At 39.4% G+C, this 144,179-nt stretch overlaps 1 protein-coding gene and 1 long non-coding RNA gene across 6 annotated transcripts; both read right to left on the bottom strand.

The window, feature by feature from the left end:
* Positions 1 to 23,271: 23,271 nt before the first annotated feature.
* Positions 23,272 to 107,158, bottom strand: NGFR (nerve growth factor receptor). Of its 5 annotated transcripts, XR_009155170.1 has the most exons (9): positions 106,920 to 107,158; positions 84,044 to 84,182; positions 51,451 to 51,807; positions 43,633 to 43,737; positions 42,506 to 42,616; positions 40,651 to 40,870; positions 36,774 to 36,934; positions 30,905 to 32,315; positions 23,712 to 24,792 (listed from the first exon to the last, which is right to left on the bottom strand). XR_009155170.1 is itself a non-coding variant. In XM_058183975.1 (8 exons), the coding sequence occupies exons 1-8, from the start codon at positions 106,965 to 106,967 to the stop codon at positions 24,782 to 24,784; spliced, it is 1,152 nt and encodes a 383-aa protein (XP_058039958.1). In that variant the 5' UTR covers positions 106,968 to 107,158; the 3' UTR covers positions 23,272 to 24,781. The 5 variants fall into 5 exon arrangements, 4 of the variants coding, with proteins under 4 accessions (XP_058039958.1, XP_058039955.1, XP_058039956.1 ...); XM_058183975.1 differs by lacking the exon at positions 30,905 to 32,315 and having other exon boundaries at positions 23,272 to 24,792; XM_058183972.1 differs by lacking the exon at positions 23,712 to 24,792 and having other exon boundaries at positions 29,619 to 32,315.
* A 35,275-nt stretch (positions 107,159 to 142,433) lies between these two features.
* Positions 142,434 to 144,053, bottom strand: LOC131198845 (uncharacterized). Its single transcript, XR_009155172.1, has 3 exons — positions 143,991 to 144,053; positions 143,749 to 143,848; positions 142,434 to 143,363 (listed from the first exon to the last, which is right to left on the bottom strand). It is a non-coding gene; the product is annotated as an uncharacterized LOC131198845 (long non-coding RNA).
* Positions 144,054 to 144,179: the final 126 nt, after the last annotated feature.

Consider the following 144,179-nt stretch of genomic DNA (forward strand, 5'->3'; position numbering starts at 1 on the left):
AATTGTTTTAGGGAATGTCAAAAAATCTCCCAGCCAGATCCATTTACATGGAGATAAACACTAGAATACCATCTTTAATCCTTTGATTGGACAAGAGAAAAACATCACCAAGCATTATCAGCAGCATAAGAAAGTGAGAGGGAGAGAAATAACATGATAAAGTTTGTTTGGGGAAGTGGAATTTACTGGTAAGTCAGCCAGATTGTCATAAGGAGAGAATGGTTTTCCCATTTGTATCTTGTGTTTGGATTCTGTGGAAATCATACATATACACATATCCATCACGAATTACAAAATATATACTGTACGATCTTATAGGCAGTGTCTGAAAAAGACATGAAAATCCCAAACAGAACATGATCTACTTTAGATTATATTGTCTGAGCTCACCTACGCATTTATTCATACACAGATAATATACATATTGAAAGGAAGAAAAGTAGAAAGAAAACAGCAGACATAGAACTTTGATTGCAAGGTTGTGATCACATCGTGACTTTTTTTTTTTGAAACCTCATTCTGTGGATACTCCTGAAAAAAAGAAAGTACTCTTTTATTCCACTGGCTAAACCGATGAAAGGGACTTGGGAGATTCCAGAGAGCATTTTGTGGGAGAATCTTAGCTTTCCAAAGCTACAATTCCATCTTTTATTTTATATGTCAGTCATCTATAGATCCTTACACTTTGTTCTGGCTTAGTTCCTTCTCTTCTTATTTTCATGCATCACTACTCAAGGAAATAAAGACTTATTTATTAGTGCCATTATACCATCATGATAGATAGATGTTTAATTTGTTTCCATCAGTCAGCTCTATCCAGGTGATGGTTTATTTATTTATTTTATTTAAATAGGAATAGGAATAGCACTTAGACTTGTATACTGCTTCACAATGCTCTACAACCCTCTGTAAGAGGTTTAGAGTCAGCATATTGCCCACAACAATCTGAGTCCTCATTTTACTGACCTCAGAAGGGTGGAAGGCTGAGTCAACCTCATAATTTATATGGCTACTCATCTCACAATAATGACCAGGGATGATGTTCAAAGACTAAACTCCCAACAATGAAAAACAAGTATCTATTGATTACACTGGGATTGACAGTGACAGAGTAAAAATAGATTGGGGAAAGTATCTCTCAAAAAAGAAGAGAAGAGGAGGAAATGGGGAAAGATTGAGGGGGGGAAATCAAAAGAGTAAAAATTAGAGAAAGGAGGTGGAAAGGAAGATACAAGAAAGAGAAAAAGAAGAAGATAAGAGAATGGGAAAAGGGAGAAAAATATTAAGAAATGGAATTTTGGAGAGACCAAAAGAAAATGGTTAAAAGAAAAGGGGAAGAAAAATGAGTAGCAGAAAAGACATTAAAATAGTTGTAGAAATTTTATATAAGAAGTAAATTAGAAGAAATATATAGATTATTGTAAAAGGGAAGTAAGAAAGGATGAAATGAAGTGAGTGTAAGAAGCAAAAAAGATGAAATATACTGTTTAATGTAAAATGGAGAAGTAGGTGAAATGTGAAAGATATAATGTTTTACTGTCTGAGAATAGAATAGAATAGAATAGAATAGAATAGAATAGAATAGAATAGAATAGAATAGAATAGAATAGAATAGAATTTTTTATTGGCCAAGTGTGATTGGACACACAAGGAATTTGTCTTGGTGCATATGCTCTCAGTCTGATGTGTCTGATATGATATGATATGTCTGAGGATACATGGAATTTGAGAGAATTATAGTGGATGGTAAAGAAATATATTTTAAATATAGAAAAGAACAAAGAAATTAATTGAAATCAAGATATAAAACTGAAAAGAAGTAAAAAAAGAAGAAATATATTGTTTAAGAAAAATAGTCCAGCAGATGAAATGTAAAAGATAGAATGGTTTACAGGTGAAAACAATTGAAAGTGAGACGTAAAATGGAACAAAATTGAAATGTTAGTAAATGATGTATCCTAATGAAAGAGAAAAATAATTATTGAACTGGGAATAAGAATTTAAAGAAAACAAGAGGTGGAAGGTTGTATTAATTAAAAGGTTGTAAGGTAAAAATGGAATAAGATGAAAGTCAATGTTAATAATTAAAACATATGAGGGGAATTCTGAGAAACATACTCAATAAATGGGAAAATCGGGGATGTCTGGACACCATAATGGGAAAATATTGAAATGAAAATGAATACAGCAATAGAGAGAAAATAATTATTGAACTGGGAATAAGAATTTAAAGAAAAGGGAAGAAAAATGAGTAGCAGAAAAGAAATTAATTGAAATCAAGATATAAAACTGAAAAGAAGTAAAAAGAAGAAATATATTGTTTAAGAAAAATAGTCCAGCAGATGAAATGTAAAAGATAGAATGGTTTACAGGTGAAAACAATTGAAAGTGAGACGAAATGGAACAAAATTGAAATGTTAGTAAATGATGTATCCTAATGAAAGAGAAAAAGAAGAAATATATTGTTTAAGAAAAATAGTCCAGCAGATGAAATGTAAAAGATAGAATGGTTTACAGGTGAAAACAATTGAAAGTGAGACGAAATGGAACAAAATTGAAATGTTAGTAAATGATGTATCCTAATGAAAGAGAAAAAGAAGAAATATATTTTAAATATAGAAAAGAACAAAGAAATTAATTGAAATCAAGATATAAAACTGAAAAGAAGTAAAAAGAAGAAATATATTTTAAATATAGAAAAGAACAAAGAAATTAATTGAAATCAAGATATAAAACTGAAAAGAAGTAAAAAGAAGAAATATATTGTTTAAGAAAAATAGTCCAGCAGATGAAATGTAAAAGATAGAATGGTTTACAGGTGAAAACAATTGAAAGTGAGACGAAATGGAACAAAATTGAAATGTTAGTAAATGATGTATCCTAATGAAAGAAAACAAGTATCTATTGATTACACTGGGATTGACAGTGACAGAGTAAAAATAGATTGGGAAAGTATCTCTCAAAAAGAAGAAATATATTGTTTAAGAAAAATAGTCCAGCAGATGAAATGTAAAAGATAGAATGGTTTACAGGTGAAAACAATTGAAAGTGAGACGAAATGGAACAAAATTGAAATGTTAGTAAATGATGTATCCTAATGAAAGAGAAAAAGAAGAAATATATTGTTTAAGAAAAATAGTCCAGCAGATGAAATGTAAAAGATAGAATGGTTTACAGGTGAAAACAATTGAAAGTGAGATGTAAAATGGAGAAGTAGGTGAAATGTGAAAGATATAATGTTTTACTGTCTGAGAATAGAATAGAATTTTTATTGGCCAAGTGTGATTGGACACACAAGGAATTTGTCTTGGTGCATATGCTCTCAGTCTGATGTGTCTGATATGATATGATATGATATGTCTGAGGATACATGGAATTTGAGAGAATTATAGTGGATGGTAAAGAAATATATAGATTATTGTAAAGGGAAGTAAGAAAGGATGAAATGAAGTGAGTGTAAGAAGCAAAAAGATGAAATATACTGTTTAATGTAAAATGGAGAAGTAGGTGAAATGTGAAAGATATAATGTTTTACTGTCTGAGAATAGAATAGAATAGAATAGAATTTTTATTGGCCAAGTGTGATTGGACACACAAGGAATTTGTCTTGGTGCATATGCTCTCAGTCTGATGTGTCTGATATGATATGATATGATATGATATGATATGTCTGAGGATACATGGAATTTGAGAGAATTATAGTGGATGGTAAAGAAATATATAGATTATTGTAAAGGGAAGTAAGAAAGGATGAAATGAAGTGAGTGTAAGAAGCAAAAAGATGAAATATACTGTTTAATGTAAAATGGAATAAGATGAAAGTCAATGTTAATAATTAAAACATATGAGGGAATTCTGAGAAACATACTCAATAAATGGGAAAATCGGGATGTCTGGACACCATAATGGGAAAATCGGGATGTCTGGACACCATAATGGGAAAATCGGGATGTCTGGACACCATAATGGGAAAATCGGGATGTCTGGACACCATAATGGGAAAATCGGGATGTCTGGACACCATAATGGGAAAATCGGGATGTCTGGACACCATAATGGGAAAATCGGGATGTCTGGACACCATAATGGGAAAATCGGGATGTCTGGACACCATAATGGGAAAATCGGGATGTCTGGACACCATAATGGGAAAATCGGGATGTCTGGACACCATAATGGGAAAATCGGGATGTCTGGACACCATAATGGGAAAATCGGGATGTCTGGACACCATAATGGGAAAATCGGGATGTCTGGACACCATAATGGGAAAATCGGGATGTCTGGACACCATAATGGGAAAATCGGGATGTCTGGACACCATAATGGGAAAATCGGGATGTCTGGACACCATAATGGGAAAATCGGGGATGTCTGGACACCATAATGGGAAAATATTGAAATTTTTTTATTTTTTTTATTTTTCAAATTTATATACCGCCCTATCTCCCTAAGGACTCAGGGCGGTTCACAGGCAGTTAAAATACATATAAATACAGATTAAAAAACAATTAAAAAACTTATTCTATTGCCCCAAATTTAAAATAGTATAAATAATAAAAACCCCTTAAAACCCATAACTTTAAAATCTAATCCAGTCCCGCGCAGATAAATAAGTGTGTTTTAAGCTCGCGACGAAAGGTTCGGAGGTCCGGAAGTTGGCGAAGTCCTGGAGGGAGTTCGTTCCAGAGGGTGGGAGCCCCCACAGAGAAGGCCCTTCCCCTGGGTGTCGCCAGACGGCACTGCCTAGCTGACGGCACCCTGAGGAGTCCCTCTCTGTGAGAGCGCACGGGTCGGTGAGAGGTATTTGGTAGCAGTAGGCGGTCCCGTAAATAATCCGGCCCTATGCCATGGAGCGCTTTAAAGATTGTCACCAGCACCTTGAAGCGCACCCGGAAGGCCACAGGTAGCCAGTGCAGTCTGCGCAGGATAGGTGTAACACGGGAGCCACGAGGGGCTCCCTCTATCACCCGCGCAGCTGCATTCTGAACTAACTGGAGCCTCCGGATGCCCCTCAAGGGGAGCCCCATGTAGAGAGCATTGCAATAATCCAGGCGAGACGTCACGAGGGCGTGGGTGACCGTGCATAAGGCATCCCGGTCTAGAAAGGGGCGCAACTGGCACACCAGGCGAACCTGGTGGAAAGCTCTCCTGGAGACGGCCGTCAAATGATCTTCAAAAGACAGCCGTTCATCCAGGAGAACGCCCAGATTGCGCACCCTCTCCATCGGGGCCAGTGACTCGCCCCCAACAGTCAGCCGAGGACTCAGCTGACTGTACCGGGATGCCGGCATCCACAGCCACTCTGTCTTGGAAGGATTGAGCTTGAGCCTGTTTCTCCCCATCCAGACCCGTACGGCTTCCAAACACCGGGACAGCACTTCGATAGCTTCATTGGGGTGGCCCGGTGTGGAGAAGTACAGCTGGGTGTCATCAGCGTACAGCTGGTACCTCACACCGAAGCCACTGATGATCTCACCCAGCGGCTTCATATAGATGTTGAACAGAAGGGGCGAGAGAATTGACCCCTGCGGCACCCCACAAGTGAGGCATACAGGTTTTTGTCCAGAACCATGGGGGTTATCCCTTGTGGTTGCCGGGCCGAATTGTCCAAGTGACGGGGCCTCGTTCTTATAGGGTGGAGCTCGAGGATGGGCGGATTTGGCGGCGTCATGTGGACCAGATTCGGGGATGTAAATTTATTGCCCCTGCAATTACCCAAGATTCGCCTGGCAGGACTCCTGATGGATTACTTTCGGTTCCTACTCTTCAGCCGGTCGGCAATTTCGATGTCTCACTACAACCAAAGTTTCCGATGGCTACTTTATCGGATGGTTCAACACCTCCGTCGGCTAGCCCTTCTGGGGTGCCGCCCTCCAGTCCTCCTGCAGTGCCGCCTTCCAGCCCTCCTGCGGTATCGCCTTCATCGGTCCCGGTTGTTCCTGCGGTTCCAGAGCTACCTCCTTCTGTTCAACCTGCTGGAAGCCCTGAACTGCGTCGATCGGGACGATTGCGTCGGCGCCCTGCATACTTGCAGGATTATGCATGTGCCATCCATGGGGGGAGGAGTGCAGCGTATGAGGCTAGAGAATCGTTGCCTATTGGCTTATAAATGAGTGGCCATCATTGGCCAACAGGTGATAGCTGCTATATAAGTAGCAGCTGTGTGTGAAGTTGGTTTGTTCGGGAATATTGCCCTATTTTTACTCGCTGTTAGTTTGTTGTTAATAAAGGATTTTTGCTAACCGTCAAGCCTCCATTCCTTCTTCATTCTTTGAATGAAGCAGCTCCCGTTACTTGTCCCAGCTTCTGCCAACCTAGCAGTTTGAAAGCATGTAAAAATGCTAGTAGAAAAATAGGGACCACCTATTTTTAGGTAACAGCGTTCCATGCACCTATGGTGTTTAGTCATGCTAGCCACATGACCATGGAGAAGTCTTCAGACAGCACTGGCTCTTTGACTTTGAAACAGAGATGAGCACTGCCCCTAGAGTCGGGAACGACTAGCACATATGTGCGAGGGGAACCATTACCTTTATGACACCTGAGGAAGTGTGAAAAATTCTACTCCTAAACTCACATCAATGCAGAGCTTAGCTAACCTCATTATTTCTGTATAATCAGAGCACTTCAACTTACTTCTTTCATACTGTTCATTCACATTTAAAGCCATTCAGCATCAATCCATTCTTGACCCTCTCCTTGCTTTACACATATACCCCTTTAGTGTCCTATTTTCACTGCATTCCATTTACTTGGCAACAACCAGGTCTTCAGAGCCTTATTAAAGGCTAATCTTATGTATTTTTTAGCTCTCTTACTTGTTTTTCCCTTTGCTTTGCTTTCCTTTTCTAGTCAGTCAGAAATATAGAACAGAGCGATTTACAAATGGTCTGAGAGAAGGATACATCAGGGGAACAGAATAAAGAATGAAGATATATATGTAAAGAATAAACAATATTTTAGACATTTCAAATCATATTCTAGTTCCTTTGGGGCTGTGTAATAGTATGCAGACCATAGATAAGAAGTAAGAGATATTGAGCTAGAGAAATAAAAGGCTGAGCTAAGTATGAAAAAGTATGCTCTTTAGAAGGCCAGATCCTGAAGATGAAACTGAAATACTTTGGCCACCTAATGAGAAAGAAGGACTCACTGGAGAAGAGCCTAATGCTGGGAAAGATTGAGGGCAAAAGAAGAACGGGACGACGGAGAACAAGGTGGCTGGATGGAGTCACTGAAGCAGTAGGCATGAGCTTAAATGGACTCCAGAGGATGGTAGAGGACAGGAAGGCCTGGAGGAATGTTGTCCATGGGGTCATGATGGGTCGGACACGACTTTGCAACTAACAACAACAAAGTATGAAAAAAGGAAATAAAACTAAAATTACTCTAGCACACACCAATGCTTTCATTATCGTTCTCCATGCCTTGCTATCGTTTCTTGCACTATTTATGAACACCATCTTCATAGATGAACAACACCTTTGTTTTTTAAGTTTTTCGCCTCTTTCTTTTTTGAGGAGGTCATCTGTGCCACCAAGCACACCTTGCTCAAACCATTTGCAGTTTGATCCTCATTCATTGTTTTTCTGTATAATCAGAGCACCTCAACTTACTTCTTTCATATTGTTCACTCACATTTATATCATCTACAAACATTCAGCCTCATCCATTCTTGATCTCTCCTTGTTTTACCACACATACCTCTTTAGTGTCCTGTTCTCACCACATTCCAATTAGATTCGTCTTGGCATACAAAATGGGCAAGAGAGCACTCTTATATATCCTTGCCTCCACAAAATTGTTCTGATATATGATGTAAGTTGATGTCACCAAATCTGTTTTCCAATATGAAGCTTTGAATTGAATTAACCATATTAATTTCGTGTGTCAATTTAAAACAAGCACCTTGAAACTAATTAATCTCTGATAGATATGGATAGGCAAATCAATCATTTTAATTCATTGGTAATATTTGCAGAAAAACTTAAACTACAATAGAATCTGTGTTTCTCCAATACTGCTAAACTACAAATCCTAGCAGTACTGATAAGTACTGTGAGATTTTTTTTCATTCTTGGCATAAGAAGAACCTAAAAAGTCCTCCTGATTAAAAACGAGAAAGTTCCATCCATCCATAATAACTTGCTGCATAGTTTCATCATCAGTCTCATATAACTGAGACCGAAGCTGGGATCTCATCTGGGACTATTCTGCAAGTCTTGTATTAATGCATGTTGGACTTGGCCAAATTTCCAGAAGCCTGAAAATATCCGGAGGATACTTTGGCAAAAATTTGTGGTCCCTACACTCCCCCTCCTCCAGGAAAGAAAGCTCTTTTTGAAAGAAATGGATGACAGCGACCCCACTTACATTTGGCTTTGATCATATCCACTCGTGGCTTGATTTGTCCCACTCTTTATTTTAGTCTAGTACAAGCAACAAAAGTTTTCCTACCCTTGAATTAAGGCTTTTGGTATTCTTTTGCCTATTTGACAAAGTTACCCTGAACCATTCCTCAGGCACCTGGCAGAAAATTTTAGCTTCATTATATTTGCTGAATGTTGGCAGTCTTTATCTTACCTCTTAACCTCTGTTCTGGCTTCCTGCCGGATGACAATGTCTTGATTTCTGGGATGCAGAACTCTCTAGTCAAGAGATATCTAGCATAAAGAGCCATGGTATTTCTTTTATATTAAATCTTCCATCTAGCAAACGTTTATTGGCCTGAGGGTCACATTAGGATTTAAACACCATATTGCACTCAAAAATTGATCCTTTACAGATTTAGATATATAATAGATGGTTTGCAATGTCTGAGATACCCATTTTGAGCCTTAACTGGCCAATGCAAAGCAAGAGGAAGACCTTCATCCATGCTGGTGGGCACATAAGGGATGCTTAGTGGGCAACATATGGTCATCAGAGTGTACTTTTTACACCACTGAATCAGAATCAGATTCAGAATAGATCTGGAAGCCTGCTGTTCAAGCAGGAGATACTATACCATCTCAGATAAGTGACTGTCCAGTCTCTTCTTAAAAACCTCCAGTGATGAAGCACCCACAACTTCTGAAGGCAAGCTGTTAATTGTTCTCACTGTTAGGAAGCTTTTCCTTAATTCCAGGTTGCTTTTCTTCTTGATTAGTTTCCATCTGTAGTTTCCATTCATTGTCTTGACTTCTGGTGCTTTGGAAAATAAGTTGCCTTTTTGTTGGAGCCTCTCAAATACTAGAATACTGCTATAATGTCTCCCTAGTCCTTCTTTTCTCTAGACTAGCCAAGCCAAGTCCTGAAACATTCTTCACATGTTTTAGTCTCCAGGCCTTTAGTCATCTTAGTTGCTCTTCTTTGCATTTTTTCCAAAGTCTCAACATCTTTTTTGTAATGTTTTGACCAAAACTGGATGCGATATTCCAGGTGTAATCTTAATAAGATTTGTAAAGCATTACTATTACTTCAGGTGATCTTGATTCTATGCCTCTGTTTATACAACCAAGGATTGTATTGACTTTTTTGGCTGCTGTTGCACACTGCTGACTCATGTTTAAGTGATCATCCACTAGGACTCTAAGGTCCTTCTCGCTGTTACTATTTTTGAGCCAGGCTTCACCTAATCTGTATGTGTACTTTTGGTTTTCCCTGCCCAGGTGTAAAACCTTGCTTTTCTCAGTTTTATTGGATAGGACCCATTGTTCAAGTCTGTCAAAATCTTTTTGGACCCTAAGCTTGTCTTCTGGGGTATTGGTTATTCCTGCCAGCTTAATGTCATCTGCAAATTTGATGAGTTTCCCTTCTATTCCATCTAAGTCATTTATGAAGATATGGAAGAGTACTGGGCCTAAGTTGGAACCTTGTGGTACCCCACTGTTTATTTCCCATTGAGTATGGTTTGTCAGGCAGTTACAAATCCATCTGGTGGTGATTCTGTCTATCCCACATTTTTCTAGCTTAGTAGGTTGTGGCTTACTTTGTCAAATGAATTCCGGGAGTCAAAGTCCACACATCTTAAAGTTATCAAAGTTGAGAACGCTCTTTTATTTGGTGATCAGCTGAGAAAGCTGCATATGGACACAGAAAATTGCATTTTTTAAATTATCTCTACAATTTTTCCATTTGGACTCAAGCACTGGGAAAAAAAAACATTTTCGACTCTATTCTATCTCAGAGTAAAAGTCCTAGTCTGCATAGAAACATGTCATCTTCCTGAGATGGGGAGAATGAAAGTGACTATCTTTTTTTCATGTTTTATTTATTTTATTTATAATACTTTTCCTCTCAATTGAACAGTGCGTGAACTGTTCAATGAGTTCCATGACTCACTCTAGTTAGCAGCATAGTTTATTCTCTATGCTGGGATGTCTGCAGAGTAGCATCAGATAAACCAAGATGGTGTTTCTCCTTAATCATGACCAAAAAATGGCATAATGAGAAGACCAATCAGAGTTCTTCATTGGATCATCACAGCCATAGAGAAAAATCATAGAGAGAAAAAATTGTACTGGGCCATATAATGCAGCTCTTTTGTTAGTTCAAAGGACAGAAGTTTAATCATGCCATTGTGGCTGCTTAAAAAAACCCATGTCCTGTGGAACCCCCTGCCCTGCCCTCTCCTTCCTTATTTATCTACAGGAACAAGGGAAATGAAATGCAAATCAAAGAGAGCAAGAAATGGAGGCTTGGAATACAGATCTCTAAGGAGTTTTAGTCAGATTTAATATGAAATTTTATATATGCTATAATGAAATAACTGTATTTTCATATGCTATGGATTTGAAGCACAAGGCATCATTGTATGTGGTGGGAGAGGGAGTTTCTATTCCCTTATATTCTTATCTCTAGTAGAAAGTTTTGGGAAATCAGAGCAAATAACTGTGGGTAATAACACTTTCCAGTCTTGAAATCATAGCATATTTTAGGAGCCACCTTCTAATACTTATTCTCATAAGCAGAATTGGTCTAATATATTAAAGAAAAAAAATCAAAACATTCAGAAATCTCACAAGTGGAGGAAAATATCATTTGAATTCTGAGAAGCATCTGTTAAATGGCAGACACACTCATGCTGGCCTGTTTCACTCATGCTGGCCTGTTTCACACATTGGTTCCAATTGCAGGAGGAGGATAAATATTTCAATACAGCATTATCTGACTTCTTATAAGGACAGTGTACAATTTGAAAATTATTGAAGGAAGTGCTGAGACTTTCACACATATACAGCACCTTAAATATCCCTTTCCAGAAGACTGAAAAAAGCCCAATTATTTTAATGAATAACAGACATGTACTTGAGGTCTAAAGCATTCCTTCCAAATTATTGCCAAAACCTGCAGAGTCCTATTAGCTTCCTTAGTGCTTCTTTGATCAGCCGCTTATTTCCTCTGTGGCAGAGAGGAGTGACACATCGTTTATTATCAATATTGTAGCGTGAGAAATATTTGGTGTGATTGTCACACATGATGACAATCTTGTGTAGTTAGGAATATTATGGATTGATCCCAACTTGCCTTTTGTCAGCTAGTTCAATAGAAGCACATTTATTAATCATATTATTAAATCATCATATTTTCTGGGTGTACACAATACATTGAAGAGAAAAACAACAACAAGCTAGATTTGCCTTCCATGCTCAAGCACAAATCAACTAACTAACATTAATTCATATCTAGTTTAATATGTTGCACAAATGCAGACACCAGGCTTTCACTGATCTGTACAGGTGTGGCATTTTTGTAAATTACATGGTGGGATTAGCATAGTAGATAATCAGTTATTTTTTCTTACCTGAAGGATATGCCAAATCCAGTCTTGTTAATTGTACAACGAATCGTAATAATAATAATGCTAATTTGTGATATAAATTATATGGGAAAAGATTGAAGGAATAATACCACAAATGCTGATGGTCTTCATAGTCCTTGATAGTAGAGACTGCATTGTGTTAAAATCTAAACAAAGATGATAGATGGGGAGATGAGATCTGTGCAGGAAAGAGGAATAATTTTGCACAGGTTCAGAGGCACTATTGTCTTCACTATTATTCTCGTAAGGATGAATTATGTTCTGCTATTAAAAATGTACTGCCTGTATTTGCGTACAACATATTTCACAGCAAAATGGCTGAGCTAAAACTGTGGTACACTATAACACTATATTTATTTAGAATTTCTTCCAACATGGATTTTTAAGTAGTCAAGGTAATCATAACTGCAAGTTTTGGAAATCTGTTCTGGTGCACATATCTTCCAAGCCTGTCAAATGACTTCTTCCAGATGTTGTTGGCCCCAAAGTCAAACATAATTTTCTCAGTCACTTTCTGCTAGTGCTGTCATTATTTTGCAGTAATAGTCAAGATGGGACTGACTTGTTATCAATACCTCACACTTCATACCAGTTTTCCATGTATGTTACTTGCCAATTAGGCTGTTTAAAAAAAAAGATAGGTTTAACGCTATCCCAGAAGAGTTTTGGGCCCATGATCTGATGTAGCCCTCATCACAGAGATTTGCACTAAAGAGCACTATCAGAAGCAGTCATCTCTTTTAGTCAGCATCCAGAGTTAGAGCTTGCGATTTATTAATCAGGTAACTTGACCAGGTAACTAAACTTCCCATTTGGAGCATCTGCAACAGAACTTGTCCTGTTTCACATTAGAAAGACCAATTGATCATTGCTTTCCTGCTAGCAGATAATGCTTGAGGGGGTGGGGGGTGAGATTGATGGGAATTCACCAATCCCTTTGACTTAACTGTAATAAATAGGAAGATCTTATTTGCAGACCTATGACAAAGCAGGAATTAACAATCAGGAGAGAGTCAATTTTATACCAGCATACTTCTCTGCTGGCTCAAAATTCAGTTATGAGGCAGAGCCCTTAGTTCTGACACTTGGTTAAGTCTCTTATGAGTGCTCAGATAATTTTTTGAGAAAGTGCCCTACAAGAGCTAAACTTTCTAGAAGAGCTTTTAATTTGCTTGAATATCCTGTTATAACGGAGACTGACACCAACTGCATCTCTGGGTTTGGGATATTCTAACCTCATCATGTTTTGCCGTTGTAAACAATTTTGCTTCAGTGAGATTTCTCCCTAGAAGGAGCTAAAATTGAAATGTGACAGATATCTACCACAGAGCTATGAATTGGATACATCCTCATCTCCTTTTCAGCCCATTCTTTTAATTTGTGCTGGGAATAAAATTCCCACACTGCCTCAATCTAAGGCAATCTCCCAGCTGAAAAAAAATAAAGGAGAAATAAAATCCAAGCTGTATATTCTATAGGTCGTGGACTGTGTAAAGAAGAAAAGCAGGTGAGATGCCATCTATAATACGTTTGAGTATGTTTTTCTATACACTTATTCAATTGATTGTATTAAACAAAAATGATTTGTCTTTTCAAGCAACCAAAGTTAGAGATTTAAAAATAATGGAAGACGAGGACTGCCTTTTCCCCCCATACAATGCTATAAACCACAAAAGATAGAAAAGTGAATACTCAGTGAACACTTAACATTGGTGACAGGTGTTGGTTGAGTGGCAGGGCAACTAAGTTTGCAATGGGTGTTTGTACATATGTCACTTTCAGCACAAATTAATGTCCCAAAATTATATTGGGCATCTTGTAGCAGCCTCCTTGCCCATTCATTGGAAAATCTAAACCATTTTCAAGATCTTTTTGTCCTTCAGATATAGAATGATGATGGTGATAATGCTGATATGTTTTTTATTTCCTCATTTTATCAAGGACAGAATGGTTTTAGTTATTTTTAAATGGCTGGATGTCACAAACAGGAAATTTCAGTAAGCCCAGTAAAGACTGAGGCAACCCTGTCTTTGTCCTTCAGAGTACAGTGTCCCTTTAAAAGCTAAGATAGCCTCTGGATTTTTCACAGTGTTTTTGGCCAGAAAGAAAATTGTATATTTCAGCAGGATGAGATTTACAGTAGGACATAACACAATGTTCTTTGGGGCCTTGGGATCGTAGAAGCTCCTATTCATTGAATAAATCATTTTGAATTGTTAAAGGACGTTGTTGTTTTTGGTTTATTATAAGTTTGCATCTCTGCAAGACACGTCGGCATGATTTAAGAGAGGTCCCACTTTCCATAACCTGCTATTTTAGTAGAAAAATTCTCACCTAGCCAATCCAGGATTTCTAGATGCCACCAAACTACCAGGTTAGACAGAGCAACTCACATTCAGAATACAATTAACCAGAAAGGGGAAAGAATTGGAGGCACAATTCCTCCTTTTTATAAAATCTTGGCCCAAAGAAGAACAAAGATGTTGCTCTGCTCTTTTCTTCAGCAGCAGACTCTTGCTAAGCATCCTATAAATGCTAGTCACTCTCCCTGGCGGAAAAGCAACCACTCCCTGTAGAGAAATGCCAAATGCCCAAAGGGATTTGTACAAATGAATATGAGTCAAGAAATGGTGAGTAATGACACAATGCCATAGTTGGATGTGGGTTGTCTGCAATTGAGCCAATTCCCTCCCTCCCTCCCCCCCCCTTCCCCCTTCACCATTTGGCAGGGGGTATTTCTTCTGAAGGTCAAAAGCAAGAGGCTCTTTGCGGGGGGGGGAGTTGTTGTGTCATGATGAAGTATAATAAATAAGGCAATGCAGACTGAGTAATATTTGTGGTTTGGGTCTTAAGAAGGCAGGAATCACCCCATTGCTAGCCATGTCTTGTTCAGTGTTTTGTAAGAATGTGTTCAAACAACATAACTTACATGCCTAAGTTTGGGATTGGTATTATTGTGTTTATTTTCTTGCACTGACCAATTTGGCATGGCATGTTCAAGCAGCAAAGAGAACATATGCTGCAGGCCATCTGCATAAGCTATTGTCCAATGGCTCTTTGAAATGGCATCCCAGGAACTCTCAAGACAGTTTAGTGTTTCCTTACATTAGGCAGTTTCTAATCCTCATTTACTTTGATGCCAGAACAGACCCAAAGGGAGATGAATCAAAAATAGTTGGGGAACCATCATCTGTATCACCAGCAAAATTGGCAGAACTTAACTCCATCCTGGAAGTTGTATAAGTCGTTTCTCTCTTCTAACATGATCATCCACCTTGTTTTTTCCCGTCCAGACTTGTGCACACAGCACTTTAGAATTTGAGGCAAAATCGTTTTGCCCACTTCCTTTGTGGGTTTTATTATTTTCCTTTTTTTTTTAATTCAAAAGGTTTTACAGAAAAATTTTTCCCCCTTTCCCCCCACCTCCCCTCCCCCCTCCCTTCACAACCTTCCTCCCCCCCGGACTTCCCGGAACAAGCACAAGGTATAGTTAAAAATAAAACAAACATATGCTAAAAAATTTTCGTCCCAACTTAATTATACCCCTACAATCATCAATTCCTAACTTCCCCCGAAAACAATCAAAAATAATACATCATAATCATTCAAAAACAGTCTGATAACTCTTAGTCTGATATCTACTTTGAATATAGTCAATCCATTTTTCCCATTCCTTTAAGTATCTTTCTTGCGTATTGTCTTTCAAAAAGGCTGATATCTTCGCCATCTCAGCCAAATTGGCAACTTTCAATATCCATTCTTCTATTGTAGGTACTTCTTTTTTCTTCCAGTATTGTCCTATTAGTAATCTTGCTGCTGTTATTAGATTTAAAATCAATTTAGTCTCAATTACTGTACAGTCCGTAATAATTCCCAACAAAAAAAATTGCGGCAGGAACTTTATCTTCTTTTTCAAAACATTTTGTAAAATCCACCAAATTTTTATCCAAAAGGCCTTTATATCCTTACAAGTCCACCAAATATGAAAATATGTAGCATCATCACAATTACATCTCCAACATTTTGCTTGCATATCTGGGTACATACACGATAATTTCTTAGGATCTCAGTGCCATCTATAAAACATTTTATAAAAATTTTCCCTCAGATTCTGTGCCTGCTTGAATTTAACATTTCTAACCCAAATTTTTTCCCAAGTTTCCAATAATATTGGCTCCTGAAAATTTTGTGCCCACTTTATCATACAGTCCTTTACCAAGTCCCTTTCAGAATCTATTTCAAGTAACACATTATACAATCTCTTTATATGCTCCTGAGACTGATGGCTTAGGGCCTGGGTACTTACGGGACCGCCTGCTGTTACCTCATGCCTCCCACCGACCCGTACGCTCTCACAGAGAGGGACTTCTCAGGATGCCGTCCGCCAAGCAATGTCAGCTGGCGGCCCCCAGGGGAAGATCCTTCTCTGTGGGGGCTCCCACCCTCTGGAACGAACTTCCCCCGGGTTTACGCCAAATACCTGACCTTCGGACCTTCCACCGCGAATTGAAAACACATCTATTTATTCGCGCGGGGCTGGCTTAAATTTTATTGGTTTTAAATTTCTATTATTAATTTTAAGGGGTTTTAGTTTTACATATTTTAAAGTTTTTAGGCCAACTATATAATAAGTTTTTAATCTGTATTTTAATTGTATATTGTACCGTTTGTCTTATCCTGGCTGTACACCGCCCTGAGTCCTTTGGGAGAAGGGCGGTATAAAAATCGAATAAAAAATAATAATAATAATAATAATAATAATTTCTAATTTGCTTTACCAAATTTCCCTCGTTCTGCTCTATACCAATTTTCTGATCTTCCTTCCATCTAGCACGTAGTTGCTCATATTGAAACCAAGTATAATTTTTCCCTTCTTCTTTTAGTACGTGCAGAGATTTTAATTGCAAATTACCTCTTTCAGTATACAAAAGATCTTTATATGTAATCATTTCCTGATTCTGTTCTATATTTATATTCTCTATTGTATGTCTAGGACTTGCCCATATAGGAACCTTATAATTTAGTTTGTAAGAGTATTTTTTCCAAACACGCAGAAGAGCAGTTCTTAACACATGATTTTTAAAGGCCTTATCCACTTTTTTGTCATAAATTAAATATGCATGCCATCCATATAGCAAGTCATAACCTTCTATATTCAAAATTCTTTCCTCCGTTAAATTAAACCAATCACTTATTGCAGAGAGCAGCTGCTTCATAGTATAATTTAAAATTGGGCATTTTTAAACCTCCCCTTTCCCGGGAATCTTGAATTATTTTCATTTTAACCCTAGCTTTTTTACCTTCCCATATAAATTTATTAATTCCCTTCTGCCATTCCTCAAGATTCTTATCTTTCTTAATTATTGGTATCATCTGAAAGAGGAATAAAAATCTAGGTAAAACATTCATTTTAATAGCAGCTATTCTCCCCAGCAAGGATAATTGCAATTTTTTCCAAACAATCAACTCCTTCTGAACTTTTTGCCATAAAACCTCATAGTTATTCTTATACAATTTCACATTTGACGATGTAATATAAACCCCTAAGTATTTAACCTTCTTTACAATTTCAAATCCTGTTATTTCCTCTAGTTTTTCTTTCTGTTGTCTGGCCATATTTTTTATTATCACTTTTGTCTTTTTCTGATTTACCTTAAACCCTGAAACCTTCCCATATTGATCAATTATTTCCAACAAAGATTTACTAGAGTTTATAGGGTTTGTTAAAGTAATCACCAGGTCATCTGCAAAAGCTCTCAGCTTATATTCATGTTGTCTAACTTTAATTCCCTCTATCTCCTTTACTTCTCGTATTTTATCCAATAATGGTTCTAGAGTTAAAATAAACAATAATGGTGATAAAGGACATCCCTGTCTTGTTCCTTTCGCAATCTTAAAAGGTTCTGTTAAGCTACCATTAATTATAATCTGTGCTGTTTGCTCTCCATAAATTGCCCTAATTATTCTTGTAAAACCATCTCCAAATTGCATCTTTTCTATTAATTTAAATAAAAAATCCCAATGCAATCGATCAAAAGCTTTCTCTGCATCAAGAAAAATAAATGCTGCTGGAATAAAATTTTCTTTTCTAAATACTCCAGTAAATTAACAATCTGCCTAACATTATTCCTCATCTGTCTCCCTTTTATAAATCCAGATTGATCATTATGAATTCTTCGCTGCAAAATCAACATTAATCTATTAGCTATTATTTTAACAAAAATCTTATAATCATTATTTAAAAGCGAGATTGGCCTATAGTTCCCAGGTTTGGAACAATCCTGTTCCTCTTTTGGTATCAATGAAATAAAAGAGGTTCTCCATGAGGGGGGAATTCCCCCTCCTAATTGTATCTGATTAAATAATTCCTTAAGTGGACCTAACATCTCATCCTGTAAATTCCTATAATAACTAACTGTAAGCCCATCCGTACCAGGAGTTTTCCCCATTTTTAATTGTTTAATTACCAAAATAATTTCTTCAGAAGTTATAGGCCGATTCAGTTCATCCGTTTGTTCTAAAGTTAAATTTTTAACCTTATATTCCTTCAAATAATTATCAATATCCCTGTTCAATATATTATCTTTAAGATATAAATTTGTATAATATTCTAAAAAAGCTTTTTTAATTTTATCCTGTTGGTATCTCTCTTTACCTTTATATTCTATTTTTTCTATAGTACGTTGTTTTTGTCTTTTCCTTAAGGTATATGCTAACCACCTACCAGGTCTATTTGCATTACAAAAAGTATTATGTTTGGCATATTGTATACTTGTTGCCACCTGATCAGCTATTATAATATTAAATTGATTCTGTAATAACTTTATTGCATCTTTAAGTTTTTGATCATGCGGGTTATGTATTTGACTTGTGCACACAGCACTTTAGAATTCGAGGCAAAATCATTTTGCCCACTTCCTTTGTGGGTTTTATTATTTTCCATATTCATTGAATACATACCTTGCTAAAAGCAATATGTACACAATTATTAACAAAAACCCTATACGAGAATGATGTTATGAGTGTTCTGTCTGAACTAAGGTGATACAGTTAACCAATGAGCTTCAAGGTCTCTGTATCAGCCTGATCTCCTGGAAAGCTACTTTGACCAATGCATCCAGATGGCACTCTAAGCCTAGGGTTAAAAATAGACTAGACTACGCTACAGCCTTCATCTTCCCCTTGCATTGCTGTAGATACTCACTACCACTTGATCTTCTTATATCTTGGTATAGGCATTGCTCCTGGTAATCTCTCTCTCAGCCTAATTCACCTCACAGGGTTGTTGTGGGGAAAATAGGAGGAGGGAGGCATGTTGGATATATTTGCTACCTTCCTTTATTTGTAAAATAATAAAGGTGGAATAAAAACAAACAAATAAACTAACATGGCTTCTCTACTAGGGATAATTAAGCATGATGGTTAAGGATCCTTTCCTCTTAATCTGCTTTAATTCCCTGTTCTGCTCAGACGTTCTTTGGTTTGCATGTTATAGGGCTGAACCCTAAAGAGATTGGCTTCTCTAAATTAAGCCTAGTCTTTAAGGTTTGTTTGCTCCCAAATTCAAAGCTTACTACATATGAAGTTATATAAATACCAAGTTAGTGAATTGTAACAACTTCTTATTAGAATAGAATAGAATAGAATAGAATAGAATAGAATAGAATAGAATAGAATAGAATAGAATAGAATAGAATAGAATTTATTGGCCAAGTGTGATTGGACACACAAGGAATTTGTTTTGGTGCATATGCTCTCAGTGTACATAAAAGAAAAGAAAAAGAAAAAGAAAGAAAAAAAAACCTTCATCAAAGGTACAACATTTACAACACAAATGATGGTCATAGGTTGCAATTTAACCCTTAGTGATAGCAACAAAAAGTTACAGTCATACAGTCATAAGTGGAAAGAGATTGGTGATGAAAACGATGAGAAGATTAATAGTAGTGTAGATTTAGTAAATAGTTTGACATTGTTGAGGGAATTATTTGTTTAGCAGAGTGATGGCCTTCGGGAAAAAACTGTTCTTGTGTCTAGTTGCAATGCTCTAAGGCATCATTTTGATGGTAGGAGTTGAAACAGTTTATGTCCAGGATGTGAGGGATCTGTAAATATTTTCACAGCCCTCTTTTTGATTTGTGCAGTATACAGGTCTTCAATGGAAGGCAGGTTGGTAGCAATTATTTTTTCTGCAGTTCTAATTATCCTCTGAAGTCTGTGTCTTTCTTGTTGGGTTGCAGAACCAAACCAGAAAGTTATAGAGGTAAATGAACCAAATGATATTAGTTAATCTGTGGAAAGGCTAAAAGTATACCTTCCATGTAACTTTAAAGATGAGGAGTAATTCAATGCTGTGGGGTGGAAATAGCAATTCTATTTCAAGACCATAAATGTGTGTGAATATACAGGGCTTTAAACACAAAAGCTTTCTAGCAAGTGTGTGTGTGTAGAAGCAAATAAACTTGTTTTCCACTTGCTTTTCCACATTCAAACATCAGAATCTCATCTGTCCATCTTGCTAGTAAACAAATATCTAAATGCTTGCTAATTCTTAATTTAAGATTAATTTTTCACCCACTCTTAATCTGACCCAGAAATTCCTGTCTGTTTAGGAAAAAAGTGGATCTTCTTACCAGGTTTTTGCATCTTCTCCACATCAAGCCCTTCTTGCTCTGAGTGGCCCCTGTGTTTATAAAGACATGAAGCTGCACCATTTGGGGGCAAAGTTGACCTGCAGTCTGGCATGAAGCCGACATGTTGCTGCCTCTTTAGGCTTTGCAAAAGCAACCTGTTTTGCATTACTGGGGAATGCGACTGCTCTCTTCTACATCTGGGAGACAGATTGTGCCTTGGGGCACGTGGGGTGGCAAGCAGGCAGCTCTGCTTCACTGCCTGACTCCTTGACTCAGTTCCATCTCTGCCTTCGCCTTTTCATCACAAAAACTTGTAAGAGAAAGGAGAAGGGGGTGGGGATGAACCAAGAAGTGAATTCTTCCTTTCTGACAGTGAATAATTTTCTGAGATAATATAGACCCAACAAAGAGTAGTGTTTAAAGCAATGGTGAGATTCAACAATTTTTACAACTGGTTTTGTGGGCGTGGCTTGGTGGGTGTGACAGGGGAAGGTTACTGCAAAATCCCCATTTCCTCCCGATAAACTGGGATTTGGGAGGCAGAGAATAGATGGGGGAGGGGCCAGTCAGAATTTTTACTACCTGTTCTCCAGACTACTCAAAATTTCAGCTATCGGTTCTCCAGAACTGGTCAGAACCTGCTGAATATCACCTCTGGTTTAAAAGCCCAATTAACATGGAGAGGACCAAGTGTAAAATATTACAGTGAGCACTTTTTCTCTTAAGTCACACTCTATGACCATGTATTTTTTTCACCACTTCTCTTTTTTATGTTCACTGAAGTTACTGGCCCAACAAGAATCTGCAAGGAAACTCAAAATACAGAAATGTTTCTACTGAGATTCTGTTTTGTCTTCGCTTTTTTCACTATCCTGAATGGAATATTGTATTTCATTCAAAATACAATATTTGGATGTCATTCATTCAAATATTCCAAAAATTGGGTTGTACTTTGGGTGGGATGCTAGTTGCAACCAATTGCTTCTAGGTGCATTGGTCTGCAACAGCCCATATAGTATTAATATTATAGTATACAATACAATTCAAGATAGTATTCAAGGCAGCAGCTCAAATGACTACAATGGCTGAGAATCATGGGAGGAGAATCCCACATCCCAAATCATGCAAGATTTATGGATTTATAAATGTCCATATGAGACATCAATAGATGCATTTCTACAACACACTAGATACCGTATAGCCCCATTTCTCTCTTTCCAGGACAAATATGAACCTCAAGAAGCTGATGGAGAATCAGGAATAATTTTTATAAAAGTTTGTCATAAAGTGAATTGGGTAGTTGGTAGGACAAGATGTTCAAAATCAGTTAGGATGCTAAAGAAGGAGTTTTGCAAGTGGATTCCGAGAGGCAGAAAAAGAAGAGAGAATGACTCAGTTCACATATCACATGATGTATTTGGTTCTGGCTCTAGGTGCTGTGGTAATTCAACTACGATGCAGTAATACATGAAGTAGGTTGACTAAGCATACATGAAGCATTGCAGCTAATAGAACTGGCATTGGATTACAAAGCACAATTTATTCACATGGAATGATTGAATTAATAAATGTGAGGGGACATCAACCCTCTGGAACAAAGATTTTATTCTGCAATTCAAGAGGTTTAAAGGACAAGATAGGTCCAATCATCCCTAGATTATTTTGCTTATTGCAAAGAAAAAAAATGATAATCTGTTAAAGAGCAAAAGATGGAATGGAATAGCTATGCAACTTCTGTTGACTGTAATACTAGGAGTTGTCCAACTGGAAACAACACAGATGTTTATTAGAATAAAACTAGCCAATTTTTGTTTGTGATCAAATACTCTCCATGCTGGTCCTCACTTGAAAGCTTTCTTGACCACTGAACATGCCAACTTGGAATGATGGGAAATGTGATCCAGCTCATCAGTAAGAACCAGACTGGCCCAATTGGTGAGCCTAATTAAACCAGATGTAAGATGTTTTTCTTTCATCCATTTTTCTACTTTCCTTTGGAAGCTATAAAACTGCCAAAGAAGGGGAAATCCTTTGACCTTTCCTGTTCCTCCCCCTTCTCCAAGCTGGTATTAGCCTCATGCTCATTTCCATCTTCCATGGATAATATTTTTGCCTCCTGCAATAACTATAAATTGTTGGGGATAGCGGAAATACTTGTCTCCAGATTCCTGTCTATTTGACCACCTTGTGAGAGCAGCTCATATGTTTTTGTTTTTCCCTGTTTGGCTCCCATCATGCTTCTTCTTTCTGTCTCTATCCTTTTCTATGATTTTTAAACTCTTCAAAAAGATAGCTGTGGACCATCAGGAAGGAGAAAAATGCAGTGTTAAGGCAGTTCGTTGCTGCTGCCAATAAAACAAGGAGATATCACATGCCCAGTGGTGAGAAAAGTGAGATTTCCACAGGTTTGGAAGAGGGAAAGGGCTTTTAATTACTTAGCCCATATTTTGCCTATGATAAATTTGGTCAGTGGCACTCTATCTGTACAGGGTGCTGTATTGTTTTGAACAAGTAATTGTGCCAGATCTTTAGCTCCATTGAAGTCAAGATAATGACTGCCATCATGTTGCATGTAAAAAAAAGAGATGGAATTTTAATCGTGTGGTTGTGCGTCCCTCTTAACTTTTTGGACTGCCCTGTGGATACTCCTGCCCTAGTGCATTTCCTTGAACAGAATGAGCAAATTATATGTTTACATTTAATTACATGCTTCATGAACTGCATTGGTTGCCAATTGGGCACAATTCAAAATGCTGAATATCACCTATGATGTTTTCAGTCTGCAAAGTTTTCCTAACAAGAAGCACATTCAGAATTATTAGCTCTAACTTTATTGTAGATTACATTAAGAAAATCTTGCAAGTACATCTGACAGTACATCTCTCCCCCATTATATTTACAATCCAGCAAACTAGGAAAGGTCCCATCTGAGATGTTTGCCATTTCCCCATTCCTTATCTGACCTGGTCCTGGTTTGTAGCTCTTCCTTCTGTCTCCCATGGTCATTCTCACATACTATTACACAAGATCTTCCCGACAAAAACTCAGTTGAGGGATCACATGTTTCCATATGTTTCTACCCATCCAGTGAGGTCAGCTAAAGTGGGCATGCCCCATGTTCTATCATTAAGCAGCCCCACTTTAGGAAAGAAGGGTGCCTGTCCTGTAGAATGATATCCCCCGGAGAATCATTCTGTTTCTGCCCTTTAACTTTCCCCAAATTGTTAAAGAACTTATTGTTTTCTGTGCTGTGGATAAGGATAGTGGTTGAGCCCTTTTGTTTTCTGTTTTTGTCTTCTAGTCATGTGTTGTCAGTCTTACCAGATGGAACAGACAGAGAACATACCAGATGAGTTAATTCTACTTTATTGTAAGGCTACATTAACAGAATCTTGCAAATCTGAAAGTACAAATCTCTCACCATCTTCTTTACATCTTGAAAAACTAAGAAGGGTATCTTTTGAATGCAGGCTATGCCTCTCTTATCTCATCATTCCCTAGTCAGCATCTCTTCCCCCCATCTCCCAAAGTCCTTATTACCTATTTTTCTTCTTCTTGGAAATATGTTGATTTTTTTAAAAAAAAAATTAACTCATGCTGGCCAGAGATGCTGTGGACTCAAGCAGGCTCAAAACAGAAAGAAGCAAGCAAACATTTGTGCATTATTTCATGTGTGCAAGGATTCAGAAAGTGTCCTTAAAGCTTTGCCTCAAAAACTAATGTTGCTCTTTGTGCCACACAATTATTTTTATCAATTTTATATAAAATCACTTCCCTATAAGGAACTCAGAATTTTACTGCTCTCATTTTTAATCTGTCAGCAGTGTCCTGGGCCAAATTTGGTTATTTAGAAATAGGGCAGGTTTTGAAGCTTGTCAATTGGTTAAAGGTGAAAAGAAAACATTTTCCATGGCCACAGTGGAGCATGAGTTCCAGTGCCTATAAAAAGAGCCTTTCCCATCTCCTAAGAATAACCACATAATCCCCTTTCCATCTTGAGATTATGAAAGATTTCCACTTTCAGATCTGCTTACAAAAGGTTGAGCAAGATAATAACACAGAATTAAACAACCTTGGGTATCTCTTAGCACATAAACAAGATGTAAAACAAAACTCGACTTTAAAATAAGGAACATCTGGGCAGCTCTCCTCATTCTGGTGCTGGCTGCTTCTGTCAATGTCTGTTACTTACCGTTTAGATTGTCTTCTGCAGGGGGGGGGAAGGTTTGAAGTTTAGACAGAAATGGATTCAAATAAATTGTTGCTTAACATCATTTGTTCTTCTGGAGTCAGAAAGTTGGTTCATCCGCTCTTTGACCTGTTGGCATTGTGTGTGTTATTTTTAGGTGGTTTCTAGGTAAATAGTAGAGGGAAAAATGCCAAAAGTTATGCAGGGGCATTTGAGGGGTGGGGGTGTCAAGAAAATTACCATTAACAGTCACAACAGCTTGACTGAAGTGCTGATCTTTTTATGTGCTTGTCACATAAAAAGTATCAAAGCATTTGTCTTCTAATGAAGGCAAGGATCTTCTAGTATGTGTTAAACGCCTTCTCTTTCTAACGAGCAATCGGCACTTCCAAAACGGCTGTGTTCAGACAATATGCTTCACCAGCTGAATACTTTGTGACTACCTTTGTACAAACTTCTAAGTCTGGTTGGTAATAATCTTAGTTTGCTCTTTGGGGCTGATGCTGTTGCATGATCTAGCCCATTAAGCTCATGTGAAACATAAAATCAGTGCACTAGTTAAAGTACTGGATTAGGTGTTTCAAATTTTCCAACTTTCAATTTCCAAATATTAAGGGTGCTCAAAAGTCGAGATTGTAAAGATATTCTGGTTACTTTAACATAATTTAGATGTGCTTGGTAAGTAACTACATAAATATAACTTTTTAACATTTAATTTTTTCATTGCAGTGTGAGTGTATTAATTTAGGCTTAGGAAGAAAATGACAAAAGATAACTTACAATAGGGAGTGTGACCCTTTTCAAGTTGAGCACCACATGTAACTTTTAAACGGTGGTTGAGCACAGTTTCCAAAAAAATGGGCAAGTCAGAAAGATAAAGTAATGGATGGGCCCAAGACAAAATGCACTGATTGGATTAAATAAATGTAGTTACTCTCAGAGCATATAACATTTTCCCCCTTATTAAACATTTCAATGGGGTGGCTACTTTTAGAGGACCTTGATTCTTTATCCTACGCACTGGATGCCTTTCTAATTCCCAGATTGATCCAAGTTGGGGAATTTGAGCTCAGGCCAATATATGGGTCCAAGTCATTTGGCTCCTATGGTAGTCTGGAGCTTCATATAACATGATCTCGTTTGGGACATTACTTCCAGTCTGATACCTGGATTACAGTCTGGAACTGCCAAGGCTGCTCTCCAGTAAAGGTTTATGGTACAGTAACCATGATTTATTTACTCCAATGTGATGGTGTCTGCATAATACTATCTCTCATTTATAATTCTCTTGAATTTTGTAGGTGGTGTTTTCCATGACTGTTCAGGTGGAGGAGGAATAACCAAGTCACTCAAGTGTAAGATGCCTTTAGCACTTTTCTTTTGCTTTTGTGAAAGTATGACATTAGATTGGTTTAATGGAAAAAGACTTGGGAAAAGAATTGGAACTTTGATGTTATATATGTAGACAGCAGCAAGACTAGTTTATGCACCGAAACGGAAGGACACTTTGTTCCCCACAATGGGCGAACGGCTGCAAAAATTGATGGAGTTAGCAGAGATGGTTAAATTGGCTGCTTTAATAAAAGAAGAAAAAAAACCAATTACTTTTGTTTCTACTTGGAAACCGCTTCTGGACTTTGTGCTTGAGGTGGAAAAAAATGAAAGTTTGATTTTTGGTTTTTACTGATTAGATAGATTTGTTGTTATTGAAATGGCTAGTTCACGGCATTATGTAAAAGTAAAAAGTTGAGGTTTGATTTTACTGTTTTATTCTATTGCACCAGAGGAGTCGGAAATCAATGCCTTTTTTTCTTTTTCCCCTTCTTTTCTACACTTCTCCTTCGTTTTCCCCTGCCTTATTTTTCCTACTACTTACTTTTGTATTTTTGTATTTTATATTATAAACTAATAAAAACTGTATTAAAAAAAGATTGGGGAGACCAAAAGATTTCATTCATCATCATGCCTGCAATTTGACTAGATGCCCTTTTAATCGTCATCCATTTTAATTGCTTTTTTAATTGCTTTCTCTGAATCACTCAGTCTTTCTCTTTGTCTCTGCCTGCCTGTCTGTCTCTTTCTCTTTCTCTCTCTTTCTCTCTCTTTCTCTCACACACACACATACTCCCGGTCTAAAATAAAATAGAAGTAAAATTCTGTATAAATGAAAGTGTGTTACTAATGAAAGAATATTCTTTCCAGTCATAGCTTAACAGTATGACCAGTATTAGCTTTTCAATTTTTAAAAAATTAACCCTCTAATGCTTAAGTATTACATTAAAACTAAGCTACTAACATTTTTAAAAAAATATTGTTCCAATCCTTACCACTGACTACATGTTAAAATAGTTATATCTGGAAACATATTGCATTATGACATCAAAGCGATAGAACTCTTCAGAAAGTTCAATATAAGCAGTGTTTTGCTGTAACAGAGCTAAAGCTGGGAAGATATTTTGGTCCTATTTAAAAGTAAATTTAAAAATAGAACCACATCACAAAAGAAATTGATATTAAGGGTTATCTAGGTTAGGTTTAGCTGCTTTAAGTTCCTGACTATGTCAAAGCTACATATTTTAAAAAGATAAAAGAATAGTGCTAAGGACAATGGGATGAATGCATGGGAAAAGCCACAATGTCCCTTAATGGTATGGAAAGTCAATTACAGTTCCACTTTTTTATAGTGTGCAGCTGAAGAAACATGTTCTACTAGTGCTATAACCAATGTTTATGAAAGTACACTTGATTCAACTGAGCTTCTAAAAGTAAACAGGTTTGGATCTGAGCAGCAATTGGACAGGAGACCACCCATATACTAAATAGCCCATGCATATTGTGAAAAAGAAGATGGATACAACGCATAAAAATGATTTTGTTGAATGATAACTCTACAAAGGTGCTGCCCTTCAAAGTGGTTTGCTGCTAGTTAGCCACACAGCAGTCTTGGCTAATCACCAAAACTGATTAGTTGCTAATCATAATTCATCAATTAGTTGAAATGAACTCAAACACATATAATAGTTTAACATAAGCCATGGACTCCAGAACATTTATCATTAAAAGCTAACATCTGTGTCTGCTCTGAAATGTCTGGAACAGCTGTAGGCCCATTAGGTATGTTTATCTAAATCTGCTCAGTTTGTCTTTTTTGATTGCAAAGTAAACTTGGAGAGGCTGCAAAATTTAGGGGAAATTTTGTGATGTCAGTTTGGTTCAGGGAATAGGGAAGAATTAGGGCAGAGAAATTCAAACCTCTTGAAATGCAAGAACTGCATCCGGGGGTGGGATGGAATCCCAACTGAACACTTCATATAGTTTACCCTTCTTGGAATACATACATAAGGGCACAACTATGCCTACTTATTCATATTTTCACAGTACACATGTACATTTGGCCATACAGCTGTTACAAAATCATTTGCGGTCACAAAGGTGTGTCCTTTTTCTCCTCAGAATCTTTTTTAAGTTGCCCATCCTTGCCAACTTAGAAGAGAAGGGACTAGATCTGCAGTCCACCTTAGTGAAACCTACTAGCTAGCCACAGTGAAACCTACTAATCAGTCCAATGCTTCTGTCAAGAGAAATATTTATTCAGGATTTTGGGATAAGATATAAAACCCCCACAGAAACAAATGAAGAAACAAAACGGTTTGAACTACAAATTGTCATTCAACCAAGATTGGAGAAAAAGTTCTAATTTTCAAGGAAGAAATTCAACTTTGGAAACTTCCTTTTTCCAATGGAATGGAGGGAGGGGTTTTCCTGGATCCACCAAATCTGGAAATCCAATTGCCTTCCTTAAGTAACATGGATTCTAGCCTGGAAGTGTGTGTATTGGGTATATACACACTCTCTCATACACCTTTTAAGTAGCCATGAGAAAATAACCAATTAGTCTCCTTCAACCCTCTAGCAGGAGACTAGCAGGAACTATTGAGCTTTTTGGATAGTTTGTCATTTGAACCCACAAAGGAGAACCACAGGTTTACTGTGCTCAATGCAGTGAATAAGATGGAGACATATGCTTTATGTCTGATTTATAATTTATAATGATTTATAATAAAGTGTTATTTTCCCATTTTATTCTCTTCTACACATGTATCTTTACAACTAAGCATGGCTCTGATATAGAGATATACTCTATTCAGGATAATTTATTCCAGGTAAAATAGGCCAAATTTCAATTAAGCAGGCTCTGCCTTTCTTTGCCCTATCATATTTCCATCTCTTTTTATGGATTCTTAGCATAAGAACTCAACATCCTTTAACTTCCTGGGTTAGAAAAAAGAAAAAGTTGTACTTCAAAGACACTGTTATTCACTGACACTGTGTCCTTGTTAGTCAAGTATGAGGAGGAGTCTTCATACGCAAGTACTAACAGCGCCTATCAACCACACGGTTATGATATTCAACATAACTGTACCACATTTCTGATTTCATTCCAAAAAGCTTAGAAGGACAAACTTAGGATGTCTCTGCAACATTTTAAAACAGTCCAATCTTTTCCTAAGATCATGGCACCTGAAAACATGATTCGGGGAAGAGATGTAGCTGTTGCATAACAGTTACAATATGATACATTTATACCTCATAGTTTATTATTCAGGAATACTAATCATTCAGTCTCTTATATTTATTGGTTTTCTTGTTCCTACTGTCTTCAGAACAATAAGGAATAACATTTAGAAGAAGAAGGGCTTTCTTTCTTTTGCAGGAAAGCTCCAACTCATGTGTGTCATGTGCCAAAATTTACCTGCCAAATTTTGCTATATTTTGCTATAGCTGTTTGCTGTAATCTGAAATTCAAGTGGGGTTTCTAGCTTGCCTGTATCTCTTAATCTGTCGAGATTTGATTGTCCCAAAAGAAAAATGAAGGGCTTAATGCAGTAGACCTTAAAAGGCAGAGTTGTTTAATGGACTTGCATGTTCAAAAAATGCAAAAACATCTGGCAGTCCGTTTACTTCTTTAGGGATAGTCACTGCAGAACAAGGCACATATCTCTACAAAAAGAGCAAAGGGCCATTAGAGTCATCTCCAAATTGTATACCAAGAGGAGGTTGAACTAAATTGTGAGTTGGACTTCTGAGGTAAAGTGCCTGCTTTGTGTGTCTTCACAAGCTTTTTGTGCTTCGTACCATAAAAAGGGAACTTGGGTTTCAGAATTGACATGAAAAGTCTTCTGTCTGAATAAATGAAGGTTGCTTCCAGATCAAAGAAGAATGTTAAGCTAGGTGGGCCTAGTTAGGCCCAAAATCAGCAAGGCCACAAGTACCTCCATGCATCTCCATATTTTCCTTCTAAACAATTTAGGAGTCCATTAGATATATTACTACTCTTCCTCTGGCTCCTTTATTATCATTATGTAATAGCAACATTCTACGAATAAAGGCATGGTTCTAGTTGTTCTGTAAAAAGTTTTTAAATAGAAAGCAAAAATGTAATTAACTTTTTTCAATCTGTTTGTACCATCTTATTTAAAATTGCTACTAAGTTTTGTTGACAGCAGAAATGTCAAGGTTAAAATAGAAGTTTTTCTGGTGAGGCAAACCATTAAAACTGGTATGATGACAGAAAAATGATCAGAATAGCAACACTTTGTGCAGCCTGCCAAGCTTCCCTAATCATCTCTTGGTTGAGAAAGGAAATTAATTAGCATTCCTAACTAACATTCCCCAGGAAGTATCCCCATTACTTTCTAAGTATATATTTATATATACGTGTGCGTGCATACATAGGATGGAGAGATTTCTTCTCCACGGTTTTAAATCAGAGAAACAAGATAAGCAGCTAAAAATTCCCATCAACAACCCAGTCAACTGTTTAAAATACTATCAGCTTTCAAATGCCATTTTTTTCCCCATCGGGTCTATATGAATATCATCAGAATAAGAGTAAAAGAAACCAACGAATCTTGTAATGCAGACACAGAGGGAGGGCATTGTTCAGTTCCAGTTCTTTCTTTTTTTTTGCCCAAGAGCTTTTGGTAATTCTTGTTAGCTTGTAGAATATTTCCCCACCATCCTATCCCTATAATATTTTCATATCCCTCTAATATTTGAAAACAGAAAACACCAGGTTGCTTTGGTGGCTGTACATCACTTGACAAAGGAATAACATTCAGCAAAATTCTACCTCTGAGAGTAGCTACGTTTTCATATAGATTGCTCCCTACTTTGTGCATTAAGGCCACTAAGGGATTTTGTTTGTTTGTTTGCTTGCTTCCCCTTTTAATGCAACAGAGATAACAGCTTCTTAACACACAGTGATTGGTTTACCAGTTTGAAGAAGAACGTAGGGCTTCATCAAAGCAGCATCCCTTGGAAAATGAATGAATATGTCTGACAACTGGTCTTGTTTGCTTCTGATTAGGTCCATTCATCAGTGTGGCTTATTTTATTTATTTAGGGAATTTATATTCGCACTTGGCCATTATCTAGCCCCTTTAAGCAAGGGTTTATATGACTTTACTGGTTTCAGTCAAACCCAGAAAGAGGAAAATGGAAGAGGGTTAAAAAAAAATCCTTATTAGCTAGGAAGAATGCATCGGAGCAAGAAAACAAGGGCAAGATCAAATATAGTCTTGATGTGGTCACCAATACTTGGATGGAAATGTGTTTGTTTTCTCTTTGGGTTCCATCCCTTAACTTCTCACTTTGATCTTCATATTGTCAGTTTAGATAGCTAGAAACCTGGTCCACATTTCTTTTCTCCCCACTCAGAGACCCTCCAGGAGGTTGCCTCAAAACAAATGTTCACTTTGTCCTCTAAACACCATATGTCTCCTTGTTTCAGGCCCAGCATTCCTGCTCTTTCTGCCTTCTTTGAATCCTTCATCACTCTGTAACATATCTGGCTGGTCTCCTTGGTTGTTGTTTTTTTTCTTTCTTTCTCCTGATTTCAGATGTGCTTAAATAGGGTAAACTGGTGACTGAAGGAAAGAAGATGTGCAAGAGAAGAAAGAGAATTAATGTCGATGGGATAATGAGAGAAGCGCATGGAATAAATGTCAGAGGCAACTGAAAGAGAAGTCAAGCAATTGGCCTTGGACAGATGTCTTTCTTCATTCTTGTCTCAGTTCAGAATCAGCAGTCCACTATCAGTCCAGGAGATTTTAAGGAGCACATAGAGTATAAGCAAAACATCCACTCCCTTTCCCTTCTTTCATTTCTTATTGTCTGTTACTAGCAAGAGCTATTGGACGAAAATACCAGGACAGCAGGGCAGAGAGGGAAAAATAACTAAACCAGTGCTTACAGGATTGCTCCAGTGTCTCCAGAAAGAATGAGCTCTATTTTTCCTTCACGTATTCTTCTTCCAAGAGGCACCCGTGGGGGCAGGGGAAATGAGGAGCTAACTCAGAATGCCTCTGCCCCCTTTTTCTCCTTCACACTGGAGAGCTAGCAGTGGATTCACTGTAAAGGCTTTCCACAATGTCCCCCCTTTGAATCTTGCGCAAGGCTGAATAAAGGGCATCCATGGTGGAACTGTCCTTGCTGGACCAATCAGAGAGCAGCGCACGAACGGGGTATTCCTCTTGTGTAAAGGAGTCTATGTGATCTTCCTTGTAGCCTAGTTCTCCGGCCAGGTGGCGCCATGTCTCCTCTGTGGAACCATTCAACAGCTTTTCAACCTCCTCACGTTTGTTAGGCGGCAGGCTGGTGTAAAGATTCCCATCTCCTTTAAGACCTGAAATTGAGGAATGAGTTTGGGATAGAGAAAGGTTAAAAAATAATAATAACTTCATGCGAGTCACTCATTCACTTACCTATTCCATGTTTCCAAAGTTGGTTTTAGCACCTGGGCCAATTCCACACATTGCAAATACATGGAATTGCCCCAGAACAATGTGACAAATTTAAAATGAATACAGATGGTACAGATTTGGAAGGGACCTTGTCGGTCATCTAGTCCAAACCGCCCCCCCCCCCCGCCCAAGCAGGCCCTACATCATTAAGCTTTAGTTGCCTACAACAATCCTCGGCAATTGTGCATGATCCTGGGGGAAAACCCAAGAGGGAAAGGGGAAATGTTCAGCTATTATTATGGGAGCCATAGATAGTCCTTTACTGTACAGCATTTAGCTCAGACTCTTTTTGGTCCAAGTCAGTTTCATGTGAATTTACTCCATCTTATTCTGTATTAACTGACTAACACACACACACACACATACACACACACAAAGACTGGCACAAGAACGTTGTAGATGCATTTCACAGTAAAATACCTAGGTTTGCATTTCATATAAAATTCCTTTGTTGAAATATTCTTTTTAGTACATATTGTACTATCTTTTTAAAACAGCATTTGAACATTTTGAAAAGCATGGAATTATTGATATTTGTGTTCTGTTTATAAGAAATATAAACAGATCAATATGCTTTCAAAGGTAAACCATATTCAGGATTTGGATGAAGGTTTTTCTGGATAATTTCATGAACTTCACTGGGCAAGGCAGAATATGAATTATTCTAAATAATCTAGGTAAGATTATAACCACCATTATTTTCACATAGACATAAACATTCAACCCCCCCTTTAATATTCTGATATTCTTTTCTTTGTCTGTATTACAATTAATGTTGTAACCACTCCATTCTAAACATCTCTCAAATTAAAAATGTATAAATGTTCATTTTTGTTCCAGGATTTCTCATTTGATACAATCCCAATGCATTTGTAGAAAGAAAGAATGGTGGCTCCAAATTTTGAGATATCATCATCTGAGCACAAGTGGGCTTACAAATGAGTAAAGGACAAGGCTACTCATTCACCCTTGCCATCAGAAATGGTATTCACTTACCTTCGCTACTGGTTTGCAAATGGGAGCGCATGTGCCATCTCCGTGCATACACAGGACCTTCTGCACATGCACTGAGTGTCAAAAACAGGCCGTGATGATGTCCGGGCGGGTGGGCAGAGCCTCACTACCACCGCCACTACCGGTTCACCCGAACCAGATAGAACTGGCTGAATAGCACCACTGCTTTCCATACAGCTCTTTCTAAGCACCAAGCATTTAGCCTGAAAGACAGGCTTCTATGAAATACAATGCAGACTCCAGATAGCATGGAGAGCTATGATAATCCTTGTTCAACGTATCTTCAGGCCTCCCAGCTGAACACGTGGAGAGCAAAAAAAAGAGGTCAGGGTTGCCTGTGAAAACCCAGAATCAGGCAGAGGAAGTTCAAAGAAGAAAATATTGTGGCGTTCTTGAGCTTCGTTATTTAAGAACTGACAGACAGTTGCGTTTCTCCAGCCTCCTTGGCTTCTAATACCTCAAGCCAACCTCAAGGGAAAACCTCAGGCCAAAATTGTTCTCATGTGGCTTTTTCAGAGTGATGTACATGTCTCCACAGAGTGGAAGTCCTATCCTTCATAGGAGAGTTCTTTGTTCACTTAGAGAAAATCAAAGAAATGGTCTGTTCCTTCACTCATGAATATGTTGGAGAACTTTGAAAGGCCCCTTGGGCCCAGTTCACTTCAAGTCTTCATGCAGTTTTTATTACACTGTTTACTATTGTAAACTGCCAAGAGTGGGAGTGGCATTCAAACCAAACCAAACCAAACCAAACCAAACCAAACCAAACCAAACCAAGCCAAGCCAAGCCAAGCCAAACCAAACCAAACCAAACCAAACCAAACCAAACCAAACCAAACCAAACCAAGCCAAGCCAAGCCAAACCAAACCACCCACCCCAAACCAAACCAAACTCAAGACACAAAAAGTTTACTGAGAGATAATGCACTGCTCTTCCACATGCATATGATCTGCCTTTTTCCTTCTTCTCCTCCATATTAACAGTCCATATTCATAACAGTCCAGTTGGCATGGGCTTCCAGAAATAGAAAAAGAGTAATTTTTCTTATTTACTCTTCACTCCATTTACTGGTTTTAAGGAAAATGTGACTTTCTCTTTTTGGCTTAGCATGACCCATGAACTCAGAGACTGTAATTTATAATTTATGGCTTACTATGTTTTATGAAACTGGCAGTTATGATTTATTACATACATTATGACTAAATTAATTAGTGTTTATCATGACAAGTAATACTATTCACTAATTATTTGTATGCAAACAGCACAGAGGTAAAAATTGTGAAGTGGAACAGCAGAAGATCTAAGGATCAAAAAGGAACAAATGCCCACACGCTCAAATGCTCATGCCATAGGTTGATATCAACCTGGTAAAATCTTTTGGGGAAGAAATGGACTCATAGAGTGAGTCATAACTAGTGGCCAGTGGTTGCAATGGTAGGCAACATAATTTGATAAAACAGCACCTGTCAGAATCTAAACTGGTTCTTTCTCATCTACTGAGTTATTGAAAATCTTGTATAGCAATTGTGCTAGCAATAGGATTTAGACTGATATACCGCTTCACAGTGCTTTATGGCACTCTCTGAGAGACATACAGTGTTAACATATTGCCCCCAACAGTCTGGATCCAAACTTTATTCACCTTGGAAGATGTAAGGCTGAGTCAACCTTGAGCTGGTCAGGATCGAACTCCAAGCTATGGACAGAGTTTGCCTGCAGTACTGCATTCTTACTACTATGCCACCAGGATTCCTGCTGTATATTTAACAAATGCCTTATTTTTCCTAAATTATGTTTTTTTAAAGTATAATCTCAATGATTTATGCCCCTAATCCTAATCCTGAAGTGAAACCCTTGGGTTAATCTTTTCAAAAAATTCTAAATTTAACCCAAAATAATCCACATGATGAAGTAGCGTGAGTTGACATAATTTTTACAAGAATACTGCAGTTTTATGTCCTTAGGTATAAAAATGCCTCCCAGCTACTAGGCAAAATATGGTTTTAATGACCATACCTATTTGCTTAATAGAAGTAAACTAGCTTTTATGCCAATTGCACATAAATTCATCCATCTAGAGTGAAAATTGATCTTGACTTTAAGTGTATGAAGCCAAAAATGTATAATTTTGAGAGCTGTTGTTTTTATTCTGCAAGTATTTGTATTTCATCTGAACTTGGCAAGAGATCCAGTCTGATGTAGTGGTTAAGGCATCAGACCAGAACCTGGGAGTTCTAGTCCTACCTTAGGCATAGAGTCAGTTGGGTGACATTGGATCAGTCACTCTTTCTCAGTTCTAGGAAGGAACCAATGGCAAACCTCTGAAAAACCTTGCCAAAAAGACTGCATGAACTTATCCCAGCAGTTTCCAGGAATCAGCACTGACTTGAAAGCACTAGAAAAACAATGGATTTTTCCAAATTATGTCCTGGGACTGAAATTTAGTCTAAATTCAACATAAAGCAAACACTGTCCTATAGCATTTCTTGAGAAACTAATAATTTTCCGCAATTTCGATTGGTATTGGTATCTATAAAATAGGGTTATCAGCCTTCTTCCCAGGAATGGGAGAAAAATATGTTTAGCTTTATCTTTGACAGCAACTTGATCATATTTTGCATTTTGTAAAAAAACATAGATCAAAACTAAGATACCCCAATTTTCAAATCTCTGAAGACTGCATTGTAGTTCACCAACAATTAAAAGAGAATATTAGATATTAGAGAAAAGTTTAACCCCAAATGCATATATTCATGAATTATATACAAAAGGATATTATATTACTAACTGTTTACTATACTTGATAATTATTTGTAAAAAACAGTGTATATAAGTAAAATAGATAACAAAAAAAGTTTAGAGTAATGTGTACCCCAATGCACACAAATTTTAGTACAAACTAAAACACAGAATTTCCAGAGCAATCAATTTAACTTGAGATATGTGTCAGAAGAAGTGAAATGGAAAAACACTAAATCTGATATTTCTGGAAAAATGTGAAATGTTGAAGCAGAGGAATACAGCTATTTGCCCCACCTTGCTTATTTCCCCATTGTAATTTTACTTGGTTTGTTAGTTACAGTTGCATCAACAAAAACTTGTGCATGCTTGCTATCTGCCTGGGGCAAACTATAGTTGGAATTTCATTGGTTAGTTTACAGGAGGGATGTGATCTAGAAAGTAGATGGTTCTTGGATTAACTGTCCTCTTGGTGTCTGCCAGGCTATAGTATCTTTTGGTAATTAGTGGTTTCCTGTCTTTCTGAATTGCATTCCTGCTCTTTGGTTTTTTCCCCTCCCAGCTTCAGCTTGACCCCTCCTCTTGCCTTGTAGAGATGCTGTTTGTGTTGGTGGCTGTTGATCGTGGAGGCTTTGGCTATCAACTGAGATGCCACTGTCACTATGAAGTTTCTCTCCTTCTGGGGAAGGCGTCTGGTTGACAGGACGGTTGTTGGCACCCTGTTTGTTCTGTTTGCAGCTGTTCCACCTAGAGGATGAAAATGTTTGACAGTTGAGCCAAGAATACCTGTTCTTTCTTCTGACCCACAGTACACTACAAAATTGGCAGGGCCACCAAGAATTAATTCCTTTCTACATATCATGAAGTTTAGGGTGTGGTGAATGCTATCTTTTCAAGGCTTGTCCAGACAGAACTCTCACTGTATGGATTAATTTGCCAATCCAGATAAGGGTGCTTTCATTTATATTGGCTCCTGAAAGTCACTGCAGTTGCCACCACTGATTGTGAATTTGTAGGGTTAGCTCTCTTTCTCCCTACAGAAGGAAAAGCATTTGTTCATGCCTAGGTTAGGGCAAAAGTGAGGCCTTCCAGAACTGCAAATCTCACCTGCCCTTACAAACATGACAAATGGTAAGGAATCAAGGGATTTGTAGCCCATCAAAATCTGGAGAATCCATCCATACTAAGATGCTTTCTTAGAAAAAGCTGGGCACAACCATGATGAACCAGGAGACCAAAAAGCCACTTTTATAAGAGCTTGGAGTTGAGTCAATGAGCTCCTCAATATCTATGGAGATTCTCAGTCATCCAGGTCATGGTTATCCCAAAGATGCTGTTTTAAGAGGCAACTGGATTTTCTGGTTTTTCTTTGAAGACGTTTTGCTTCTCATCCAAGAAGCTTCTTCAGCTCTGACTGGATGTGGGGGGGGGAATGGAAAGATTTATACTTGCGGACAGCTGGACATTTGCATTCTTTTAGTGAGTCATTAAGGTCACTTGGAGATTTATCTGTGTCATGGGGGCCATTTGCACCAGTCAGGTGTCTCTGATGACACAGATAAATCTCCAGGTGACCTTAACAACTTGCTAACATAACTGATGCTTAACAACATCAGATACCTGTACAATTAGCACAGCCCCCCCCGCAAGGCTGTGTGCTCTCCCCACTTCTCTTCACTTCTCTTCTTTCTGTATACCAACGACTGCAACTCTAACGATCCATCTATTAAACTACTGAAGTTCGCAGATGACACAACAGTGATCAGTCTCATTCGAGACAATGATGAATCCGCATACAGATGGGAGGTTGAACAACTAGTGGTGCGACCGGAACAATTTGGAACTGAACACACTCAAAACCATAGAAATGGTGGTAGACTTTAGGAGCAATCCTTCCATACTTTCACCTCTCACAATACTAGATAACACCTCTCACAATACTAGACAATTCTATCAACAGTAGAAACCTTCAAATTTCTAGGTTCTACCATATTGCAAGATCTAAAATGGACAGCTAACATCAAAAATATCATCAAATAAGGACAACAAAGGATGTTCTTTCTGTGCCAATTCAGAAAGCTCAAACTGCCCAAGGAGTGCTGATACAGTTCTACAGAGGAATTATTGAGTCTGTAATCTGCACCTCTGTAAATGTCTGGTTTGGTTCTGCAACCCAACAAGACAGCCACAGACATCAGAGGATAATTAGAACTGCAGAAAAACAATTGCTACCAACCTGCCTTCCATTGAGGATCTGTATACTACTGTCAAAAAGAGGGCTGTGAAAATATTTATTTTGCATCCTGGACATAAACTGTTTCAACTCCTACCATCAATATGATGCTATAGAGCACTGCACAACAGAACAACTAGACACAAGAACAGTTTTTTCCTGAACGCCATCACTCTGCTAAACAAATAATTCCCTCAACACTGTCAGACTATTTACTACTAAGTCTGTACTACTATTAATCTTCTCATTGTTCCCATCACCCATCTCCTTCCACTTATGACTGTTTGACTGCAACTTTGTTGCTTGTATCCTTATGATTTATATTGATTGTTTCCTAATTGTTTATTTGTAGCCTATGACTACCATTAAGTGTTGTATCATTAAGTGGTAAATTTGTACCCTATGACTATCATTAAGTATTGTAAGTGTTGTACCTTGATGAACGTATCTTTTCTTTTATGTACACTGAGAGCATATGCACCAAAACAAATTCCTTGTGTGTCCAATCACACTTGGCCAATACAAAATTCTATTCTATTCTATTCTATTCTATTCTATTCTATTCTATTCTATTCTATTCTAAAAGAATGCAAATGTCCAGCTGTCTGAAAGGAGTATAAATCCTTCCATTCCCCATCATCCAATCAGAGCTGAAGAAGTTCTTGGATGAGAAGCAAAAGATCTTCAAGGAAAAACCTGAAAGTCCAGTTGTCTCTTGAAAAAGAACCTTTGGGAGAGCTCCTAAATAGATAAAGTGATTCAGGCATATGTACACATATGGTAATGATGTCATCTAACATTGATGGTTGAAGATATTTGAACTGGAGGATGGAGGAAATGATGGACATGGCTCCAGAAATGATCTAGTTTCTTATTTCTTATTTGCTTTTTCTTAATCATTTCCTAGGCCAATCCATATGTTGTTGATTACAAGGTGAAGCAATCATATGATTCTTATTATTTTCGACTCTCATTTTCGGAGAAGGAAGTCCAGTAGGCATCAATGGAAAGAGAAGAGGCAGGAGCATGGGATCCTTGGGTTACACTTTAGGAAATGCTTCCCAACACAACTGGCTTTCTAAAAGTAGAATATGTTATATTAAAGCTTGAGATATAAGATAATGGATTTTATCTTATAATAGAAATCAGCATTCATGCAAAAAAAGAGTAATGTCTCTCAATCATAGGAAAAAACAAACTTATGTTTGGCTTGCTTCTATGCCTTTATCAACCACTTGAGGTATAGGAATCAGCCAGAGATAATAATTCATAGTATGGACATAATCATTATCATCTTCCCATTCTTTTGTGGCCATATGTGTAGAGTAACCACTTAAAAGTTGGCAATCTTAGAGGCAAGATATTTCTGGACTGGCACTGAGAAGGATCTAATTTCAAATAACAGCAACTTAGATATTTCAATCCTGAATGGTTATTTCTAGAGGACACTTATCCTTGCCATTCAAGGATAATTGCATGTGACCAGCTCTGAAATTATTGAAGTACATCTATTTGTATTTATAAAGATGCCTATCACTTAAGGGAATGGTATAAAGGAAGCTGGGAACAGAGAATGGTTCCATTCTTCTCTATTGCATGCCAGAGACATGGCCCCCGAGCTCCACCAAAAGATTCTTATTAGAAATTATTAAAATGTAAAGAATAATCATCATATGAAAATAAATCAAATTCATTTGCATCTTATTCCCCATCTACTTTCTTGAGAGTGTCCCAGGAATTACATTTAAAGGTCAAATACTGTATGCTTTGCAGTACTGTATGAAAAATCTGCTTCTGTTGTAAGCACATACTCACAAAATGGCTTCCTCTTCCATTGCTACCTTTTTCTCCTTTGCCTCTTAGCCTCTCCTGCTTGCAAATTATGTGAGGTTGCAGGAAGGCAACAGTATTTAGGCCCTAGAGGACTGTTCAAGTATAGTCAATGATATGACATTTTACACACTATTTCCTTGAAAGAAAAATGAAAGTTGGACGCAAATCATCATATTGTCATTGGTAATGCTGGAGTTTATAGTTTTAACTGCAAAATATGCTAGTCATGAATGTGTTTCGCTATGGTCAGCCAAGAGAACAGATACAGGAAGCAGTTTGAACAACTGAAGGACATCTAGACAGTGAGCAAGATCAACTTTAGACACTGCCTATCACTGCTCATCCATCACAACATTCCTCCTGCACACTTGTCTTCCAGACTGTCTCCGCTACTTACCTCTTGAAGGCAATATATGCCACCAAACCCACCACCACAGCTGCCAAAATGGAGCAGTAGACAGGGATGAGGTTATCAGCTGTCCCACTTCTAATGACAGGCTGGGAGCTTCCCATAATAGTGGTCATTGTGGTGCTCAGTACAGTGGTCTCCAAAATATCCATAGTCTCTGAAAAATTTGTAATAGGAAAGGGACTTTTGGGAGTCCCTGGGTAAAAATCTGGAAAGGTAAGGAAACAGAAGAATAATTGTGGAAACAATATGGAAAAATGAGGCTGCATTTAGGTTAATAATAATAATAATAATAATAATATTTTTATTTATAGACTGCCCTGCTCCCAAAGGACTCAGGGCGGTGTACAGCCACAAGTAAAATACAGAAAGAAAACAACAGTACAAAACTAAAAGCAACCCTTTAAAAACCTATTTAATTTGGCTACTTATAGATAAAAATATTCCCACTAAAATTTACTAACAAAATTTAAAAACCCATAAATCAATTTAATAATATAAAATTTAAGCGAGTCCAGCAAGACGAAATAAGTAAATTTTGAGTTCGCGGCGGAAGGTCCTAAGGTCAGGTATTTGTCTGAGTCCAGGGGGAAGCTCGTTCCATAAGGTAGGAGCCCCCACAGAGAAGGCCCTCCCCCTGGGGGCTGCCAGCCGACATTGCTTGGCTGACGGCACCCTGAGGAGCCCCTCTCTGTGAGAGCGCACCGGTCGTTGGGAGATAGACTTTGGCAGTAGATGGTCCCGTAGGTAATCTATTTTCCTTTGCATATATGTTGTATCTATAATATTAACGATCCAAAAGCCAACAGTTCAGATGTTGGCTAGTCCTGGGGAATCCAGATTCAAATCTACTCAGATTCCAGTTTACACTTAGTCATAGAATCTTGTTGGGTGACTTTGGACCTTTTACTATTCAGCCTATCACAGAGGTTTGTGGTAGAGAAAAGAGAAAGAAAGAAATGTTATGTTTACTATCATGAGCTCCTGAATTTGTGTGATGGATAATGATCTAAACCACCACAACAGCAATACAGATTCAGGTCTCTATAGAAAATCAGAGCTTTGTATAACAATATGCAAATATTTATTAGAGCGTGCATTCATATAATGTTTTCTAATAAGAAAGTCCTTTGGGTTTTATGAGGTTTAATCACTAGAAAGTAGGTAATGTAGCTTCAGTCACTCTGGAATAATGCTGGATAATTAGGTCACTTCACATTCTCCATCTTTGAGTTAAAGTTGGAAAATCATTTGTTGATTGATTTTATCATCAGGGTAGTTCATGCATCAAAATGTTTGGCTTTCTGAAAAATGTAAAATTCCCTTGGGGCCCAGACACCTTTTTTATGAAACAGAAATATACAATTTTTTTTTTACTAATCTAGGTATTTTTGTCTGCATTTGCAAATAGTTAGTGATCTAATTCATGTCGAAATTTCTTAAACATTCTTATATCTTGTTGGGAAGACAAATAGAATATATCCATATTTATCATAAGCATTCTAAAATTCTAGAATGAAATAAAGCTGGAGGAACATTTCTATACTGGGGATTAAAGGAAGCTCTCTTTTTGGCACCAAATGAGATCACTGATTCTGTTAGTACTCGCAATCACATCATACTATATTACCTGCAAATAAAGCCATAACGGTTAGTTATACTTTCACGTTTATGGCTTTCCTCCAAAATGCTTGGGAATAATAATTCCCTCAGGGCTCAGAAATGTTGGTTTAATCTGTGGTCTTAACTATTTTATGCAGTCAAGGGTTTCAGTAGTTGGAGTGAGACCAACTAAGCAAATTAGGAACTGTTTCAGCAGCGTAAGGAAAAGACAACAAGATACCATGTTCTATATCTATGGCTGGATCTGGGTCTATGAATCCATCTGGGTCTGCATCACTGGCATTGGAATCCATCGGGGTCTTCGTTGCCACTGCAAATTGTGAATTAGTTGCTGCCAAGGAAACAAGGAGGAAGAACTTAACAAAGGAGAGTGAAAAACTGTGAGACAATTAGGAATGTATTACTTAATTAACATTGCAGCAATTAAGCGAGTGTGAACACGATCAAAAGTTCCCACCCCATCTTTGCTGAAACAATGTAATTCCCTCAAAAGAATTTTGTTTGTTTATTTAATAAGGCTTATTATAGCTGCTCCAATCTGGAGGGACTCTGGAGAATGAACCACTGATAATAGACTCAAAAAATGAAAGAAAAGAAAACTTCAGGACAATGTAATCATTAATTCAATAAAGTTCCTATGGTAGATACCCACAGTCAACCAGGGCCAAAGGTTTTTTGTAGATGGATTGATTTTATTTTCTTATCAAATATAAGAACAGTAAGGATCATATGTAACTTTAGGAAAAGTGAGATTCAGAAATGGAAGCCACTACCAAGAAGGTTTGCCGCCTGTCCCATGATTTATGTACCTCTTGAGGAAGGGAACTCTCAATGATCCGCTCTTGATGTAAGGACCAGACAGACAGATTCAAGAGTGACAAGATGTTGCCTGATATGTCCCAGTGTTACATCTCTGCACAGCTTTAAAAGTAATAACCAACACTTTTATAATTGGATTAGAAGCCTACTACAATAGTGGTCAAGGCAACAACTTGTCAATACAACACAGGGGAGGGCTCTGTTAAGTAACATAAGGGAGAACTCTGAGTTCTGTGGGACCTGCTAGTACCAGGGAGCTTAAGTACTTCCTTCCTATGACCACCAGTTGGCACTACTAAAAATAGGAAAGGAGTCACCATAAAGTGATAAATCTAACTCTGTAAATTTACATCTATGGCTTCTCTCCAGAAAATTTTTGGAACAATACCTCCCTGAGTGGTTCCAAAATCTTGTTTTAGTCTGTGGTTTTATTTATTTCATGAAGTCAAGGAAAGTCCTTGTGGGAGTTAGATCAATTGAGCAAATGAAGAATTATTTCATCTGTGTAAGAAAAGGAAAATAAGGTACCGTGTTCCTCATCTACGATTACATCTGTATTTGCATCTGCATTTCTATCCCTGGTATAGGGATCCATCGGGACTTTGGTTGTCATCGCAAATCTTGGATTAATTGCTGCCAAGAAAACCAGGAATAACTTAGTAAAAGAGAATGAGAAATTGTGGCAATTGGGAAGTTTAGAAATGAATCACAATTAACTAAAATTTAAGATATGAAGCAGATGTGAATACACAGAAATTCTCATTACACCATAATTCTTGCAAGAAAAAGTAGATGAGAAGGTCAAACATGTGGCATTGTTTCAGTTTGCTTTATGGCCTTAAGTAAGTCGATGTCCTGCCATTTAACCTTAATCTGTAATAAATACAGACTGCCACATTAGGGATATTTGAACAATCTGAACAGATCACTTCCCTCTCCCCTACAGTAATAAATCATTTTGGTAACAAAATATACATATATATCATTTTTTTCTGTTAAGAACCAAAACTAATTAAAATAAGATAGCAATCAAATCACAGAGTGAAACTATTCCAAAACCATTACACCAATAAAATACAGGGAACAATTTTAAAGGTCAAGATGTGTTTGTTTTTCTTAAGAGAAAAGTAAGCAGTCATAATTCTGGAGGAAGCAGAAAGTTCTTTCTCAACATTTCTGATCTTAGTCTCCGTGGAAACCTTGCTGGTAAATCTTATTAACAAGTCAGATTCAAAACAAGATATGTGATCCTTAGAAAGTCAGAAATCCCACACAATATCTTGAGAAATGTGTTCCTTCTTTTCAAGATAATCTGTAATGGAGACTTTCTCAATCTTGGCAACTTTTGTGGCTGGGAATTCTGAGAGCCGAAGTCCACCTATCTTAAAGTTACCAAAATGGAGAAACTCTACGATAATGGCTCTAAATGTGATGCAGGTTTTGGAAAAGAAAAAAAAAACCCTGTCCCATAATATCCTTTCTGGCACCTTTTGTGCTTCTAACATTATGTGGGTGTCTGGGTGGAGCAAGCTGTGCCTTTTGATTGTTTCATTCCAAAGAAGAAACCCAAATGCCACACAGAGAGAAGAGTTTCCTATTCAACTGCAAGCTGCCGCTCCCTTTGCTTGAGTGGCTTTTATGAAATTTGGCCATGCCTGAGGGAACAGTTGAACCTCTTGCCTGCAGCCTGCACAATTTTTCTCCATCTGGAAACAGCTGACGTCAGAGCAAGACTGACTCCTGACTCATCTTCAGGCAATATATTCCAGCCACTACCTTTCTATCCATTGGCTAGGAATAAGCATTTTGTTCTCTTCTTTCAAAAGGTAAAGAATGTCCATTATTTATCATGTTTTTGTTTGAAAGTTACATTTGGTACTTTGTGGTATCTTTGGAAGTTCTTTGCTCCAATTTTCTACAATTCTGTCCCACTTGGCTACATATGACCAAAGATGCTATCCCAGTTATTTTTGTAAATTACTCCACTTTTATTGCTACATGCTAAACAAATAAACAAATACCTTCAAATCTTGTGAGAGCAGGATTTCTATGGAATGTCAAATTAATAACATAGTGCTGGCTCTGTTGTAACAATCCTAGTTCAAAGAGAGCCAGTTTGGTCTAGTAATTAAGCAACTAGGCTACAAGCCAGGAGACCGTGAGTTCTAGTCCCACCTGAAGCATGAAAGCTGCTGGGTGACTTTGGGCTAGTCATTCTCTCTAAGCCCAACTCACTTAACAGAGTTGTTGTACTCTGGGGGGGGGGGAGGAAAAAGGAGTATCACGTACATTTGCTACCCTGAGTTATTTATAAAAATAATAAAGGCAGGATTTATTAAAATCTAAAAAGAAAAAGAAAATAAACAAGAGTACTTCCTTTGCTAGCTCATAAAAAAGAAGAAGAGAATTAATAGCACAGCAATGAAAAGAAGAAACTTCAAGTTCTTTGTAAAACTGTTCTGAATGCTCAATATATTTTGAGCAGGTCCTTTCTTCAGAATCCTCCTTATAAACAACCTAGAGGAAAGACTGTTTAGTCTTGTGGGCCTCTCTTTACAATCAATTTAATAAAGTACAGTATCCTATGATCTCTAAACTGGGAAACTATACTTTAAGGGCTTTGTCCAAACCATGATATAACATACTGATTTTAACAAACTGGAGGCATGAAAAAAAATTGAAACGAAAAAAGTTTCAAAATTTCCTGGGAAGTTGGGTAAGAACAAAAAAGGTCTGCCAGAGTTTTAGCCTTTGGGATCAATTTATATTTATTCTATTCCATTATTTTAAATGAAGAACACCAAACAGATATTTTTGAAGAGTCTTCCTTTCACAAATGACAACTATCAGTTGCATTAAATATGTTAGCCATTTTGAGGTATTTGTAAAAATAATAAAGGCAGGATGCAAACAAACATATAAATAAATAGAGAAAGATAGATTTAATTTTCCATACTTTCAGCATTATCATTAGCATTTAATCCATTGGGTTTTGGCCGTAGGAACTTCAATATTTAAGTCTTCTTTAGTTCAACCAAGATTTATTAATTGAATCCAGTGGTGGGTTTCAAATTTTTTTACTACTGGTTCTGTGGGCGTGGCTTGGTGGGTGTGGCATGGATTGGTGGCCGTGGCTTGGTGGCCGTGGCAGGGGAAGGTTACTGCAAAATCCCCATTTCCTCCCAATCAACTGGGATTTGGGAGGCAGAGAATAGATGTGGGCGGGGCTAGTCAGAATTTTTGCTACTGGTTCTCCGAACTACTCAAAATTTCCACTACTGGTTCTTCAGAACTGGTCAGAACCTGCTGAAACCCACCTCTGCTTGAACCCATTGAAATTCTGGCTAATACTATACTGAGAACCTTGTTTGTATTTTATTTCAATATCCACATTTAATATTTTCAGTATCTACATTTAATGTTGCAAAGCATAGATAAAAATTACTTGGTTGCAAACATTATGTGGACTTCTTACCCCTCAGAAACTTAAATTAAGTATTTTAAACAATGGTTATGATAGACGGGCTTTGTCACAACATAATTAATCAGGATCACCTTAGTTTCAAGGAACTGTTTTAACATAAAATTTAAAAAAAGTTTTATTGAACTCGGAATGTTCTTGGAAGTATATTCAATTTAATCATTTGTTATTTAGTCTATTTAATCCAGATGCTATCGCTGCCTCAGAAATTATACAGTAATTAGAGGTTTTGGAAAAATTAATAGTGGCTCTTAAGCCAAAACCCCATTTTTATAAAAAGCTGAAGAAAAGTGATGAAATTGATATTTATGTTATTTATGCATCACATAAATAACAGGCATAATGTCTCATCTCTGTAAATTCATAGAAGATCACTGTAAATAATGTGAAATTAATCTTTTATCATCTCAAAATGTTAAAACAACAAAAATGTTTGTGAATACAGAACACCTCACGAATTTTTCAATAAAGCATAGTTTGAAACATCTTACTCTTGGTGATGTAATTCAAAAGCTAGAATTCATACTATTTTATTTTATCCTAATATTGTTGCATTTGGAACTGCAACAAGGATTGAACGTGTAAATCTGCATTACTGTTATATCAACATAAATGTTCTAGTAGCTGTAAGTCAGCATAAGTCAAAATGAAAATGAAATAAAAATTCAATAGATAAATAAGTAAACAAATTGTATGCTAAAAATCCATTTGTTCTCTTAGCTATATCCAAAGAGAAGACTTTTGAGAAATATGGTCAATTTTTGGAGTTGTTCTATTTACAACTTATTTTTTTAGCCCCACTGTTTTTCTTCTTCCTCCTTTTTCATTCTTATTTTTGAAGTTATACAATTTCACAAATACTGATGATATTGTTGTATAGCTGTATTTATATTTTGTTTTTGTTCATTCACTTAACCCAAAATCATGATATAAAAAGATTTTGGCCTTCTTTTTAAAAAAGTTCGGATCCCACTGTGCTACCCTGAGGAGTCATATTGTCAATACCGGTTATGAAGGAAGAGAAGGGGAAAGAGAAAGTGGGCAGGGACAAGATTTATATCTGTCTGTAGTATCACTGTTTCTCAGATTGGAGTTGTTGCATCTGAATCAGTGAAATTGGAGTGCCAGAAACCTTCATAGCAATCTTGAAAAAAAGATCAGCATAACAAACACTGGGAAGGTTAAGCTTGTTGAAAACTGTCCAGGAACTCCATTGCTCAGCTGGGATCAGAATCAACTTGCAAATCAAACCACATCAGTTCTGGCGTTTATTGTATAAACACAATTGTTTTATTCTCAGATACAGTAGTGGGCATAGAACTGTAATTTTGTTTGGTTTCTTTAAATCAGCTTTAATTTTTCCCCACGGCTCAAATTCAAAACTCTTCTGTTTAACCATGTTTTACTGGAGAGACCACATTTGGCTTGGTTCACACCAAGTCTGGATGTCAAAACCACAATGGCTAAGTTCACTGACACTGAATTACAAACAATTAAACCACACTAGCATAAGTGAGAACAGTGGTAGGTGATTATTTTCATCTTCTGTTTGTTTGCCTTATGCCTGTTTTATTAAGTTCAATTTCTACAGCCTCAAAATAAAATTGAAGAATGGGATACTTGAAGAGGTATTTCTTAGCCATTTCTCCTGGTTATCTTTTTCTGCAAATCGCCCCTACCCATTTTGCAATGCTCTTTCTTCCATAAATAAAATATGCAGATATCTGTATTTTGATAATAACTCTACTTGCTACTATTCTGCAAAGTGGGCCATGCATGAAGGCTTGGGATGACAAGAAATCAATCTCATACTGCAATTCCTATCTTTTTAATAGAAATGTTGCCAAGCAATAGAGATTGGTTTCCATGCTCTGTATTATACTGTCAAATTTTTGCTTTCCACTATGAGAAATACAACACATCAAATAACCGTTGGGATTCTGAAAATCCCAATGAATATTCTAATGACTTAATAAGTAAGCATTAGATAATTGGACATAGCTAATATTACACAGAAGATGAGTATAATGGCACATTTAATATATAGGCTCTTTTTCAATGGTTGAAAAAAAAGGGGAAAGTGGGATTTGCCAAGAGGACCAGCACCAAAAACTGTACAGTCATTTCCATGCCAGAGCCCATCATCCACATTTCAGAAGAGAATCCACTATTGATTCAGCCCAAATCTTCTCCATGCTATTATCAGCTGTTTGCTAGACATAGCTAACCACAGAAGTAGGCGGGAGGAGGAATAACAGAATGACAGAGTTGGAAGGGATGTTGTAGGTCAGCTTTGCTGGCTGAGGGACTCTGGGAGTTGAAGTCCACAAGTCTTAAAGGGACCAAGGTTAGAGACCCCTGATCTAGTCCAACCCCGCACCCAAGCAGGAGATCCTACACCATTTCTGACAGATGGCAGTCCAGTCTCTTCTTGAAAGCTTCCAGTGGTGAAGCTCCCACAACTTCTGAAGGCAAGCTGTTCCATTGGTTGATTGCTCTCACTATCAGAAAATTTATCCTTATTTCTGGGTTGAATCTTTCCTTGATCAGTTTTCATCCATTATTCCTTGTCTGGCCTTCAGGTGCTTTAGAAAATAGCTTGACCCCTTCCTCTCTGAGACAGCCCCTCAAATATTGGAAAATTTCTATCATGTCTCCCCGGTCCTTCTCTTCATTAAACTAGCTATGCCCATTTCCTGTAACTGTCCTTCATGTTTTAGCCTCCAGGAGGAAGAAGAGGAGGAAGAAGAGGAGGAGGAGGAGAAAAGGAGGAGACAGACAAGTGTCTATTAGCCTTAGCCTATCATTCAAACAATGAAAGAAGTTGCACCAACAAGGAGAGGTCATATGTACAGTAGTAATGACAGCAGGCCCAATGAAATGTCTTTTAAGAATATGTTTTCAAACAGTCCTCCAATTCTAAAGTTGGCACTGGTTGCTAAGTTGAGAATTGCACCCTATTATTACAGTACAGTTTGCCATTTTCCCTGAAGCAAATCGCAAGAGATCCTGTTTATCTCCATGCCATAGAAAGCTTTACCTGTTACCTTTTGCAAGTCAAGACATACTTAGGAAGCAAGAAGAGAGCAGGTTGATTTCTGTTTGTGTGTTATCAGTCACACAACTCATCCCTCTATGGATTAAGCAAAACAAATCTGCTTCGATGTTTATATCAAAAGAGGGCTTCAGCTTCTGCCCACAGGAGAACAATTCTGATAGTTTGCACTCATGTCAGAGGCACCGAGGAGCTTCCAGGATGAAAGAATTAGCTGGTGACATCACTGTTGCCTATGGGATGCCTAGTTGGGGACTCCTTTCATGTTTGGAGAAGTTGGAGCAAAGGATGGAAGTGCAAGCCTGCCCCACAGAAGCACTCAGTTCTCCAGTGCGGGCTTGCCAACCTCCATCCTAGCCTCCTAACCACGCAAGCCACTATGCTCCTCTTCTGATAGTTAGCATGGAACTATTTGGTAAGTCCCAAAAAAGAGGAATACATCTTGGGTGATTTTGTTTTCATTTATTTTAGTATAGTTTAAGAAAAGAAAGATGACAGTGTTGGGAAAGTGATAATATCTGGGAAGGAGGGACTGGGAGGGCAATATAGCTTCATGAACATATTAAAAAAAATTAAAATTGTAAATGGAAAATTGTAATCATAGCCACCTCTCATCAGTGGAGGCTGAATTGGGCATGTCATTGGCTACATATCTTTGTTTACATGTATGCAACTACACAATATGTTTCCACTTCTGATTTGATTTGTTTATCTAATTGAAACATAAACCTGAGAGTGAATTTTTGAATAATTGGGAACAAAAGACATCAGGGATTTTTAACTTCCTTTGCACTCCACTAGGGAGAAATATTAACACAATGTTGAGTGAAATCCATGATCTCACTATGAAATTCTTTGTAAACATTGTCCTGTACTTATAGCATGAATATATAAAGGAAGAAAGGAGTTGCTCAATAGTGTGTGGTCCTTAAGCTATTTCATTTTACAGCACTATTCTCAATCTTCTTTATATGCATGTCAAGAAATCATGTGTTCAGGAATTCTGATATTTGTTGTACTAGTTAAGGTGCTGGCCTAGAAACCAGGAGACTGTGAGTTCCAGTCCCACCTTTGCCCACAGTAAAAAAAAATGACAATAAAGGTTATCTATCTATCTATATTTGGATGGAGATCATACCTGGAATAAAGATATCATCTTGAGAAAGTCATAAAAGGGGGCATAGTTTTGTACAAATTTCACTTTTTTCTCAATCAAAATACTGAAGTTTATTTAGAAATAATTGCTAAGCAATAGAAAGAAAGACAGCCATTGAGAGAAACTCGAACTAGGGACTTGTGTGCTTGCATGCTTGCTCAGCTGCTGCTGGGGAGGCCAGCAAAGCCCCCTGACTGCTTCTTTTCTTAATGTTCTTTCTCTTAAACTAGTTTTGATCTGGCTCACCCACTGGGCAGCCCCATCCTCCCACTGGGGACCTTCAGAATTTCCTTGTAGCGGATAATTCCAAATGGCTCTACCATTCGTTTTGTTTTTCAAACAGCAAGAAAAAGAAAAGAACAAATCAACATGTTCCTTTCCTATGTTCCTATGAGGGAAAAAACAACAACCCAGGATTGTACTGGGAGAAAACCAGGGCAGCCTGGGGGGGGAAAAAATCAAGAACATTATCCAAAGGACATTTTTCTGAACTCTCATCCCTACCTCATCGCTTGAAGCACTAATGCTAGTTGGCTATTTCTGAATATCTGCTAGGCAGGGGCAGGATCTCTGCTGCTCCATAGCAGGATTATGCACATTGTCTAGCTCTATCTTCTTTTCCCCACCACCGTCATTTTAAAAATGTATAATTACCTCTGCACTTGGCATCTGAAGTTGCGGTACAGTCCTTCTCGATGATCTCATCCTCCTCACACACCGTGCAAGGCAAGCAGGGGTCCACATGGTTGGCTTCATCAGAATACGTCCCCACCGGGCATTTCTCACATAATGTGTTCTGATTTTCCCCGCAAGGATAGACAAGCCCGTACCCTATTTCACAGATGCGGCACTTTTTACATTTATTGTTCTCATCCCGGTAGAAGCCATAGATACACTTGCAGATGGTGTTGTCCGATTCCACACAAGGAGCCGACATGCTCTCCAGGCCCACACACTCCTTACAGGGCTTACAGGGCTCGGTGGCACTCACCGTATCTGAATAGCTGATGCCTGTAAAACATTGGAAGGTTGAAACAAGTAAACTGAGAGGTGGGTTATCAAAGGACTGAGTTGAGTACCCTCCATTTCAGAGGTCTCCAACCTTGGTCTCTTTAAGATCTGTGGACTTCAACGCCCAAAGTCCCTCAGCCAGCAAAGCTGGCTGAGGTACGCTGGGAGTTGAAGTCCACAAGTCTTAAAGGGACCAAGATTGGAGACCCCTGCTCCATTTGACCACAATGGCCTCCACAAAAGTTATGGGGAAGTCAAGGGCTGAAATGGATGGGACAGTGATACCAATCATGATTCTGTCATATAGGTGGCAAAACTGCAGATGCAAAATTGGGGGAAGATGTTTGTTTTCTTGGGCTGATGTCCAAGGAAGTAATGTGGATCCCTTGGGCAACTTAAACACTTCTCACAATGCCTGTCAAGTTGACCTTCTAAAAATCCCAGAGAATGATATCACGTATCTTGGAAACAACTTCACATTCTATAAATGGGTATTTTGTGGTTGATCAGACTTTTGCGGTAGGCCAGGCCAGGAAACAGATGCAACAAGTTTGCCTGAAACTATACTTTATTAAATGTTACTTCTTTGTAACTATTTCTCTAACATCATCCCCATGGCTTTCCAAATGATGAGAGTAATCATTCTACATCCATCACATCAGGGGTGAAATTTACTTACCTTTCCTATGGGTTCACTGATGTACACGCACGCCATCATCTGCGCATGCACAAAGCCTTCTGTGCATGCACAAAGCCTTCTGCGCAAGCGCAGATGGTCAAAACTGGGACATGACGGTGTCCCGGTTGGGGGGTCGGAGCCTCCCATCACCAGCGCTACCAGTTCTCCAAACTACCTGCCGCCGGAGCTACCAAGTCCCGCGAGCTGGATAGAGCCGGCAGCATTTCACCCGGCATCACATGCTCTCAATTTTCCAAATGGCCTTATTTGTCACTTACATGAATTTAATCTAAAAACTTAGTATTTAGACCACCAATGGAAAAGCCTTTGAGATGCAAAAAAGAGATGCAAAAATGGGTTTTAGACACAGCTTGCTCACTCCTGCTTTAGCAGAAGATTAAAAAAGGGGAAAAAATATGGCTTCTTCTCCCAAAGAAAACCAGTCTGAGCCTGATAAACCTTTATGGTGATGACGACAAGGTCAAGTACTAAGATCTACCCAGCTTTCCTCTGATACTTGTTACTTGTTCTTCCCCTCTGGTCATTGAGGCTTGCTCTCCATGGCCATTTTGGGTTGGGCAGCGAGAGAGATCAGACACCTGGTTTCCACAGAGACATCTGATCTCTGATGGTTAAATCTGTTTAGAGGGAAACAGGTGCACACCACCTGCATGGGAGATAGATTTTAACCAAGAAAAGAGCAGTTCTGCCAACTGTAAATTGCTGGTTCTTTTCCAAATGAGTACATTCCAATTTTCTAATGCTTCTTCTTACAAGAAAAAGTTGTTGATTGTGCGTTTTACTATTTTTATCATGAGGAAGGAGTGCTGGTTTTCCTATCCAATTTTCCATAAGTTGCACAGTCTTTGGTTTCTCATTGTGCCTAGCATTTGAGATAATTGAGGGCTGAGGAGAAATTGACAAGAGTCTGGTTAGTTTCTGGCCCAAGTGATGTGTTTCAGATAGATCTGGAGGAAATGGGGGAGGCAGGAGTACACTTAATGCTCCTCACAAGTCCTCCTTCCAGAAGACTGTGTTGGACTGTGTAGGACTGTGTTGTGTGGCAGCCAGAAAAAGATTATTGTGATGAAGCACCTGTGCATTAGCAACCTGCTATTTCATCCCTGATACTCTCCCACTCTTTTCAATATCCATCCATCCATCCATCCATCCATCCATCCATCCATCCATCCATCCAATCTATCTACCTACCTACCTACCTATCATCCATCTATCTATCCATCCATCTATCTATCTATCTATTTATCTATCTATCCTTTCTCTCTCTCTTATCTATCATCCATCCTATACTGCCCATCTTCCCCCAAGCCTGCCCCACCACATGTATGTGGGCAGAAATAAATCCAGAGAAATCCACCAACCATTGCCCTTAAGTTGTCCTACAGATGTAAAGGGTATACAAGGATAGATGTACTCATCAATCTCTTTTATTCTGTAGACACAGTTAGAGTTTAAGTATGAGGGTAGACACAGATTAGAGTTTAGATATGAGGGTACTCACTGGAGAAGAGCCTAATGCTGGGAAAGATTGAGGGCAAAAGAAGAACGGGACGACAGAGAATGAGATGGCTGGATGGAGTCACTGAAGCAGTAGGTGTGAGCTTAAATGGACTCCAGAGGATGGTAGAGGATAGGAAAGCCTGGAGGAACACTGTCCATGGGGTCACGATGGGTCGGACATGACTTCGCAACTAACAACAACATGAAGGTAGCACCAATTATGAAACTATAGTTTTTTGCCTGTTCAAGAACTGCATGAAAATGCACTCTGAGCAAAGCTTTATGGCTAGAGAAAAGGAAGAAGGGATCCACTATAATTTTGTCTGGGCTAAGACAAGTTGACAAGGCTGTATAATTAGCAATGTTAGCACAAAGTCTCTTATTCCCAAAGATTTGCTCTGTTTGCTTACAGAGCAAGCAACTGCTCTGTAGTTCAAGACTGAGGCTGAGGTTAAGCAAGCAAGTTGTTTTATTTGAAGGAGGCTAGAATAGATGCAGGTATTCCATGATATCACTGAAGCTTGTTTGGTTAGTATTTCTGAGGGTTTTGTAGGCCCGACACTGAAGAGTGGCTTGTTTTCTGAGACCAAGAGAAAGCAAATTTTTCTAGTTTTGCATTTTTTTCCATACTGAAAAGTAATGCTAAACTTTCAGCTCTCTTCCTTGGCATTTTTTTTCTTCATAGAAATTTGGCAGTTTGATCTCTGGGGCCTGAAGATTGCAAAACAGGAAGCTACATGTTACAAACTGTTTAGATTTATTTAAATCAAAGCTCAGAAATGTTTTGTTGACAAAAAATAATAACAGGTAATCAGTTCAGTGGAAAATGTTTGCCTTTTCTTCCCATTTTTTCACCTCAAACAGCAAGATTCTGGTAGGTTAATTCAAACAACTTTTTTTTTTTACAATACAATCATGTTTAATTGAAAGAACCACAGACGTCCTGCACTTTAATGCTCCTAATCTCTTCTTGGCCTTTTGAGGTAAAATAAAAAGTAGTGGGATTTTAATTTTCCCAGACCAAAGAACTTTCCTATAACTATTGTTTAGTTTCTATCCTCAGAATATCTCAACCCACAGAAAAAAGTAGTAAAAAAGGTTGTAATAACACAGAAATTCTATTTAAATATAAAACCTAATAGCTCCCTATCCCTACTCCCCCACACAAACATTAAATTATTGAAGCCACCATCACCTCTTTTGGTATGAATTGCATGAATTAATTATAGCTTGTATGAAGTATAATTATTCCACATCTTACAACCATTCATTTAGTGACTGTTCAAAGTTAAAAGGCTCCTGAAAAAAAATTATGACCGATTCTTACATTATTCCAGCATCCCCAGGATTACATGATCAAAATTCAGGTGCTTGGCAACTGACACATATGTATAATGGTTGCAGCCTCCCAGGGTGAGTTGATCTCCACTTGTGACCTTCCCAATTGGCTTTTGATATGCATATGCATTGAAACCAGGGGTTTCATTTAATAACCATGTGATTTCCTTAAGAACTGTAGTGTTTTACTTGACAACCATGGTAAAAATGTTTGTAAAGTTAAGCACAACTCACTTAACAACCCCCTTGCTTAGCAATGACAATTCTTGTCTCAACTGTCATAAATCAAGAACTACCTGTATTGTCTTTTGAAATTTCTGACTCAATCAGTGTTACTGTAAAACTTGAATTCCAGTTTATGGGATAGGAGTAAAACATTTCTCAATTTCCATACATGACTTCCAAAGGGGTCTTGATACCTGAACAGTCCTTGTTTTAGCAAAATTATTTTATATGGTTTCTAAAAAGAGAAAATGATAGTTAAGGGTACTTTTCCACAAAGCAGTGGAACCAAACTAAACATGCTATAAAAATTTAGTAATTGGTATTTGGTTTTCCCTCTTTCCTAAATAGAAAGAGTTATAGGAACTTATGAGAGTAAAATAGTAAAGTCATATCTCTTTTTAATACCATAGTCTTGCTCTGACTCTACTGCTAGGTTGCTCTTACTTTACAGCCGTGATGGCGAAACTATGGCACGCCTACCCAAAATGGCATGCAGTCATGTTGCCTGGCACGCATGGTGTCGCCCATTTCTCTTCTGGTGCATGAATGCGCACTGGACAGCTAATCTTCTGGTTACTGGAGCACATGCGCACACAACCATCAGCTGGCCTTCACATGTGCGGCAGTGCCAGAAACCGGAAGATCAGCCAGCCAGCTGATCATCATGCACGCATGCACACCAGTAACCAGAAGACTAGCTGGCCGGTGCACATGTGTGTGCCGGAAACCAGAAATTCATTCCCGGCACGCATGCCCACTGGGCAGCTCTTATTAGAAACGTGCGCACAGTTATGCAGTCAATGCCTGCATGCAGTCCCGGGACATCCACCCCCTTGTCAGCCAGGAGTACTGCCCCCAGTCGGTCCCTTGCGCCTGCCTGCCTCACCACCGCCACCGCCAGGAAAGGCCCCAAAGGTGCACTGCCTGGGATCCACATGGGCTGCCGCAGGGGGAGACCAGACTTGGCTGGCTGGCCGCTGCCAGGAGCGCAAGGCTGGCAGGAGAGGAGGAGGAGCTGCTGCTGCCTCTGCAAAGGCGCTGTGGTGGCAGGCCAACTGTGCCGGCAAAGAGGCAGTGCCGCTTTGCCAGCATGAACAGCCTCTAATGTGGATCCTAGGCAGCACAGCTTTGGGGCCTCTCCTGGTGGTGGCGGCAAGGCAGGCAGGTGGGCACAGGGGAGTGACTGGCTAAAAGTAGCTGTCCACTGTGTTTTGAGTTCCAGGTTGGCGCAGGAGGCTTTCTAGGCCCAAAATGGGACATGGCGGGGAGGGAAAACCGCCTGCATACATGGGGCAGGGTGAATGCATGGGAGTCATGCTCACATGTGCAGAGGGGATTTATTGCATTATGGGTGCCAGCACACACACACTTTTTTGATGACAAAAAGGTTAGCCATCACTGCTTTAGAACAATGAAGTATTCAGTGGCTTATTTCATGCTCTACACTGAACATTATGAGGCTATAACAACATTTTGGACTGAAGGAAAAGATCTCACAAAGAAAGCTAGATGCCCATAGGAAGACTTCAAGTAAGACATAATTGGATCTTGCATTTTTCAATAACGGGTATTATAAGCTAACTCTCCAAAACTGGGTATAATATGTAGAAAACATGACTAACAAGCATTAATAAATTTAGCAGTGATAAACTGGTCTAATTTTCTATGTTTGTATCATTAACTCTCATGGTAATGAATTCCACAATTTGGCTGTGCATTACTTCAAGAATAATTTCTTTTTAATCTGTCCTAAATCTTCCAATATTCAATTTCATCGGGTTGACCTTGAGTTCTAACATGAATCACATCCATTTTGTTCACATGTGTAATGTATTATATACAATTATATTAGGCTATCCTTTATTCAACTTCTCTTTCCTTAAGCTAAAACCCCATAAATCTTAATCAAGTTCTTTGATTTTATATGCACATTGGCTATTATGTTGCAATAGCAATTCCCATAAAATTTAATAAATTTGTTTCCAGAAATTGGAAATGGAATTCCATACTTATTTACTTGCTGTTAAGGGCTAATTATTCCATAAATTTTATTGTTCGATAGTCATGTATGAATGATTGATTATGTGTCATCAAGACAGCTGGCTCTTAGTGACCATATAGATTTTCCCTAAGATAACCTGTTTCCAACTTGGTCCTGCAGATCTTCTAATTATGGATCTCTTGTCACTGTAATTGAGTCCATCCATCATACTTCTGGCCATCCTGTTTTTCCTTCCATCTTTTGCAGAATTATAGACTTTCAAAAAGATTAGGTCTTCATGCATCCAAAATATGATAATTTGAGCCTGATTATTTGTCTTTTGTTGATTTGTTTGTTCTTGATTATCCATGGAATTCTCATGTGCCTTTACCAAAAAATTTAGATGCTTTTGAGATCACAATTAACTAATCTTTTTTTTTCTTAAACTGCAAAACCTGAACATTGCCTTACCTTCAAAAATTCCAATCCTAATGACTTTTGCTAGGTTTTATTTTGCACCATTTTCAGTCCTTAGCATTAACTTGGAATAATCATCACTCAGTGGTATTTTCAAGACTGAGAGACAACCATGGATTTCAGACAATTCTTTCCACTTACTCTGTCATTCTCAGCTTCCCTTCTTTTAAGGAGAAGAAAAAGAACAGAGGGAGAAAAAGAAATCTAGGCAGCCAACCAGCAGATCTGAATGAGAGGATGGGGCAATGGGACATGTTCCCATATCTTTTTTTTAATCAAAGATGTCTATGATTCAGACCCTCTGAAGTATAGAATCCTTGATTTATGGCAAATTGTCCTAATGAATCATTGCCAGATCGACACTTTTAAATAGATGTCCTCACTATAAATTAGGATCAAGACATTTCTGCTTGAGACATATTATTTTATACTCTTTTCAAACTATCCAGTATTATCATGCTAAATATGGATAAAATAACTCTAATCGATGGTGACATGATAGCAATATTCCAATATTTGAGGGACTGCCACAAAGAAAAGGGGATCAACCTATACCTCATGAGTCCTGAAGGAGGGAGGAAGATAGGTTGGATTTTGTGTAACTATGTTTGGAAGGCAAAATTCACTTGCTATTAATTGCTGCACAGTTATCATCTCCTCATATCAATAAAATTGACCCAATTCCTTCACAAAGATCTCATAGGATGAATCATGCACCACTGAGTATTATAAAAGTGCATTTTACTGCCTAAAGAAGACATATATTATGATTTAATGGGGAGTTAAACTAGTGGAAGGAGCTCAGCACACAAGCTGACAAGGTTAAACAATGCATTATGATTTTGCTTTGGCTCCAGTGAGCCGGCCTACATAGAAAACAAGAACAGAAGCTCTCCAATTTCACAGGTGGGAGAGCTAGAGGTTGGGTAGCACTAAATGTCTATTGCTAGGATCAGTTAAAGAACCCTGTATACTTTTGATGTCACCGAAGGAACAACACTACCAAGAGATACTCATCGACTGCATAGATTGATCAGAGAATTTGGTCCTTAGTCTCAATAGCTTCCGAGGAGTACTCAGTTGAAAAGAGGTCCATGCAGAATACATTCTTATATTTTTCCTTCAGCTCTAATTCAGTTGAAGAATTAGACAAATCACTTCCAATGTTTCTTTCAAAGAAAAGGATGGTTTGTCTGAAATTCTCATCATGAGTAAAACATTGTTGTGTTTATTTATTTGGAAGAAGCCTAAGGGTCTATCAATGAATGTTCAAACATGAACTTGGAAATGAATTTTAGTATCTGCAGGACATTTTTTTTTTTGTATCTCCATTTGTCTTATACAAGGCAAGAAAGACCCAGGAGATGTGATTGGGAACTGGCACAATGATTCTTTTCAGAAGAGGCAGGAGAATAACCATGTGGCCCGATCTTTTGTCTTTTTTCAGACAGTTTTTCATTACAAGCATATTCTTATTTGTGCTCACATTAATTTTTTTCCTCTATATTATTTCTAAACTGTTTCTTAATATATATATGTGTGTAGGTCTTTGGTTATTTGGGTTTTCTCCCGCGTAAAATTGGAAGTGTCTTGGCGACGTTTCGACGAAGTCTCATTCGTCATCTTCAGGCTTCAGCTTCGTGCTTCTGGGAAGCACGATATATATATATATCATGTTATGGATTTCTTTAATTACAGGATAAAAGTAGCTGATGAATTTTAATCCTGTCTTGGTGTCCCTAATCTTACATCACAGGTCTTACATTTACCAGTTGCATTTGAATCCAAAGTTTCTGAAGAGTGGAAGCCTGATGGTTGATTAGAGGTTACAGAGAAATCTCTTCAGTGATCTGCAGATCTCTTCCTGAATTCTTACATTTCTAATAAGTCTTAAGGAAAGACCTCCTAAGGCAAATCCTCTCACTGGTTTCTTTCGCATTGAGGAAGAAGGAAAGGATAGAAATTTTTAAACAAAGAAAATGGTATCAACAATAGTGACATTCACCGTTTCCAACAATAAAATAGCACTAGAAGAAATTCAAAATAAATTATCCAGCCCCTTAAGAATAAGAAAAATAGGAGCCTCTTTCACACAAAGAAAAAACAAGAGAAATTTCAGGACAGATTTAATTCAATATTATTTGAATCCAGTTCTGACTGCCCATCCCAGCCACTTCTCAGCATTCACAATTTACATCCATTTGCATTTCAATGGACCTTAATCTATGCAAAATGGTTCCCTTCTTCCCATCTAAGCAAACAAATCAGCCCATAGGAGGTTAAGAAAGAACTTCAGCTAAAGAAACTTTTTCTGAAAAGTATTTATGGATTTAATGAAGCAACTCGGTTCTTTCTAAGCTATTTCAAGTTTTTTCTCTTGCTAGTTATGTTATTAAGGAATAATAAATTTATATATGTGGTCAACAAAAGACGGAGAAGGACTGGGAAAAATTATTTTTTGGAGGCAAAGTCCACCTGCCCTTAAAAAAAACCCTTCAAATTTAAACCAGAGCAGGATGGAGAGAGTAACTTAAGAGGCAAAGTAACTTACTGAGGCAAAAGTAGGAAAATTATGAGGAGTCCCAAAAACTTCATAATTAAATAGCTAGGAAAACCCAGAGTTTAATATTCAAAGCCTTCAGTAACTCGCTCTATATCCATTTATGCACAGTACAAGATATGAGAAATTAATGAGTCTGAAATGGTAATGTCTTCTTCCAATTAAGCCTGATACTTGAAGACTTCATGAACAAATTCATACAGTTTTCATTTCAACAGTAACGGTTGACTGTTGTCTTTTTCTCTGGTGCATTTGACTTCCCAAGGTAGCCTAGAGTCCTGGAATTCTTGGGTGCTCTTCAATCCAGTTTTTAACCAGACCTTCTGAGTTTTCAAGCTCAGACAAAATGAATATGGTGCGTGTATGGTAGAGGTGAAGGATGTGGGGGGAGGACAGAGAGGTTATAGGTGTAACTGAGACATGGTAAGATGACTCCCATGATTGTAATGTAGCCATATAAGGACACATCAAAGAGATACCTCAGAAAAAAGATGATGTAACTTTAATGTCAAAACTTCAACACTTCAAGGTGTTGGTTATCACCTTTAAAGCGCTCCATGGCATAGGACCGGGATATCTTCAGGACTGCCTTCTGCTACCACATGCCTCCCACCGACTGGTACGCTCCCATAGAGAGGGTCTCCTCAGGGTGCCATCAGCCAGACAGTGTCGGCTGGCAACCCCCAGGGAGAGAGCCTTCTCTGTGGGGGCACCTACCCTCTGGAATGAGCTTCCCCCAGGACTTCAACAACTTCCTGACCTCCGGACTTTTTGCCGCGAGCTGAAGACGTACCTATTCTTCCGAGCAGGACTGGCTTGATAGGGGTTTTTAATTCGTTTTTAAATGGGGTTATTTTATATTATGTATTTTATATCTAAATCTAGGCCACATTGAATAAGTTTTTTAAATAGTTTTTATTGTAATATATTGTATTGTTTTTACTTGGCTGTTCACCGTCCCGAGTCCTTCAGGAGAAGGGCGGTATAAAAATTAAAATATTATTATTATTATTATTAAAAATACTCACATTGAGAAAATCCAAACAAGGGAGCAAAATGGAGAGCATCTAACAGAATGCAGATGCCAAGTAGGTAACTTTGGGACAGTCATTCTCTCTTAGTTCAATCTGCTTCACAGGTTTGTTGTTATGGTGGTGAAAATAGAGGGAAGAAGGAATGTTACATAGGTTCACCACCTTGAATTATTTATAAAAATAATGCAGTAAAGATGGAATATAAAAATAATAAACAGGAAAAAAGGCATCAAAACAACACTTACTTATACTCTACAAATCGAAGAAAAGGTTCCAGCAACACTTTCCTGAGACAAATTACAGATATTTGAAAAAAATAAATATAATTGGATTCTAATATGTAGCTTCATTGAGCTTGTCAATAGAAAGGTTGGCAGCTCAGCGGTTCAAATCCCTAGTGCTGCCATGTAACGAGCTAAGTTCCCGTTACTTGTCCCAGCTTCTGCCAACCTAGCAGTTTCGAAAGCACATAAAAATGCAAGTAGAAAAAATAGGGGCCACCTTTGGTGGGAAGGTAACAGCGTTCCGTGTGCCTTTGGCATTGAGTCATGCCGGCCACATGACCACGGAGACGTCTTTGGACAGCGCTGGCTCTTCGGCTTTGAAACGGAGATGAACACCGCCCCCTAGAGTAGGCAACGACTAGCATGTATGTGCGAGGGGAACCTTTACCTTTTACTTTATACATAAGACAGAGGGAGAGGAAATGTTTTCTCATTAAATGTACCTAATAGGATAATGTTTTTTTTTTTCAAGTGTCATGGAAAAGCTTGCCAATGCAAATTACTCAATGAAAATCAGTCTAGCTGCATGATCAGTGATGCGAAGTGATACATATGCCTATTGGTTTATACATTTATTTACAATCGTAGCAAAATTCATCTAAAATTACAACAGTTCATATCAGTTCCATACATCACGTTTAATATTAACAGCAATATGTGGCAACATGTGTTTTTGTACATGTTGGCTGCATAATGATTTGTTTAAGAGATATTTGTGGGAAACTAACAATGCAATGCTGGAATCCTTGGGCACCTCAAATTCTAGGAAAGCCAATTTTAACAATGTCAAAGGAATGCCAAATAGGATTCTTAAGCAAGAGACCAAATGGCTAAGATACCAAGATGTGAGGGAATGGGAATGAACTGAAAACTCCTAACATGTTCAGACATTAGCTTGAAGACATAAAGGTTTATAATACACTGTACCTTGGCACCCCATATCTTCCCTAACATGCTCTCACATAATTTGGACCTTTACTAAAAAAAAAATCCTGGATTGTGTAGTGAATTTTTAATTCTCCTTTAGAACTTCCAGATGAACGTGTGGAGACTAAAGGGAAAGGTGCTTTCCCTCTAGGTGCTTGGACCACAAGGGCAGTAAAGAAACCAACAGGTCTGTCCCTGCTATTCAGTTTTAAGCTCTATTTCAGTTTTCTATTCAGTTTTAAGCTCTTAAATATGCAGCAAAAACATGAGAGGACAGCTAGAGTAGTATTTCTCAGCCTTGACAACTTCAAAATATGTGAGCTTCAGATTGCATCATTTTATCTGGCAATTTGCCATCCTTTTTTATTTCTTACTTATGAAATCAATATGCTGGCTGGGGATTCCCAGAATCTGGAGCTCTCCGGATGCTTTAAACTTCAATTTCCAGCAATCCCAACTAGATTATTTGTTTGTTTTTATGATTTATTAAATTTGTTTGCCACTCACCTCATCACAAGCATAAACTTTGCATGTGTGTAATAAAATATATCTTCTCAAACTTACTGGATTGCTTACTTGGACCAAAATGACATAATGAATTGTCACAGACATGACAAGGAAACTGAAATTCAGTTGTTCAGATGGTGAACCTTGAACAGGCAGATTTCTTCGGTTGTGATTATGGATATGGATATGGATATGCATATGCATATGCATATGCATATGTACCATGTTTCTTCAAAAATATGACTGGGTCTTATTTCTTTTGACCCCCCCATAAAAAACAGCTAGTCCTTCTTTTTGAGGGATATCTTAATTCCCACCCCATGCACCTCGTCTGGCCACCAGGCCGCTTATTTTGCGACTGAAAAGAGTGAGAGATGCGACCAATGCACCTCGCCCAACCTTGCCTACCTGTAACAGTCACCCCAGCTACCGTCCACCCAAAAAAGCCTGCTGTCGTCCACTCCGGCAAGCCTGGTCGCACATGTGCTTAAACAGGGCCAAATTTTGGGGGTAGGGCTTAATTTTAACACATGTGCACAAAACAGTGCTGGGCCTTCTTTTGGGGGGGTGAGTCATGTTTTAGGACATATATGCATGTATGTATGTATGCATGATGCATGCATGTGTATATGTATGGTGTGTGTGTGTGTGTGTGTGTGTGTGTGTGTGTGTGTGTGTGTATAAAATTTCCTTAATTAACATTTTATAAGCCTTGTTAAAAAAGAACCCTATCAAATCTCAGAGAGTAAAAATAGGCTTAATCCTAAACCTCTTCAAAAGACACCCAAGACAAAGCCTTGATCTTCAATTTCTTCAAATGAATCAAAAGTTGGTACCATTCCTTCTAATGCCATGCATATATGTGGAGCCAACACTGAAATATTGAAGCCACTAAGATCTTTCTGTCTCTCTGTCTATCTATCATCTATCTCTGTCTACCTCTCTCCCTCTCATCTATCTATCTCTCATACATACATACATATTTATTTATTTATTTTATTCAATTTTTATACCGCCCTTCTCCCGAAGGACTCAGGGCGGTGTACAGCCAAGTAAAAAGTCACAATATCAACATTAAAAGAAATTAAAACAAACATATTATAAAGTGGCCAGATTTAAAACAAATTAAAATATTAAAATATAAATAACCCAATAAAATTTTAACCCAATAAAATTTTAAGCCAGTCCCGCTTGAATAAATAAGTGTGTTTTCAGCTCACGGCGAAAGGTCCGAAGATCAGGTACTTGACGTAAACCAGGGGGAAGCTCGTTCCAGAGCGTGGGAGCTCCCACAGAGAAGGCTCTGCCCCGGGGGCCGCCAGCCGACATTGTTTGGCGGACGGCACCCTGAGAAGGCCCTCTCTGTGAGAGCGTACGGGTCGGTGGGAGGCAAACGGTAACAGCAGGCGGTCCCGTAAGTACCCGGGTCCTAAGCCATGGAGCGCTTTAAAGGTGGTGACCAAGATCTTAAAGCGCACCCGGAAGACCACAGGAAGCCAGTGCAGACTGCGCAGGAGTGGTGTTACATGGGAGCAACGAGTTGCTCCCACTATTACTCGCGCAGCTGCATTCTGGACTAACTGCAGCCTCCGGGTGCACTTCAAGGGCAGCCCCATGTAGAGAGCATTGCAATAATCCAGGCGGGAAGTTACGAGGGCATGAGTGACCGTGCATAAGGCATCCCGGTCAAGCTAGCCGAATCTGTGCTGCGCAGCTAATCAACGCCTGTCAAATTACGTTGATTAGCTGCCCAGCACAGATTCGGCTAGCTAAAATTTTTAGCTAGCCGAATCTAGCTAAAAGTTTTAGCTAGCCGAATCTGTCCTGCGCAGCTAATCAACCCCTGTCAAATTACGTTGATTAGCTCCCCAGCACAGATTCGGCTAGCTAAAATTTTTAGCTAGCCGAATCTAGCTAAAAGTTTTAGCTAGCCGAATCTGTGCTGCGCAGCTAATCAACGCCTGTCAAATTACGTTGATTAGCTGCCCAGCACAGATTCGGCTAGCTAAAACTTTTAGCTAGCCGAATCTAGTTAAAAGTTTTAGCTAGCCGAATCTGTGCTGCGCAGCTAATCAACGCCTGTCAAATTACGTTGATTAGCTGCCCAGCACAGAAGCACAAAGCTGAAGCCTACCGCCCTATCTCCCTAGGGACTCAGTATTAGCTCCACATATATGCATGGCATCTTAGAAGGAATGAACCAACTTTTGATTCATTTGAAGAAATTGAAGATCAAGGCTTCTTTGTTTTGGGTGTCTTTTGAAGAGGTTTAGGATTAAGCCTATTTTTACTCTCTGAGATTTGATAGGGTTCTTCTTTTTTAACAATGCTTACAAAAATGTTAACTAAGGAAAGAAGGAAAGAAATAAATAACATCAATCTGGCAGCCTTCCACCATCACCACCTTTGCTCCATATTATGTCCGGGTGGTAGTCAGGAGGATCGTGTTTGATCATGCTCTGACTTGCATCTGTTTTCCGTCCATTAGTTATGGGAAAGATTTAATATGGTGGTGTCCAATGTAAACATTAGATTAAAGTGCCAAAATTGCTGACTTTCTGCTGACCTGCCGCTTTGTTCCTGTGTCTTGGGTTTCAGTTGCTCTCTGCAGGAAATTTAGTTTTGAATGTAAAGCAATCTTTCCTTGACCTGTCCCACATCTCCAACTTTTTTGACTACTTTTTTTCCACAGAATTCCCCATGCCATCATTCCCCCAAAATGGCTGAAGAAGGAAGAGTTGTTTTAAAGGTTATAGACACAGACACCGGCTAGCTTGAAAGAATTGGCCTTTTATGTGAGGAAATCAGAACATAAGCATTTATTGATATCCAGGATGATTTTTTACAGCTCAAGTACTTGATCTTGGAAGCCTCTCTGTGATTTCTGATTTGAATGAAGAATAGGAACAGAAAAATAGCCACTGAATTCTTTTAATCCTAAATTATATATAAAAGAGACAATCCATTCCCATCATTTACTTCCCTTTCAGGAACCTGCCCTTTTCCTTTCCCCCACCAATTTCCAAGTTCTTTCTAATGTGGAGAATTATGTGGCCACCATAAACTTTTATGATCATGTAAAACATTTTTAACAAAATCTGTGCTGGTTGGAGTAAGGGTTTATCAAAAGATTTTGAAATGCAACTATTTATTCCTAATCTTTTTTTATTTTAATTTCTCACAAATATATTGCATTTAAAACTGAATATTTATCTGGAGCAGACCGGAGTGGGTTCTACTTACCTTTACTATCAGTTCGCATTGTGCTTGCATGTTGTGGTCCGCCAGCAGCCTGCAGAGCTGGCAACGGAGTCGGACAGTGATGAAGCTGAGGAAGAACATGGACCAATCCAGGAAGCTGGGGAAGGTCCGGATGAGGGCTCTGCATCGGAGGCAGAGGTGGGGCCAGGGCCATTGGGGAGTGAGGTGCGGACTTCAGAGCCTCCAGAAGAACAGGAGGAGCCTGTTCCTAATGCACGCATGAGAAGAGCTGCCAGAAGGCAAGAACAGCTCAAGCAAAGAGGACGACTCGGGAGTAGGGCCAAGAGATGATTGGCCCCTCCCATAAGGCTTAAAGAGCAGCAACAGCATTTGTGGTTTTTGCCAGAAAACAAAGTTGATAGCTTTGTCTTGTTACATTTGTTTTGTATCGGTGTCTTCTGAACTTTTGCCAAGAAAGGCCTTTGGCAGTTTGCCTAATTGGATCAAGGTTGGTGATAGGACTGAGGAATTGTGTTGGGAGGAATTTACTTTAATTTAGTTGGACTGCGCTGAGAATGAATTAATTCTCAGCTGCTCTAATAAAGTTTGTTTGTTTTTACACTGACTGAGTTGCCTACTATCTACTTGGGCCTGGGTCACAACATTGCATACACTTTTCTGCACATGTGCAGAAGAATTTTGATGACATTTGGGTCAGTGGATGGAGCCTCCTGCCGGTTTTACTACCGGTTCTATAGAACCAGTCCGAACTGGGGGCAACCCACCACTCATGCAGACCTATCTATTGCCATTGCTGGAATCCAGTGCCCTAATTTCTGAACTCAAGAGAGTAATTCTTAAAGGTACAGTGACCTTCCTAAAGATGTAGGCAACATGAGAGTCAGGGAAGTAATGTCTAACCAACCCTTCACTTGATGCCCTAACTGTTAGTTAAAAAAAATATATTTTAAATAAGAAGCAAAGCAAAACTCCAGCTTCTACCAGTAGCAACATATTTACTTATTTATTGGAATACCTGTGTTTCTCACAAAAATCCCCAAAAGATTGTATAGAAAGCATCTTTGCAAGGACTCATTCATCTCCCAATAAATAGGAATTTGGGATTGATAATGCCCAACATGGGAGGTATTTTGTAAACAGGTAAGTTTCCCAGAGCAGCTATATTGTGAGCATGCATGCCACATGCTCCCTAAATTCTAAGTTTGCCCCGAGCTCCAAAGACATGCCACTTCTCTCTTGCATTAAGGATCGGTTGTTGCTTCTGTAAATTAGAGGCTCCTATGGTGAAGAGTGCAAAACTTGCTGAATCAGGTGATACAGTTATATCTACAACCTGGTAAGCTGGTTAGTTTTATCCTTGGTTAGTTTTTTTGTGCAAAATCAGCCCATTTAAGACTGTAAATTGGGTTTTACTAACAAAGCTAAGCGTGTCATGTAACTCTAAGCACAATTTGAGTAAAATCCAACCCACAGAAAAATTACTTGGTTAGAAGATATTTGTGCCATTTGGGTAGTTATAGCGCATTCATATATGTATATGCACATTTACACAAACATCTTTGGGGGAAAAAACTCTTTCAGAATGGGCACAGTTCCAACAGTATTCAAAATAAGCACTTGGAACCTCTCACAAGCACAGCACTTTCTATTATTTATTAAAGCCATTAAACTCTTTTCAGACTCCTGCACGAGCCTGAAAAATAGCTGTGGCTATTCTGAGGGATCATGCACCACTTAAAGCAGCCACAACTTTCTTTTCCAGGCACATGTGGAAGCTCAGGCTGTGTTAATACATAGCAGAGAAGAGCTTTTAGCAAGGTAAAGTCTGAGGCACTTCTGAATAGTTTTCAAAAATGTGTCAAGCCCTATTTCTGAGACCACAATTGACAATTGACAAATTATGGTGGCAAATAAATATGGAGCATTTTGGATTCAGTATGGACAATGATTGTGCCATGCACTTTTCTTTGCCCTTCTTTCATCAGCCCACCATACTGAGTGAAGTGATTGATCCACTTTTCCCATGGGTGTTAAAGGGTTCAGCTTTAATTTACCACTGAACTGTCTCCTTCCTTCTTGCTTTCAGACCAGTCTAAGACCCTGCCTACTCACCCCCATTTTGCTTTCCCTTTTAATGTACCACATTAGTCTTAATGAGCTCTCTGATCTCCTGAGGACATTCTGGGGAAATAGCCATTTTTCTTCTGAATAGCAGGATGCAGAAGTCACTCTACAGATTGAATGCTTCCATCACAACATGCTGGGTGCTCATTTAAACTTGCCCTTTGCTGTCACTATCAATGAGAGCATGGCCTTTGTCCCTGCCCTCGTAGGCAGCCTCTGTGAAATCCCCCCTTGTTAATTCTTGGGAAAGGAGTAATGAATCCTAAATTGCAAGAAAGGAACATTAAACAGCTGGAAGAATTTTTTTAAAAACCATTAGGAGATTCTGAGAGCACCATGGAAGACTTCTGTGATACGGGAAGTGCTATAACTTAGTGACTGAACACATGCTTTGTATGCATGCCCCAATACAATCTTTGCACTCTTCAATTAAAACAGGGGTACAAAGGTTTGTCTGGGGTGAAGATAACAGCTTTTCACTACTGTGCTCTAAAAAAAGTAGTGGGAAGGGCCAAAACAAAATACTCATTTCCTTGTATTTGTGTCTGTGTCTCTGTGTATGTCTGCATGTGCGTTTTGATCATTGTTGACTCCAACTATTTGAACTAATCTCTGTTAGTCCCTAGTTAACATTATCATTCTGCCAATTAAGTATAATCCCAATCAGGCAATTGGTCGTCACAAATTATTTCTAATTGAATAATTGTATCAAGGAAACTGGACTCAAAATGATAAGATGAAGACTTCCTATTGATCAGATTGAGGTAAGAAACCCCTTCCTTTAATGCCTTAACTAGGACTTCAAGATCTCTTCTGAACCAATCACATCCTGTGATGTGATATTTCTTCTTTTACTCCCCATAACAAAGTTGGAGAAAGGTAATTGTTGCTGTTGTTGTTATTCCATAGAGTTGAAAGCAGAACACAAATAAGGTTCTAAAAAGCATATGCACAGATCTATCTCTAGACATTAGATTTGTATGTGGTTTCACCAAAAATGAATGTGAAAAGGCACCCACCAAAGATGAAGATGAAAACAAATTACATGTCAAGACAAACTAAATATAAAAATAAACTGTGGAAACAGTTAAAAACAAAAGAGTAGCCAAAGCCAAGAAAGACAAACATCTCCAGAAACAACATAGAATTTCAGAGGGCTGTGAAAAGAGACAAGAAACAATATTACAACTGTTGGTGGAACAGACATGAAAAAACTAGGAATATCTTCCAACAGATCTCTGAACTCACAAACAGGTTCCAGTCTCAAAATGAAAGATAACAATGGACAGATAGTAACTAATTCAAAAAGATCAAAGAAAGATGGAATGAGTATATTGATATACTGTACAGTAGAGATGTTAACATCCAACTACTTTAGATGATATTATATATTTATGTCAGCCTTTCTACCCATTATAACTTTCAAGAAACTTTAGAAGATATTATATCAGCAATCTGCTATTACTAAATCAGAAGGCTATAGGTTTTGATGGAATACCCAGAATAAGAATCAGTAAAAGTTCTAACCAAGGTTTGCCAACAAATCTGAAGAATGATAATGGGGGAGAAGGGGGGGGGGACTCACTCAATCCACATTCCAATAACAAAAAAGGAAGATTTAACAAAGTTTGCAAACTTTCACACAGTGGGTTTAACTTCACATGCTATTAAAATAGTGCTTAGGATCATACAATGCATGTTAGAGCCTTACATGGAAAAAGTAATGCCAGATGTTCATCTTGACTTTAGAAAAGCCTCCAGAACACAAGCTATTATTGCTGATGCATGGTGGATAATTGAGAAAGCAAAGAATGCACCAAGGAAGTCAATATGTGCCTTACTGATTACAGAAAAATATTTGTTTCAATTACATGAACCTGTTGTTTAGAAAAATAGGAATTGAAGAACACTTCATTGTCCTCATACAAAACTATATTCAGATCAGAGCTTTAGACCAGACAGCAAACTATCTCCTGTTTGGACTAAGATACTCTTATTTATTTAATCTATATGATGTGTGTGTGTGTGTGTGTGTGAGAGAGAGAGAGAGAAAGAGAAAGAGAAAGAGAAAGAGAGAGAGAGAGAGAGAGAGAGAGGGAGAGGGAGAGGGAGAGGGAGAGAGACAGAGATTGGAAGAAGACAAGTATTGTTTCAAAACGAGAGGAAGAACATTCAATAATCTGTGCTGATGATTATTTTGGCTATTTCTCCAGTAGCCAAAATTCAAAGGATCTGCAAACTGTATTGATAAAAATACAAATTGGACCTTGAAGAAGCAGAATAAAATGGCATTGACACTTTTGAACTTTGGTGTTGCAGAAGACTCTTGAGAATACTGTAGCTATCAATAAAACAAACAAATGGATCATCATACAAACTAGAGGTATTACTTGCGGCACAAAAACCTTTGGCTCAAATTATTATCGTGCTTCAAACACATTATCCAAAAACCTCGTTCTCTGGAAAAGACTCTTGTGCTGAGAAAGGTGGATGGATACAATTAATCAATCAATGGTGATTAATGCATGTTTGGAAGAGGAAAAGGACCAGATTAAGGATAGTCCATCATGAAGAAAATCTATCTGTGGTTGCTAAGAGTCAACACCAATGTAATGACCCATAATCAATAAAAACCTCCAAAGCTGTAAAGCCTGCACAACCAAACGGGTAACAAGATGACAGGAAGTCCTGATTGATTGTCTTTAAAATCACTGTCTAATATTCCAAATATTACCTTCCACTTTGGAATATTTAAATGTTTCTAGAAATTGCGTCCTGGTAGAATTAAAAAGAAAAAGTACGCTGATAGGGATCTGGAGAATGCTTGTGCTTTATGGTTAGTTCCAAAAAACAGATTCGTTTCATTGCTATCTTATCATTGTTTCTTTAGCATTTAGACTTATATACCCTATAGCATTTTACAGCGTTCTCTGAGTGGTTTACAGTGTAGAAGCATTACTTGCATATTGTCCCCAACCATCTGGCTCCTCATTTTACTGACTCCAGAAGGAGGATAAACTGAGTCAACTTTGAATCCCATCAGGATTGAACTCCAGGCTGTGTGCAGAATTTGCCTGCAATATTGCACTTTAACCACTGCACCACTAGGGCTCTTCTTAGCCACATATCTTCTGTAACAGTTTGGCTCCATTTGGTAGTCATGCTACTACTATCCTACTCCACTGCAATGGCAGTTCTAAGGGTCATCCCTTATCCATGAACATTTTTCTTCTAACTTTTCTATTCATAGAGTAGAGTGGGGGTGGGGGTGGAGTGGAGGCAATAGAATAGAATAGAATAGAATAGAATAGAATAGAATAGAATAGAATAGAATAGAACAGAACAGAATAGAATAGAATAGAATAGAATAGAATATCCTCTTCCTCTTCTTTCTCCTTCCCCTTCATCCTCCTCCTCCAACTGAACACTCATCAATCTGAGGTTTTCCTGTCATTGCAGTCTCTGCTCCTGAACTTCCATGTCCTTCTCCATCATTAAAATAATAATCATAAATATGGGAAATTACAGGAAATATAATTAAGGAGTTTCATAGTTTGCATACATGCCAGTTATAATAATACATGCACATCTGAAAAAATAATCATTATGCATTTCTAAATTTCCTATTAACAAACTGACTCTTCTCTTTATTAAAGGTAAAGTTTCCCCTCGCATATATGTGCTAGTCGTTGCCGACTCTAGGGGGCAGTGCTCATCTCCGTTTCAAAGCCGAAGAGCCAGTGCTGTCCGAAGACGTCTCCATGGTCATGTGGCCGGCATGACTCAACACCAAAGGCGCACGGAACGCTGTTACCTTCCCACCAAAGGTGGTTCCTATTTTTTCTACTTGCATTTTTACGTGCTTTCGAAACTGCTAGGTTGGCAGAAGCTGGGACAAGTAAGGGGAGCAAACCCCATTACACGGCAGCACTAGGAATGCGAACCGCTGAGCTGCCAACCTTTCGATCGACAAGCTCAACATCCTAGTCCCTGAGCCACCGTGTCCCTATGTCTCTTTATTAGCTTTGCCCTTAACTGACATTTAAAGGAAGTCTGGCAAATCCTGAATTCACACCCGAGGAAAATGGTAATCCTAATTTTACATCTCACATCGAGGACAGCTAATCTTGAACCAGAGAAAGACATTTATTCTAAAACAGCTGAAAATGATTTGGAAAAGCTGCAGTTCTCAAACTGCCATTGGTATACATGATACTTTTTTCCACAGTTTAGAAATAATATTAGCAGATTTACAAGAAGAAAGTCACAACTGATCTTCCTGAGCACTAAAGCCTCTTCCAAAACTATAGAATAGTTACCAGCCAGGCAGTTGTAACTTCTTACAAAACATTCCATTCTATTGCACACATTCTCACTATTTGAACTCCTACAAACCTTAAGGTAACTTGAGTATTAGGATGCTTGTCTCTTGCAGTTAGACAACTGAATTAATTGCTAATGTATTTCGAAAGAGCACTAAGGGTTTTGAGCTACTCCTTGTCTTGAATTGGTAAATCTGGGGTTGTATTACCCCTCTCAGTGGAAATGGCCAAAGTAAAAAGGTTAGCAAAGACAAGGCAAGACAATATGGTTTAATTTCAATTAAATCAAATTAATAAAATGCAATTATTATGAACACTTTTTTGTATCTGAGTTCTCCTTCCAGAGTCAAAACTGCAACTGCTCTTGAAAGGACTCTAGGCAAGGGATCTTATCAAAGGCTATTGAAAGGCATAGTTGTGTATCATGATACCTATCACCACTCCAGTCAGAAACCATCATGCTATCCCAACTGTTACCAAAATGGCATAAGAGGTCTCCACATTCTTCTAATCTGCTGAGACTGTCTCTCATCTCTGAATGAAGTGGAATTTACATCCGGCTTTGGCTGGACTGCCCAAGTACACAGCTGCTATTAATCTATATAAGCCCTTACTGTACACTGAATTATTAATGAGGGCTATTAGACTGCTGCAAGGACAGCAGCACATTCAGGGAAGGAAAATGAATGGGCCACGAGGCTGAGTTTTTCAGCCTAGAACAAGAGATTAACTAAGCCTTACTCCTTGTCACAATGATAGCATCTGAAGAGTATATAGTAAATAATTAAACCTTTCACTGCCAAAGATCCTGGGACCCGAAATGATAGCAAATCTCAATATTCAGAAAGGCTTTGATTCAGGGGTTAACTCCAGCAGGTCCTGACAGGTTCTGGAGAACCGGTAGCAGAAATTTTCAGTAGTCAAATACCAACTCTGGCTGGCCCCAGAGTGGGGTGGGAATGGAGATTTTACAATATCCTTCCCCCAGGAGTGGGGAGGGAATGGGGATTTTGCAGTATCCTTCCCCTGCCATGCCCACCAAGCCATGCCTACAGAACCGGTAGTAAAAAAAATTGGATTTCACCACTGCCTTGATTCCACTTCCCACTTCACTCCAATCCTTAACTTTTTAAAATGTTAAAGAGGTTATGGAGAACAACCTGCTGCACAGCAATATGTTCCTAGCAGAAACTTGGTCAATTAAACCTGATAGGTGTCCACTGATGAGGAAATCATTTGTTCCATTGGTAAATAAGCAGTTAAACATATATGAATGTGTATATGCTGCATATGTATATATTTAGAAATGGAAGGTTAGCTAATCTAATAGTTGTACACTTGCTTGTGGGTATATCTATAAGTCAAATTATAAATATGAGAGGAGGGAAATCAGAAATTTGACTTCTGAGGAATTGTTTTAGAAGCAAGTGAGAGCTTTTAGGTTTAAGTGGAAAGTCTGTCCACTAGAAACTTTGAGGGAAATTTAAGATTGAACTTTGGCTTCTTGTCACTGCAATTATTTACACTAAACAAAAAAAAGTATAATTCTTAAATTATGATTCTTAAAATATTGTCAGATAAATATGCAGGCCTAATCAACTCTTAACTGCATTCTTACATGCATTTACTTGGAGGTAAATTGTCATCTATCTAATGGTACCAATTTCTGAGCAGAAATCAATCTGTACGTATGGATCAAAAAAATTAAAAAAATCTAGCTGACTTGTATTTCAGCCTTGGAACAAATTTTGTAAATTGATCTCTCTCATTTTTCAGGGTTCTGGAAAACTCAATTTATCTCACTATTGTCTGGCATTTTGGTAATTCTAATAAACATATTTTCCAACTATGAATTTTGCTATTTTTTTTATTACGGTCAATAAAGCAACTTTTCCCTCTGAATCCTTTCTAACTTAAGCTTCATCATTTTTCATTACTTGGAAGGAAACCCTTAGAATGGTTTATTTATTTATCTTTCATTTGTTACTTTTTCTCTCTTTTTTTCTGTCTTGATAATATTCCCCTTGGGTCCATGGATTCCAAGCCAGAGATTTCCATTTTGCAAAACTTATGAGCATCTCAGAACCACAAGGACAACACCAAGGTCATCTGTATGCAATGCTAACATGAAACAGAAGCACATGTGTTTGTCCCACCACCGCCCACACACATTATTGTGCAGCATTCAATGTGGTAGACAAATGTGGGAGTTCTCGTGTGGTAGAAATAAATCTATAGTTCCAATGTGGTAGACAAATAATTAATCTGTTAATAGTAAGCCTTCTTCCCACCCATATTCTCAAATAGCTCTCCCAGATGAGGCAGGAAACATTGCCATCCAGTAACATTCTGGAATTTGATGCTAAGATGAATAAGAAAAAGAAGGAATCAGTTCTCCTTAACTCAGTAGGAATTAAAGCAGTGGTGAAATTCAGCTGACTCTATCCAGATCGCGCAATCCAGTAGCGCCGGCGACAGGAGGCTCCGGCCACCTGCCCAGACGTCATCACATCCCATTTTTGACCCTCTGCACATGCAGAGAAGGCTCTGTGCATGCGTGGAGGAGGCACACGTGCTCACATTTGCAAACCAATAGCAAAGGTAAATGAATATCACACCTGGGTTAAAGTACTCAATCTGTACTCACAGAACCTAGCCAAGTGCAGTGGTTGGGGTTGCTATTGACCAGCATCTGGAAGCTACAGCAAAATGAGGCAAGCATTTATTTATGCTCCTTAAAGGATTATACATCTGCTCCATAATGTCTACGGAGAGTCTCAGTTGTCCAGGTCATGTTTGGAAAGATATGCTCCATAGACAGCACATGCTTCCAGATTCAAGGTGCTGCTGATGACCTATAAAACCCCTAATGGCATGGGACCAGATTATCTGAGAAACTGACTCTCTCCAATTATATTTACCCACCCCAGTAGATCCAGCATGTGAGATTTGCTTTGGCTCCTACCTGTTAGAAAGTATCATTTGGTGGGACACACAAAGACAGCATTTTCTGTCAAAGCATCCACCTTTTAAAACACCATCCCTCCAGAGATCAGACTGGCCCCAACCCCACTGGGCTTACGTAAGGCCTCAAAGGCCACCTATGGGTGCTGCCATCGGGCTTGAGAATCTGATGTGTAATAAAACCTATGCAGTGATTGTGTTGACTGTCAATTGTTTTTATACCTCAGCTATAGGATGTGGTGGCTCAGTGGCTAAGATGCTGAGCTTGTGGATCAAAAGGTCAGCAGTTCAGCCATTCGAATCACTACTGCCGCATGACAGGATGAGGTCCCGTTAATTGTCCCAGTTTATACCAACCTAGCAGTTTGAAAGCACTTAAAAAATGCAAGTAGAAAAACAGGGGCCACCTTTGGTGGGAAGGTAACAGAGGTCCGTGCGACTTTGGGGTTTAGTCATACCGGCCATATGACCACGGAGACGTCTTCGGACAGCGCTGGCTCTTTGGCTTTGAAACAGAGATGAGCACCATCCTCTAGAGTCAGGAATGACTAGCACATATGTGCAACGGGAACCTTTACCTTTTATAGGTTCTGTTCCATAGGTATTATACGGTTTAATTTTTTTTTTGTATGTTTAAAGTTGCATTTTTCTATTTTTTTTCCAGTTTTTTAATTACCCAATCATACATTTGAGGTTTGATGTGGACAGCTATATACATTGAATTAATTAATTAATTAATTAAGTATGAGGAGTGATGGAATCATTAAATCCCATGTCTAAAATTTCCTAACTCATTGCTGTCTGACACTTTGGAAAATTATGAGAGAGGAAATCCAATTTCTCTTAGTGGTACTTGCACAGTGGTATATGATTTCTGCAGTACTGTGTTACTTTGTTTTAATTATTTATATTGTTTTCTTTATATTTAGTAATACAATGATAGTTATTGTTCACATACCTCATGAATGCTGCCCAGGCTGAATCTCTCTCTCTCTCTCTCTCTCTCTCCCCCACACACACTCTCTCTCGCTCTCTTTCTCTCTCTCTCCCTCCCTCCCTCCCTCTCATCCCCTCAATTGTAAAATAAATTTTAAATGAGACGTATATGATGTTTTGAAATGATGGGTGGCCATTTTTTGAGCAGATTAAATGAATCACCCAGCTCAAGAAACTGTTTTTGGAAACAGCTATGTGTTCTTCTAGAAAAGTGCTAAATGGGTATCTGAGCCCTCTGAGATTTGACAAGAATCCGAGACACAAAACCTATTTGCTTTGTATTTCTTCCCAGCCCCCCTTGTCTTGCAAAACATGGTCACTAGCTTCTCTATTTTTTTTTCTTGCACTGTCAAATGCCAATACAGCAACTCTTCCAAGGTCAGATTCTTGGTTGGTATTTGATATCCTGCATCTCTGCTGCCCTTCCATGTTGAGATTAAGTAGCAGCCATTGATTTTGTACAAGAAGGTTATTTTTAGCTATTTTAACAAATGCTGTGAAGAGCAGAAGAGACTTTAGATTTCCTCCACCCAGCCCTCTCATTGCCAGGGTCCTCCATGCATTTGAAGGTGTAGAAGCAGAGCCTGCCTGGTCCAAAATGAGATTTCCTAGAATTTTGCAGAAAAAGGCTTGCTCATATTTAGAGATAAGCTCCAAACAGAACCCCAAAACAAACATAATCAATTGCTTAATTTCTACATGTGCCCTGGAGAAATTATTTTTTAAAAAATAACGTTATTTTTTTAAAAAAATAATTGATGCAAAGGGAGAAATATCAGGATATAAAAGAGATCCATCAGAGGAGGACATTAGTTGAGCTATTGCACCAGGATCTAGTCTAAAAGCTCTTTCCTGCTTGCATCTAACCATAATGCCTACCCAGGTAAACATTTATGCTTTCTCCCAAAACTTGCCATTTTGTTCCCAACCCATATTTAAAGCAGCCTAAAGCCACCTTCAGCTATTCCAATGTTAAAATAGGGTATCTTCCTTTAATGAGACAATATGTTCTGGCAATTTTACCATGTTAGATTTCAACAAAATTTACCATTTTGTTTATGGTACTGTCAGGTGATCCTTAGAAGAAAGGTATCTGCACAGAATCTCTTGGTCACTTTTGACTGGTTGTGGTATGCTTTGGTTCCTAGGCACTTTCCTCCACAGTTGCAAACTTGGCTGCCTCCCTTTACACATAGGTATACAAACCTAGATCAATCTGAACGGAAGCAGGTGGGTGGTGATGGAGAAGATAAAACATTCTGGAATAGGACAGAGTGAGGTGGATTTCTTTCTCTCTGCTGCTTTATGGTGTAACTCTGGCCTCATTCCGGGTGCCTGGTCGGTGCTATTGGAAATTGTGTTCAAAAAGCAGAAATTGTGTTCAAAAAACAATAACTGGGGAGTTGGATGTAGGATTGCACAATGAACCAGAGAGAGGGGGTGCTTATGTGCTTTCCCTCCCTGCCAACTTTTTCTGAAGCTGCTCTTAGCACCGGTTTAGCACTCTTCCAGAAAAATATTAAATAGATCCCAAGCTACCCAATGGGTTGCTGTTCACGGAGCAAACTGAAGGAGGGAGTATTAAATACCTTATTTTTTTTTTCAGCCTCTGAAGCACAGTTAAGGTTAATTCTAAGACATAAACAGAAATATATAACGGGTTTGGAGAGGTATGTACTTTAATAAGTTTCACAGTATCCCACCCAGAAAATGAAAGGCAACATAAAGCAATAACCACAGTAATAGTATAATTATTCTTACTGCTCTTGGAGAACCTCCAAAGCCTAAAACTAAGCATCCTCCAGAAGCATTAACATACAATTTCCTGAATGGATTACTATTCTGGGCCAAAGAGAGATGTGTTTTTATTGATTTATTTGACTCCTATCCTATAGTCCATAGAAGGAGTTTGGAGTAATATTTTACTCTGGCAGAAACTCCACAAGAATGCTGAAGTGAATGAAAGCAGAGTATACACAATCCTAGTTGACATTTGAACCTAGGTTTCTTGGTTCAAGACACTGAAGATGTGATATTGTAGAGGAGAACAGAAATAATTTTGGAACATGTTTTACTAGTGGTTACCGCAAGTTCATGTTCTTGGTTTCAGATATATAGTATTGCAAATATAGTATAGAGTGTGTAACAGATTATATTTTTTTAAAGAAACTGAAGTAGAAAGAGATTTAAATATGTTATATCCAGGGACACACTGTGGTAAATGGTATTACTAAAACAATAACACAAAAGTACAACCTAATAAGGAGTTTAGATGAAAACCTTCCAGAGAAAAAGGAGCTGAAATATTTGGACTGACTTTTTTTTTAAACAAAAAATGGCCAGCTTTTTGATATTTTGTCAAAATTTAAAATGACTTCCTGAGAATGAAATGGAAATAAATTACTCAGAAGATCCCTCCTGAACGTGATGGGAATCATAAACGTATATATTCAAAGAATTTTCATAGCAGTTATGGAATAACTCAGTTACCAGAAAATTGAAGACATCAGAGGTATCTGCGGGTAATCAAACACAGATTCAGCTTTGGGCTGAGAAAATCCTGAAGGATCAAATAGCATGATTGCTAAACTAGATAAATGTAGATTTAGAGTCTAAAAAGAGCGCAGTTTAAATATTCTCAACTATGCTAATATGTCAGGTTGGTTCCTCAAAGGTGCTTAATATTGGCCGGCTGGAATCCTGGCTATACCATTAGGCAAAGTTAGGCAGTTCTCCCAAGTCGAATCAGTGAAGATGAAATAACAGCAGCAGTAGCAGCCTTTAAGACCCCTGTATTCCAGGCCATCAGCTCTGGCTCTTTAAGTTAGAACTGGAGACTGCTGTCCCATCACTATCAAAGCAAGATGCCTCTCTCAGAAGCAATAATACTTTTTGTGGACTGGTGCAATACAAGTAACCTGGTTCTAAATGTTAATAAGACAAAGGAGATCATCGTAGATTTTAGAAAGAGCTGGCATGGTTATACACCATTCAGTATTAAGAATGCATCTGTAGAGGTGGTCAACAGTATTAAGTATCTGGGGGTGCAGAAACTAACAATCTGAACTGCTCTCTCCACACATCATCCTTAGTGAAGTATGCAAACCAGTGTCTGCATTTCCTGCATTGGATGAGGAGAGAACATCTTTCTCCTTCTGTCCTGGCCACTTTTTACACAGGCACGACTGAGAGCGTTTTAACAAACTGCATCACTGTTTGGTTTGGTGGCTGCAGTGCCTCAGAGGGAAAGTCCATTCAGAGAGTGGTAAGGACAGCCGAGAAGATTACAGGAAGCTCGCTTCCTGTCATTCAGGATACTGCTTATAGTGCTATGTGCTTAGAGCTCAAAGCATTGTCAGAGATCTCACACACACACACACACTGTACAGATCTGTTTCTCTCCTCTGGGAGGAGATTTTGAAGTATTTCCAGCAGGATTACCAGATTCTGTAACAGTTTTGTTCCCTATGCCATCTGTCTGGCAAACTCGCAGGATTTGTTTTCTCTCACCATTTACATGTATACATCCGAACTAGACTGTGTTGCTTCTCCATGTCATATAATATATGTGGGTATATGCATAAAATTTTATTTATTTTATTTTATTTTACTTTTTATTTTATTTTATTATTAATTTATTTATTTATTTAGTCATGTTTATGTGGTGTACATTAGAGGTGGAGACCCTTTGAGAGCTGTATGCAATGAAATTTCATTTTAATGTGTGCCAATTAGTGTACATTCAAAGTGACAATAAAATTAAGGCTATTCTATTCTATTCTCCTTTTAACACAGAGACCAAACTTCGTTTGTTGGTTTGTTGCTTTATCATTATCATCATGTGTCCTACCCCATGGAGTCTTTTAAAGAAACAGTTCTAGCATTGTGAAAGTGTCCTGGAAAAATATTGCCCTATCAAAATGGTGAATGTGACATTTAGGAATGTACAGGTACTCCTTGACTTACAACAGTTCGTTTAGTGACCATTCAAACAGCCCTGGAAAAAAGTGACTTGTGACCTTTTTTCACAGTAACAACCATTGCAGCATCCCGATGATCACGGGATCAAAATGTAGACATTTGGCAACTGACTCATATTTATGAAGGTTGCAGTGTCCAGGGATCATGTGATTCCCCCTTTGTGACCTTCTGACAAGTAAAGACAATGGGAGAAGCCAGATTCACTTAACAACCGTGTTACTAACTTCACAGCTGCAGTGATTCATTTAACAACTGTGGCAAGAAAGGTTGTAAAATTGGGTGAAATTCACTTAACAAATGTCTTGTTAAGCCACAGAAATTTGGGGCTCCATTGTGATCATGTATTGAGGGCTACCTGTATAGATTTCTCCAAACTTGTCTATATTAAATAATCTTTATTTGCAGGATATTGGTTGTAGTGATGCTCAGGATAAATTTGTATAAAAAAATAACTTATTTGATGTCCTTTTTGGGCTATTGGGTTCCTTAGTGAATATGTGTTAATATTATTTATAGGCAGAGAAATTGTATTAGAATGACTAACAAGATAACCAAAATATAAACATCTTGCATGCTGTTATTTATCTAAATTTACTGGAGAAGTAAATGTGATATTATTTGAACATACAATTAAAAACAACCTGCAATGAGTGCAGTTACTGCTTTAGTTAAGAAGGAACAATTTGCTTTGCTATTTACTACTGCACTTGGGTATATAATGGGCCTGGGTTATGACCACTCATTCAGTGACCATTCAAACTTACAATGCACAAGTGGTAGTCCTCAAAATTCTGGCCATCACAGTGTCCCTATGGTTTCTGGTACTTGGCTACCTCAATTATAACATCCCAGAGTGAGCCATGGTCACATGATCACAATTTCTGAAGTTCTAACACAATCAATACTTGATTCATAATACATAGATTTATTCAGGAAAGCAGTTTCTACAAACCGCTTTCCTGGAAGGATTAGTGAAAGTAATTTTGTAATTAAAGCATACAGGAAAATCCGTGACATTTGGCCTAAGACATGTACATACAATAAAAATATATTTAAAAGCAGCTTAATTTATGGGTTTCAATTTTCATAGAACCTTCTTACATTTCCGTCCTCTTAAAAAAAGGAACTTAAACTGAAGAAAGAATGGATATTGTTTTTCACTGTTTAATTAAACTTTTCACAAAGTAAAATTCACTGACAAAGGCAAAATCAGTATATCTGCAACTTGTTACCCGAACAATTTAAGCAGGGTTCGCCAAAAAGGCACCTTCTAAAATGATTGGACTACTCTGTGATTATGTCCAGCCAAAGTGCTAACGATCATGAAACCTAAGCATGATGCAGATTGTAGTTCCACATAATGCTTTTGACTCCAAATTCATTTTGCCATTAGCTTTATGTTATGTTTAAAAACTTCACTCTGTATTTTCTGTTATATAATTAGTTACGCATGCAGCTCTAACTTTTCTACCTGATTAAATAGAAAGGTAGAATATAAATCAGTTTAATAGTTAAAGTAGATGGAAAGCATTAGCCTAGAAAAAACTACATTAAAGTTTTTTTAGAAAGCTGTTACTTGTTGGGCTTCCTCTTTACCTTCAAAAAGCATGTTTAAAAATGGCTTCATACCCAAATGGACATACAATTTAAAACTTCTGCGTACAAAAGAGAATTACCGTATTTTTTGGCATATAAGACGCACCTTTTTACCCTCCAAAAGAGGGTGAAAATCTGGGTGTGTCTTATATGCTGAATATAGCCCCACCCATCCACCCACTAGCCCCCACCCTTTGTACATTTTCCGGCAGTTCCAGGCGGCGGGGATCTGGGCCGGGGCACAGCCTCTCCTGAAGATGAACAAACCTCTTCGGGACACTTTGTGGGGAGGGGGGATCTGCCCAGCGGCTTTGGTGAAGAAAGCGGGCCTGATGGTCCGCTGCCGGTCACCCCTCTGGCTGTCCAGCTGGCAGCTCAGGCCAGGTAATGGTTGCGATGACTTCACTCCCCACCAACGTGAGGAGCCACTGCTGCCGCCACCGCCTAAGCCCTCTCGATGCCAAGGAGCCGAGCTGAGCAGGAGCCGTGAAACGTCCCTCTCACCGCTGCCCATTGGCCCGATTCCCCAAGGCAAATTTCAGAGCCGTGTTTCAGGCGGCGGCCAGTTCCCCTGCAATGGGCAGCAGGAACCGGGAACCCTTTTGGATTTGAGGAGGGGATCGCAGCTCTTCCGCCTGAAAGTGCTCCTTGGGAAAGAGGTGAGTCTGCTGAGAAGGAGGATGAGGGTGCACGGCTTTGCAATGTGCAACGGGAAGAAGCACTGCCGCGTGAAAGGGTGCATAGCAATACGGCCAAGGGCTTATTTCAGGGTTCAAAAAAAATATAAGACAGGGTCTTATTTTCAGGAAAACACGGTATCATGCTGATGACCTTTTCAATGGTGACTGGGGATCTCTCCTTCCCCATTACCAACTGGAACTACCACTTGAAGGTAGTTCAATCCCTCCCCTCCCCACATGGTCCAGTAGGATATAATGGTCACTGATCTGACTGAGCCTCCACTCTGCCTTTAAAAGGATTCTTCTTGGACCTGAGTGATCCTTCAAATACTGGGTTAATCAACTGACCCTAGAAGTTGAATACATTTCAGGCATGGAGCTCACTACTACTTTTAGACCAATCTGTTTTTCCAAGTTCAGCCTATGCAAGAGAGCTGTCCCTATGGAGGAGTATAATAGGACCGCGGTGTGGCTCAGGCTGTAAGAAGCCTGTTATTAAAACACAGCTGCCTGCAATTACTGCAGGCTCTAGTCCCACCAGGTCCAAGGTTGACTCAGCCTTCCATCCTTTATAAGGTAGGTAAAATGAGGATCCAGATTGTTGGGGGGGCAATAAGTTGACTTTGTAAATATACAAATAGAACGAGACTATTGCCTTATACACTGTAAGCCGCCCTGAGTCTTCGGAGAAGGGCGGGATATAAATGTAAATTAAAAAAAAAAGAGAGAAACCTTGTGAATGCTGAGTCTCTACTGAAAGAAAAAAGGGAGATATGAGTGCAGTGTACTTACTGCAATACTAATAATATGTTACTTACTGTCCAGGCAAGGTTCACAAACAGTTTGGTTTACTCCACAAGGTTGGCCAACTCCTTCCCCAGAGTTACAGGCTCGGCAGCATTCCCCACTGGCAGTATATTTCCCCGTGGTGCACTGTTCCTTGGTCCCTGCTGAGTCCTAGGGCAAGAGAAAAAGCAGAACACAAATGGTAGCATCACTTCTAAACCTGGACGCTCCCAGAAAACACTGTTTTTCCCTACGGGCAAGCTCCAGGACTTGGCCAACAAGATTCATCAGAATGGCAGATAAAAAACAAACCATTTAATGCACTGGCTCATTGGTGTGGAACCAAGAAAATTTACTTACTTGAAGATTTTTTTTCTTCTAATGGGCCTCATGCACCCCAAAATTTTCTAAAAGGGAAATTTTTCAAACTCTCTATGCTGTCAATAAAGGAGGATATTTGTAGCTCATGGTTGAAATGGGGGGTCCTTAGTGCTCTCTGAGCTTGTGTCAGCGTTCCAGAAAACCCTTCCTGCAGAAAAGACTCCAAAGCAAACATTTTTCAAACTTCTGGCTAGGCCGAAGGCTTCCACATGCTGCCAGCTTGATTGTTTTCTTGCAGATCTTTCATCACATGAACTATCACTTTTGATGACGTTCGGGTCAGTGGGCGGAGCCTCCCACTGGTTTTAATAACGGTTCTATAGAACCGGTCCAAACCAGGGTCAACCCACCACTTATGTTACCTAATTTGGGTAAGAAAACCGAGCTCAGAGAACAGCAATTACCTCTCATTTCTATTCTCAGAGTTGCAATCTATTAAATAGATTCCTAGTGAACCTTTATTATTTGTTAGACATTTCTTAGACAGGGATAAAGCTACCAATTCATGCTGTACATAACATGGGGCTGAGAAAATAATTATGTAGGCAACATTTGAATTTGTGTGAAGTGCCACAAAATTTATGTTTAGAATTGTTTTGTTGGAAAGTCATGGTGACTTAGTGAGAAGGACTAATTGTTTGACATAATGTAAGATCATTTTAATCAGATATTGAGTTTATCTCAGTTGACATTCCTTCATTAGAAGCAAGCATTCTTCAACAAGGAGCATTCCAGATATGCTGCCCTACAATTTTCACACTTCCTAGCACAGTTAAGCCAAAGTCTTCTGTGAACTGTGGCCTAGGCAATTGTACTACAGCATATCTGGAAAACATCCATCTGGGGAAATCTGCTTTAGTCCTTTAAATCAACTAGGACATTTTAAAGAGTGACCAGTCATGGCCATTGGTCAGATGGTGATCTAGAAAGTATATGTAAACAGCCTTGAATATTTTGAAGAGCAAGATTTCAAACTTAATGTATATCCTATGCAGCATCTACATCATTTCCGTATACAATTCCCATATTACACAGGAAGATTTTAGTGCAGGATATAATCACCAACTTCAAAATAACAATGTGAACTTCTCATTTTTATCTGAACAAAAGGAGAGCATAACATTAAAGCTTCAGGTTCACATTCAGCGTCCAGAAGCCCATCCCCAAGTTGCCATTAAACTATAAATGTTGACATGATAAAAGAAAAACACAGGTACAATAAACTATTGTATAAAATGTTTATATATAATGTATATATCATATACATATAAAATGTCTATATCATCACAACCTAAATCACATCTGAAAGTCTACTGGCAGCTAATGCGGGGTAAATATGATTCTGGCACCTAATACCAGTTGGTAAATAGACTAAAAATGACTACAGTTGGTATTTAGTTTGCCTAAACTGTGGTGTCTGGCAGATCATTAAAGGCAGCACCATGAGGATGCATTGCTAAAATGCTGCGTTTCAAAATCCTCTGCATGCAGGAAAGGCTCAACAGGTGTCCCATTTGGAGCCAGGCAAAAAGTCTCCCAGACGCCTTCCACCTGCCCATAGAGCAATAGCTATTAGTCCAAGAGGATCCCCCAAGTTGCAAACCTGCTGCTTCAGGGGCAATGCCACTCCCTTGAAAGACCACACAGGAGCAGATGGAGAGCCTTGATCAGCAAATAACATTTCTATCTTTTTGGGTTTAACTTCACCCTATTTCTTCCAATCCAAGCCCCAATAACCTCTGGCCATTGGAAAAACATCTCCAGCTGTTATTCAAAACAGCCAAAGAAAGAGTGTGAAGAAAGAACCAGCTGAGGGGGGAGGGGAAACTGGAAACAACCAAGAAGCACCATTTCAGAAAACATTCATCCATGGCAGCATCACTGTCAGATCCCCTGTCTTGAATTCAGCAGAAACACTTGAAACTTCATGGCTAAATACAAATTTTTACTGCATTCTAAAATGATGCCACTTTAGGGAGTCAACTGCCATTTGCCAGCACACTTCTCTTATACCCTAGCAATTTAGGCTAGCTACTTCTTTTTCCTGCCCTTCCCATGATTTAACAGATACTTTGCTTTGCATTTCTCATGCTTAATATTAGGCGACAATTTAACATTGACATAATAGACATTCCCGCCTTGAGAAATGTGAGTTCTCAACATATGCCTTTGCATCTTTTACCCCTTTCTCTTAAAAGCATCTGGAAGGAACCATTCCTCATACCCGCTGATTCAGAGAGGCAGAAAGAAAATGTGTTTCCTTTCATGTTCCCTGTTGCCATTGCAGAAGGCCTCAGGAATAAAAGCAGCAGGAATGGGTGGCATTTCCTCTTTCCCTTTTTGGTTTCTATCACAGAAGATCCACTTTTTGCAGAAGCTATTGAGACTCTCCTTTTCTCTTTCTAGAAAAAGATACATTTTTTTCAATGTCAGAGCTGAAAAGCTTTGTGTTTATGGTCCACAGCTCTCGCCCTGCCAGATCACACGGTTGTCCATACTGCCCTTTTCCTGCAGGATCTTTGCGGTAGAGGGGGCTGATAGTGCGGCAGCTCAATAAAGTGGAATGGCTGAATTGGGCACCTACTTTCTGCTTGGAGAGCACAGATTAGAGATTCTAGATAGGTAATCTGTCCATGTAAACTAGTAATTTGTTTACAAAAAGGACAGTATCCAATTTGAAAAGAGTACTGTGAAAGACAGCTGCAAAACTGAACTAAACTGGTCATTTTGAAATAAAATAAAATCACAATCTCAAGCACACTAACTCTGAATGTATTATTGCTATTTTTGGTTTATAGTTGGACCGCTACCTTTGTCCTCTGTACTCCCTCTCAGTCTCCTCCACTCACAGCCAGCAGCTCCTCCTACCAGCAATAGATCTATCCCTGCAGCTCCTTCCTTATTCTCCTAAATTTCTGGTTGTATCCTACACCAACTCTCCTTGCTTGGAATTAGAATCTCTGCCAACTTTCTTGTATAGCTAATCACATAGTTTACAGAGGTGCTTTGGGTGGATTTAACAAAGAATGTGAAATACGTCCACATCATTTACGGCTTTCTAGGAAGTGGCCTTACAGTGAATCATACTCTCAAACTATTCTTTTGCAATGAGGGAACAAAATAAATCCACCTTGAACAACTCTTTCACTTCTACAGAGACAGAAATAGATTAAATGAACAAATTTTGGATTCTCTGGATCAGCAGGTAGACCTTGACAGGGAATGAAATGAAATAAATGAAATAAATTTTAGATACTTTGCTTTGCATTCCTAAGGCATAATGCTAGATAGCAGGCTGTTAATATCAGAATTCTTGCCTTAGAAAATTCTAGCATACAATGTACTTCCACAACTACTGCTCACATCCTTTTGCCCAGTAAAATAGATGGAAAATGGAGATCACATGCACTAGCAAAAATTCAATAAAGGCCAGAAGGCTATAAGGCTGCTGAAAAGGAGGATATGTATCTTTAGTAAAGCTCCTCTGGAATTGATTTAGATGTCTGATTGTTACACAAATACATAAATGTTTTGTCTTAGGAAAGACGTGAGTCCTTTCTTCGCAGATGATATTTACAAATATATTTTAAACATCCCAATCTAGCCTACAGGCTTCTCAAGGTCCAATCCATGCCAGGTCCAATCTGCATAGAATTTTCATGTTAAGATCAGTCAAAGTCAGGCATTTACTTCCAATGACTAAGGAAAAAAAATGAAATTCAAAGCTGAACAATAGCAACTGTTTCTGAAGTTGATAGAAAATTTATCAATATTAACAATCCTCATTTAAGCACAACATACAATAAGAAACAAGAACTGATGTAGCCAAGGTTCTCTGACCCATTTGAAGACACAAGAAACAACAGGACAGTAAAAAAGCCCCAAAAAGCTAATAAATTACCACAGCAGAAGTCTGAATATTAGAAAAACCAGCTAAATTTGATATTAGTAGAAGTTGGGAAGAGGCAACGGGTCCTCCCTTCCAGATGCATGCTAATGAACTGGGCTTGCAGCTTAATTGAAAAAGAACAAGTAATGCATTAAGAATTAAAGGTTTACTTTGAAAATGATTAGAAAAAAGTGCTTTGGACTTCACATAAATGTTAGATTCGGGCAATAACGAGGCAGGAGACCAGGATAGTGACAACAGCTCTTTACTATATGGTGAACCCAGCGGCTCGGGCTGGGAAAACCCTCTCTTTATATACAGTTTAGCCAGAGGCTTCATCCAATTAGCAACGTGCTTTTTCCCCACTCAGTTTTCCCTCCAAAACTCTTAAAGATACATTACACTCCTTCCCTCCCAGAAAACACTTTACCAATATTTACATAGAATTAACATCTTATTTTTCTACGTAATCACGCAAGTAGACTGGGCGTCTCCTGACTCTTTCGGACCTGCGCAATTCATTTTCTGGGAATGAGTCGAGCTGACCGGAGGGACTGTTTGTTCCTCTCAGCTCCTCCTCTAGGCCATCCGGCCCTGGATTATTTGCAGAGTCGTCCCTGCTGTCTTCAGGAGGAACCGGTTGGCGTCGCTGGACCTCCTGGAACTCAGATAAGTCCCGCGTTTGCCCCGGGTTTGAGTCAGCTGTGGATTCAAACATTGGATAGTCAGGGCCTGTTTCGTCTGATTCTGATTTACCGGTTATGCGTTTCCTTATTTGGTCTATGTGGCGCTTCCATACCCGGCCATCCTCTATCTCTACTAGATATGATTTTGGTCCTGTTATCTCTAGGATTTTTCCTGCTAACCAGGTCGGGCCCTCGCTGTAGTTGTGTGCCCACACTAGGTCGCCTACTGCCATCCCTCTTGTTTTACCGTGTGCCCCTTTGTAACCGTCTGGTGTGTAGTTTGGGTTTAAACGGTCTAGTGGGCACCTAAGCTTCCGACCCATTAATAGCTCTGCCGGGCTGCGGCCAGTTGTTACACAGGGGGTTCTGTGTTGGACTGCTAGGAATGTATCGATTTTTGTTTGCCAATCGCCTGGCCTGATTCTGGACAATGCTTTGCGCTCCGAACGAAACGTTCTGCAAGGCCGTTCGTCGCAGGGTGGAAAGGCGCCGAGAGGACATGCCGGATGCCCTCCTCTGCCAAGTACCCCTCAAACTGGGTTGCTGTGAATTGCGGGCCGTTATCGGAGACTAAAGTGTCGGGCAACCCGTGGGTTACAAATAGGTGCCGTAGGACTGAAATCACGGCCTCGGCTGTCATGGATCTCATGAGAATGATTTCCAGCCATTTGGAGTAGGCATCGACTACTACCAGAAAGGTTTGGCCGTGGAAGGGGCCGGCAAAATCGATATGAATCCTAGACCAAGGGCCCTGGGGTCTCTCCCATTCTCGAATCGGGGCCGTTGGGGGTAGCGGTCTGGACTCCTGGCAGGCCTGGCATTTCCCTACCCTTTCAGCAATTTCCGTGTCCATTAAGGGCCACCACACATAGCTTCTCGCTAGACCCTTCATTCTCACGATCCCTGGGTGGCCTTCGTGAAGGAGCTCCAATACCTTTTTCCTCAATTTCTCCGGGATCACCACTCGATCCCCCCATAGCAGGCAACCCCCTTGAGCTGAGAGTTCCCCACGTTTTTTCACAAATTCTTTAAAACGCTCGCCCAGCGCAGCGGGCCATCCTCTTTGCACCCAACCAATTACAGTCCTTATTGTAATGTCCTTGTAAGAAGCCCGAGCCACCTCCTTGGATGTGACTGGGCCAGAGTCCAAAGAGTCAATTAGCAGGACGGGTGTCCCCGAAGTGGGGTCTTCGACAGTCTCTGGTAACGGGCATCTGCTCAGGGCGTCCGCATGCCCTAACTCCTTCCCTGGCCGGTGTAGTAATTTGTAAGAATACGCGGCTAGGAAGATAGTCCATCCGGTCAGTCTGGGCGAAAGTGCCACGGGCGTTGGGTGGTCGCCTGCCAACAGGCCTAGCAAGGGTCTATGGTCCGTGATGATTTCGAATTCACGACCAAATACATATTCATGGAATTTCTTTACCCCGGAAACTATAGCCAAGGCTTCCCTATCTAGCTGGCTATAGTTCCTTTCAGCCGATGACATTGTTCGGGAGTAATATGCTATAGGGGCTTCTGTGCCATTTGGCAACCTGTGGCTGAGCACAGCCCCCACCCCATAGGGAGATGCATCGCAGCTTAACACTAATGGCAGCGTGCCATTGTATTGGATAAGGAGGCTATCACTCGATAGGAGATTCTTTACCCCTTCGAATGCCCTAGCTTCCGCCTTTCCCCAAGACCATGCAGCCATCTTTGCTAGTAATTTATGAAGCGGCTCGGCTATTGTTGCCTTATTTCTTAAAAATACCGCGTAGAAATTGACCAGACCTAAGAATGCCTGCAACTCCGTTTTGTTCTTTGGAACCGGGGCCTTCCTGATGGCCCGTACCTTGCTTTCAGTGGGGTGAATCCCTTCCCTGTCTATCCGGTAGCCCAGGAATTCCACCGATTCAACCCCGATCTGGCATTTGTTCAGTTTAACTTTGAGACCGGCAGACCGGAAAATGCCCAAAACTTTTCGCAGCCTTACCCCTAATTCCTCTAGATTCTCAGCGGATACCAGTACATCGTCAAAGTATGGTACCACCCCTGGTAGGCCCTGCAATAGCCGCTCCATTAGGTTCTGAAATAACCCTGGAGCCACACTAACCCCAAACTGTAACCGGGTACACTTAAAAGCCCCTCTGTGAGTCACAATTGTCTGCGCTTCGGCTGTGCTGCTATCTACAGGCAGCTGTTGATAGGCTTGGGCCAAGTCTAGCTTGGCAAAAACCTGCCCTTGCCCCATTGAGTGCAGTAAGTGCTGTACCACTGGGACGGGGTAAGCACTCTTTTGCAACGCTTTGTTAAGCGTTGCCTTGTAGTCAGCGCAAATCCGGACCGACCCGTCCGGTTTGACTGGGGTGACTATAGGGGTCTCCCACTTAGCATGGTCAACTGGCACTAGAATTCCCTGGTTTACTAGTTTATCCAGTTCCCGGTCAATCCTGGGCTTTAGGGCGAACGGGACCCTCCTAGCCTTTAAACGAATAGGGGCAACTTGTGGGTCTAAGTTAAAAGAAATAGGGGTCCCCGTGTACTTGCCCAGGCAGTCTCTGAAAACGTCCCCAAATTCCTTCATGAGTGCGTCTTTGAGGTTGACTTCGTTTCTGAAGATTCCAGTCACTCCCATGCCCAATGCTCGGAACCAGTCCAGTCCCAACAAGCTTGGCAGGGTCCCATCGACTATGGTGATGGGCAGAGTTTTCTTGTATTGTCCATACTCAACGTGGACGGACGTTACCCCTCGAACAGGGATGCGATTCCCTTGGTAGTCTTTTACCTTTAAGTTCTGTGGTTTCAGCTTGTGCTTTGCGATGGCGGGTAAGGCTTTCACGAGAGTGTCCCAGGACATGATCCACCTCCAATCGGCACGGCACCCCCTCAATCTTTGTTTTCGTAAAGATTTTTTTCTCTAGGCGTGTTGCTGCGTGACCCACTCTCACGGCAGTCTGATTCAACTTCGCGCCTTTTTTGAATTGACCAATCACGGGCCGCTTCGCCGTTCCCGCGCTCTGGTTGGTCAGTTTGAATTTTTGGCGGGAAGGTTGGGGTGCTCGACAGACCTGTGCTATGTGCCCCTTCCTTTCGCACCGCCGACAAGTCGCATCCTTAAATTTGCATTGTTGTCGTTGGTGTTGCCCTCCACAACTCGCGCAGTCACCCCGGTCTTCTTTCTCTGGCCTCCCGGTGTGGAAGACTCCTTCCTCCTCCTCACCGTCCGACTCGGCCTGGACCTCTTCATTGTGGACCGGGGTTGATTTCGCACCAGCCGTTGGTGCGACCTGCTTTTGTAGGGTTTCCGCCGCTTGGGTAGACATCTCATGAGCCCTGGCTTCATCCAAGGCGTTTGCCAGTGTCAAGTTGCTTTTGGACAGCCGCCGCCGTCGCAAACGGATGTCCCTGACCCCACGAATGAGTTGCTCCAGCAATGCCTCTTCCAAGTCTCGGTACTCGCAATGGTTCGTGGCTTTCCTCAGGGCTGCCATGTATACGCTGATGGACTCGCCCTCTTGCTGCCTACGCTCCCTGAATTCGTACCATTGCACATACTTGGACGGCGTTGGTGCATAATGGGCTTTCAATACGGTCTGTAGAGTCTGCCACGGCACCGATTGTACCGGCGTTGGCTCCGCCAACGATTCTGCAGTGTCGAAAACCTCTGGACCGCAGTGGCTCAGGAAATACGCTCGCTTCCTGTTGTCTGAGACTCCTTGAAGTTCGTTCGCCTCGAGGAAACACTCGAAACGAGCCATGTATGACCCCCATTTTTCCTTAGCTGGGTCGAATGGCGCTGGCGGTGTGTAGCTGGACATCGCTGCTTTCCGCCCCTTGTTTGCTGGGTTCGCGTCTTCCTGGTGAATTCAGCTTTTTTCCTGGCGCTCCTAGCCTCGAGATCCCACCTTCGTCGCCAGTGTTAGATTCGGGCAATAACGAGGCAGGAGACCAGGATAGTGACAACAGCTCTTTACTATATGGTGAACCCAGCGGCTCGGGCTGGGAAAACCCTCTCTTTATATACAGTTTAGCCAGAGGCTTCATCCAATCAGCAACGTGCTTTTTTCCCGCTCAGTTTTCCCTCCAAAACTCTTAAAGATACATTACAATAAACATAGCACTTTCTGCTATTTTCTAAAGCAGGGGTCTCCAACCTCGGTCCCTTTAAGACTTGTGGACTTCAACTCCCAGAGTTCCTCAGCCAGCTTTGAAGTTCACAAGTCTTAAAGGGACCAAGGTTGGAGACCTCTATTCTAAAGCACCCTTACTATTTTTCAGCTGATATTAAAGTTAATGTGATTCTTAAAGCACCTGCTACCTTCCCCACCAAGAGCTGAAACCTAAAAAATGTTGTAAAGTTTTAATGAATATCAGGGAGGTGTTGTGTTTCAGTACTTTAGAAACATACACAGCCCTATTAGGAAAGACCAAATTACCTAGTAACATCCAATAAAACCTAACAATTGATAAAATCAGAGCAGGAAATCAGTACAGAGACAGTTCTCTTAATTATTTTGGTAATTTCTTTTGAACAGTGTAGTAAGAGCTTTTTTTTTTTAACCTACAGGTACTTCTGTGCGCACAGAGCTGGGGAAGTAACTATGATAAATGCCAGATTCATCTACAGGAAAAGCTCATAAATCTGGCTTGAACTACAGATGTGGCAGAATTAGCTACTTTTTTGGGGTAGGTGTTGAAACTGACAGTGAATTAATTTCTCAAACTGCAGTATGTTCCTTGCTTCCTTGACATTATTCATTGCTGGGCAAAACATAGAAAGTTTCCTTAGGACATTTCTCATGAAATACAGCTCTCCCACTCTACAACTGAAAATATGCCTTCTTTAGCTATATCAGGGTTATAATTATGCTTTCTTTGAAGAAATATTTGTGTCGTGATCTGAGTATTGTTAACCTTGTATACTGAAAATGAAAATGGATTTATCCAGGGTGAAATTAGCTGGTTCTATCCGGCTCGGGTGAACTGGTAGCGGCGGCTGCAGGAGGCTCTGCCCACCCACATGGACATCATGACGTTGTTCTTTTGCAACATTTTCAGCCTCTGCGCATGCACAGAAGGCTTTGAGCATGTGCAGCCAACGGCGCGCGCGAGCACATTTGCAAACCAGTGGGGAAGGTAAGTGAATTTCACACCTGGATCTATCTTTCAGTGGCCTCTTCTATTAATGTGGTTCTATTATCCCATTGTTCAATAGAAAATCTCCAGTACAAAATTCAACAATGATCACTGTCACTTTGCCATTTAATCCCTGTTTAAATTCAAGTGCAGAAGAAGTTATAATATTCTGCTAAAAAAATCTTCCGTGGTTAAAAATCTCTTAGGAAATTTCTCCCAATACGTTGTAAAATCTGTTTTCTTGACATTTTCCACCCATTACTTCTCATTTTGCTTTCTGGAACAAGAAAGCAAATCCTGCTTCATCTGACAGGAGCTGATACTTGTAGATAGCTATCACAGCTCCTGTCATGTGGGCAGACTGTTGCCTTACAATATAATCTTTTGTTATTGGTGAAAATAAATCCTGCCCCAAAGCTATCATTTATTGTTTCTTTAACTGACATCTCGAATATCGATACACAGAGTTGTTGCAGGTATCTCTTGGCTAGCATCTCTGATACCCCAAAAAATATTTTTGTTGTTTGGAAATTCTGGGAATTGCTGTCTAAGTATATTTGATAGCATCAGATTGAGGAAAACTGTCTATTGGAGCTCTCCAGGGCTTAAATTCTGAATTGAAATTATGAAGGTCTAAAAAATGCAAAGCTCCCTCCTACAATCAAAGAAACACATATTCCTGATTGCCAGACTGTTGCTGCATGAAATCTATCAATGGCTCTTTGCCGGCTCTTCACTTACACACATCTGCAGTTGAAGGACAGAGATTGCCCACATGTTTTCCATACTTTACATTGTCATAGAAGATACTATCACCCAATATAAACCTTTGTCTGGTTGCCTACGGAATAACATGGAGGAACAGTTGCAAACAATCACTTTACCAGCCAATATACTTCAAGCCTGTTAGAAGTGATATGACATCTATGTTGGTCCTCTGAACCAAGAATGACAGGCAGATCCTCAATTTGAACATGTCAGCCAAAGTGTAACCAAAAAATAATGAAGGTCCACTGTGGAAGAAAATCTTAGTTTTTATATTTTGAGCAAAAGGTTTCTGAATTCAGTGGGGTTTTTTATATATTAACTCATTCTATTGATTTTATTCCAACTCTGTATGATTAAATTTGATCTCTCATTCAGTCCTTTATAGTTTATTTCTCTTGCTACTTTAATAGTTAATTGTACATTGATTTTTTAAAAATGTGATTCCATGGGAAATTTTGTTTTAAAAGGCCAGTTATTTGGATTTTTAAAAAACGTTATTCCATAGGATCTTTTGTTATAAAAGGCCAGTTATTGGATTTTTTAATAACAAGTAAACACATACTACTGTTTCCACATTTTTTTCAGAATTGTTTTCTTCCACTGAAAAAAAGGCTCCTGCATATTTCCTGCTAGTTAAATTCTAGAAGCATAGCTGACTGTGTTAATGCCAAGACTACCCCAAGCATTACACATTCAAAAATGAATATCCACATTTTCAGTGATGTGGAAAATTTAATTTCCATGTTCATTTTTTAAAAAAAAATAATAGTAATGAGGAGGAGGAGAAGTTGAATCTGGCATCTTGCATTAAGCTTCACCTTCTGTGTTTTCCAGAAACACCAGAATGTACTCCTTTTCTGCCCCAGATTGATGTTCTTGGGTAAGGGCACATGTTCTTCATTAGATTCATCCAAATGTGTTTACTATTAACATGGCTCTTGTTGACATAGGTATTAGCCTCATAAAACATTCTGACAGGTGGAACAAAAGGAAGTCGGAAGAATAAAACATTTGAAAACCCTTTAATTGCTTTTAAGTTGGATTCATGCTTTGTTTGTATGTGTATGCAGTGGAATACAAGGAAATTTCCAAACTACTTTATTTTGACTTAGAAATGTTCTCGGTTTATGAATGGAAAAAGAGACACTGGGTATTCCGACAAATGACTTTGGCCTAAAAATCCCATCCTTCGTCACTATACACTACACTACACTACAGTACACATAATCACCATACTGATTAGCGGTACTAGGCAGTGGTGAGTTTCAAATTTTTTTACTACTGGTTCTGTGGGTGTGGCTTGGTGGGCATGGCATGGCTTGGTGGGTGTGGCAGGGGAAGGATACTGTAAAATCTCCATTCCCACTCCACTCCAGTGGAAGGATACTGTAAAATCTCCATTCCCTCCCCAATCCAGGGGAAGGTTACTGCAAAATCCCCATTTCCTCCTGATCAGCTGGGGCTTGAGAGGCAGAGAATAGATGGGATCAGTCAGAATTTTTACTACCGGTTCTCCAAACTACTCAAAATTTCCACTACCGGTTCTCCAGAACTGGTCAGAACCTGCTGAAGCCCATCTCTGGTGCTAGGCTCTGGAGAACCCAGGTTGCTTAAAGGAAGGAACTGAGATTTACTTCATATGAGGTAAACTTTATTTTATTTTTGTTGATTTGACTGATATCAGCAGCATTGTTTGTTGTTGAGATTGCAGGAATAAAACTTTGTAACTTGTTTGCTCTGTCAATTTTGAAGACGGTTTATTCAATAAGACAGGGCATTCCGCACATACTTCTTAACATCAACCTTCTACTACACTTGGTGACAACAGAGTACCTTTTATCACTGAATAAACTAGCCAGCAGCAAGATACTTGAGCTAAATGTGAAGGATGGTGAATGGGTTGGACTGGAATCTAAATTTATAAACAAAGGATACAGTCCTAAACACTAGAAGATATCTGGATGTACCTTTTTCCAGTTAACCAGTTTGTAGCTCTGTATCAATCAAGCCACTGTATGCATTTGGCAAAGTGAACTCAGTTCATAGAAGCTTTTGTCTTTTAATAAAATGCCTTTAATAAAGCAGTCACTAAGCAAGGATTACCTGTATGTAGAGGCTAACTGGTTAATGAAGGTGTCTTTGTTTCTTCACTGTGGATCCTTCATTGAGTAGTTGCCTCTGAAAGGGCATTATTTCAAAAATTGTTACATTACAGAACAATTCAATTTTGAGTAATTACCTCTAAAAATGTATTATTTCAAAAACTGTTAAATTACAGAACAATTCAATTTTATGATTTTTGAAGAAAACGAAAAGATTTATTTTGTGATGAAGAAATGATATGATAAACCACTCCATAGGAGTAAACACTGAGGCCATATGATATTTGTAATATTACCTGCTTACTTGAAGAAGCAGCTCCTACTTTTATCTCTGAGGCCTTTTCCAGGTTCCCCCACCTAAAGAAAAGTCAAATAACTGCAGGAAGCAGAGGTTTTTTTTCTTTTTCCCAATGATAACATTCATTTTCAGAAATATCCTTCTCGGCAGGTCTTATCAGATGCATTAGTATGTATAAAAATATAAGTGCAATCCTTAGATAATAAAAATATTTAAATAAGGGTAAAGTGGAAATGACAATGAAACCATTTTGGAGTCGCAGAAGTGGTTTTGCTCCTAGTTTTATAGATGTTATGTTTTTCATTTATTGTTATGATTAATGGTTGTTATGCAGTTTTTTGTCCTATGCTTCTGTTTCTAATATTTTGTTTTATTTTGTATTTATAATAGACTGGTACACCGTCCAAGGTACACCTAGAAGAGGAACAATTCTTCTGGAAGGTAGATCACATTGTCCCATATAAACCTGTCTGGATCTGCAGATCTTTAGAATAAGTATATTCCTCTGATCCTTCTCCAACCAAAGCACTGAGACCCAAAGCCAGAGAGCTCCATACCACAGTAGTCTTTTCCATCAGTAGGAAAATAACTTTTTAGTAGGCTTTTTTCTTTAGAGTTACATTGGTGTTAATGTTTAATTGAAATGTTAAATTTATATTTATTGACAAAGAAATAAAGAGGGGTAAATTTGTTGGTAAATATAAATTTAACACAAATATCGTTGTCATGAAAGCGACTGGTTAAAATGCAGTATTGCAGGCTAACTCTGCTCATAGCCAGGAATTTGATCCTGAGCAGCTGAAGGTTCACTCAGCCTTCTATCCTTCCATGGTCAGTAAAATGAGGACCCAGGTTGTTAGGGGCAATATGCTGACATGTGTAAACCACTCAGAGACTACTGTAAATCACTGTGGAGTATTATATAAGTTTAAGTGCTAACTGCTATTGCTTTTTTGTTGATTTGTTCTTAGTGCTGCATTTTGTATGCATTTTCTTACTAGAATATTAATTGTTTTGAATATTATTTTTATTTATTTATTTATTTATTTATTTATTTATTTATAATTACATTTATATACCGCATCATCTCCCGAAGGACTCAGGGCGGTGTACAGCCAATATTAAAATACAATATACAATATTTAAAATATTAAAATACTTTTAGTGGCAAGAAGACAGAAATAAAACTCCTTGATCTTTACACATTCAGAAAAAAATGGGCACTGAATACTGAAATAATGTGATACTTGTGTAATTGGAAGCTAATGCATAGGAGTTACAGTTCACAGATTACAAACAACCTGAAAATTCAGGTTTAGACTTATTGGTGGGACCATGCAAGACACATGGACAGTATGCATATAAACCAAACTATGTAGAGGAGTTACTTCAATTTATATGATACACTTATGTTGTTTTGATGTTACCATTCATATATGCCCTACAAATACCAAATATATTCCTTACTCATAAATCTGGTCTCGTGATGACTCATTTGAAATAAGCAGTATAATAATTTGCCCCGTTCAGTTTCTCGGGCAATGAAAAAAGTCCTACCTATAATACTAATTTATTATAGGACTTCCTCTTTCATCCTCAATTCTCTTATGGATTCAAGCATGAGCTTGCTTGCTTGAAATTTATCCTGTGAAAATATACCACAAGAGCAAATTATTAAATGTGCTCTGTGAGTTAATAAGCATAAACAAAAGCTATTTGAGCTGTTTTATAGAGGGGGAATTTAATGAATGCCACATGGAGAAATTTTACATTCCCATTCAAATTGATGAAAGAGAATTTTGCCACAGCAGTTATTTCAAAGGACAAAAGAATTCCAAAGACATCCTTATGGGTAGGGTGTAATGTTAAATTTGCTGAGTGACAAGATAGCCAAAGGATGTATATGAATATTTTGTATTTCATTGTGAACCCATCTCTCCAGATGTGCACAGCCTCTCTGATTCTATTAAATCATATACACACATATACACATATACTATACAAAGCAATGCCCCATGAGGCTACTTCACTAGCAGTACTCCTGCCACTAATGGGAAATATGGTGGCTTGAGAAATAGTTGGAAAATTTCCTCTATTCTTTGGAGAAATTCATTCAGTCAATTTCTTTGCCAGCAAATATGGCGGAGAATTTGGAAAAGCATTTGTCTCTATCTCTCATTTTAACTTCTCCTCCTACTCACCTTAAAGTAGATTTGCAAGCCAGTAAAGCCTTGTAGGTCAATTTATTGTTTATTGATTCTTTAAAGACAATTTGTTGAAATATTACAGCTGCTGTGATCTTCCATCTTCTTCCAAATTCTTAATGGCAGAGCAAGCTTTATTGATTCTTTATCTTTTGTTTATCTGGAGGAGGGGTACATCTTTCTGGTTTCCCGGTCACTGTATTCACACCACAAAAATGCACTCGGACAGCTATAATAAGTACTTTGAGGGATGATAGGGGGTCCCTGTTTTGATCACAATCCTTTTCCTTGCCCAAATTGATCCCACCATAGCAATTTGTTATTGTTATTTTTTTTCACTTCTTTGCCCTGGAGAATGTTTTAAATTATGTTAGGCAGCTCTAAGAGTGTAAGTAGTAAGTCTAAATTCCTATTACTTTGGTTCTTTCTCCATCCAATGACTGTAGGTCCTGAAAATTATACAAAACCTATTCAGTGCCTGACACAGTGAAATAAGCTCTTCTTGGCACACTTAATCAATGAGCCTCCAAGGTGCCATCAATTAATCCAGGATCTCTGTGAGCTGTTTCTTTTGGGGGATGGATGCAACATCACATTATCAAAGTTGGCAATCCCACCATGTAAAAGTGAGAGCAAGTAGGCACCAGACAGTTACTCTAATGAGAGCCAGTGTGTAACATAGTTTAAAAGAAAGATCTTTTTCCCAAATTGTTTTGGATTATCTAATACCTTGCAAAATTCTCAAAGAGCATCTGGACAGGGCCAGGTTGGGAAAGGCTGGATTATCAGAACTAAGGTTGAGGAGAACTTGTCATTCAGCTACAGAACTCACTGATCCCAGGCTAACCTATTTCATAGCCTTTGAGAGGACAAGGAGGGGATGAGACCATGTGGCAGCAAAGGTTTGGGGCTTGCATGCAAAAACTCACAGGCTTGATCCTCAGCACTTGAGTAAGAAAACAACCTGGCTTAAACTATAGGCAAAGATCTTGAAAGCAAAGAGCCTATGAGTCCTAGATATAGGACACATAAGGTGCTACCAAAGGACTGCCTTCCATTTATGAGTATGTTCTATTCTAAGAATACTTCAACCTGCAGGCCATTTTAAAAGTGATCTTAAAATGGACTTTAAAATACCATCTAGATGGTTAGTTCCCGGAGAACAGGCATTTAACGGGAGCTGTGGTGGTGCAGTATTAGAATGCAGTGTTGCAGACTAAATCTGCCAACTGTCAGCAGTTTTATTCTCACCAGTTCAAGGTTGGATTTAGCCTTCCATCTTTCTGAGATCAGTAAAATGGGGACCCAGATTGTTGGGACAATATGTAAACTAATATGTAAACCACTTGGAGGGCTTTAAAGTACTATGAAGCAGTATATAAGTCTAAGTGCTATTGCTGTATGTTTATGATCATGATTTATCACTTGTTGCTTGTATGTACACTGAGACTTTCTGCACTGGAGACAAATTCCTTGTGTGTCCAATCAAACTTGGCCAATAATGAATTCTAGTCTAGTCTATTGTTATTTTTAAAAAATGACCTCTGTGTTGGCTTAATAAATATACTGCATGACTTTCTATTCAGCTTTTCAACTTTCTTTCATATGGCCCTTTGGATCTAGCCCTCCATCTGACATCTACTAATGGCCTTTCCTACTTCAGCAAGATACATTGCTTGTGTAGTCAAACTGTAGATATAATTTATACTTCTAAATTATTTTGTAGCTAAATATAAAATTAGAATATGTAAATTTTATACAAAACAGTGCCCTCATCTTTTTATTTGCAAATGCACAGGGAGCTCTCTCAAAATCAATAAGAGCAGGTTGGACAAATCACCTGTTGGAGTACTTGAAACACAGTTTATATATAGGTTAAGGTAATGGTAGGAGGGCAGAGGTTAAATTGATTGTAGCAGACCAGATAGATTTTATAGTCAGACTTGTTATACATTATAAAGGGAAACTGTCTTCAAGCAGTGCTTGGTTTCTAGAAACTATACATTGGCATATACATTCTTGGCATGGAAGTGGTTTGCCACTTCTTTCTTTCAAAACCATTTTTCAGCTTTCCAATCTCATCTATAGCCCTAGAAGATTCCAACTAACCAGATAGCAATCTCTTTAGATATGTGGAATATTGATGCTCTTATAAAATGCTTCCTCAGAAAGATTTGCTCCTTATTCCAGTGGATGGCAAGACCTGGTGCAGATTCTAACGTTGACTGTTTATTAGTTTAATTCAGAGGACACAAAAATAAGACTTAATTGTTTACAATGAATGATGTTTGTATTGATTTAATAAATATACTATATGATTTTCTAATGGGTATTTTAAATTTTCTTTCATATGGCCAATACAGTTCCCTTTTAGTTTTGATCTTAGTTAGGTCTGCATTCTGGTGGCCACCCTAGCATATTTTTAGGAGGTTCAGGGCATCAAAAAATAGGGTAATTATGCAAAGTGAAAAGGTGTGTCACAGCTTTGGGCAGACCCAAATCTTATAACTTTTTTGCTGGGACTACTGGACAGATGGTCAGACAACTAGAAAAGACTTATGAAAAATTGTTTTTGCACATGGTAACTGCAGCAAATTTATTATATGCACAAAGATTGAAAAACTCTGAAGTACCCACAACAGAGGAATGGTTGGTAAAAATGACAGAATTCATAGAGATGGCAAAATTGACTTGTTTAATTAGGAAAAAGACAAAAACCACTATTTTTAGTGACCAGAAACTCATTGTGGACTTTTTGTGAACTCATTGTGAAACTAGAAAAAAAGTAAACTTGTGATTTATGGATTTGAGAATAACAAAGAGTAGAACACAGAAAGAAAGGTGCCATGATACAATCTTAGAGAGAGGATAAATATAAATGCATATATCATTGCTGTAAAAAAGATCAGAAGTTGCTCCTTTATACCTTTTTTCTCCTTTTCTGTATTTTTCTTTATCTATTACTTTTCTTTTTCTTTAAATGTGTATTGTTTTGGTAAAATATTCAACAAAAATTAATTTTTAAAAAAGTAAAGCCAAAAATGTAAGTTTCACTTTGAGCGTGTTTTCTGTCACAAAATACAAGGGGACCAGCCAGCCAATGTTTTTAATCTCTGACCTATCCTAATAAGATTTAGCCCTGCAGGATCGCAGACCAGAAGGTTTCATATCCTCTGCTAACTCAGCATTCAAGCCAGGCATTAAATCTGAGATCTTTTAAATGCAAAACATGAATTATGAACCAATTATGAATTATAACATGAACCACTGAATTATGTATGGTCTTTTTCACAGCTTCATGGGTGTCTGAGGTAGGTTCCACCCATTCCATGGAAGTAACCGATTTCTTTCCCATCTTGTTCTTCCATCTTCACCAGGTTATAACATCTCTTCAACGGAACCTTATATATGCTACACCCTCTGCCCCACCCAGTTTCTGTTCAGAGAACAATGCACAGTAACTCTCAAGCAGTGGCCTGCTTGAATAACACTGAGGCCTCCTTGCCCCTTTGAAAAGCCAGATGACCTAATAATTACTACTCAGTTTTTCTGTTCCTCTTTTTAGCAACACAATAACACCCAAGCCCCCTCTGGCAGAAGGCGTTTTCTGGAAACGATGCACATCAGATTTCTCTTCGCTTCATCAAACTTAGGAATAAACATGTTTTGGAACATTTTAATTGAATTGCTTGGTCTGTATTTTTGATGCTTGGAGTGTTTGCAGTCTTAGAACATTTGCTTTTTGTTTTCTAACCCTCTTTCTCTGACTCTCTCTTTCTCTCTTCTCTCAGTCTTTTGGGCATCATTGCAAGCCTACAGAGCACTCCTCCTTTCCACATCAAGAACCAATTGGTTTCGCAGTCAAATCTTATTTGGGATTGGCAATGGGATAGCATCTTCCATGACACCTAAAAACAGCCAGCTGGTTTACCAAGTTGAGGGAAATGATTGCAGCACAAACAGCTGTGCCTTCAATCCTCTACTACCACTCCTTGCCCTTCGGCAGCCGACTCATCCTTCTAATTGCAGGACCATCCCTAAGCGGACACACATTTTATTGACTCTGCTATACAGAAGCCCTGCTAGATTTGAGAATATACTCACTACTCCGGGGGGGGGGGGGTTGGGTTAATTTCCAATTTACCCCACTAGAGTGTTCTCTTTAATTTCCACTGTCCCTCCAAATAAGGCACATTTTATTTTCTTCTACTTATAAAGAAGATTAGCTGTTCCACAAATAAGAATTGAAGGTGCTTTTGGAATAAAGAAGGGAGGGAGGGAGGAAGGAAGGGAGGAGGAGGAAGAAGAGAGGGAGGGAGGAAAGGGAGGGAGAGAAGGAATGAGGGAAAGAGAGAGAGAGAAAGAGGGTGGGAAGGAAAGGAAGGGAGGAAGGGAGGAAAGAAGGAAGGGAGGAAGGGAGGAAAGAAAGAAGGAAAGAAGGGAGGGAGGGAGGAAAGAGGGAGGGAGAGAAGGAATGAGGGAAAGAGGGAGAGAAGGAGGGAGGGAGGGTGGGAAGGAAAGGGAGGGAGGGAGGGAGGGAGGGAGGAAGGGAGGAAGGGAGGAAAGAGGGAGGGGAGGAAGGGAGGAAAGAAAGAAGGAAAGAAGGGAGGGAGGGAGGAAAGAGGGAGGGAGAGAAGGAATGAGGGAAAGAGGGAGAGAGGGGGGGGGGGAGGGGGGGAGGGAAGGGGGGGGGGGGGGGGAGGGAGGAAGGAAGGAAGGGAGGAAGGGAGGAAGGGAGGAAAGAAGGAAGGGAGGAAGGGAGGAAAGAAAGAAGGAAAGAAGGGAGGGAGGGAGGAAAGAGGGAGGGAGAGAAGGAATGAGGGAAAGAGGGAGAGAAGGAGGGAGGGAGGGTGGGAAGGAAAGGGAGGGAGGGAGGGAGGGAGGGAGGGAGGGAGGAAGGAAGGAAGTCTTCTGCTGACTAAAAGAAAACAAAACAGCATGACAGCATGGCACTGATTCTGGAGTCTTGTGGGGCTGATGTTGCAATCCCAGTTACGGAAGAGCTCTTCCCCCACTTTTCCCCCTCCCCATTCACATTCACAAACAGGCAGAAGGGCACCTTCAAAGATTATGCTCAGCACTGAAAGAAAAATACTCCTCTGTTGGAAATTGCCTGAGGAAACAGGTAGAAGAGATGCACTGGGTTGCTAGGGCTGAGAAACCACACCCTCCTTTCCTCACTTATATGCCTGAGGCTCTCCACCTCTCTTGCCATCCACTTCTCATATACTACAGTTTAAACACTGGGTTTACTACAATGCTCATAACACTTTTCCCTTTTGAGGATAACTTCAGACAAGTTGTGCTTGGACGCTCTGTTAGCCATGAGAGCTTAAAGCCTAGCACTTGCAAATCAGGTAAAGCTTAGTTAGTTTGAACCTGGAGTTGTTTTGCAGATAAGCATGCTTGACAAACCCAGAACATTTCTGCTTTGATGTGTTTCATGAATGGCACATTAAAAGTATTGTATCAACACAGCCTTACAGCCTGGTAGAAGTCTGCTGTGTCTGAGGACCTTCAGGGCGAACCTGTGATCTTGAGGACATGACTTGTCCTCTCTAAGTGCCTCATTGCCCATCACTTTTTCTATAGATCCATGCATAATCCTTGCCCACCTATGCTTTCAATTACAGGACCTAAACACAACTCACTAGATTCCATTATATGTATCTCTTGTTCCCCATGTCCATGCCGTGAAACCTTTCCACCTTCTCTCTCCCTGCTGTCAAACATTAGAAGGTTCTTTGGTAGAATTCTTTGGTAGAATTCCCAATTATTTTTTTCACTGAATCTGCAAAGTACTTGGGGGTGTATTGATATCTAGAAGGCTTTCACTCAAAGGACTTCCCCTTGAGCAAATGATTAAAGGATAAATAAGAACCTTTTTTTTATGCCCTCTTTGCATGCTCAGTGGTTTTCCAACTGAAGACCACCTCAAATGAATCTTCTGCTGCAAAGTCAAAGGGGCTTGGTGCCTTTTCTAGCCTGATTTTCAAAGTTATAATATAAAATTACATATCCATAGAATCAAAGCTGTTATTTCTTGGACGGAAATATTTATTCCTGGGACTAAATATCTAGGGAGAGAGAAAGTTAGCCATTAAAAAAATAATTGTGAAGGACAAGTTTTAAATCCTTCTCCAGGAGCTCATTTTCAGTATAAAAATGTGTCCCCCAGGTTCTATTAGCACTTAAAAAGAGCCAACATCCTTCAACGAATCTTTGTCTTTCAGCCTAATTTCCTTCCCAGAAGAAATGTGAAACGAAGATGACCCTCCTCTCCCCACCCACGCTTTCTGGGAGGAAAAGTCAGTGGGAATTTGGTAGCCTTTTGAAGTTTTGCTGTTGAATTACTTTGTGCTGATCTGGATACCCGCCCCTTCATCCATCCGCATCCCGTTCTCCTGCAATAGAATAAGCTAAAGTGCTAAAATGCTTACTCTGCACGGAGAGTAAGCAACCAATCATTTCTGAAGCCAAATGTGAAAATGTTCCTCCTCCTGAAAATATATCTCCTTTATTTACCCCCTATTTCTTTACTCTTCTGAGAATTCGGAAGAAGGAAAGTGAAATGAAGTCTCAGACTTCCATATCAGCTCTTTCGCTGCCAGCCCGCGCGCTTCCACCCCTTTCCGCTGAGCCGCCACAAAGAAAGGAGCTGGATGGGAAGAAATATTGTTCTCCGGGAACCCACTCGCAGAAGCGCCACACCCGCTTTCGGGACCAGGGAAGCCTTTTTCCACATCCCGCCCGCACTCAAGACTCTAATCTCCGTCCCCAGATTCTTTTCTTCACGCCTTCCTCTGCCGGATGGATTTCTGTTCTGGGGGAATCCCAACTGTGAGAAGTAAGGTGTGGTAGCCGGAGAGGGCGAGAGCGAGGGCTCCGGCGCTCTAAGAATTACCCACTCGGTCTACAGTCTGCACAGTTTGTATTTGTTATTCAGTATTACAACCCCGCCGTGTTACCGTGTCATCATTATATCGGACCGGAGCACATCAAAAGTTCACTCCAACCACCCCTTCTCCCCTTGCCAGGCTGATGCCTCGACCGATACCTTCTGCTCTCGCGAAGGTTCACACGTGACGTACGCGAGCGCATCCCAACCTTCCCACGCCTGAGCGGCGAGGCTCACGGGGTTCACTTGCCACCCTGTGGACAGCAGTGACTCCCTTTTTCTGCGCCCTAAACACCCTCTTCCATCCCAAATCATCTTAGACAACACCCCGATACTTACCGGTCCAGGTTTTCCTCGCCTTCCCCACCCACCCATCCACTCCGGAAAAAAGAAAAAAGCCGCGAACTTGCCCCCATCCCAATTTTGTCCTCTCTGCGCTGGAGCGGCGCCTGACGCGGAAGAGTGGGGGATGCGTGCTCTCCATTCTCCTACCCGTTCCCTAATGCCTCCCAGCTTGTCCCGCTCCGCCGGTCCCCGGCCGCTTCCCTACTAGCACCGACCACTCACCCCGGAAAGCAGCAGCAAGCCCCATAGCAAGATCGGCGTCTTCTGCATGATCGTCTGAAGTAAAACAGGGCGCAGGAAAGGAAGATGCAAGTCGGGAGATGAGGGGAGGCAGGAGGCTTCTTAAACATTCCCTTCCCAAGGGGAGTCTCAGGATGGGCGCGGGAGAGAGGGAAGAAGAGCGTCGGTGGAGACGGAGGCAGCTCTAGTAACTGAGGGAGTTGGACAGCACCTGCCTTCTGTAACTGGTAAGCTCGGCCCCCTTTTTTTAAATTAGTATTAAAACGATCGATGTTCTCCTCCCACTGGTTGGGTGGTTTAAGGAGCGCACAAATAACCAAGACAAGACAACCCCTCCTTCTTTCAGGCCCCCGGGAAGAGCATATCAAAGAAAATCACTTGGTTCATTACATCTTTCTCATCCATAAAACTTTTTTTAAAAAAAATATTCTCCTGAAAGTTGAGAAAAGATGTTGAGGAAAGATGTTAAAATCCTCAGTGGTGAAGAAACTATTTTAAATAACTTCTAGGAGTCCACCAGGGAATGAAAACACAGAGGCGGAGCCCAAGGACTAGAAGCCTTTGCAACTTTTGGGTTCTTGCTGCTTTTTTGACTTACTTCTTTCTTTCTTTCTTTCTTTCTCTCTCTCTCTCTCTCTCCCTCTCTCTCTCTCCCTCTCTCTCTCTCTCTCTCTCTCTCCCTCTCCCCCTCCCTCCCTCCCTCTTGCTCTGCAAAATCTGATTAAAAATAAAATCTGGCCATGGCTTTGGGGAATGGTGCTCTCTTTAGAAGCACCCATGCCAGCATGCAATTTCTAATCAGATTCCACTGAAGAGACATATACAAGAAGAGAGGGATTAGAATAAATCTAACCAGGAAGAAGGTAAACTGGCCAACTAACCAGCAGTCAAATGTAGTGTCCGATGTGTGACCCTCAGAAGTCATCCAGATGGCCATAAATTATCTGGAGCCATTATTTTTAATGTTATGACCCAGCCTTGAAAATCTCTTGGCCTCCAGATGGATTGACCATGCTGGCTGAAATTTACAGGAGTTGCATTGCAATCTATCTGGAGTAATCAAGTTGGGCTAGGCTGATATCTGGCTAGATGTTTTGACAAGAAACAAAATGAGATTGACAATTCAGGGCAAAATAGAAATCTGATGTTTAGGACACACTTCAGAGTTTCTGTTTATAAATTTCCATTGTTTTTTCAACATAAGTGTTGAACATATGTGTTCATGGAATAGATTATCAGCTGATATATATCTTCATATATACACTTCATATATACACTTATGTGTGTGCGTGCATGCACATACACACAGACAAAGTATCATATCAAAGAAAAAAATAAGAATAGAGTCTACACTACTATTAATCTCATGGGTCTCATCACCCATCTCCTCCCACTTATGACTGTAACTTTGTTGCTTGTATCCTTACGATTTATATTGATATTGTTTCCTATTTGTACCCTATGACTATCATTAAGTGTTGTATCTTATGATTCTTTATGAATGTATCTTTTCTTTTATGTACCCTGAGAGCATATACACCAAGACAAATTCTTTGTGTGGCCAATCACACTTGGCCAATAAAAAATTATATTCTATTCTAAAAAAAATAAAGGTAATCATGATAAGATATAGTGAACAAGGAAAGCCCTGCTTATGTGCTGCAGCTAAACTAAAACTACTAGCAACTGGAATTCATTTATCATTTAAATTATGCATATGGGGAATCAAAGTGGACTTTCTTCCTGGAAAGTCTCTTGGAATCTATGGCTTGATGTCACAGATCTATGTGGTTTGAATATTTATACTATTTCATAGGGAGAACAGCCTTACTTTTAAGTCTTCCTTCCTTCCTTCCTTCCTTCCTTCCTTCCTTCCTTCCTTCCTTCCTTCCTCCCTCCCTCCCTCCCTCCCTCCCTCCCTCCCCACTTACTGCCAACATATTGCAATGCATTTCACTTCCCTCATCTCAGACAACTGCTTTCCACATCCTCTATTAGACCAATTGTAACAGAAACAAGGATCCAATTGTCTGACTCAACAAAATTGGCTATCTTTGTGCGCAGACTCAGAGCTTCCTGTATCTGGCCAGTCTTGCGTTGTGTTTCATGCCATTGTCCTCTCATCCCCAACTTGCCTGACTTAAGAGTAACTAAATTGCCTACTTGGTTAAGAACCAGCATTTCAGAATGCCACAACTCTTTCTCTGCTCAATAAATCAGCTCTGAATATAGTGCAGCAAAAGCATGAGTTAGTTTGAACAGACCCTCTAGTTGCTCATCAGACATTTTATGGCTTCAATTGTGGCTTTAATAATGAATGCCATGTTAAAAGTTTAGCCAGGATCCTTTCTCCTTCCTTGATAAGTGCTTTCTGAATCAGATATTCAGAATGGAGCCCAGACCTTTTTTTTTTTTTTAAAGAGGAGATGGATTGCTGAGCATCTGACTTGTTCCAGGGATGCACCTATCATTATTTGAAGAATGTGAATCTGCAGGGAGGAGTTTGAGATATATATTTTTGGTATTTAGAGGGTGAATTATGGGGAGGCGGGGTTCAGGTGGCATCTGTAGGTTCAGATGGCTCTAATTTGAGCACTGGATGCTCAAAACATCTTTTACTTTAAAAATGTGGAATGCTTCAGTGCAAACATCTGGTGCCTTGTGTTGAGCTTAAGGACCAGTCCAAGACTTTTTGTAAATTATTTCCTCCCCATACTGCCCCCATCTATCGCCAAGTTCAGTCAAAATCATGTTATTTCTATATTTGGGGTAGGATGGGGAATCTATCAAGTCTTTTTCACTTTCTTGGCAATAAAAATCCCTTGAAGATCATTTGCCACGGAAATTGTTTTATTGGACTTAATGATAGAGACAACATTGGGAATTTTCTGCAGGATGCTCTAGAACAGGGCTGTCAAACTCACAGCCCGCAAACTGGATGCATCACGTGCTGGCCATGACCATGCCCAGTTTAACGGGGTGAGGGAAAGTCCTGTTACATGAAGCTGCCGTAACGACGCAAATTTGACACCCTGCTCTAGAAGCAGGAGCCACCTTATTTATAAACTCTTTCAAAAATAGTTCTTGAATTGACTCACATATTTATTCATTACATTTTACTCAAACTTTTCCTTTCCTCGAAAAACAGTTTATTCCTATTTTATCCTTACACCATCATGGGCAGGAGATTAGATTGAGAGATGCTGACTGTCCCATCCTGTGAGTCTTATAATTGCATGATGACTTAGTTGCTTGCTCAAAATATATTTAATGCCTTATTATTGTCAGTTATATCAGAGGAAGTCTTCACATCACATGCTGAGGACACCTCCCTGCAGGTTGGGCAGTACATCAGTGTGATATGTGAAGAAACAAATTTTATTTTTTGTGTCTTGTTGTGAACATCTGGTCAGGATGAATAAAAAGGTTTGAAATTGGCATTTGGGATTGGATTTTAGAGGGACATGAGCAACAAAAGAGCAGAAGGATGGTTCAAAACTGAATCAGAAACATTATTCAAACTTGAGCACACCATAAGATATAATTGTGTTGTTCTTCCTTTCCTAGAATCTTTTATTTGTAGTTGTCTTTATAGCACTGGTTTGTCCTTTCACTGCCCTCTCTGGTTTTTCTTTGATAATCTTTCCTTTTAACTCTCTCCAGCTTGCCAATATCCTCTCCGTAATGAATGGTTCCAACGCAATAGCGTGAAAGGTAAGGACATGTTTTTTCAAATGCTAATCGTAAAATCACTTTTTATAACCTTCATTACCACTTAGGCTTTGTTGCCAGCGAAGCAATATAGTCTTTCAACCTTCACTTTGATAAAGAAGGGAAGAAAAAGGAAGGGAAAGGGAAAAAAAGAACCTTTTTCCAGGAGTCAATACACAGGCTGACCATCCATATGTATATAGCTCTTCTTACCATAAATTCATTTATGAGATGATGGAATAGCCATAGGAAGTATCCTCTGGCCAAAGTTAGGATTTTCTGTGCAACAAAGCTTTTGCACAGAAACAAATCACATAATTGCTTCGGATTCTCTCAAATGTAAAAACTATTGTCCTAAATAGAGTTGGGGAGGGGGGTGTCATTGCTTTGACTGAGCTGTCTGCTCTGATTGTCAGCTACAGAAGGCCTATCTAAGTTTTAAGTGATCCAGTTTCTCAAAATTGGAGCATATTGTTTAATCTCCTTTTGTACGGTAGAAGTACAGCAGCTTTTAATTAAGCTGTAAAATTAGATAAGTATGCCATAGCTTTTTTGAATTGATACATGGATGGATGGATATCTAAGAACTTTTTAAACAATTAAGTAAACATGTAATTCAGAAAGTAGTACTTTCATGTTGCTGCTACAAATAATGAAGAAGATGATGCATCAAATGAAAACAGAAGTGGGTATGTGAATTCTAAACTTGCTCTCAGTATTGAGCTCAGTGTGGGACGTAAATCAATATTTGTATTGTTGAATCATTGCACCATAAACATGACCCACTATAGAAAGAAAATGTCACTTCCATACCTACATCTTTCCTAAAGGTGCTTTGTTGCGCTTAAAGTGATATCTCTTGTTATTACAAATATGTGGAAAGGTTTAAACCCAGCCACGTAAGTGTCACAGCTGATTTTTATTCTGATCTGTCAACATTTTTATATTCTTTCAAATATAAGGATAGATGAAAGTCTGCATTTTGATTTTATACAATTTCTATAATGTACACGGTTAATTTAAAAAAAAATCCTTCTAATTCTGCTTGAAATCTGTAACAGATTTTATTTACTTCCTAAATAATACTATTTGCCACAATTTTAGCCTGGCCTTCTAATTTTGTTGCTAATTTGGAGGAGATGTGGGGGGGGGATAAAAAATGAGCAGAAAAAGCAATGTTACCTGAACAGTATTGGTCTATGAGGAAAAAACCCTCAAAGTTGATACATCTGAGCATACCCTTATCAGGGCCACATTAATTCAAGCATGCATGCAATCTTTCAAGCAAATTGAAAAGGGAGTTAAGAAGAAATATATTTTAAAAAAATAGTTCAAGTTTGCCCAATTATGTTAGATGTTATTGTGCACAAAGATATTGCCTCGGGTGTCTGTTGGCATAATAACATACAAGCAAACTGTTCTGATTTTCTTTAGCTAACTTTGGCAAGGATTCACCATAGCAATTCCTGAAAATGGAACAATTGTGAGTTTTATTCTGGACATGCTTCTCTTCAGGTTTCCCTTCTGGAGAGGATTGACAGTGGGCTTCCACTGGTTATTTCTCCTTGGTCATTTCTAGCCAAGAGATTCTGTTTTAAAACTTCAGTAGTTTTTTTTCCCTTGTTCCTATACCTGCTAAAGCAGGGGTCACCAACCTTTCGGACCTCAGGGACCATTACATTCATAATTTTAAATCCCACTGACCACTAATATGATTGCCTAATGATCAGCTGGGTGGGTGTGGCTAGGTGGTCATATGACTAGGTGGGCATGGCCAACTCAATGTCACTCACCTCAAGGGGCGCCTTGACAGCCTCTATTCGCCCCTCCCCTCCTAGGCACGCCTCGCCTCCCCACTCAGGCTCCTTAGGGCCCCAACAGGAAGCAGTTGTTGGAGCTAAGCAGCCATCACAAGAAAGAGTTGCAAAACAGCTGGCTCAGTGCAAATTGGATCTGACCGAGAAGGAAGCTCAGCAGAAGCACCTCACTGAGGACTACGAGCATAGGCTTTCCAAGCAGAGGGAAGACCTGCGGGAGTGCAAGGCCAGATTCCGGCGCCTAGAAGCTCATCGGTCTGAGATGGTTAGCCAGTTGCAGGCCATGATACAGTCCCATTGGAACAAAGTCCTCCAGCTCTTCGTCATCAGCGACACTTCCCTCCAGCTTTCACCCAAAGCTTCGCACCAGGAGCTGAAGCAGACCCCCAGTCCGAATTTCTGCTCCCCTCCAACCCACACAAAAAGTCCCCAAGGGGGAACTCTCTGCAGCAACACAAAGGTTCAGTGCATGTATCAATCCCAGGGGCCATAGTTTCAGGATCCCTAATTTAGTGCAATATAGAAAATGCAAATAATTTTTCTGGGGACCACCAAAATTTTCTCATGGACCACCAGTGGTCCACGGACCATCAGTTGGTGACCGTTGTGCTAAAGGATGTGCATGGAGAAGTTTCAGTAAATACAAACAAACCTTGCACTTGAAGTGGCCTTGCATGCATCCATTTGTCTTCCAAGGCTAGCCACTGGCTTTGCCAACCCAACTAACAGTTTTGTGGCTGTTTTCCAGGAAGAATGGAATCTGGGTGGGAAGAAGACAAAATTGTAGATTATTTTTTCTGCCTCACTTTCCTTCCTTTGCTTTTGTAAGTTTTGCTTGAATCCTGGCTATGATTCATGCTACCCTTTCCAGCTGATAGAATGTAATATTGTAATATTACAATAATACAATGTAATATTATTACACATTGGTAGGTCAGTGTCAGTCATTACTTTATATGGCAGCCTCTTCACAATGCTTCTGGCCTGAGGTGAGGATCCAGGCTTCAATCAGTGGGACTGATCATCCCAAAGACACTAAGTATTCTGTGGCCATTTCTGATAGGTTTCCCCCATTGCCATTGTCCAGAAGCCCTTCTACCTCCTGGCTATTAACTTTTATGAGCACCATTCCCACTTTCTATTAGAAACTTTGTTAAAAAGTTTAAGTTGTGGGTTTTGATGTACTCTTGGGCTAGGCTTTAGCCTAAGGTCATGTGTTATTTCAAAAATAGACATTTTTGCCCATTGGTGTTTTTTTGACTTTCTCTGAGATCTTTTCCCCTGGCTCATTTTCTTTCAAAGGCTTTGCTTTCTGAATTTGGGGGTGTTTTTCTATGAAATTATTTCTTTTTCTCAGGGACTCAGAAATCCCACAGCAAGCTTCTTCTGCTGCTTTCTTGCCTTTCTCAGAAGCTGATTAAAGTTATAGAACTTGCTGTAGCAGCTCAAGGGCTTCTACCACTTGTTTATTAGTTTTCAGGACAGGTGGCAGCCATTTGGTTACTAAAATCAGCTACTAAAGCCACAATTCCTAATCCCTTTGCAGAAATGTCCTCCAAATCTTTGCCTAGCAAGTCCCCTTTGTTGTGCTTTCTGTTGGTATTTCTTAAGGAAAATATATTCAATCAAACCCCCCCCCCACCCCCAAATTCCTCTATCCCAACTTTCTGGCATAGGAATGGTGAAAGTTTCCCTCCTCCCTGTGAGATGTTTCTGTTTGGTTTTAGGCTTAGCACCACTGCTATTCTCCCCTCCCAACTGCTTCTTCCAAATCAGGCAAGTTGGCCAGAGGTTTCTTGCCAACCTCCCATCTGTAGAAAGGGATGCACCAGTCTTTGGCTCGTCCATGCCTGCTTTTGCAGCTTTCTCTCTATTTGATATTCTCTTGCTCTACTTCACCTCCTCAAGCAGCTTCTCTCCCTGTCTGGGCCCAGGTGGAGCTAATGCTTCATCTGGGCCACTTGTTGAAAACTATGGTGGCATTCTGAGTAGGGATGATGTAACCAGTTCTACCATTAGACAGCATAAGCCTCCAGTGGCAGAGGTAGATAATGACAATGGCAATCAACTCACTATTCTTCTCAGGTCCCTTAGCTCTGCCATTTCCCAGTATGATATACTCCAGAGGTATTGGGATTGCAACTTTCAGAACTCCAAGCTAGGTAGATTAAAGCAACAGTCACCAACTGATGGTTCATGGACCACTGGTGGTCCATGAGAAAATTTTGGTGGTCCCCAGAAAAATTATTTGCATTTTCTATATTGCACTAAATCAGGGATCCTGAAACTATGGCCCTGGGATGGATACATGCACTGAACCTTTGTGTTGCTGCAGAGAGCTCCCCCTTTGAGGACTTTTTGTGTGGGTTGGAGGGGAGCAGAAATTCGGACTTGGGGTCTGCTTCAGCTCCTAGTGCGGAGCTTTGGGTGAAAGCTGGAGGGAAGTGCTGCTGATGGCGAAGAGTTGGAGGACCTTGTTCCAATGGGACTGCATCATGGTCTGGAACTGGGTGACATCTCAGCCCACTGAGCTTCCAGACGCCGGAACCTGGCCTTGCACTCCCGCAGGTCTTCCCTCTGCTTGGAAAGCTTATGCTCGTAGTCCTCAGTGAGGTGCTTCTGCTGAGCTTCCTTCTCGGTCAGATCCAATTTGCACTGAGCTAGCTGTTTTGCCAACTCTTTCTTGTGGCTGCTTAGCTCCAACAACTGCTTCCTGTTGGGGCCCTAAGGAGCCTGAGTGGGGAGGTGAGGCATTCCTAGGAGGGGAGGGGAGGCTATCGAGGTGCCCCTTGAGGTGAGTGACATTGAGTTTGCCACGCCCACCTAGTCATATGACCACCTAGCCACGCCCACCCAGCCGATCATTTGGCAGATCATATTAGTGGTCCATGGGATTTAAAATTATGAATGTAATGGTCCCTGAGGTCCGAAAGGTTGGTGACCCCTGGATTAAAGTCATGTTACTTAGGAATTCTAAGAGTAGCAATCTGAATACGTATGGAGGGTTTGGCGAAAGTTGCCCTAATCATTCCATTCTGTGGAGGCAAAGAATCTAGATTACTACAGTAAAGTGCAATCCACCAGACCTTGAATGAAATTATTGCCCCAACAGCCTAATCTCATTCTGCTTCAGTAACAAAGCTGCTGCTGTGGTTAGAGTTTAAAAGTAGAGCACATTAAAGAAAGTTGTAGACGGAGACAGGAATCACAGCCAGCTTCCACATAAGTCAGTGAATGTGGCATCCAGCAAACTTGTCAGCTCAGATCTTTTCCACCAGTCGAGTTTGTACTAAGGTCAATAAACCAAAAGCTTTGTAATTTAGCATGTTGTGTGAATACAGTCCTTATGGTTTGCTGACCAGGATAAACTAAATGATACAGAACACATTTCTGGTCAACTATCTCCAATGTGGTATTCTCTAGACAAGCCAGGATAAAAAAACCCTCACTGATTCTCCTCAGTGGGTCTTGAATGCAGGCATCACTGGCTCCCTCATGCTCTATTAATGTCAGGACATCTAATATGGTTTTCAATAGAATGAAGTAACAACTAAAAGGCTTTTAAAGAGGCAGCAGCCACCATAAGAATTCCTCAGCTACATATACATGTGTAGCCCACATGGCAGTGCCTTGTTGGGATATCGCTTGAAGGCTGTTAGCTTACATCATTTGTCTGCATAGGGGCTAGCAGAGAATCTTGTGAATCTGTATTTAGTTCTACAAAAATGCATGATCCTTCTTTATCTGTCCAAATGAGGATTTCCAGGCAGGGGAGGCAAGGGAAATCCATTACTGAACTAATCTGGCCCTTTTCCTCATTCAGTAATGAATCTATGTTTCTGCAATGTATGAATCCCAGAATATGGGGTCGACCTCTGGATATGTCCATTTTGACAACTGGAAATTTAGCAATCAATTTCCAAGTGCCAAAAGCATTTATTAAAATGTTATTCATTCGTGAAATGTGTTTAGGAGTAAGAGAAATGGAAGCAAATAAACATCAAGGAGTGGTAGACTTGATTCTTTTCTGATCTGCTGGCCATCATCTTCTATCCTTGAGATTTCCTATCTGCCGAACAGTTTCAACTAATATTTGAAATCTTTGAAAGTTAGCTCCTTCAGAATCAAAATCTTCTTGGTTAAAAAAAAAAGCAAAAAGAGAGAGAGAGAGAGAGAGAGAGAGAGAGCAAACCTTAAACCCTTCATTGTGTGTCTTTTAAAGAAAAGAAAATAGGAGCCAATGATAAAAAGATTCCCATGGAATCAGTAATTGTGGACAGGGTGGCATATGATTACAAATGCAGGTTTAGTGGCCAATGGTGAGATTGATATCTTGTGATGAGCTTCCTGGATTTAGAAAATACTATAGTCCTTATGCCCTCAGCCAAATCTACATACCAGGTCTATTAAAAAAATAAAAAGAGACCAAACTCATCCCTTTGTAAGAACTCATCAAGTATTTTGAAAAACCAAGCAATAAAAATTTATAAGGAAGTTACATGTGTGGTTTTTTTCCTGGATGTCACCTCTTGAGTAACATTTGATTTTGAAAAGTGATGGTGACAATCTGTGAGGCCTGGACATTTCTAAACTGCCATTCTATAAGCAATATGTGATTGGCTTCTTTCTGGTATCATAGGAAAAAGAGGGTATCAATTTAATCAATAAAATAAATAAGAATGAATAATCAATAGGATATCAAGATTTATAGTTCAGTCACAGACCTGTCTTTTAGGACAGCCCAAAATATACAGAAAAAGAGGAAGATCAGCTCTGAGCTATCATTCTGGATATCATATTTGGTGCCCCCACTCCCTCAAACACTGAGGAGAGCTTCATACCTTTGACTGAAGCTAATCTTTGCATTCATAACTATTTTTGACTGTAAAACTGTAATAATCAATTATGCATATCTATATGTTGCTTTTTATATGCTACTTGTAGGCAATTTTTGTTTGCCATTTTTAAGCACTGGGTAGGGCCTCTGGATCTCAATGCATGGTAACTTCTGAGTCTTATTGTTGGAAGCTTTCCTGAGCAATATGACAAATTTAATGTTGTCTTTTCCCTGCTCCAAATTGTCTCCCTCCCCCAGCAACCTCTGAGATGACAAAATTGATTTTTCTATGAGTAACTTCTAGTGCTTTATTTTAATCCTCGATGGGGAAGTATGTCTATTTTATCTGGCTTCCAGTTTTTGTTTGATATTTTCAAATGCTTCAATAATTTTTAAAGAGCCAGTATGTCCTTAGAAAAACTGTGCGTTTTTCTGTATTGTTTTTGGTTTGTAAACGTGAAGAATATTATTTACTGTCTTTTAACTGTTGTTTAATTACTATAGTGTATTATAACACTTGCAAAGCAGCTTTTCGTGGAATACAAGGACAGTACAGGCAAAAGCTAAAAAACTCCACCTGCAAACAATTACATGTTTTTATTGTCATTAAAATTGGAATATTTTCAATCAATGTTCAGATCATCTTGAGGCCAGAGCCTTTTCTCTCTCTCTCTTTCTCTTCCCAGTAGCACAGTATTAGTTAACACAGTCCAAGTTGACAAACAGTCGTTGCCTTGAAAAGTTTGTGATTAAGCCAGACTTTTGCACTGATTTTTTAATATTTGAATTCTGTGAAAAGTGAGTTCATGGGGCTTCTCTGTATGGCACATTCCAGGGATTATAAATCTCCAGATATTTTAGTGTCAGAGCAGCATTTTGCAAGCTTGTCCCAGGAGTACATGGTTTGTACTTATAAATATAATATACAGACACATACAATTATAGCAACATGAAACAGAAAAGGAAAAGCAAAACATTGAATCAAATGGGTCACATCTGCAAAGTGAGCTGGTAGCCAGCCTAGGTAAGTGAAAACCGCTGCTCCCTATCGTAAGTTTACACACAACTTTTTTTTTAGCCCTTAGTATTATCTAAATGCTTGACACCAGATCTTCATCTGTCTCATAGAGATTGCAGCTGATAACTTTTCCCCCCTTCCCAGAGGCTCTTGGTTTTAAAGATCAGAATGTCTCTACTTTAATTAAAAAGGCGGGGCGAAAGGCTGCTCCTCCCTCTTAGAAGACAACAGGACAGTGGTATTTAATGAATCATGACAAATAGCCCCCATTCTAAGAGACAGAGGTGCTTTACAACTACTGTAACACTCAGCAAACAGAATGCTGGTGTGTTAACTCTTTAATTTATATGTATCCAATAAACTAAAGGCGGGATTTTTGTGTGTGTGTCCTTTCCTTTCATTTTTATCATCAATCAGCCTTTGAACAGAGCCCCAGGAATCACACATCAAAAAGTAAAGAATAGGGGTAAAACAAAATCGCTGCATACATTTTTTTTTATATATATATATATATATTTACATTTATACCGCCCTTCTCCAAAGACTCAGGGCGGCTTACATTGTATAAGGCAAATATCTGAACAGCTGGAACTGCTTCAGGATTATAATGCTGGGAAGTATTATCCAAGTATATTACAAGTAATCTTTGACTTACCACCAAAACTGGGGCCAGGATTTCCATCACTGAGCAATGCAGTCATAAAGCATGAGACCATGTGACCACATTGTTTAGTGACAGCAGTCCCAATTCTTGTAACTCCAGGCAGAGGAGTTGTTGAGCAGGAAACATAAGGTAAGGGATTGTGTGTGGGAGGGGGGAGCCCTGGCAAATCCAGTGCAGACCATGCACAAAGTGGGTGCTTCAGTGTGGCATGAACTCAGGGAGGTTGTGGAAAGAAGGTGCAGGTTATTTGCATGCGTATGTGTCAATGTAGGGAGGCCAAGGAAAGAATGCAGTGCAGCTCAGGGGCTTCTTGGTCTGCTACAGCTCTGGGCTTCAAGAAGCCTCTCACTTGCAGCACAGCACAAAGTTACAGCCATCCCTGGAAGCCTTAGCTGCCCCAGTTTTCCCAGCAGTGTAGCACAAACTACAGTGTCCTGAAAAGCAATGCATCACAAACCCTGGCCCACCCTGGGAATTGTGAAGAGATTTTTTGGTGCACTGGTCCTACAAGACATCCTTGAGTTATGGTGCAGTGCTCAGCCCCTGCCCAACCCAGCAGCACAATAAAAAGGGGTTTCTTGCGGCCCCGGGAAGCTACAGCTGCTCAGTTCCAGCCAGCCTTCACTCTCAGGCCCCAGCCACTCTGCGCTCCACCCCCACCCCACCGCAGATAACCTTGGCTGTCTAAACCTATTATAAAGCAACATCATTGATATGGATCAAGGATTGGATAGAACTAAAAAATAAAAATTCTAGCATTAGAGGGGTACGATCTACAAAGAGGGTGGCATGCATTCCTGTGGGAGGGAAAAAGTAGACAACATGGATATTTTCAAAGGCCTTTAATTAGAGACGCACTGTTACAGACATGGCAAGGGATAAAGAAGAACCACTATGATAAAATTCCGGAATGGTTATCCACAATGTAGGCACAAGTTTATCCAAACGCATTAGACATTGGTAAAATGAAAAGATACAAAGATTTGTTAAATAATCAAGGGGAATTAAAAACAAGACAGGAATTAAAAGAACAGGGTACAGACCTGGTGGCCTTATATGCAAATAAAATCCAGATACAAGACAGATTTGATACAATTTGGATTCCAAAAGGAAGCATATGAATTAGACAAAGTTCTTCAAGGTACAGAAGACAAATTGATTTTAAAAAATGACAATTATTTATTAAGATACAAATCGGAAGACGAGGTAGTCAAAGATAACATGATAATTTGGGCAAAAAAATTCAGTTATAATATTGAATTAGATAAATGGGAGAAATTATGGAATACAAATTATAAACTAACCATGTCTGTACCCTATAAAGAAAACATGTATAAAATGTTTTATAGGTGGCATCTGCCACCGGCTAGGTTGGCAAAGATGTTCCCCAATACTTCACCACTATGTTGGAAAGGTAAACAACAAAAGGGAATGTATTATCATATGTGGTGGTCCTGTCATAAAGCGAAACAATATTGGCAAAAAAAAATTACAAATATAAAATTATAAATCAACATATAGAAATGAGGCCAGAAATATTTTTACTGGGAATAATTCCAGGGTCATATGAAAAAGAAATATGGTATTTAATGATCCACAGCTTGGCCCTTCTTAATGCAGCTGCTAACCATGTGAGGCCATCTTCACCAGGTCTCACAAAGGAACCATCATGCAGAACCAATCTCATGAAAGGCCAGACTTGGTATGCTTGGTCAACAGCAACAGAAAGAAGACAGAAAGGTCAATTAAGACAGAATGCAGGGGGCCCAAAAGGACATAGATCAGTGGTGGGATTCAAATTTTTTTACTACAGATTCTGTGGGCATGAGCTGGGATTCGGGAGGCAGAGAATAGATGGGGGTGGGGCCAATCAGAGGTGGTATTTACCGGTTCTCCAAACTACTCAAAATTTCTGCTACCAGTTCTCCAAAACTGGTCAGAATCTACTGAATACCACCTCTGTCATAGTTGTGAGGAGATAGGTGGGTGGGGGAGTTGAAATGCCCCTGCAATTGTAAGTGAGGCTGCCAAGTGCCCAGATTTTGATCATGTGAACATGGGATGCCATAACTCTGGGGACCAGTTGCAAGTCCCTTAATTCAGCATCACTGTAATTTTTGATTAGCCACTGAACGAATGGTTGTAATTTCCTGTAAATGGGTGGAGATAGTCCTCATTTAGCAACCACCACTGGGACTGGCAATTCTGTCATCAAGTGAAGCAATCACTAAGTGAACCTGTGACTGTGCCTATGATCTTACTTTAGCTTTTTCTGTGCTTTTCAAACCTGGAGAGGTTGTAAATGCAAGGATTGGCCCTAAAGTTATTTTTTCATCATAACTTTGAACAGTCACCAAATGAGGTGGTCACTAAATAAGGGCTACAATAAATAAAACCACTGTTTCACATTGATCATGTGCTACCGTCTTTTGATTCACAATAAAAAAGAGCTTATTTCTCTTTATTCTTAAGCAGCGGAAAGTGGGCACGGAAGTAAGGTGGCTTCCGCTTCTCTGCCTAAGTCCTGATATAAGAACAGCTGTGCCAGGCAAGTGACTGTGGGCTGCTTATTGCCCCCAATTAGGAGGGAGGATTTGGCAGCTATGGGCAGCATCTGTTCGGTCTGCTGCTGAGATGCTATTGCCAACTATTTTTAAAATTTGTGAGGGCTCTGGGAAGAATAGTCAGTGATTTTTTTTAAAAAAAATCCATATAATGGATTTATTGTGGGTCCAGCCTCAACTAACAAAAACAAAACAATTTATCCACACAACCAAAGCCTGGATAAAAATCACATACACACAGATAGGTACCATACTTGATCTTAGCAAAAAAGCTGAGAAATAATCTATACAAAATTTATATAAACATTAGACATGCAAAGTTTTACTGTAAAAGATTAAAAAACACAATCTGTACAACTGATCAAAGTTAAAAGCAGGATATCTACACAGCTGAACATAGAATAGAATAGAATAGAATAGAATAGAATAGAATAGAATAGAATAGAATAGAATAGAATAGAATAGAATAGAATAGAATTCTTTATTAGCCAAGTGTGATTGGACACAGAAGGAATTTGTCTTGGTGCATACACTCTCAGTGTACATAAAAGAAAAAATACATTCGTCAAGAATCATATGGTACAACCCTTAATGATAATCATAGGGAAACAGTATAAATCTTAAGGATACCAGCAACAAGTAAAAAGTACTTGTCTAGTAAAAAGATTTGTCTAGTAGCTGACTTCTGCAGGTCATAAAAAATTAACAATCTACTTATTTAGCAAGGTTATATACCTGTCCATCTTAAATAGTACAAAAATGAAAGCAACAGATAACAAGCAAGTGTAAACACCATTTACAATGCAACACAATGCAAACATTTACAGACTCAATAGACTCAGATTGTTATTATCATTATATTTATCATATTTTATATAAATTATATAAATATGTGTATATATAATATATATAATATAAAATATATTTTATATAAATTATATAAATATATGTAATTATATATATAACTATATTCAATTATAAAATTTAAATACCAAATAAACCTCATTCCAACATACTTGTCTAGTAAACAGTAATAAATCTGAATAACCACAATGAAGAAAAGATACATTTGTATTTTGAACAATGTATCATTCAAAGATACATCTTTGAAAACCCAGTCTGCTAAATTTCAAGAAATGCAGTTAAGTATGGAATGAGGCATCACTGCCTTATCATATAGGCATAATAGTCACTTCATGAGTCCAGTAGAGAAGCCTGCTATTCGTGGATCATAGAATAGAATAGAATAGAATAGAATTTTATTGGCCAAGTGTGATTGGACACACAAGGAATTTGTCTTGGTGCATATGCTCTCAGTGTACATAAAAGAAAAGATACGTTCATCAAGGTACAACATTTACAACACAATTGATGATCAATATATCAATATAAATCATAAGGATTGCCAGCAACAAGTTATCATTGCACAAAACATGTTTTTAAAAAGTCTTCATTTGCCATAACATGGAATCCAGATGCTTGGGTTGCAATCTGTTTGCCTGAATTTTCTTTCATGCTATGTGAATCAATTCTACAAGACATTGGTCTGGCTATGAACCATGCTTGAAAAGATCATTCCCTTGTACCAGAGATGAAATCCAGCAGGTTCTGGAGAACCGGTAGTGGAAATTTTGAATAGTTCACAGAATTGGCAAATGCCACCTCTGGCTGGCCCCAGAGTGGGGTGGGAATGGAGATTTTGCAATATCCTTCCCATTGCCTTGTACCGTCACTAAAGCCGAATAACCACAATTGTTTCTATTATCTATCTATAAGGTGCAACTCATATAACCAAGGGGAAATTACCGTATATACTCGAATATAAGCCGATCCGAGTATAAGCCGAGGTCCCCAATTTTACCCCAAAAACTGGGGTAAACTGGGGACTCGAGTATAAGCCGAGGGTGGGAAATGAGGCACCTACCGGTTGGGGAAACCCTCCCTCCCTCAGCTGAGAAGGCTGGCGGCTCCCCCGCCCCGCCCTCTCACTGCACCGGCAGGGCTTCAGTCCGGTAAAATGTGAAAAAAAGAAAAAAAAAAACCTCGAGTATAAGCCGTATATACTCGAGTATAAGCCGAGGGGCTTTAAAAAAAAAACTTGAGTATAAGCCGTATAGACCCGAGTATAAGCCGGTGGGAAATGAGGCACCTACCGGTTGAAACCCTCCCTCCCTCAGCTGAGAAGGCTGGCGGCTCCCCCGCCCCGCCCTCTCACTGCACCGGCAGGGCTTCAGTCCGGTAAAATGTGAAAAAAAGAAAAAAAAAAACCTCGAGTATAAGCCGTATATACTCGAGTATAAGCCGAGGGGCTTAAAAAAAAAAAAACTTGAGTATAAGCCGTATAGACCCGAGTATAAGCCGAGGGGACGTTTTTCAGCACAAAAAATGTGCTGAAAAACTCGGCTTATACTCGAGTATATACGGTAATTATTTCCAACAACCTTGATTCTTTAATATAGGTGCCTGTCTTTCCTTTATGCTCTGTTATCATCTGACAACATTTTCCCACTAATATGGGAGTTTAGAGATGCATTGTAGTACCAAATCTTTTATGCTTCTGAAGAGCAAAGGTACTCTATGCTTTGAGTAAGTATTTCCTGTCATTTACTTTCCTCCAATGAAAAAACACCCTTTATGGAGAATGCAAAGTTAATGTCTGGTTTTGATTGAGTCTGGTTTTGGCAGCCCTCATGTTGGCAGATGGCACCTCCCATTCCATAAGGGGAACCTGGTAAGTTGGCATCTCAGTTTTTCCAAGCTTGGAATTCCCCTTTTCACCTGTTTTCAATTTGGTGCCAAAAATCTACCTGCTAAGCCTTTCCCAGCCTGGCATTTGGCCCAGATGTGCTTGAACTGCAACATCCAACATTCTGATAAGCATAGCCAAAGACTGAAGTCACACTCCATAAACGCTCATTGGGGAGTGGCTGATCATACTGGCATTTGCTCATGCTTCTCCCTCTGCTTTTATTGCTGCCACATCGCTGAACTTTAATTTGAATATTAAATTTTATAAGATTAAAAAAAATAGAAAACCAAGAAAAAGGGAGGGAAGGGTTGTAAAGAGAAAGAAAGAAAATTTTCCTTTCGACAATTTTCAGTGCAGCACAATAGTAGCAAGCCATATAACTGAGATCCACTGCTTTTGTTAAATATATACAGTAGAGTCTATTTTCTTTTTGTTTCATTTTCTAAACCTCTGCCTCTCACCTTTTCTTCAGACTAAGTCAATTAACAGCCACAAACGCTGACACACAGTTCAGAAATAAATGGCAGGGCACCAGTCTGTCCCATATTAATATAGCAGATGGAAGCACGAGGGCTCAGCATCTGCCTTCACAGCAGATGCACCTGAATGTAAACTGGCTGGAAACAAAGCTGCCTTTAAAAAAAATCCCTTCCCAGATTTCAGTCTTTTCCTCCACTTTGACCCTGTTGATATTCTGATATTTTTGCTTCTTTACCTTTCCTGGACTGGGAGAAAGGAAAAGGAAGGCTGGTTTTAGCATTCTTCTTGTAATCGGGACAGAAAAGAAAAGTGACATAACTTTTTATTTATTTATTTATTTATTTTGTCACAACAATATACATAAGCATCACACAAAAAGATTATATAGTATATAAACATATATATGAAGAAATATAAAGAGGTATAAGCATATATATATATAAACATATATATATATATGTGTATGTGTATATATATATATATATATATATATATATATATATATATATATATATATATATATATATATATATATATATATATAAAGCTTTTGGGATTATGGGAAGAGACCACAGAGTCAGGTAAAGTGTTCCAAGCATGGATGATTCTGTTACAGAAGTCATATTTTTTGCAATCTAGATTAAAGCGGTTGACATTAAGTTTAAATCTATTGGTGGCTCTTGTGTTATTGTAATTAAAGCTGAAGTAGTCTTTAATATGAAGGACATTACAATAGATGATTCTATGAGTTAAACTTAGGTCTTGTCGAAGGCGACGGAGTTCTATGTTTTTTAAGCCTAGGATTTCCAGTCTGGTGGAATAAGGTATTTTGTTGTTTTCAGAGGAGTGAAGAACTCTTCTTTTAAACATTTCTGGACACGTTCAATTGTATTGGTGTCAGAAATGTGGTGAGGGTTCCAGACAGGCAAGCTGTATTCTAGAATTGTTCTAGCAAATGTTTTATATGCTCTGGTTAGTAGTGTAGTGTTTTTGGAAAAGAAGCTACGCAAGATTAGGTTTACAACTCTTAGAGCCTTTTTTGCTATGTAGTTGCAGTGGGCTTTGGCACTTAGGTCATTTGATATGAAAACTCCAAGGTCTTTAACATGGTGGGGGTCATCTGTAAGGTAATGTCCATCAAATATGTACTTAGTGTTTGGGTTCTTTTTTCCAATATGTAAGACTGAGCATTTGCTGGTTGAGATTTGGAGTTGCCAAGTTTTAGACCAAGCGCTTAGATGATCAAGGTCTTTTTGAATGGTAGATGTATTGTCGGTGGTGTTAAATAGTTTGACATCGTTAGCAAAGAGAACACAATTACTTGAGATATGGTCACAAAGATCATTTATGTATAGTACGAAGAGTGTTGGGCCAAGAACGCTGCCTTGAGGAACGCCACTCTTGACAGGAACAGGATTTGATAGAGCATTGCCAATTTTGACCACTTCTTGTCTGTTAGACGGAAAAGCAGATATACATTTGTGAAGGGGTCCTGAAATGCCGTAGGATTTTAGTTTTAGGAGAAGTTTATCATGTACTACTGAGTCAAAAGCTTTGCAGAAGTCTATGTAGATTGCATCTATTGTTTTGCCTTGATCAAGATTTGTAGTCCATATGTTTTTACAGTGGAGAAGTTGTAAGTTACATAATAATTTTTTCCTGAAAATTTTTTTGTCTTCATCTAAAGGTGAGTGGATGAGGTCAGATGAATAGTATCTTTTGTCCATTGTTTGATCAATGAACAGTGTGTGGTGTGTGTGTGTATGTGTGTATGTTTAATAGGCAGACACTATTTTTCATTGTTTTATCACTGGATTTATAAGAAACAAAAGCAAGTCCAATATTTCCTAATATGTGACAAGTTTTTTCATCCTGCAACCAAAAAAACAAAACAAAACCCAATCCTGGCTAGCTATCAATAAGAGAAGATTCCTGCCAAATTACATGGTAGCTGATTGGATGCAGAGTGGTTCCCTACAATGAAATAATGTGCATCAGTTAAACTGGACGGCACTGTCTGAGCTAGTATAAATCAGAAAACAATCCTTTTGAAGCCTAACAGGAAAAGTTGAGTGGAGGTTCCTGCCTGGTCGGTTGGGGGCAAGTAGAGGATAATGCCATATGATTCTTCTTATCAAAAAATAATCAGTGGTTGTAGTCAAGACAGGGCCAGCTGGTTCAAGGGGATCAACTCTGAGTGTCCCATTATAATTTTTGTTATAATTTTTGTGGATTTCATTGAATTTCATTAGTGATCTATTGACGACTGATACATCATGGATAACTAACACATAATGTTAGTTGTCAATGATGCACTGATCTTGTTTTGTGTATACATAGTTTTTTTTGTTGGTGGTGTTGGATGTCTGTCAGTTTGTTTTCTATTTCTTTTGTTTGGTGATAAAGAATAATAAACAACAACAAAAAGAGACTGCAGTCTATTTTTTTTTTTCATTTTGACCTTTCAGGAGCTTTTATTTCTTTTGGTGGCACGCGTAGCCATATCAGTGGGCATGCAAGCTCAGCTCCCCAGCTGATTTTCAGGTCTTCTGGACCCACCAGAAGTAGGGAAACAGGCTGTTTCTTGCCTCCGGAGGGCCTCGGGGGTTGGTGGGGAAGGCCCATGTTTTCTCTTACCTGGCTCCAAAGCCTCTCTAAGAGTCTGGGGTGGGCAAAAACAGCCTTTCCCACCCCCCAGAAGTGCTCTGGAGGCCAAAAACGGCCCATTTGCCAACTTCTGGTTCCCCATTGGAAGTTGGCAAATGGGCCATTTTCGCCCTCCATAGGACCTCCGGGGTGGGGAGGCCGTTTTTGCCCTCCCCAGAATCCTAGAAAGGCTCTGGAACCAGGTGTGAGAGAAAAACGGGCCTACCGGGCCATCACGTGCCAGGAGCGTGGGAAGCATGCATGCATGGGGGCGAGGCACATAGAATTATGGGTGTGGGAACATGCGTCCATGACCTCCCACACCCACCCTCCTGGCACGCGATGGCAAAAAGGTTAGCCATCACTGATCTAGCCTATAACTGATTCCCCCCACCCCCTGTATGCTTTGCCTCATATTTTATTTCAGTTTCTTTGTGTCCCATATTTTAGATGCTGGCACCACTGGTTTACTTCTCATTTGGCATACATACATAATCTATGACTAATCCCAATGGGCTTCTAATGTTTTAAGATAGCCCCTCTTTGAATAGGTCGAGGACAATATTATTTAGTCATTCAACAATTATTACTAGTTTCCCTGCAGAATATTATTAGATCTCACAAGGTTTTGTGATGGTGCCATTATATTATTCAAGGTGCACCAGAATTCGTTTTGATTGGTGGGGTTTGGGAACTATTACCTGAAAAACTGTCCCAGTGAGGGGGGGGCACTTCTCTATTTTTTTTCTCAATCACAAACAAATAGAGCATAAGAGTTCACCATAACCTTTCTTTTATACTAAAAATGATGATTATTATTATTATTCTGGGTCTGTTTTTTATTTAAATCACTGACCATTGGCAAATACATATATCTTCCACTCCTACATCCTGAACCCAAGGTCGCTAAGCAACAGCTAATACGAAAAACAGCTTAAATAAATTTTCTCCAGAAAAGTACTACCATTGATCACATATTTCAGTTATCAACATGAAGCTACTGGGTTTAGGATGCAGCCATGAGGGTTGCCAATGAGAATGGAAATAATTTTAGTTATCAGTTGGTTCACAAATACGGATGCCAACATAGTTTGTGCCTTCTCCCACTTTTGCTTTATTTATAGAGGCAACGTTCTGAAGAACTTGAAAGCTTGCATGCAATTTTGTAACTTCTCAGTTGGCCTGAGAAAGGTACACTTGCTATAATGCCAATCCCTGTCCCAGAACTATTTGGAAATGTGTTATCTCCTTCTTCCAGAGTATGGCACTGTGCATCAGTGCAATGCTTCATCCACCAGCAACAGGCCAAGTTAAATATTGTATGAGTCTATTTGCACCTATCTAAACTTTCTATTGATTTTGTTTAAAAAAAACAAGCAATTACTTTACTTTGACAAAGATGGCTACTCTTAGGGGAATGTTATAAATACCTTTGCATAAATAAAACCAAGAGAAGACAAGATTTTTCAGAAGTTGGTGTAGCAGGGAACATAAATATGGGCTCTGCTGTATTAAAGCATGGCAAGGAAGAAAAGCAAATGATCGGGTCTTTACTTCTAGTTGCAGTATAAAAGGTATGAATATCTAATTGTGAAATATTTAATTAAGATATGCAAACATCCATGTCAGCCATAGGAATATGGCTGTGTCATTACATAGGATTCTGGGATTTTTCTATACGAAAATATATGAATCAGGGAATTACAAAAAGTTTTAGTATACAGATACTATTATACAGTATCTTTCCAATGAGAACAGAGCAGCCGCAGGATCTTCTTTATTCCGACCAAATATTTGAAATTAAACATGTTTAATCAGAAACATGCACAGGATATTTGATTTTAGAGGAGATGATTAAATATATATATGTCACCCACTCAGTGTTTAAAGTAGTTACTGAGTCAGTATCTAAAAGCATGGAAGAAGGACTGGATGAGTATTAAAGTCTGCCCATTTTAAGTAAAGCATTTCTATAATGGAGCAAATTCAAAGAACTGCTTGTACGCTGGTCCGTGGCTCATCAGTGTCCCGATCAATCAATATCCCAGTGAATATCCAGGTACCCATGACTATTCAAAGAAGCAGGATCCCTCTGGAACTTTTTCTCAATGACAGATGTCAAAAGAGACAATTAATCTTTGGTAAGTAGCTACATGAAGGAATTACTGCAGTTGCATTGGCCTCAAAGAATCATGAGTTTGGGGTTAAATTTAACCTCTTTAGGGTTAACTGGATGGGTCAGTCAGCTCCATTTAGGAATTCCCATAGCATCTTTATCAGTAATAAGGATCCATGATCTTGTAAAGGGTCTACTACTGATATATAGGGATTTACAACTATAGAGCAGTATTCCAACCCACCACTTTTTCTATAGATTAAAACACCGGAGAAAATTTCATGACCTGTTTTTAATGCCTAAGAAATATGACTTTCTTTGCATTATTAGTTAATTTGTGTAACTATGCATGTTCATTGTTCAAGAACAGTCCTTTTCAAATATGCAAATCATCCTGTTTATATTTTAAATATCTATGGGTGCTAGCTTTTAAAATGCAAGTTGCCCTGATATAGAGCCATGGTGTCACAGTGGTTAGAATGCAGTATTGCAGACTAACTCTGCTCATACTGCCAGGAGTTCAATTACTTCGATCCTGACTGGTTCAAGGTTGATTCAGCCTTCCCTCCTTCCAAGGTTGATAAAATGAGAACCCAGATTGTTGGGGGCAATTTGATGACTCTGTAAACCACTTAGAGAAGGCTCTAAAGCACTATGAAGTGGTATATAAGTTTAAGTGATATTGCTATATTAATTTTCTTCTTAAACACACTGGTACTCCTTGTATGAAAACATTGAGCAGCATACTGTTTTTCAGTGCCTTTTTCTGTGTATTTCTATTGGAGAAATGAAAATATTACTAGACATGTTAACATTTTCCCATTCTTTCCCTTGGGCTCAAATTCCACAGAAAAAGCGCTTGTCTTTGAACCTCATAAATTTACTTTCCTTGAAAATTGTATCAAAAAGGAAAAACAGAAAATTTTAAGTCCATTTACTGCTTGAAGGTCAGGTTTACCTCAAATTTATATGTAAATCTCTTGACATCATTTTCTTTTCAGCTGCCTTCTTTACATTTTGATAAATAGATATTTTCTGACTTGGCATATCCATAATAGCAGCCATTTTATGAACTGTCAACTCTTTGTAATATTCTATTTTGTGAACTATTTTTTTAAGATATGTTCTCAAAATTACAAATAGGGCTATGTAATGTATTGCTTTGGAGGCATGCTATTCAGGAATTGCCTCTGTGTGCTTCAAAGCTTGTCACCACTTCACTGCTTTTTATAGCTGAGGAAGTTAGGCAGTATAAATCATGAAATGACATAGCTATCCAATTTATCTTTCAAAGCTAGAACTGATACCTTCTGGGTCTAAGCTATGGGAGAGTGGGAGGAATGAGTAGATGGTTTAAATTATACTAATTGAAACTAACAGCAGAAATGGCTTGTTCAACACACCTGAGCATGAAATAGCGGAACTGACTGAACAGATGCACAAATATTTGGATGAACATCTACCATGTTTATATCCCTACTGACAATCTGGAACTGCTCACTGGACTTGTGAAAGTAAGATTTATTTCCAGCTGACAGAATGATGAGCTTGAATAGAAGAACTGGTTGTTTGGGTTTGAAAGAAGAGTTCCATGTGATTGTTCACTAACCAGATCTCTGTTTAAGAAGCAGAGGAAATAAACATTCTGATCAAAACGCACAAAGCTTTCCTAGAGATTTGATCAGATTAAAACAATATATTTTGATGGATAAAAAGAACAGTAACAATAATCAGATAATAGTAAGGACAAGTCTTAAGAAAAAGGTCAATTTTCTCTAACCAACCATAACCAACAAAATTCCTTTTGTCAACAATTTAAAACCTTTTCAAATAATTTTTCAGTCATTTTAAAGACATATGATCCATTTCTGATTGGGCCTAGCAATGCTGAATTGTTGGCAACTGTTAATTTTCCACAGTGCCCATTTCGTGGCTAAATTAATTGGCATTTTGGCTTCTTACTGTATAGTGGGAGGTTTTTTTTAGTAATCATACTAGAAGTATTATTTGTAGATTTCTGCTATCTTATCCCAGAGATGTCCAGTCTGGTGTTTGGATCATTTCTCAATATAGGAAATCATTTCAGCTGAACACATAAATGTATTTTATACTTAACATTGTCCTATATGTAACCTGCCATCACTCTCAAATCCCCCGAGTCATTAAAACTGGCCAAAACGTAGAAAGGTTTTTCAACCAGAAAGGTTCATCACCCTTTTTGATGATGTCCCAGCACTCTCCCATTTAGAAAAGTGGTCATTCTCAGAGACAAAAAAGTTGTTCATTACTGTTTTAGTTCATAAAAAAACTTGATAGCTATGTTCAGTCCCAATCCAGTGCTTGCATTATATTTCCTTCTTACATGAAATTAAATGAATTTCATTACTTTTTCTGCCGTCTTTTGTAAGAGTAGGAGTAGCAGAAGAACTAAATGAACATTTTAAAAATAGTATGTTTTATTCTGAGAACATCTGACTTTGTGATTATATTCAATTTTAATATTTCTGTATTTGTGTTACTTATATGAGCTTTAAAGAGCCAGTTTGAGGTAGTGGTTAAGATATCTGGATTGAAACTGGGAGACTGTAAAATCTTGTCTTGCCTTAACTATTAAATCAGCTTGGTGGCTTTGAACCGGTCACTCTACCTCAGCCCTAGGAAGAAAGCAATGGCAAACCACTTTTGAAAGTTTTTCCAAGAAAACTACAGGGATTGGTCCAATCTGTCCCCAGGAGTCAGCAAGAAACTGAAGGCCAAAAATTGCCATTGAAACTTAAAGTCCTATTGGTAGTTTAGCTATCTTAAAGGTGAATGTTGCTTAACTTTTTTTGTAATCAAGCTCTTACTTCAAGTTAATGAATTATACAGATGTTGGAGAGTATGTGCATGATACTGTACAATCCTCACAATTATAATATTTAGTGTTTATAAAACACAAGCTGTTTGTTTCAATTGCAGCAGGTTATGCCATTATTATGGTTAGTTACACAATCAATCAGATGTTTAACCTAGATTTGGCATTTTTGTCCACCTAAGTCCTTCCCAAGTACCTGGAATATGCAGATATTGTTGTTTAATAATATTAAAAGTATCATCACTAGATGTAAACTGTTCCAAGTAAAACTGCCTTTTGCAATTGATGTTGATTTTGTTAATGTCTGCATCACTTCGCTAGTTTATCTGGTAGAACTGGTAGAACATTTAAATCCTTTCACAGATGCTACTGAAATTACTAATACGGTAATGCATTACTCTTATTACTTGTCTCCCCGATCCTATATTAGTCCCTTCCATTTTTCTCTCTCTCAGACTTTACAATACCTGTCAAATTTCACTGTTTGTTTCAGCACATTATTCAAGACTGTTTAGTGTTAGCCGTGCATCTTAGTTTTGTACCTTGTACATATTTAATAATCATCCTCTCAACCCCCTCCATCAAGATAATTAAGAAAATATTGAAAAGAATAGGGCCCAAAATAGACCCCTATTGCAGCACATTACTGTCTAAGTTGATATGGACCTCCATTAAGCCAATTGTAAAAATCATAATTGTATCATTTAGCCTTTATATTACCATGTTAATAATAAGCACATCAGGAGAGATTTTGTGGAAGACTTTACTGAGATCAAAGTACATTATGTCCAAAGCATTTCCCCAACCTATTAAACTAATATATTTGTTCAAATCAAAAATATATTTGGAGGGAATAAAGGTCGCCTAACATGGCCTCTTTGTGACAAATTCATGCTGGCTTTTGTTGATTTTTATTCCTATTCAAATGCTGATAAACATGCTGTTTAATAATCTGCACAAGGAGCTTGCCCTGTATGGACTGCATGTAATTTCCCAGGTCCTCTTCCTCTTGCTTGAAGATAGGAACTTAATTTATTTTTAATTTATTTTTAATTTTTTTATTTTATTTATTTGTCACAACAGTATATATAAGCATAAGCATGAAATAACTATACGATATATAAGCATATATATAAGCATAAGTATAAAATAACTATACGAATTGGATACAATCAAAGGGAACATAGGGACAGGAATGGTAGGCATGCTGGTGCTCTTATGCATGCCCCTTACAGACCTCTTAGGAATGGGGTGAGGTCAATAGTAGATAGTTTTTGGTTAAAGCTTTGGGGATTCTGGGAAGAGACCACAGAGTCAGGTAGTGTTCTTTTATAGTCTTCTAGGACATCATCAGTTCTCCAGGAGTTTTAAGTATTCTATGATTACTACAATAATCCTTTCAATATCCTAGGATATTTGGCCCTGGATTCATTTACGTTTGTTCTTTACTTTTAGCTTTGCCTGTTACAGCCTCATTTTTCCAATCTTGGCATGATAATGGCTTATGAAAAAAGACAGATCTCTTTGTTTCTGACATAGTCTCCCCACTTTGAAGTCTTTGTTGCTACTACTGTAGTTATGGTCATTTTGTGAGCTTATTCTGAGCTGCAATCTTTCTGCAATAATCTCTGCAATCTCTGGAAATTATCTTGTATCTTCTTATACACCCTTTCCATTTGAAATACATCGGTTGATTATGAGCCATCATGTCTGTTAAGTTCGGGAAGTAACGAGGCTGGAGACCAGGGTAGTGACAACAGCTCTTTAATATATGGTGAACCCAGCAACCTGGCTGGGGAAAAACAACCCTTTATATATTGTTTAACCGGCGGCTTCAACCAATCAGCAACGTGCTTGTTTCCCGCCTAAATATTTAAAGATACATAACACTCCTCCCCTCCCAGAAAACACTTTACCACTATTTACATATTATTTACATGTTATTTTTCGACGTAGTCACGCAAATAACCTGGGCGTCTCCTAATTCTTTCGGACCTGCGCGGTTCAGTCCTGGGTGGTGTTTTGAGCTGGTCGGAGGGGCTTTTTTCTCCTCCCAGCTCTTTCTCTAGGCCACCGGGCCCTGGATTACTGGCAGTCTCTTTTTCTTGGCCCTCCGGCCATGGATTACTTTTGGAGTTTTCCCTGTTGTTTCCTTCGGGAACCTGATGGCGTCGCTGGACCTCCGGGACCTCAGCTAAGTCTTGCGCCTCCCCCGGGTTATGGTCAGCTATGGGTTCAAATAAGGAATGGTCATGATCTGTCTCATTTAGCTCGGGTTGTTCAGCTATTCGTTTCCTTATCTGATCTATGTGGCGCCTCCATACTCGGTTGTCTTGTAACTCGACCAAGTATGACTTTGGACTGGTTGCTTTTATGATTTGCCCTGCGAGCCAACTTGGGCCGTCCCCATAGTTGCGGGCCCACACTCGGTCGCCTATGCCCATTTCCCTCGTTTTTTCTAGTTCCCCCTTGTAACTCTCTGGTGTGTAATGGGGATTCAAACGGTCCAGTGGGCACCGGAGTTTCCGTCCCATCAATAATTCGGCTGGGCTTCTGCCTGTAGCAGTGCTTGGGGTTCTGTGCTGAACGGCCAGAAAGAAATCTATCTTTGTTTGCCAGTCACCTGGCTTGAGCCTGGACAATGCCTCCTTAGCGCTCCGTACGGAACGCTCTGCAAGGCCATTCGACGCAGGGTGGAAAGGCGCAGAGAGGGCATGTCGGATGCCCTCCTCTGCCAAGTATTCCTCAAACTGGGCTGCCGTGAATTGCGAGCCGTTGTCGGACACCAGAGTGTCAGGCAACCCGTGGGTTGCGAATAGGTGGCGCAGGGCTGCGATTACTGCCTCGGCCGTGGTGGATTTCATGAGTATGATCTCCAACCATTTAGAGAATGCATCGACAACCACGAGGAAGGTTTGGCCGTGGAAAGGGCCAGCAAAATCAATGTGGATTCTTGACCAGGGCCCTTGGGGCTTTTCCCATTCCCTGACTGGGGCCGTTGGGGGTAGAGGTCTGGACTCTTGGCAAGCCTGGCATTTCCCTACCCTCTCAGCAATCTCTGAGTCCACTAGTGGCCACCACACATAGCTTCTTGCTAGCCCCTTCATCCTTACGATCCCTGGGTGACCCTCGTGGAGGAGGTCCAATACCTTTCCCCTTAATTTATCCGGAATTACCACACGATCACCCCATAACAGGCACCCCCCTTGAGCCGAGAGCTCATCACGTTTTTTTACAAATTCCTTAAACCGTTCGCCCGGCGCAGCGGGCCACCCTCTTTGTACCCAACCGAGTACAGTCCTTAACATAATGTCCCGGTATGATGCCCGAGCCACTTCCTTAGATGTGACTGGGCCAGAGTCCAAAGAGTCAATAAGGAGGATGGGCGTCCCCGGAGTGGGGTCTTCGATCGCCCCTGGTAGTGGGCATCTGCTTAACGCGTCCGCATGCCCCACTTCTTTTCCTGGTCGATGCTGCAGCTTGTAAGAATAAGCGGCTAAGAAAATAGTCCATCGAGTCAAACGTGGCGAAAGTGCCACAGGCGTTGGGCGGTCGCCAGCCAGTATTCCTAACAGCGGTCTGTGGTCAGTCACAATTTCAAAGTCTCGCCCAAAAACATATTCGTGAAATTTTTTCACCCCTGACACAATTGCTAGCGCTTCCTTATCTAACTGGCTATAGTTCCTCTCTGGGGAGGACATCGTTCTGGAGTAGAAGGCTATAGGGGCTTCTGTGCCGTTTGGCAGTCTGTGGCTGAGTACAGCCCCCACCCCGTAAGGGGAGGCATCGCAAACCAACACTAGTGGCAATGAGCTATGGTACTGGATGAGCAGGCTGTCGCTCGAGAGCAGGTTTTTTACTGCTTCGAAAGCCCTACTTTCCGACTTCCCCCAAGACCAAGCAGTATTTTTCCCTAGAAGCTTATGCAGCGGTTCAGCAACGGTCGCTTTGTTTTTTAAAAAAACCGCGTAAAAATTCACTAGCCCCAGGAATGCCTGTAGCTCTGTTTTGTTTTTGGGCGCTGGAGCCTTTCTGATTGCCTTGACCTTGCTCTCAGTGGGGTGAATTCCTTTCTTGTCTATTCGGTAGCCCAAGAATTCGACGGATTCTACCCCTATCTGGCATTTGTTCACTTTGACCCTTAGTCCGGCTGACCGGAAAATGCCCAGAACTTTTCTCAAATGCTCCCCCAATTCCTCTACGTTTTCGGTGATATCAATACATCGTCGAAGTAGGGAACTACCCCTGGGAGCCCTTGCAGAAGTCGTTCCATCAAATTTTGGAACAGCCCTGGTGCCACACTCACCCCAAATTGTAATCGGGTACACTTGAAGGCCCCCCTGTGAGTTACAATCGTTTGGGCTTCGGCTGTGTTGGCGTCTACGGGCAGTTGTTGGTAGGCTTGAGCCAAGTCTAACTTTGCAAAGACTTGCCCTTGCCCCAAAGAGTGCAGCAAGTGTTGCACCACGGGAACTGGGTAGGCGCTTTTCTGTAAGGCTTTGTTTAGCGTCGCCTTGTAGTCAGCGCAGATTCTAATTGACCCATCTGGTTTTACTGGGGTGACGATTGGCGTCTCCCACTTGGCGTGGTCGACTGGCACCAAAATCCCCTGATTTATGAGCTTATCTAGCTCCTTGTCAATTTTAGATTTAAGGGCAAAAGGGACTCTCCTTGCCTTTAACCTAATGGGAGCTACCTGGGGGTCTAAGTTGAAGGAAATAGGGGTCCCCTTGTACTTGCCCAGGCAGTCCTTGAAGACATCTTCAAACTCGTTTATGAGTATGTCTTTCAGGTTACAGTCACTTCTGTAGATGCCAGTCACCCCCATGCCCAGTGCACGAAACCAGTCTAGTCCCAACAAACTAGGCAGGGTCCCTTCGACGATCGTGATGGGCAGGGTCTTCTTGTGTGGTCCGTACTCGACTCGGACGGAGGTGGTCCCTCGAACAGGGATTCGATTCCCCTGGTAGTCGTGGACTCGTAGCCGTTGTGTTTGCAGGTGGCGCTTCGCGACTGATGGCAGTGACTTCGCCAAAGTGTCCCATGACATGATGGTGATCGCTGGCCCGGTGTCCACTTCAGTCGGCCCCGTCCTCCTTCTATTTTGGGTTTGGTGAAGATCTTCTTCTCCACTCGGGTTGAGGCGCGGCCTATGACCACAGTCGTTTGGTTCGAATCCGCGCCTTTTTTGTTTGAGCCAATCGCGGGTCGCCTTGCCGATCCCGCGCTCTGATTGGCCGATTTGAATTTTCGGCGGGAAGGTTGGGGAGCTCGACAGACTTGAGCTAGGTGCCCTTTCTTCTCGCACCGCCGACATGTTGCGTCCTTAAACTTGCAGCGTTGGCGCTGGTGTTGACCTCCACAACTTCCGCACTCGTCCCGGTCCTCTTTGCCGCGTTTCTCGGTTCGGCAGACCCCTTCCTCATCCTCACCGTCGGATTCGGTCTGGATCTCTTCTTGGTGCACCGGGGTTGACTTTGTGCTCGCCTTTGGTGTGAGAGGCTTTTGCAGTGTCTCCGCCGCTTGGGTGGACATTTCATGCACTCGGGCTTCGTCCAGAGCGTTTGCCAGCGTCAGATTGCTTTTCGATAGCAGTCGCCTCCGCAAACGCATGTCTCGGACCCCCCTGATGAGTTGCTCCAGCAGCACCTCGTCCAGGTCTCGGTACCCACAGTCTTTGGAGGCTTTCCGTAGGGCGGCCATGTAGTCGCCGATGGATTCGCCCTCTAACTGCCGGCGCTCTCCAAATTCAAAACGCCGCACGTATTTGGATGGCGTTGGCGCGAAATGGTTTTTTAGAAGGGTTTGCAGAGTTTGCCACGATACCGATTGTATCGGCGTTGGCTCTGCCAGGGCTTCCGCGATGTCGATGACCTCGGGACCGCAGTGGCTCAAGAAGTATGCCCTTTTGCGGTTGTCTGGAACTCCTTGCAGTTCGTTAGCTTCTAGAAAGCTTTCGAAACGGGTCATATACGTTCCCCATTTCTCTTTAGCCGGGTCAAACGGTGCGGGCGGAGTGTAACTGGCCATCTCCGTTTTTCTGCCCTGTGTTTGCTGGGTTCGGTTCTTTCGTGCTTCAGCTCGGTTCTGGTGCTCCTTAGCCTCGAGATCCCACCTTCGTCGCCAGTGTTAAGTTCGGGAAGTAACGAGGCTGGAGACCAGGGTAGTGACAACAGCTCTTTAATATATGGTGAACCCAGCAACCTGGCTGGGGAAAAACAACCCTTTATATACTGTTTAACCGGCGGCTTCAACCAATCAGCAACGTGCTTGTTTCCCGCCTAAATATTTAAAGATACATAACAATGTCATTATTAATTCTTAGCAATCACAAACAAAGATCTTGTCTATGATTACTTGTTTCTAACCTGGACTTTCAAATCTCTTTCAGTACACCCATCTGCAACTAAGTTTATCCATTTTGCTATCGGCTGTCCTTTTTCTTCCACCTTTCTTAGCGTTAAAGCCATCTCCAGGGAGCTAGACCTTCACATAGGATAATTTGAGCCTGGACATTTGTGTGCTCAAACCTGACTCTTGTTGATTTACTCAATGATCCATTTGTTGTTTTCTTGGCTATCCATTGTATTTTCAGGAGCCTTCTTCAATACCAACATTCAAAAGCATCAATATTTTTTCCATCTTGCATCTTCAAAGCCTAACTTTACTTCTATCATAGCTTGCACAGTTTTGGTCTTTCTATACATTTCTATCCCTTTTTTGTATGTCTCATTTTAGAAACCTCTTTGTATAGCTTTATTGGCCTTTTAAGATGTCTGCTGTAAGAATAATCTACATCACCTTATTTGATTGAATTGCATTTCCCATAATTCTAATTTTTTTCTCCTTCATGATTTCAAGTCATTGGATCTAACTTATCTCCCATCTGAGTTCATCAAATCTGGTTTTATGAAATCCAGTACACAATCTGAATCTCCCCTATTCCTTCTCCCCTTGATATCCTGAATGGAAGGATAACACAGTCACTTTTTCCGGAGTGACCTTCACTTCTTCCTGTTTTATTAATTATTTCCTGTTGGGAAAGATTAGATTTAGCATAGCAAACCCTCATATTCTTTATTCAATCTTTTAACAAATACACTTGAGAAATGTATTCTTTGAGAGGTAACTATCAGCAGAATTCCTTTACCAAGTTCTTAAGATCAGAAGAAATATTCTTTAAATTCTTTAATATCTTTAGCCTTTGTTAACATCCTTTGTTAATGTGAGATATTCCAACTGTATTCTAGAGTTTTACAAGTAATCAACATCAACTGTAGTGAATTTTTTTATATAAAATATAATAGATTTCATAGAGAGAATCTTCCAAAATACCTTCAAAACTGATAGTAATTTAGGAGTTCTGAAGACTACAAATGGATCTGGGCCAAATTATTAAATCAATAAATATTTAACTGAATATGCTGTCAAACTTTATATAGTCCAAATTCTTCTGGAAATACGTCATCTGTTTTTAAAACTTAATACAAAATAAGATGATAATAACAATTAATACACTTAGTAATTCATGCCCTTACACACACACACACACACACACACACACACACACACACACACACACACACATCACACACACACACACACACACACACAGAGAGAGCACAGAGAGTGGGGGAAGGAAAAGGGAGAGGACGCTTCAATGTTCAAACCAGAATAATCCAAATTTTTTCATGTCAATAGGTATCAGAACTCAACATTACAATATGCCTTTTCACATTATTATAGGAAGTATGATGGAGCATTGTTTAAAAATGGCATTTTAAGCCCCTGTAATAATGTAATAATGTTGAAAGGCTCATGTTATAGGTTTCTAATTCTGCATACACCTTTTTTTCCTACTTGATCACATATTCAACAGAGCAACTGAACTTTAATACCTCCAGTGATAAAATTGAAAGTCGACTTTGAGAGCATATACATATGCATTTAAATAACAACAATAACAATGCTGATGTGCTGCAATTCTAACCTGATTAAAAATTTTACAATCCTAAAATTATATGCAAAACTGAGACGTTGAAAAAACTTCCTGGAAAAAGACAATGAAAAAAACTTTAATACTGTAGCTGACAAATCTGGTTGCTCCTGTAGGAAGTTAACACCCACCCCTCTCCTAGAGGAATGAGATGTTTTGGGAAATGTTGAAAGGGCAGAATATATTTCCCTGGATGAGAAATGGAGAAACATGTTTTAAAGACAAAGCAGCTCCCACCTTCCTGCCTCCCCCCCCCAATCTTTGTCAATGGGCCAGAGGCAGAAACCCAATTCCCCCCACACACACCTTTGTCAATGGACCATCATCTGCAACACAAAGGACCCACATGACACCTGGGAAGATTACATCAGCCAGCAAGGCTAGCTATGACCTCTGACAGCAACCAATCAGGATACTCTTCCTGTGCCCCAGGAAGTTCAAAGCCAGAGAGGGTATAAAACCCAGGCACTCTCAGCATCTCTGCCCTTTTCTGGTCATGAACTCAAACCATGTGATCCTGTCCACCATTAAACAAACCATCTTTCCAAGCAGTCTCCATGTTTCCAGTGTCTTTTTCCCCACTTGGAACTAAAGCCAGATGGACATTTCTTCTGACACCCCTTTTCTGATTAGGAAATTTTATTTAAAATGTTTGCACTCTGCTCCTACAATATTGTTCAAAGAAAAACAAATGGTTATAACCCTGTAAATTGAACTTGATTAAATAAATTTACCTTTATTATAAAACATTATCCAGTTGTGTCTGGACTTTTTTCCTGATAGACTAATATGACTATTTTTTTTAAAAAGTATAGCTAGCTCTCCTATGTCCTACCTCTCATTAAAAGAAAATCAATTAAAATAGCCTATTAAACAATTAAAAGGATACAATCCATTTAACCAAGAAACTGACAATCAGGAACAGTTTGTCCACGAAAGCTTTCAAATAATGACCTTATTTCATTCCAGTAAATCAAAGCCTTTTTGAAAAGGAAAGACTTGGCAAATCTTATGAAGCTTGCAATAGAGCAGGCCAGATGTGCTTCTCCTGGGAGGAAGTTTTTAGAACCAGCAAGAGAAAACTGTAGTAAAGGGCTTTGACTTTTATCTTGTACTGGGGAGGAAAAATATACCCTTGAGTACTATCCCACATTGAGAGGCCAGGCGAGGCCTCTGTTTTTCAGGAAACAATCAAACTTACATGCCTGCCTAGGTCAAACAGCTTTTCCCCCACCATATGTATACTGAACAATAGTTAACATTTATTTGTATTTGAAATGAAGATGAAATGACAATCAGTTATTTTGGCTAATGCATATTCTACTGGGATTGCAATTGTGCTGCTAGCACCTCGCCCCCTCACCTCCCACCCCCAAAATATAGGGAATGCTTCCCAGTAAATTGGTAGTAATTGAACAAACCTGTGCATGTTTTTTCGAATGTAAGATACAATGGTTTTTGAGGGGCTTGCTTCTTCAGACATTTATAATAGATTGGAGCTATACCATTTGTTTGCTGTTAAAATGGTTAAAATGTAAACATGAAATAAATCAATAGGTAGGAATTAGACACAAGGATTATAGAAAAAGAAATCTAAGAATTTATCTCCAACAGTTTTACGTTTGATTGATCAATTTCTGATTAATATGTTAAAAACAGTGACAATTTAATCCACAAAATTTGAATTGTTCAGTAATTCAAATGTAAACATTATTTTTAACTTTTTTTTCCAAAATAATTTGACTTGTGTATATTTAGATAAGATTTCTATTGATTTCTGGAAATCCATTTTAATTTTTTTATCTATTTACAATCTATTTTTTTGTAATCTTGCCTTATTGCATACATATAAATAGTCACAAACAAATCCAGAATTTGACTTAACCCTGAAATAAATTGCTTATTAATCAATCTCCTTTCAACGTCTTTTTTTTTTTGAAAAAAGTTTTTTTATTTTTATTTTTCAAAAAACAAACAAACCACATACAAATCTTTTGAACAAGATATCAGTTAGGTACATAATTAAACACATTTCAAATTTCACCCCCTCATTGTATTGTTTATCCAATATTTTTCCCTTCCCCTCTTAAAATTTTATTATTTGCACATTTCTATCAAAACATCTGTTCCACCCCTTTATCCTGAATGGTATTGAATCAAATCTAGTTCCCACATTTTTGCCTCCTTTCTTGCCCCTCCCTTCTTCACTAACAAAATACAACCATACTTATCCCTAATGTTATCAAAGACAGACGAGTAACAAAAAAAGAAACAAGGTAATCTCTATAAAATTATCTCCTACATTTAATCTCACCTTAATTTCAAAAAGGTCTCCCATCACTTATATTTCATAATCCCATTCCAAATAAGAAAAAAATTAAAATAATAAACAAGATAAAAAGAACAAAATGAAAAGGAGCAAACATATCCCATTTCTCATATAATTCCATAGTTATATTCAAATATTCTACTGGAAGTTTTATCTCAAATTATTTCAATTTCACTACATATGCTTAAAACCTGCATATTTTCTTAACTTATTAAATTCCTTATTACTCCCCTTCTCAACATTTTTATAATCCTCTAATTTTTAACATAAATTTTAGTTTTACATTATTATATCATGCTTTTTATATTCTTCTCTATCATTGCTGCATGCAGCTCTTAGCTTTAATATTCCAGTTCTGTAATCATTTCTTATATTTCTTGCTTAAATGACAGTTGTATACTTCTTATTGTCCATTGTTTTCTACTTTATTCTTTGATGTTATGAATCTTAAAGGTCAACCATCTGGTTACAAAAATCCCCCTTTAAAATTGTCCTGAAATCACAAAGACATTTCCTTCCTGCATTTCTTCTTTTGCCTTTAGGTGTCAGTCTTTAGTCTATAGTTACAATCCACAATTAACGAAGTATTCATTTTCGAGCCGCACCTTTTTTCTCTTTGTTTCAATTTGTTGCCTCTTTTCAGTCCTGTTTAAATAGTTTCATTATAATCCTTTGAATCCAAATTTATAAAGAATAGAGGAACTGGAACTCAATTAAAATCCATTTTTAAAATCTTAGTTAATTCTTCTCTTTTTTCTTCTTGCTTATAATCTTTAAATAATCGATAAAAGCCTCCAAAATTCTCCAAAGTAAATTTTAATTAAAAGTCATATTTTTCTCTGTTTTCTCTATTCAATTAGGGCTCTAGACTTAGGTTCCAAGCCAATTTTTGTCAGGTTTTAGGTATCATTAATTATTTCCTTCCGTTTCCATTTCCTGTTTAAATTAGCTGCTATTTCTCAATTTTTCTTTAAATGCTTGTTGGCAAAATTGTTCCTAGTGCCTCTTTTGTGAGCTGGTATTAACTCACCCGGCTTCAATATCTTGTGCAGTACTTATGCTTTATCCTCCTGCCCGTTCTTGTGGCCGTCCCGACTTCAGGCAGCTGGTGATGGCTGTGGTCCTCCTCGCTGGGTCGAGGGAAAAAAGCCAGAGCGACAGGGAGTTTGCAACTTCCCTGTCCGCTCCAGTGGCTCCCTCATTCTTCGCTGCCCCTGCAGGGCAGCTATGGTCCAGACCAGACCCCCATTCGAGGAGATTTTTGGCACTCACCCTGGAGCTCTCGGGGTTCGTGTCCGTTCTGTCCCAACGCTGGCCACACCTCCTCTCCTTTCAACAAGTCTTGTGAAGGAGGATTTCCTGAATTAAAATAGGTGTTCAATTTCACAATTACCATAGCTAATGAAAATGATGGATGTATTACCTCAGCAGACTCCATTGAACAAAATAGCAATATAAACC

Source organism: Ahaetulla prasina, chromosome 4, assembly GCF_028640845.1.
Source record: "Ahaetulla prasina isolate Xishuangbanna chromosome 4, ASM2864084v1, whole genome shotgun sequence".
Lineage (NCBI taxonomy): Eukaryota > Metazoa > Chordata > Lepidosauria > Squamata > Colubridae > Ahaetulla > Ahaetulla prasina.

Bases quoted from the DNA above. Each gene is read 5' to 3' on its own strand.
- NGFR (XM_058183972.1), bottom strand. From the start codon at position 106,967: ATGCAGAAGACGCCGATCTTGCTATGGGGCTTGCTGCTGCTTTCCGGG. The intron at 40,871-42,505 runs GTATCTTGTTGT...TTACCTTTCCAG, and splicing joins AGCCATAGATATAGAACATG to ATTTTTACCCAGGGACTCCC. The intron at 32,316-36,773 runs GCAAGAGGAGGG...CCTCAATTTCAG, and splicing joins ACAAACAGCATCTCTACAAG to GTCTTAAAGGAGATGGGAAT.